At 40.0% G+C, this 144,179-nt stretch overlaps 1 protein-coding gene and 1 long non-coding RNA gene across 2 annotated transcripts; both read left to right on the forward strand.

Annotated features, from left to right (window-relative positions):
* Positions 1 to 4,033: 4,033 nt before the first annotated feature.
* Positions 4,034 to 12,859, forward strand: RERGL (RERG like). Its single transcript, XM_068401589.1, has 5 exons — positions 4,034 to 4,088; positions 4,218 to 4,274; positions 6,614 to 6,687; positions 9,433 to 9,581; positions 10,744 to 12,859. The coding sequence occupies exons 1-5, from the start codon at positions 4,037 to 4,039 to the stop codon at positions 11,024 to 11,026; spliced, it is 615 nt and encodes a 204-aa protein (XP_068257690.1). The 5' UTR covers positions 4,034 to 4,036; the 3' UTR covers positions 11,027 to 12,859.
* Positions 12,860 to 34,588: 21,729 nt separating this feature from the next.
* LOC137664289 (uncharacterized) lies at positions 34,589 to 89,803 on the forward strand. Its single transcript, XR_011048275.1, has 3 exons — positions 34,589 to 34,694; positions 44,243 to 44,330; positions 88,973 to 89,803. It is a non-coding gene; the product is annotated as an uncharacterized lncRNA (long non-coding RNA).
* Positions 89,804 to 144,179: the final 54,376 nt, after the last annotated feature.

The following is a 144,179-nucleotide window of genomic DNA, read 5'->3' on the forward strand; positions in this document are numbered from 1 at the left end:
CAAGTCTATAGATGATGAAAACAACACATTTAGCTGAAAATCCTGTTCTAGTTTTGTTGTGGTTTTAGACCTCTAGTTGGCCAGATCATGTCCTTTGAAGCAGTTAGAGTAGCAGACGTAAAATTTACAGTGCTCTACCTGAAGATTTGGTGGAAAGTGGGCTTTAAAAGACAGATGTTCTCTGGAAAACATTACTCCATAAGCCAAAAGGGGACTAATTCTGCAGGGATGCAAACCTCGGCAAGCTTTAGAAATCCTGTGCCATGCAGAGCAAACAGCTGGCACCTGCTTCAGCCAGTGGTTTCTGACTGTGCTTTTTGGGTCGAAGCATTATGATTGTACACAGAGTACAGATCGTCATATACTCCCAATTCCACCTCATTTCCAGCAGCTAAGCTGCATGAAAAAAAAAGCTAAAAAAGAAAGTAAATGTTTTTCTGATGTTAATTTTCTCCACAAGCAGTTTTGCCTCCCAGAGGTTGGGCATCAAGCCATAGAAGTCCTAATCTACAGAACTGGGAATGAAATGCAAAGTGACCTCACCCGACCAGTGATGTGCAGACTTGTGAAAACATTTAGCTTAAACAGTTCAAAATCAATCCTCCATCACGTTCACTGCGGAAGTAATTTATTTCCATTATATCTGTTAGAAGCCTGCTGTTTTCATAGCAGAGCTTTACGCATGTAAAGAAAGTTTACTCACTTTTAACTTGAGCAGCACAGAGCTGAGTCATTTTTGACCACCAGACCTGAAACTAACTCATAAGCTTCTGCTCACTAGAGAGGTGAACTGTTTTATATGCACCTCTACCCTTGTACAGACATTTGCACCCATAGGTAATGAAATCAAAACCATTCCAGTACAGAGGGATGGCCAGAATGGATTTAGTACTGGAAGGAACTGAAACAAACAATTGTACAAGTTGCAGGTAAGGACAGTCACACTGAAAGAAAACAAGTGGCTGAGGCAATTTAAAGAGGCATTACTACTGCATCTGCCACGCTGTTCAACCACAACCACAAGCTTTTATATAGAACGCCAAATCTAGGCAAATAATTCGTAAAGAACGTACGTTTACTTTGCAACATTTCTTCTAACAGATGATACTTTCCTTCAAGCTTACTGTTATTCAAAGTGTTTCAATAAGGTGATCAACAAAAACGTTCATTGCAACTTGAAATGTCAAAAATGGCATTTTTTAGATGGGGGGGCAACTTTTGCAGTTTAGTTTTGTGTGGGTGTTCATGTAAAAGAAACTTAAGATTTCCATGTGTGAAGGAATTAAAAAACAACTCTCTATATATACTTGTAAAACGCAAATGCAGCAGTAATAAAAGAAAATTGAGAGAAAAGTTTATGTATATTAAAATTAACTATTTTAGAGTGGATATTCAGGAATTCCTTCCATTATAAATTTTATCAATTCCATTTAGTTCTGGGAAGTGATGGAGAAAGACAGTCTTTCAGAAAAGAAATGTCCACATTGTTTAATCTTCAATTAAAACTTAATTTCTCTAACGCTTTAAGGAATATGCATACAGAATATACACAGCAAACAGTCTCAGTCTTCTTAAGATACTTTATGTATTTGTACAAATATAATAAAAAAAGAAATAAAAGTCCCACACAGTATATTCCTTAACATGCACAACACCCTAATTTGGTTATCACATCTGCTGTCTAGGTGAGAGAAGTGTTCAGGTAGTTAAGTCCCAGTAACGGGAAGAGGAGAACTGGATTCTGTTTTTAACTTTGCCAAGGGTATAAAATAACAGTTTGGACAATTTGCACCCCAAGTACAACTTTCAGTACTGCTGTATTTGATTTTGAACAAGCTGCCACATCCTTAATATTGGTGTCTAAGCTTCCCATACAGTGAAGTCTCTCACGTTCAGATTTCGCTTGCACTTGCTTGGCTGCGAGAGTGTCTGAAACTGACACGAGTCTTTCGTCGGTTACTGGGAAATCTCCACTATGGCTACATCACAGAATTATTGAGCTAAAACAATGTGATTGTTTCCCTGTTCAGTTTCACAACACACCTGCATGAAGAGCTGTGCCAGCCCATCATGCCACAAGGGCAGGAATGAGTGACAGGACTATAATGAGCCAACATTGCCATGAATGAGCAAAGAGTAAAAAAAGTCAGGGAGGAGAAAAAGCCAAGCTGAGGAGTGCATCTCGAGCCCACTCCTTCTTGGGAGTTAGCCTCTGTTCTCCTGTACCATAGACCGTTTATAGGGGTTAAAACTGCGTTAATCAGCCTTTCCACGGCATAGTGATAATCTGCACATACTTCAACAGAAACTAAAATACATTCCCGAGCTGTGAGAAAGCCAGGTTCAAACCTTGCACCTCTGCTTAAAAGGAACATCGGAACCATTTATTTAAGTCGCCAGCAAAAGCCACAACCTTGATAATGAGTGCACGGGGATAAGCAGTTTTAGACTTTCCTGTTGCAGTGGTTTCAATGTATATGAAATAGTAAAATACTAAGTTGTGCCAGTTATGCCCATATTGACTCCAGTGATCTTGGCATCCCGCTATTTCAAAAAGTAATGTTAAAATAGCTACAAAGGGTCAAACAAAAGTTCTTTTTAGACAGTAACTTTTGTCTTGTGAGTGAGCAATAGCAGAAAACTACCAAAAAAAACCCCATAGAGCAAGATAGGGGCATCCCCTGAACACGCCTCCAGCCATCAGCAACTTGTAAGTCAGGGATTTGGAGCCAAGTTGTGTCTGCATGTTTATTCTTAAATATATTTTCCTCCACTAAGCATTTCCTTCAGCTCTAACAAACATATGTTCAAATACCTTGTCTGCCTCTTTTTCTGAACTCACATAAATCTGTTGTATCTGTAATACCCACTAGCAAGCATACTGAAGCAGTGCTTTATTGAGGCATTGATACAATGCACAAGTTTCATCAGAAGAGAGTAAAAATATCAGAATAAATAAATATATTCAAGTTATATAAACCAAATAAAATAAACATGAACAGAGTAAGTATACAAGTGTAACCTGAATGCTAGAGCAGTCTCCTGTTCACCAGTGGACTAACTAAGCCTATGCACCCAAGTATTTTATGCACTTTCAGAGCTAAATAGCCATTAGCGAGCCCTTGAGGAGACTCATAATGAACTCAGACATACAGCAGATGCAGCGTGTATTTTCTGCGGCTTTAGCCCTTTGTGCCTCACCTTCCACATCTGTCGTATTTTCCTGCTTCAGAGGAGTGTTGTAAGCCTCAGCTAAGAACTGTCCACCAGATAATTTTAAATTTAAACTCAATAAAATCATTCACACACACAGAAAGGCACGCCCACCTAAGTTTTTGCAAGACCAGACGTTTGGTGAGTGACGAGTTTTGAAACCTAGGGCAGAGACCACCAGAGAAGCGCAAAACGCTTATTTTTAGCAAATTGCCTCAGAAGCATTTATAATTAAAAAAAAAAAGAATTTAGTTTCTTCGCTTTCACATTCCTGGTACAAAAGGATGACAGCCGGCAAACAAACTTACAGCAAAAATAAACAAACACCCCCCTAGCTGGAGAATGTCTTTTCCTTCTCTCCTTGCCCCTTTTTTTCCCCTTCTTTTCCCTTTCCCCCCTCGTTTCTAACCGCTTTGCGCACGGCGGGGCCCGGGGCTGGGAGCGAGGGGAGGAGGAGGAGGAGGAGGCGGCGGCGAAGGACCCGCCAGCCGGGCGCCCTGGGGAGCCAAGGCGCCGGGCCGGGCCGGGCCGTGGGGCGGGAAGGCCGCCCAAGGAAAGTTTGTGCGGTGGGGGCCAAGGAGGGAGGGAACGAGCAGAAGGAGGGCGGGAACGGAGGAGGCGAGGAGGAGGGTGCCTGTCAAAGAAGATTAAGACTACCAGCCCCCGGCGGGGAGCTGCACTTACCGGCCTCGCCGGTGGGGCGGGGAAAGCCGCGGGGGAGGGCGAGTGGAGGCGGGCTGCGGGGCGGTGTCACCGGAGGGGCCGCGCCCGTTCCCGGCGGCTATAAAGAAATGCTGGCGGCGGGGCGCGGCCTGGCGGCGGTATGACCGAGGTGAAGCTGGCCGTGGTGGGTGGTAGCGGAGCCGGCAAGTCTGGTAAGGCGGGGAAGGGGGGCGGCGGGCGGCCCCGGTAACCCCCCAGTCCGACTTTACCTCAGGTTTGGCGGGGGGAGCGGGTCGGTCGGCGGGACCCCGCTAAACCTGGCGTCTGCTTCCCTCCCGCAGCGCTGGCGGTGCGGTTTCTGACCAAGCGGTTCATCGGAGAGTACGCGTCCAACGCCGGTGAGCGCCGCGGGCCGCCGCCGGGCTCGGGGAGGGGGCGGCGGGAGCGGGGGCCGCCGCGGCGGCGGGGTGGGGGGCGCCGTGCGGTGCGGGTTCCCCGCGGAACGCAAGATGCGACGCATCAAACACTTATTTGAACGCAGTTTCACAGAACTTTTCGGGAAGATTTAAGTTTTCGCTTGCTTATCAGCAGAGTTCCCGATTAAGTGTAAGCTCTGAAGGCGGCAAACGCAAGCCGGTATCTGCGGGGAAATCGCTTAAAACTCCAGTAGCGCAGCCGGGCACAAGGGCTGGCGACGTCCTCGTCGCAAAGCAGCTGCGAAGGGACTTAAGGAAAGATAACTGGGCTGCACGTGCGAAGCGGGGTAGATTATAGTAAGCTCCATCAGAGAAGAGATAAAGAAGAGAGTAAAGAAACTGACTAACACCCAACACTTGTTCAGTTGAGTATCTCCTCCTCACCTCCTCAGGAGAGGTGAAACAGATTGTTTATCAGGCACTACTGGTTAATCAAAGCATAATGCAAAGCCTCCTGCTTTTGCAAGAATGCGCCGATTTGATAGCTTTGTGGAAAGCCTACCGTGCTGAGGATAGAATCTCATTCATGCCAGAACAGATACGCTGATCCTTAAGACACTTCTAAGATCTTGGAAGATGCCAAAGCAGGACTTGAGCTTTCACATCCTGGGTAGAAGCACTATTTAACTGATATGCGAACACCTTCGGAAGTGTGCTGTTCCAGCTGATCGGGCACAAGAAGTCTCAAAACTTAACAAGGACAGATTGAGAGGACCTCACTCTCCCTGCTAAAGTGAAAGACTTTTTACAAAAGTCAGAGTAGTGTTCCATGATCCATAAAAAAAAAAAATAGCAGTACTAAGCTGAATTGCATTGAACGTATCCAGATGAACTTACTTTACTTGGAAGTGGAGTTGTACATAAAAGCTCTACCAATGTTGTTACCATACAGTTTGTATATACACTATACAGTTAGTGTATATACTACACAGTTTGTGTCCCAGATGGCTTATCTAAGTTTAAGCTGTCACATGTAAGTTACGTAGTGCTTGCTGTGCTCCATGTGTATTCTAAGCTGCCTACAACTAAAACCAGGTTTCCTTGTTCTGACCCTCTGATACTGCAAGTATCAGAAAAGGCATGTCAAACTCCCAAAACATTTTCATTTTTAAACATATTTGGACGATAAGTTTAGCTCTATTTCTACAGAGGAGGAAGGAGAAAAAAGTGGGAAAAGGAGTGATAAAATACAGGATCACCCTATTACACTTTTAGTGGAGTCAAAGTTTTAATTAAAAACTTGTTTAATTATGGAAACCACCAAGGGGCTGCAGATTTGGTACCCTGGGATGCTTGAGACTGAGAGTTCATCATCAGATGAACTCTTAAGACATGCATGAAGAATGCTTAAGATGAACATGGTGCTGAACTGAGGATGCTGAGTTCCAGAGACCATAGCCCTTATCTATGCCCTCATTACACACAGACTGAAGTGGATTTTCAGTAGTGCCAACACCAGTTCTTGTCTTTGTAGTTCAGTCACTCTGAGGAATTATACTGTAGACAGCTTGTTGGCAGCCAGTGCCATGAACACAAGGTGGTTACACTTGCTTAGAACAACCCACTACAAATAGTGATGGTCTGCCTGCACTGGAGTTGCCAGGGTTGCTAGTGCTGGTGGGGAGTCCCAAAGTGGAGAACTGACACTAAGGAAATATTTCAAGATCTAGTCTAGGAACATGATCCTGTAAATACTATTGATCTCATGCTACCTAGCATGAGAATTCTTAAGGGACCAGATTTCATAGTAAATAAACATTATTAACGAATAATGACTTTTGTGTAGAATCAGAACTTACACATAGGCTGGTTTACTGCTTTCATAATCCTGAACCTTGGTAGCAAGCTGAGTAGCCATCAGCATTTAGCTGATTCTGAGCATTGTGCATCCCCTCTGCCTCCATTTTGGAAAAGGAAAACTAGGCTCTAAGAGTATTTGTTGCACCAACACTTCTGTGGGAACACCACAGTGAAGTGGTGTTGGTCAGCCTAAGGGGCTGGGCAGCTCAGGTGTTGCAAAATGAAATAGGTTTGTTTCCAGTGTGTGTCAAAAAAAAAACCCCAACCAAACAAACAAAAAACCACCCCAAAACCCGCCACAAAACCCAAAACAACCAAACACAAAAACCCCAATACCAAACAATACCCAAGGACCTAAATGTCCCCTCAGTATTAGTGAATCTTACCTTTGCCACCTTTTCATTTGACCACCATCTCCAGTCACTAATGCTGGTTTTCTTTGAATGCCATGTATCTTTTAGAATGCATCTACACTAAACACTTATGCCTGGATGGGAGGCAGTTACACTTGGAAATTTATGACCCTTGTTCACAGGTAAGAATTTTGGGGGGCAAAGAAAAGCTGTTCCTCATTCTACCTGTGTAATGGTAGAAAGAGTTGGGGGGTTACAACCTTTCTGTTTGGTTCTTTGAATTTGTGCTTGCATTTCTTTTTTTTAAAAAAAAACCAAATTTTATAGTTGCTGTGGCGCAGAACTGCTGATTACTTTCCCATTTCATGGAAAAAGCCCTTCAATACTTAAATTTTCTTTAAATGCTTTTACATTTTGGGAATATTACTAACAAAATTAACTCTTCCCACTTCTGCATGATATAGGTAAATACAGAGATAAGTTACAGTATTATATGCAGTTTTCTCAAACGCCCTAAGTGGATCATCGTGGCTTCATGAGGGGAAAATCCTGCTTAACTAACTTAATTTCCTTTTACGACAGGGTCACCCATCTAGTTGACCAAGGAAGCCAGCAAATGTGTTTTTTTTGGATTTTAGCAAAGCTTTTGATACCGTCTCTTACAGTATCCTTCTGGTCCAAATGTCCAGCATACGGCTAGACAAGTCCGTAATACATTGTGTGAACAATTTTGGGCTCAAAGAGTTACAGTAAATGGCGTTACATCAGGCTGGCGGCCAGTCACCCATGTGGTTCCCCAGGGCTCAATGTTAGGGCCAGTGCTCTTTAATGTTTTTATAAATGATCTGGATGCAGGAATTGAATGTATATAAGTTTGCCAGTTATACTAAACTAGGAGGAGCTGTGGATTCCCTTGAGGGTAGAGAGGCTTTACAGAGAGATCTGGATAGGCTATAGAGAGCTGGGCAATCACCAGCCTTGTGAAATGTAACAAGAGCAAGTGCCGGATTCCCCACCTGGGGCAGGGTAATCTTGGTTATATGTACAAATTGGGAGACAAGAGGCTGGTGAGCAGCCCCACGGAAAGAGATCTGGGGGTTTGGGTTGATGGCAAGTGAATACGAGTCCACAGTGTGCCCTGGCAGCCAAAAGGGCCAACCGTGACATGGGCTGCATCAAGCACAGCATAGCTAGCTATCAAGGGAGATGACTGTCCCACTCTACACTGCACTGGTGCGGCCCCACCTCAAGTACTGTGTGCAGTTTTGTGCGCCTCAATGTAAGAAGGACATCAGACTATTAGAGTGTGTCCAGAGGAGGACAACCAAGATGGTGAAAGGGAGGGAAAGTCTTTCGAGGGAAAGACTTAGAGGAGTGGCTGAGGTCACTTGGCTTGTTCAGCTTGGAGAAGAGAAGGCTGAGGGGTGACCTCATTGCAATCTACAACTTCCTCAAGGAGGGCAGCAGAGGCGGAGGTACTGATCTCTCTCTCATGACCAGCGATAGGACAGGAGGAAACGGAATGAATCTGCATCAGGGGAAGTTCAGATTGGATATTAGGAAAAGGTTCTTCACTGAGAGTGTGGTGGGTCACTGAAACAGGCTCCCTAGGGAAGTGATTGTGGCACCAAGCATGACAGAGTTCAGGGATTTTCTGGACAATGCTCTTAGTCATTTAGTTTTAGGTAGTCGTGTGAGGAGCAGGGAGTTGGACTCGATGACCCTTATAGGTCACTTCCAACTTGAGATATTCTGTGCTCCATCTGGGAAGCAGCTGTGTCACACAAGCCACCTTTTCTGCCCCTAAACTTGCTGCACAGTCACCATAATATTAAAACGCTGTTGTATTAAAGATATTGAAGTATTCAAATAGTTCTAGAAACCTGTTTCATCTTTTCTTTCTCGTGCATCTCCTTTCACTGCCAGCATTCAGTTACCATCCCTCATGGTAAGTTACAGCCTTCCCAGCATGGCTGTTTATGATGCTACAGTGCTGCTCTGATGCTGCAGGAACCAGGAATCCAGGCATCAAGGCAACCAGGGTGGGATGTTGGTGGAGGCTATACATTGAAAGGAGCAAAATAGTAAACTAGTGAGGGAACAACGTAAACAGTCCTCAAATTACTATCCAAGATGGGTTTTTCACAGAGCAAATGTCGATTTTTTTTTTTTTTTTTTTTTTTTTTTTTTTTCCCCAGCTTATAGTATGTTACCTGTCTTGGGTCACATGGTCTTGCTAGCTGCTGCCAAATCATCTACAGGGATAAGCTAACTTAAAATAGTTTTGAAATTACATTCTTTAGCCTAATGGGACAGTTTGCAGCTGTTGCTTTCTAGAACTCAGTGCGATGCATTCTTGGGGTGAAGGGACTCAAGGACTGGTAGAACCCCATTATCACTTGCATGACTTGTGTCACCAGTTTTATTAAAGTCAACTGCAGCTTGAAAGGAGATTTATCATATTGATTTAACATACTCGAACAATTCAAAGAAGAAACAGAAGAAATGAGTGGGGATAAAGTTGTTTTTTTTAAACAAATTAAGCTCACTGCAGTCAGAATATTAGGAACATGCAAAACAGCTATAACCAGAAACAGCACAAATATTGGTGGGTCCTGTATGTTTCATTTGCCTGTAACTCTGCAGAATATTCAGTATAAGCAATGGCTGTACAGGTTATGCAATTTCACTGCTTAAACAAAGTGTAAATGTTTCATTATGAATTTGTTGATGATCCAAAGTGCTAGCTGTGGTGATGGTTATTTATTAGGCTTTTGGAGCAGGACTCACCTGAACTCAATGCCAGCACCTAGACCTATTACTGTCTTTTGCAAGAAAAGATACAATATTCTCACATTCACAGACAAAGAAAATGCTCTGAAGTGACAACAGTAACATTCTTTTTGCATGTGAATTTGAACTTTCAGCCACAGCGGGGGAAGCTCTCCCTCACAGACGAGCTCCACTGGGCTGATGGATTTATCATTGTTTATGACATCAGTGACAGAGCATCATTTGCATTTGCAAAAGCATTGCTGTACAGGATCCAAGAGTCTCACATAGGAGCTTGTAAAAAGTAAGTAGCATTACTTTTGTTTCCCTCAGAAAACATAAAAAAAAAAAGCTGAGAACATTTCTGTGACCTGTAGGCATCCTAGTAGCAATTAAAATCCAGCAGCATCCTAGTGGCATAACACAATACCAACAGTAAGGTACCTGAAGGTAAACTGCATTGCAAACTGCAATCTGTTTCACTGTATGCAAAGCCAAGTACATCAGGATTTTTGTTCTTATTTCTTACAGCACTGCTCTTTAAATAATTGCTATAAATCTGACTGCTGTGATTTACATGGGTAAAAAGCTGCCATAGTTAGTCTATGTTTTTACTCCCCCACTCTATTAGCAATGGAGGGGCACCAATGTGGAGGTTGAAGAAAGCATTTCCTGCAAATAATGAATCTAATACCATGAATGTCCTCTAAACTGCCTTTAGCAGTGACCCCAACGTTATTTGTGCACATGGGTGACCATATGATAAGAAACAAACTACTTACTTTCAAAAAGAATGACCAAAATTGCAAGACTGAGTACATGTGGTGGTGTGTATTCCCGTGTCAGTCAGCTGAGGTGCTTTCTAAGTAAATGGGAGTGAAATCCTTTCCTTGTATCAGAAGTGGAGTAAAAAAACCCCAAACAACCAAAACCAAACCAAAACAAAAAAAAACAACCCACACTTTCCTGTCTGTTTTACTGCTGACCTTTCTTAATTAAGGTTTCTCTGGAAGAAGTAATTTTATCAAAAGCTTGGAATTAGGATTCCTGTGTTTTCTTCTGAATTATGCCACTGACACTGATGCATCTCTCTGACTCTCTCCTTTTACCTACAAATGGAGAAAATGAACAGCTTGCTTCTTCATGAAGTCCAGGAGCTGACAATATACTCAGCAGTATAGAGTATGAAAACTGCAGTGGATGAAAAATGTGTGAATTCACTGAGTAGAGGAACCAAATGAAAACTTACTGATAGAGAATAGCTTGTCTGGAAAATCCTTTGACGTTTGACTACGGCAAATGGAAAACTATAACTCTACCTGGCAAGGTTAGGGAGTTGGTTTGTTCTTTCAAGTTTTTTGCAATGCCTGTTATCCTAAACATAGATACTTTTCATACACACTGTATATAGCACAACACAGTATTGTAATGTATCTTTTCTCTAATCAGAACCTTTTTGATTTCAGAATGGTTGAGTCATCAGTATTTTTGGTTGGTAATAAACAGGATTTATGCCACATGAGGGAAGTTGGCTGGGATGAAGGACAAAAGCTGGCAATGGATAACAAGTGCCAATTCTGTGAACTGTCTGCAGCAGAACATTATCAGGAAGTTGTGGCAATGTTCACGAAAGTCCTGAGGAATATCACCTCAAATTTCAAAGTGAAGGAGAAGAGACGACCAAGTGGATCAAAGTCAATGGCCAAGTTAATCAACAATGTGTTTGGAAAGAGAAGGAAATCTGTCTAAAAGATGGTTAGTTTTGAAGTAGGAATAAGCTGAAATAATGGAGCACAGGCAGCTCTTGGGTTTCAGTCAATTTCCTCCAAAGGTCAATGTCTGGAGGAGTAAGGCAGTAGAAACCAAAGGTGGGAGATAGATAGTATGGTCAAGTGGACAGGGTCTAGACCTAGAAGATGTGACCTTCTATTTCCAGTTCTACTACAGATGTACTGTATTAGGGCTATGTCACTTAAACTCTAAAACGCTCCTCCTACCCTTTATCTTACAAGTTCTCCAGAGGAGAGTTTTAGTCTGTATTTATTCAACACCAATATGGTCTTGGATAGAGCTTCTAGGTGTGACTGAAGTATAAACAGTTATTTCCAGTAAACTCAGCCTTGCTGTTAAAAATCTTACTTCAGAATTCTGAGTAGTTGTTTTTTTGTGCAAGAACACTTGCACTAAAGAAAAGCAAAATACTGCTCTGTATGTGATAACCTATTTGTATTTAATTCAAGGAAGGATGGCTCAGATCCTCGTGTGCCTAAAGGTGCTTAATGCCTGCTGAAATCCATATGAATTAAATGCTTAGACACGAAATCTACAGAAGGTATTTACCTGCAAAGCTGCCTTGCAGAGGCACCAGAAGTAGAGAAGCAGATAATCAAAGCACTATTGTCTCCTGTTTCAGTATCTTTGTTTTTTTGAGTGATGAAAGAAAGTAGAGAAGGTTCAGGAGGGTGGAAATTGAAATGTTAGTGAAATGTTAGGCAGTGAGCATTGGACTGTTTTGGCAAGGTCATTGTTTAGTGAAATGATTTTATGGCTAGGACCAGTCTAAGGCCAGTGTAACATCTTGGGCTGATCCTTCTCACAGAGCGGTTTTCGGGGACTGTAACAAAGTTTCCTTAGCTCTAAGGTGGATGTGCCTGTTCAAATTTAGATAGGGGTAGAAGCTTGAAAAGCACATGAACTGGTAAAAGAGCACAAGTTCTTTAGGATGTCTGCCTGGATGTAAGGTCAGCCTGCTGGTAAGACCTGTACTCCTAACTTGCATAGAGTGTTTTTCCTAAGGACCAATGTCCTTACAACTAGTCATCGCTATGGTGTTGAAATGCCACTTAAGAGAGCACTAAGGAATATGTTAGCTGCACTTTTCAAATGTGGATATTAAACATCAGATGGGTATAAATATGTTGTCAAGTGACATTCGGAGCTCTTACTGTAGACTTAACTAATGGCTTAGCCCAGCATGTTTGAAAGTGCTGTGCTCATACAGAAATTACGAAAGGGAAATGATCTGAATTACTGCCTCCTACCCGTTCCAGAGGACAGCTGGGATTCAGTCTCTGTAAGTTGCTGAGTTGAAGCCTACATCGGCTGTGAAATTCTACCTGCATTGAAACTAGTAAGATTACTTTTGTCAGTCACAGCAGAATACTCATTTTCAAATGTCCACCCTTGTAAGGTAACATAAGAAAAGCGATGTAATCTTAAGCATTACTGTTGTAAAATAAAACTAAATCACGTTTTAATAAGTGTTGACCAAAGATCACTTTTTTTAAGGAAAAGATACTGTTTATTTCACTTGTTTTAAGACTACAAATATTGGAATATAGTTCTCAGTGTTGACAGGCATGGTCTTGCTTTATTTCTATGCAGATGCTGCTCTGCCTTATCAGGAGTAGCGTATTTAACTGTATTGTCAATATCTATGAGGCTGAACTTGAAGACTACTCATGTATACCCTTCAGCTTTCCAGCACACATGGAATTCCAGAACTACTAATAGACTGTTGATCTGTCAGGTAGCTATATCTCATCAGCATTGCCAGTTTCGAGAACTCCTATCTGTATTCACCGCTATGTTATCAAATAAACTGGATATAAGGTGGATGAATTAATGCCTTTTTTTTCTTTACTGTATGGTATAAAGCTACAGACTTTTTGTTTTGACTACTGTAAAAGTGGAGCACCATGCAGATCTAGAATTCAAATTAGAAAAGGTAAATCTGGGAGTCAGACACTTGCACAAAAGAGAGCCTCCATCTGTGTTTCCTGTACACAATGGAGAAGCCTTCATGTACCTTTATACAGTGAACAGTAGAAAACTTTTTTAAAAAATTTTTTATCCTTTAAAAATGTCAAAACAGCCCCAGGGAAGCTAAGTAGTTTTGATTTACTCATATTACAGGGAATGTGGACTTCCAGATAGGTGGAGTCTGCAGTATACCCCACAGTTTTCCTTCCCTTTTTTTTCCAGAAGGGGTAAGTGTTGGAACAGAGTGGCTGTCTTCTGGCCCACGTGCTAGGTTGCACTCATCTGAAAAGCAGCTGAAACAGATGCAGGATGTGTTTAGACTTAGGCATACTAAAGCACCCAGTATAGACATAATTTGATGTTCTTAGGATCAGAATTTCACTTGTCTTTTATGGCTGGCAAGTACAGAAGAACAAGAGTGCAGAATTTGGGAAGGAATTCAATTTTAGAGCAGATACACATTCTTTTCTAAGTTTATTATTTTATTGGGTTTTTTTTTCAAGTGGAGGCCTTTCAAAATAAGATACTTAAAAGACTGATATACATTGCTAAGTGTTCTTGGAATTTTAACACTGAAGGTAATATGTTACTGGCTCAACCACATTTGAAAGTGCAAGCGAGAATGCTGCTTGCATAACAAAGTAAATGATGTAACTGATGTTTGATGCTCAACCTTGACAGTGACATCACCTAGAGCATATCAAACTCTCTGGAGAGTGTGGAAATTGAGCTATTTGTGTTGCCACGGATTGTTTCAGCATGCAACCCCATCCTTTCTCACCAAAAGATTTTGAAATTGCCATACAAGAGTTAAAAGTTCCTTGCTGTCATGTCTGGAAGCCCTTGTTTATATGAACTTTCTATTTTCAGTAAAATTTTGCCAGAGAAAGGCACTCAGAATTCATGTTCCTTCTTCCTGTCTTCAACTTTTTTTTTTTTTAACTTTAGAAACAGTGACATAAAAGGAAAGAGATTCTACTGAAGTATAAAGGTAATAGCCCCTGGCTCCCGAATGCTGTCTCCCAGAGAGCTTTCAGGTGGTTTTTGAAGCTCCTTCTCACTATAGTTTTGAAATAAACAATCAAGACAAACACAACCTCAGCTCCTTTTTCTGCTGTCATGTCTGTATGCATTAAACTCTTTAAATCCCACTATAGTCAAATTCACAACAGGGCAGAGGGGAAAATGTCACAGAAAAACTTAAAGCATGATACTCCTGGAAGAAGGAATAATTAAGTGCAGTATTGAGTAGACCAACCCAATATGCTGTTTCTTTCTGATATATTTAAATCAGGGTAGCAATAAAAAAAGGTGGATCAGAAGTTTTGATGCTGTGCTATACTCTGAAGACAAAAGTAACTACCATAGGTTTTTTTAGCCCATTGCTAGAAGCTGATTTCTAAGGGTGAACATTGAAGTGCAAAGACCTTGTGAGTCATGCAGGGACAGTCTTGTTCCTTTCCTTTCTGTCTGACTACACCGCTTTGAAGATGGTGCACCAGTAGACATTTGAAGATGTCTGATCCTGGCATTCTGTCCAGCCAGGAGGCAGAAAGAGGGATGGATGCTGTGGCTATCGGCCTGAACAGGTATGATGCTCTCACTGACAGCTAGGTCCAGATCACTCTGGTATTTTCAGAGGGTTCACTGTAAAGAAGAGGGTATTATGAATACCACTGAAAGCAAAACTAAAATGCAGTAAAGTATCCAAGAATACACTAACTTTCCATCAGGATGCGTGTTGGAGCAGGTGCTTTAGGTTGATGAAGTTTTCATACAGATCTACTATGCTTATGGATATAGGAACAAACTCCATCTCTGATTAACATCCTTGAAAGGAATCCTTGCCTATCTGCTCTCAAGCAAGAAATACATTTAAAAAAAAAAAAGGAGACAAACTACCGGACTACTAGAATAATCCAGAGCAATATTAAACTGTACTGTGTATTAAAATACTGAACCCTCTACCTCCTTAAACCTGTTCACGGGAGCACAGGCCTTTTTCATTGCCTTAACCTGCCCATGGAGAATGAACACAAGGGGAAGCTAGATTTTAATGTGTTGTTCAGCCAGTCTGAAAAGCAAATCCTTTGTTTACATGCCTAAATGTGGATCTGGGCACCTAACTGTCAACTTCTATTTTTTTAAAACTTGGATTTGATTTTTCCATAAAGAAACAGTCCTGTAAATGCCTGGGTTTTCCCCACAATTGATGTTATGTGAGACAGGCAGGCTATTCTGGGTACGAAGTTATTTTTAAACAGACATTACTCTTTTCCAGAAACAGACTCTAAGTTTCTGTCTTCTTTTAATTGCTTTACAAAGTAAATTGAGTCCCTCTGGGTATATAATTGATATCCACGTTTAGCCCTATATATTTGACATGACTTGAGCCATTTACTGCCACATTAATTTTTTAAGACTGGCTAGGAGTTCAGATATGCCTTTAATTCCTGCTGAACCCCATAAAACATCCAGAGTTTTTCCAATGGAGGACTCTTAACAGTACAGAGAAATACGTACTACAAGTGAGGTGAGTAGAGAACGGAGCTGTTATAGGGCTTGAGCCAAACGATCTAAGCAGGTCTGTCCCCTCATGCACTCCTATGTTCATATTCAGCAGCAAAATGGAATCATATCTATATTATATAATGTGTTTTACTACTTGAAATAAATACAAAGGAAGCAGAAATTAAAAATTTGACCTTAAAATTATAGGCATTGTGGTATCTAGTGAAGATTTCATTTTTAACAGAAACAGCTTTTTAAATGAGCTTCACACAGGTTTTTGTTGTGGTTTTTTTTTTTTTCCATAGCGTTTTGTAACCTTTGAGGTGAGTTCCCTCCCAGACGAAACTTATTTTAAAGATGCTGTGAGCCTCTGAAAGTTTAACAATCTTTTGCCGAGTGCCCTTTAAAAGTAACACGCTGCTTAATGAGGAGAGACCCGGCAGCTTTACTGCTTCCAAGAGCTCCCTCGCGTGGCTTTTTGCTCGCACTTCATCCTCCTCGGTGAGCAGTGAAGCCTTTCAGCTTCTCCTCAGGTTGAAACATCAATGCTAATAAACCCAAGAACACTGATCACAAAGTACAGGTTAAAAACCTTCCTTCCAATACTATAAAATTATGCTGCCGATTATGCTGAGCTTAACAATATGACATTTCATAGGCTTCATTTGACAGCATCCTTACTAATAAAACTGCAAATGTTGATGAGGTTTTTCCTCACAACTGACACTTATGATCTCAGCTGTTTCACTGAAATACAGTTCAGCTATCTCATCCTAGATGCCGAAAGGTTTCCTGTTAACATACCGTCCATGTATATTAATATCCTCAAGAAGGGCTTGAAAGCTTCTATCATTTTCCCAGCTACATCTCTTGGTCTGATAAGAGGTCTGACCTCCACCTTGTCTTTCTACAGCTTCCTGAAGGTATTATCCCCAGAACATGACAGGGAGCTAAGGCAGAGTTAGGCAAGAGTGTTTTTTCTCCTATCTATCTGTAAGCTGTAGTACAGATAAACTACTTCAATCCTTAAATGAGCAAGGTCACTGACTGGAAAGACTCCAAGGTTGGATTCGCCTGGCCCAGTATGGAGGGCCAGGAATCTTCTAGATTCCCATCTCAGCTAGATGCCTTTCTACGGAACAATTTACCTCATCAAGGTGATGCCTCAAATAATGTAGATGAATCACACTCTAAAAGGCATTAAACTCTCCACCAACTATAAAAGTAATTAGGGTTGAGGATCTCTAAAGTTAGGTGAGATGAATCATGTTCCAAATATGGCCTCTTGGGGCTCTTTGCTAGCTATTTTGGCCTTCATCTTCAGCACTACAGAGTCCATCTGTCCTACTTTACAAAGTCAATTGAGTCCCTATGGTTAGACAATTAACATCTAACTTGAACTGATCATTGGGTCATTTAATGCTAAATTTATTTCATATGATTGATCACGATGCTGGATTATATTTGATCCCTGCTGAACTTCATGAAACACCTTGAAATCCAGCTGTCACATGTTAAATTAATGGATGAACTGGAAATGAAGCCGAGGATAAGTTAACTGAGTACTGCCACAGATTGCTTCCAAGCTAGCTCATTAAAAACTAACTAGCAGACCTCGATGCTTCACTGCAGTCTGCAGCACAGCCGTATTTTAAATGCTTGCCTATGGTAACTCCAAAAGCCTAAGGTGAGGCAGAAAGTTAAATCCGGTCTCCTGACTCGCAAGCTAGTGATTCAACTAATCGGTTGTTTTCCGACTTGGAAAATTCATTTCAACAATTTGTGTGCGGGCAAAGATACTAGCTCACTTTGTGACTTATTCTAATAGCAATTACTACCCATATGGAATGAACCAAGCTCATTACTTGCAATGGACAGCATAAAATCTCTGCATCATTTATGCCTTGCTTTGCCATTCAATGTCCTCCTCTTTGCAACTGGAGGATTTTGCACCAAATGGCTCTAATCTTAAAATATTTAATTGAACAGAAAGTTTAACTAAACAACGAAGTTGTTCAGTGAGCTATTTCCTTCAGACCACTGATATGAGGCCACAGTCACACCAGTTTCTCATCACATCTCCAGCTATTACAGCACTATAGTATCCAAACAATGGTATGAGAAGCCCAGAAGTATGCATGTTGCTGATGATAGACTATAGACTATATGCAGCAGCTGAATTGTAAATGCCTTTCCCTCACTGAGAGCACTAATCTGAGTCTCTGCATTATGTTCTGAGACTTTTTTCATGACTCTTAGGGGAAGACAATGCATTTTGAAACTTTACTTCCTCTTTCAAATTTGGCTGATATTTACTAACAGGTTCAGGAGTTGTTAGTGGGGGAATGTACTGACAGGGCAGTTCAGGAAAGGTTCAGTGGATATCTAGGCTGGAATCTAGGCTGAAATATTATTTTGTACTCTCCCCCCCCCCTCCCAATACAGTTAAATTGGTAAAATATAACAGAAGTTGCTTCATAGTTTCTTCCATGTGAGATATCACCAGGGTAACATCTACTTTGCAACAAGATGGCTGCATACAAAAATACTAATTTAAACACAATCCTCATCTACAATAATGGATTATTAGAAATGTGTCTTGCTGGCATATAGCTAGGCCTCATTCTCCAAATTCTCTGTATGAGAATGCCCTCTGAGTGAGCTTTCCTACTTACTAACAACAAGTCACATAGGTAAAGCTACTTGTGTATAAGGGTTCTTATGATTGCTGGGCTGATCTAAATGGATGCACAATTATATGATTAAATACAACATTTTTTACTAACTACACATAATTTTGGCTGTCACTCAGAATTCAATTGCATTAGATGGCTCAATAAATGACTGAGGTAATCTGGGATCTGTCCTGTACAGACCTTAGGGAATACTCCAAATACTGAGCGAAATCACATAACTTATCTTAGACACAAATGGAAAAGCTTTACAAAAGGAACTAATCTATACTCATCTTTTACAATGTTGGAAATCTCTTTCTGTTTGCTTGCATTGCATTTTTGATCATTAATACATATTTATGAACACTATTGTGCAGGTATGTGTTTCTCTCTAAGCGTCCAGAGTGCATCCAGTTTAGCCTATATTGGAAAAAAAAAAAAAAAGCCAGTATATACAAGGTTGTCCTGAATGGTCCAGTCTGGCTTCACAGAAGTAGTTAAACTATTTTTTTCCCATTTAGCCATTAAACAGTGCCTCCAAAGAGATTTTCTCTGTACTGCTGCTGTAACTCTCCTAGGAGCTACACCAGCTGTGCTCAGCTTAGCAAGTTACTCCATCTCCTTTCTGTTGTTTCCTTCTCAGTCTAGCTTCAACCTCTGTATCTTATTGTGATGAATTCAGGAGCAGAGGGTATGTAGACTCTGATTACTAATACATAGAACCGGTGTAGTACAGCTTATTATCATGCTTTGATCTATTTTTAACGTAATGCACTGATACGTGTCTGGGGAAGCAAGGCGTGTAGGAGAAACATTTCCTTCTCTTTTCTCTTCCCTTATGCACACACAAATGCACATGTGATAAATCTGCACTGGTTTTGGAAATCTGGGCTAACATATTCAAATACAGTTATACCCAAATGGAGGTCAAAGTAGGGCAATGTATACAACACTTTAAATATGTATACTAGCACTTCTCAGGCACAGGTCACAGGACAAATAGATAACATAGAACAGAACTCCTGCATTTCCACTCTGGCCAGAGAATACGTACACCTACATGCAGGCTGGGAGAGAGAGATGCTAGTCTAAGAGAAGTTCTGAAGATTGTTTATAAGAGGACCCCATAGCCAGCAACACTCTCTCCTGCTATTAACCAGTATTTTTTCTCCCTGTTACCCCAAGTGAAAGAATTGGTTTTGCACCAAATCTGTTTAGTCTCTGATTGCTTACTAGGAGAATCTTTGGGCCAAAATTAACATCCAAGTATCACAGACGTATTCCACATAGGCCCTGTTGAGAACCATGTGAAAACTGATCTGAGCTAAGTTTGAATGAGCAGCTTAGGAATTAGAGGCAGTCCAGCCCAATCTCAGCTTTACTCTTCACAGCAGGTATCCACTCAAAGGATTGGGAAGACACACTGATAAATGAAGCACTTGTCTCATCGGTTCTACCGCGCTTTTCTAAAATTGCCATTTCACCAGATCCACAGAGCTACCTTGTACCTTTGGAAGGAACATGCACAGAGCCTTTAGTCCAAACCCTCTTTTTGACACAGCTATGTCCCTTCCTTTGCCCAGATGAGTAGAAGAGATGCAAGCCTTTGCTTTTAATTTGACTAAACTCCGGGTCAAATCCTGCTTGCTGTTTTTCTGGAACAAACCCAGAATGACTCCAGATTTACAGTGGTACAAGTGAGAACTAAATTATGCCCTGAAAATTCATTTAAAAGTCTTCCAGACACCTAAACAGATGGATAAATCAAGCACAGATTCCCAGGTCAACCTCTACCAGAAGGAATCTCTCATCTGACTTACGGTAGAAGTAAGATGCTATGATAGCAGCTAACAATAGAAAGAGAGATACATTAAGGGAGGGGAATGTTTTTCCTTAGCAAACTCACTTGATTTAATACAAGGCATGCAAAATTAATGATGGCTTTGAGTGATACCTGTATGTTTTATAGGTTTATAAATTGGTTGTAGTAAAATCTTATACATCCTATATCACTAGGTATTGTTTCAGCCTATTACAGGAGATATCTATCTAGAGTTGACTGAATTGTATTAATCTGATCCTAGTTTAATGATGCCTTAACATTTTTATGGGAGAATTTAATGTTTGCAATATCCACGTTCCTTATTTGAAAGTGTGACTTATAGGTTCTCATCTTCCTTAAATTATGAAATCCTTCAGCTAATAAAGGAAAATGATTATGGTTTGCAAAAAAGGCAAAGTCATTTAACAATCCATATAACTGTCTATTGTAGGTCTTTGCATAATAATTGTAATTTAGCTATTAGGAGTTCTAAAGGCAGTTATCAGTCATACGCCGCAATTCTGAGGAATAAGGGAAAACTCAAATTATTTAAGGGCTTTGTACTTTCCAAAGAGAGAAAAAAATACAGCAGAAATCAATAATACTTTTAGCAATGAAAAAAAAATGTTATACTGAAATATTCAGTTGTTGATGGCAATTTTTCTAACTATTCAATGCTAAAATTTTCAGCTTTCCCCCATTTCACTGTCACTAAATGATCTTAATTTTATACAGATATTTTTATAAGCAAGCAAAGCCAAGTTAGGAATTGAATCTGCAATTCTTGATGCCCAAGATTTCTATTTTCCCCCTAGGTACATGAAAAGAGGTGATCAAAGAAATCAGATGGACTGTAAAACCTGGAGAATATTTCTTTTTTAATTTGAAATAACTGTCTAAAGTTGACTTCATATCTAGGGTATACCTCAACTATTTCCTTCACTGATGAGGAAGCTGCACACTTGAATCCAGCTTAGCTAACTGAATGTTCTTTCATATTTCTTGCACCATGGTCAAGCCTCTGCAGTTTTAAGATTCTTTTTTAAGATCCTAATCCTCCTTCCAACTCCTAGCTGTCCTCAGTAAGACCTGTACCAGGGAGGTGGACGCCTGGCTGAGGTGGCCACCCTCACCTTGGTCCCTATGAAGATTATGTAGCAAGTCTCCCTAGAAGCCGTTTCCAGACACATTAAAGATAAGAACATGACTAGGAACAGCCAGTATATATTTACCAAGGAAAATATTGTCCCTGACCAACCTGATCACTTTCTATGACGAAATTAGTGTCTATGTGGATGCAGGCAGAGCAGTTGATGGCAGAGCAGATTACCTTGAATTTCGCAAGGCTTTTGACACAGTCAAAAGCACATTGGAGAGATGGACTAGACAGGAGGACTATGGAAAATTGGCTGGATGGTCAGGCTCAAAGGATGGTGCTCAGTGGTTCAAAGTCTAACTGGGCCCGGTTTCTACAGGCATTTGTCAGGGGTCGATACAGGGACTGACACTGTAGCATCTTCATTGACAGCCCCTGCAACAGGAGAGAACCAACCCTCAGCAAGTTTGTGAATGACACCAAGTGGGGGGTGATAGTTGTGACACTGCAAGGGTGCCATTCAGAGATACCCTGGAAAGAGACAGAGACAACCTGGAGGACTGGGCTAACAGGAGCCTCATGAAGTTCAGCAAAACAGATGTGAAGTCCTACATCTAGGGTGCAATAGCTCCATACATTTGTATGGGCTGGGGACTGAGCAGGTGAGAGGGCAACTCTGCAGAAAAGGAGTTGGTGGTCCTAGTGAACAAGTTGGACATGAGTCAGCAGTGTGCTCTTGTCGCTATGAAGGCCAACTGCATCCTGGACTGTGTTAGTACGAACACAGTCAGCAGATTAAGGAGAGAGCAGATTGCCCTCTACCTGGCACTCGTGTGGCTGCTTCTGGAAGACTGTGCAGTTTCTGACCCTCCAGCGCAAGAGAAACAGGCTGTAGTTCGTTCAACACAGGGCTATGAAGATGGTTAAGGGGCTAGAGCACATGACGTGAGCAGAGGCTGAGGGAAACATGTTTATTTAGCCTGGAGAAGAGAAGGTTATAGTGGGATCTAATTGCCTATTTCAGCCACCTACTAGGGGGCTATAGAGAAGACAGAACCAGCTTCTTCTCAGAGGTGCACAGCAAAAGGACATGGGTCAACAGCTACAAGTGGCAGTAAGGGAAATTCCAACTGGATATAAGGAAATAAATTAACAATGAGAGTGGTTAAGTATTGAAACAAGTTTCCCAGAAAGGTTGTGTAACCTCTGTCCTTGGAGAAATTCAAAACTTGACTGTAAAATGCTCTTAGCAATTTGATCTAACTCTAAAATTAGCCTTGACTGGAGCAGGGATTGGACTAGATGACTTCCAGCTATCCTGTCCAACCATATGATTCTGTTACGTACATCCTTCCTTTGCTCACCTGTCAGAGCTGCAGTGGAGATAGCATAGTTTCTAAGTTCCTTCTGTGGACCCCCTGGTTGGACAGGGAAGTGGTGGAGTCGCCATCCCTGGAGGTATTTAAAAGACGAGTAGATGTAGTGCTTAGGGATATTGTTTAGTGGTTTACTAAACCACTGGGTTGGGTTGATGGTTGGACTCGATGATCTTAAAGGACCTTTCCAACCAAGATGATTCTGTGACAATACTGACAATTACTAGCAAGTCCTTAAGAATGGTCACGGAGACATGTCTGGTCATATCACAGCTACAAACTTCTTCCTCTTCCTTGCAATATCCTGTTGCAAGGACATTTATAAAGAATTTCAGTATACTCTTAATTAAAGATAAGACAACCAGATGAAAATGATCTAAATTAGTACGTCTTAAGAAGTGTGAAAATAAGAACAGCTAGAATATAAGTTATTACATGATATTAAAAAAACTATTGTGATAGGATAACTCTGCCTTCACTTCAGCTCTGACATTTGTCTTCCAAACAGTCTTATCCCACTCCACTTACATCTCGTATACATTTTTTGTAGCAGACCCAGAAATCAAGACACAAAATTGACAGATGTGCCAGGTACACAGCTACTAACAGGCACTGTAGCATGCAGTATCTAGAACGAAAGTAAATCTTTACATTCACCAACTACTTGTAACACAAAGCACCATTTAACAGACCAAAATAAAGACCAACAAAAACATATTTTGAGTATCTGCTTTACACTCTATATTTACTATAGTGCTAACCATCTGTTGTCAGTAAATACCAACCACCTTGCACACCAATTGATTTTTGCAATGACAGGATCCATTCTTTAGATAGATCTGCAGAACATGCTGAGAAAACAAGCGGTAATGGCCTGACAGAAAATACATTACTTATGTGAATTTCTCATCGTTAATTCACTTAAAATAGGTGCAAAACACACAGGCAAGTTAAAAAGAAAGAGGTGCCAGGTTAGTAAAGGTGAAGAAAAAAATAAGCTGTTTTCATGCATCCTGTGGATGTTAACTCCTTTGAGAAAAGTGGCTTTGAAGAGTCAATTAGTTTCTTACCTCTTAAGAATTATTTCACTTATTGTTACAAAAGGTTCTGATCTCTTTGAATGGATATTCTCTGCTTACATCAAATCCAGAAACTGCTTTAGAAAAAGTGTTCTGGATGTTGTATGTCCTTAGAAAAACCCAAACATCAACAACAAAAAACCCCAATGAATAGAAAACTTTTAACTTTGAAAACTATTTAAAAGAGATCAGCTAATGCAGTCTGTGTGGGAATTAAGAAATAAAAGAGTTTCTAAGGAAAGCCTTTGATAAAAGCATGATTACAGTTAAAAAAAAGAAAGGCTATTACAGTGTCACCTTTCTATTCAGAAAAATCTGTTCACAGCAGTTCCCTAAAGCATATCAGGCCCTGCTGCCTCAAGAGAGCTTTTGTAGGATCCTCAGACAATTTAAAACTACACGAAGTTCTCAGGTCCCCAGCAGCTGTAACTAGGATGCAGAGAGGCACTTCCACTTACTACTTGTTTCTGAGAGGAGTCTTCCAAATTGTCCTTTGCTGTACTCATTCTTCATAATGCTCTGTTCACCTGCATTATTCTTGCTGCTTTGAATCTCATTTATTTTCTCTCAGATGACTAGCAGCAGTCTTCCCAGCAAACATGTCAGCACTAAAGAAATTAGGAATAAGTATGACACACATCATCGTGGTGGCACAACACCTAGAGAATGTGTTATTGAAGGTTTAGGTGGTGAGAGACTTGATCCCAAGATGCTGGGAATCACTGAAAATCTCCTGACTGGTGTCAAGGTGCTGTGCATCAGCTCGCATAATCTCAGGTTCAATGAGGAGTCACAAACAGCCACAGTCTTTCCTTTCACTTTATGGAAAACTGTATCTGGGTTTCAGTGGGGCTTTCCATTAGTGACCTCTGAGTAATTTAGAGTATCACAGAATCACAGAATCACAGAATGTTAGGGATTGGAAGGGACCTCGAAAGATCATCTAGTCCAATCCCCCTGCCGGGGCAGGATTGCCTAGACCATATCACACAGGAACGCGTCCAGGCGGGTTTTGAATGTCTCCAGAGAAGGAGACTCCACAACCTCTCTGGGCAGCCTGTTCCAGTGTTCAGTCACCCTTACAGTAAAGAAGTTTTTCCTCAAATTTAAGTGGAACCTCCTGTGCTCCAGCTTGCACCCATTGCCCCTTGTCCTGTCAAGGGATGTCACGGAGAAGAGCCTGGCCCATCCTCTTGACACTTGCCCTTTACATATTTATAAACATTAATGAGGTCACCCCTCAGTCTCCTCTTCTCTAAGCTAAAGAGACCCAGCTCCCTCAGCCTCTCCTCATAAGGGAGATGTTCCACTCCCTTAATCATCTTCGTGGCTCTGCGCTGGACTCTCTCTAGCAGTTCCCTGTCCTTCTTGAACTGAGGGGCCCAGAACTGGACACAATACTCCAGATGCGGCCTCACCAGGGCAGAGTAGAGGGGGAGGAGAACCTCTCTCGACCTGCTGACCACACCCCTTCTAATACACCCCAGGATGCCATTGGCCTTCTTGGCCACAAGGGCACACTGCTGGCTCATGGTCATCCTGTTGTCCACTAGGACTCCCAGGTCCCTTTCCCCTACGCTGCTCTCCAACAGCTCTGTCCCCAACTTGTACTGGTACATGGGGTTGTTCTTGCCCAGATGCAGGACTCTACACTTGCCCTTGTTATATTTCATTAAATTTCTCCCCGCCCAACTCTCCAGCCTGTCCAGGTCTCTCTGAATGGCTGCGCAGCCTTCCGGCATCTCAGCCACTCCTACCAGTTTTGTGTCATCAGCGAACTTGCTGACAGCGCACTCTAATCCCTCATCCAAGTCATGAATGAATATATTGAATAGAACTGGTCCCAGAACCGACCCTTGCGGAACTCCGCTAGACACAGACCTCCAACTGGACTCTGTCCCGCTGACCACTACTCTCTGGCTTCTTTCCTTCAGCCAGTTCACAATCCACCTCACTACCCGATCATCCAGACCACACTTCCCCAGTTTAGCTGCGAGGATGCTGTGGGAGACCGTGTCAAACGCTTTACTGAAATCGAGATAGACCACATCCACAGCTTTACCATCATCTATCCACCGGGTAACATCCTCATAAAAGGCTATCAAGTTGGTTGAGCAAGACTTCCCCTTGGTGAAGCCATGCTGAGTGCCCCTAATGATCCCCCTATCCTTGATGTGCCTGGAGACAGCACCAAGAACAAGTTGTTCCATCACCTTTCCGGGGATGGAGGTGAGGCTGACTGGTCTATAGTTACCCGGGTCCTCCTTCCTGCCCTTTTTGAAGACTGGAGTGACATTCGCTTTCCTCCAGTCCTCAGGCACCTCTCCCGTTGCCCACGACTTAGCAAAGATGATGGAGAGTGGCCTAGCAATGACTTCCGCCAGCTCCCTCAGCACCCGCGGGTGCATCCCATCAGGGCCCATGGATTTATGGACATCCAGATTGCTTAATTGGTCCCTGACCCAGCCCTCATCAACCAAGACAGATTCCTCCTCTTTCCTGACTTCTTCTGAGGCCGCAGGGGTCCAGGGCTCCTCAGGACAGCCTCCAACAGTATAGACAGAGGCAAAGAAGGCATTCAGTAACTCCGCCTTCTTTTTATCCTCTGTCTCCAGGACCCCCACCTCATTCATCAGTGGGCCTACATTGCCTCTAGTGTTGGCTTTACCTGCAATGTATTTGAAGAAGCCCTTTCTGTTGTCCTTGACCTCTCTTGCAAGGTTTAATTCCAAGGAGGCCTTCGCTTTCCTAGTTGCCTCCCTACATCCTCTGACAACAGACTTATATTCCTCCCAAGTGGCCAGCCCCTCCTTCCACGATCTGTACACCTTCTTCTTCCACTTGAGTTTGCCCAGCAGTTCCCTGTTTAACCATGCAGGTCTCCTGGTACCCTTCCTTGACTTCCTACCTGTTGGGATGCTCTGATCTTGAGCTTGGAAGAAGCAGTCCTTGAACGCTAACCAACTATCTTGGGCCCCCTTACCTTCTAGTACCCTGTCCCATGAGATTTCCCCTAGCAATTGCTTGAAAAGGCCAAAGTTGGCCCTCCTGAAGTTCAGGGTTGTGATTCTGCTAGCTATTCTGTTCCTGCCACATGAGATCCTGAACTCTACCATCTCATGGTCGCTACAACCAAGGCTGCCCTCAACCTTCACCTCTTCAACCAGACCCTCCTTGTTAGTGAGGATCAGATCCAGCAGCGCTCCTCTCCTAGTTGGCTCATCCACCATTTGCATCAGAAAGTTATCATCAATGCACTGGAGGAATCTCCTGGACTGAGGATGGCTGGCTGAGTAGGCCTCCCAGCAAATATCAGGGTAGTTGAAATCCCCCACAACAACCAGGCCCTGTAATTGCGAGACTGCTCTCAGCTGCCTGTAGAAGGCCTCATCACCCTCCTCATCCTGATCCGGTGGCCTGTAATACACACCCACAACAGTATCACCCCTGCCAGCCTGCCCCTTAATTCGCACCCACAAACTCTCAACTCGCTCGTGATCTGCCTCTGGACAGAACTCAATACATTCTAGCTGCTCACTCACATAAAGAGCAACTCCACCACCTCTCCTTAGCGGCCTGTCTTTCCTGAATAGGACATAGCCATCCATTACCAGTATTGAGAGTTATTTTTACCTTATTTACAGCATAATAAGTAGTTAGAGAGAGCTACTGAATACACATCTTAAAACTCAACTGTTCTATGATTTAGGCTAACGTAATACACCATTGGAAGCTGATTACTTTAGTTAGTTAAGCCATAAAGCTCCATTTAAATATGACTAGTAAGAAACTGGGCTATTAATAATAATTATTGCAAATGTCACTGATTTCAGTTTATAAAACTTAATAGACTATCACCATTAAAACATGTGCTCTCCATCATTACACTGTGTACCAAACTTGTGCTTAATTCTGTCTCTGTGAATCACTTCAACACTCTTCCCAAAGCTCTTCTTTGAAGAAGAAAACAGGTATTTTCTAGGCAGTTGGGGAGAGATTTAAGGGAAGAACCCTTTTTCTGTTCAGTGCTTTGGAGCAGAAACAGAAGAGAAGTCTAAATATTTTCCTGATTGTAAATACCTGTGTTAAGCCTTGACTTGTGTTATTTTCCTTTATCAGCCAATCTTTATGAAGCAAAGCATAAAGCATTTTATGAATCACATCTTGACCAGTTCTTGTGTTTTTATAGTCTGAGCTTAAGTGACAGGCTTTTAACTTTGGATAGCCTGAGAATGAAGGATAGATCTGGCATTTCAAATCACAGCAAGGGAATGTGTAATTGGCCTGATCAGGTTTTGTCAGCTGCCCCTTTCTCCTTTCCCTAATTCTTTCTTCCAGCTTCCTCTCACTGTCACACATGGGCAGGTAAAGGTGAGCTAAAATACAACATGAGAATGTAAAATGATGGACTCAGTGCTTATCCTAATGTCAAACACAGAACAGCTCTCACAGAACAAAGCACTACAACAGGAAGAATTTTTTCTGCCTTCTGACTATTCTACAGAAGAAATACTTATGAGCTTTAGCAATGGGCAGAGAAAGAGATGTGGGAAATATACACTAGCTGTTAGACTGTAGATCCAGGTTCTGGAAATCAGGAAACACAGATTCTATATAGAAAATGTTTCAGAACTCCTGACTACATGGAAGCCCACTTTTCAAGTGACTAAGGCCTTAAGTCTTTTATGAAAAGGGGGATTGGCTGCTGTGAAAACATATTACAGTGAATCCCTTATAGCTGTATGCCTCAGTTTCTCAGTTTGCAAAATTCGTGTGCTACTTCAAATGTTTCTTTAAACAAGACTTGGAAATGTCTAGGCAATCCTGCTCCGGCAGGGGGATTGGACTAGATGATCTTTAGAGGTCCCTTCCAATCCCTAACATTCTGTGATTCTGTCATTCTGTGATGTTCAGCTTAAAACATGCCTCATGTATGCGAACACTTGCCATGTTATTACTCACAAAATTGGCAAGTTGTTAATATAAAATAAATGAGGCTCAAAATTATGCTATAAAGCCAGAAATACCTAAAACCAAAGTGACATTTTTACATGGAACAGATGCATTTACAATGAGCAAAGCATCTAGAAATCAATCCAAGGGGCCTTTAAGTAAATAGCTGAGTTTGTCAATTTAGAACATTAGCGCACCTAGCAAATCATAGCTGCTAATGTCAACATATCATCCTAGTGCAGGGGACAGAGAACAATAAATGAGATGGTAAATATTTTCTGAGGGGAGGTCAATATTTGCTATGCTTGATGCTGTTTAATTCCTCAAATCCATTAATGTTTAAATGGCCAGAATCCAGAGGTGCTCTAAAGCCCTTGCAGCTTCCTAACTTTGGATGGAGCTTGGGTACAGAGCACCTTGCAGAAGGAAGGCACTCAGCCTGTCTCATACAATATGCATACTGTTAAATAAATCCCAAGCTATTAAGATTAGAATTAGCCCCTTGTAGAAAGGCCCAAGACGTGACCTGGGGACCATTTCAGATCTCTTTTGAGAGTTTACTTATAGTCACCATTTCCATAGATTTTGTGGTGGACCATCTCCATCCACAGAGAAGAATTTTACTTCAACATAAGAGATGAATTCCATATGCTGATAAAATCACTAGATAAGAACATTTATAGTCTCTTTTTGTTAGTGTGGTCTGTTGTTTTTCCTTTAGAGAGAGATTCTCTTAAAAGTTTCTTCCAGTAGAAAGCTATATGTAATTGAAACAGAAACTGTGACTAGATTATATGGATAGGATCATGTGGCACCTTGCTTCTAAGTTATTTTGTGGGGTTAGGGACAGCATTATCTCCTGTACTGAATGAATACAGCTTCCAGGACACTGTCATCGCTTAGTTAAGGAGAAAGGACAAGTTTTCCCAAGCCACATTTTCTGATCCATACCCAAATGTCAATTGCCTCAAATTATCAGTATGTTCACATTTAAAAGTGTGAGCCCATGTCTATTTTATATTTTGCTGCAATCTATTATATTAGCAAAAGAAATTCAGATTTACAGCTTTTTTTTCAGGTAGTTTTTCTTCTCCCATCCCAAATACAGTCACCAATCATAAAAAAAGACATAAAAAGTCACCAGTTACACTTAATTAGTAACTCAGATCTTCAGAAAGCTGGCGATACAACTTCCACATGTTTAGTTTTTCTTTTTTTTTTTTTTTGGGAGGGGGGGATGGGGAGTGAAAGCAGAGAGAGAAGGCTGATATAGAGCTTGCTAAACCTTTCAAGCAAGGTTTGAAAGGTTTCAAACCTTTCAAGTCAAAGTACCAAACACTTGTCCTTTGAAAATCTGCTGAAGTACCAAACACTTGTCCTCTGAAAATCTGTCTCAAACTGTGTAATCATTATCTCCAGTAACTTCAGAAAAATACAGCTCAGTGTCATATATGAAATTCCAATCTAAAACTTGTCATGTTTTCAGAAGTTCACTTGCCAACTATCCACACAGTCCCACTACTTTCTTGTGAGTTATTCTATTCACCAGCAAAGAACACCAGTCGTGTCATGTAATGAGGCAGGATATTTTTCTGACTGATTAAGTGCAGAAATGACTCTTATAGGAAGGAAGAAGAGTGAATTCCTGTGGGCTGGTACAATGTGCCAGCTTTGTCACTTCCAGTTGCTGGTGTGTAACAACTTAGACTTCCCATGAGAACTAGGAAAATGTTAATACTCAGTCCAATAGCTCAACACTGTAATCTCCTCAGAGAAGTAAACAAATTAAACTGAAACAGAGAGAGAGTGACCTTGGATAAGTTGCTTCAGCAGCCTGTGCCACTCTGTACTCCCAGCCTCAGCTGCCTTGCATGTTATTTTGCAGGCAGCCCAAGACAAGGCGCTGATCTGTTGTCCTGGTTTGGCCTAAACCAGGCCAATTTTTCTTTCAGTGATTTTTCCTTTCAGCTAAGTCTCTTCTAAGTAACTGCAATTTCTGAAACTAACTGCATGTTTTGCAGACAGTATCTGCTTCCAGGACTGATAACGCTTAAAGTTATAGTTATCACTGAGGCACCGGTAGGGAAGTTATGCAGAAAGGCTCTTGCTGTACTTAGTCTTAGAGAAACCAAGGTCACTGCTAAATTCTTCACTGATTACAAGTAAAGAGCCACAGGAGGGTCACACCTGCAGGGAGGAACAGGCAGGACAGGACACCCAAAATTGACCAACGAAGGTATTCCATGCCATACACGTCATTCTCAGTAAAAAAAGTGGGGGGATCTCAAGGGTCTTGCTCTTCTTCTTGGCCACTCCTTCTTCTCGAGCCTTCTTTTCCCCTTCTTGCCTTTCTGCTATGGCCGGTGTCCGAAGAGGACTCTGTCCGTTTTCCTGCTGCCCCCGATCCCGATCCGTGCATCCCTGAATCCAGTTCCCGTCTGTCGCTGGGCCCAGTCTGGGCCTTCCCGGAGCCTGCCCTGCAGTGACAGTGGGGACGTGACCAACATCGGGGGAGCTCGATCTTGGTTTTATATATATTTGTATATATTTGATTATTTCTGTTATTATTCTTATACTCTATTTCATTATTATAGTTTATTAAAACTGTTTTAACTTTCCAACCCATAAGTCTCTCTCCCTTTTCCTTTTCCCTTTCCCTTTCCCTTCTGGAGGGGGGCGGGGAGGGTTAATAGAGAGTGTCTGCCACCGGTTTAATAGCCGGCCCAGCCTTAAACCATGACACCTGTTTACATGGCTGTAGCTTGGAGCCTCCTGCCACAAGGGCAATACAAGAAGAACTGGCACAAGGTCCTGCATATGAAGAGTTTCACAAACTCCCTTCAACCACCTTTTTGATACAGCTTTATCAAAGCCGTAGCAAATCTCTAATAGAGCATAAGCGCACTAATATAAAGACACTGAGTTTCCAAACGTATCTAGAAATGGAAAGTGGATTTGGGACCAAGGAAATGAAGCTGCCTGAACTGAAAAAAGCCAAGACATAACAGTTTAGATGGTTACCCTTGTGCTTTATTGGGCCTTAATGTCCACAGAAATGTCTGCAGAACTATTCGTTTCAGTGTGCAAGTAGGATTGTTTATGCTTTCCCCCAATAGCTTAAATTCTGTGCTAAAAAAAATTGTCTCTCTGTTAAGTCATTCAAACACTTAAGACAAACTTTTAAAAATACAAATCTGACTGACCATTTTCAATAATTTTCAAATAAATTAAATTTATTGTCTGCTGTCAGCACCAATCCCATACACGCTACCCCTGATCAATCTTTCCCTTCTATCTCCAGTTATATATAACTTGATATCCACAAACTTTTTTTTTTTCCCTTAACAAACTATTTCTGGGAAACAGGTCCTACAGTTAGGATATTTGTCTCCTGCTTTTTGACAGGCCTGTACATGAAGATAAGAACCCTGTTGGGATGGTGAATAGACTATCTGTGTATGGTGATGCTCTAAACATATGGCTCTAAAATTCAGAACAGATATATCATTGGTGAAGTCCAGATAATTGATTCATAAGTCAGCTGCATCAGGCAGGTTTTTTGATGGTATCTTTATAAATAGGTTGGTGCTTTCAAAGTGCCTGATGGTATCTCTCATATTGACATGAAAGGCATTTGGAGGTTGGAATATGCTAGTTATACAACTTGTATTCTTGGTGCAGTTCATGGGGGCTGTCAGCTTCTTTAGAACACTAATCCAAATATTGGCTAAACATCTTTTGTATATTTATACTTTTCAGAATTTAGTTTTTCAGTCTTTTTAGTATCTTACTGAATTTTGTTGAACAATTTTGAGTTCTAAACTTCCATGTTGTAAAGAAAAAGCATGGTTATTCTTCAAAATTAACATGAATACAAACAGTTCAATGACTTAAAATCAACAAAACACAATTCAATTCAACAAAAGACTCTGGGATTTTCCTGTCATATTTTATGCTCTTCTACCTGCCTTTCAGTCTCTTGTTTTGAAAACCCACAAAAACCAGTTTGTATAACTCAGTAGACGACAGATCAGTAAGTCCTTTAGAAACAAGAGTTTAATGAACTAACACATTCCCTACTCAGTGAAATTTTAAACCAAACTGTAGAGACAAAAAAGCCAACAGCACACAAACCCTTTATTTGGTTCACTCCAAGCACTCAAAAGTACTGGGCAACCCACACAACTTGGTTTACGACCTTTAAAAGCAAAAACAAGATCAGCAGCTGACAGAATCCCCTTAACTTACAGGAGGAATTGCCTTCCAGGAGTTGTGTCCGCAATGCCTGCAGGCTACTTTGAAAACTCTTACCTATATTTTTCATTTTGAAAGAGGGGATGCCATGGGTAAACGATAAGGATTTTTTCCTCCTTCTTAAATATAGGCACTTAAATATTGACCACTTTTATACATACTCTCTCTCTGCTGCATATATATTTATCTATGTATAAGGCATAAGTATCAAAGCTCCTGACAGAAAGAAAAATATTGTAACAGAGAAGGGGATCTGGTAAAAATGAGGTATATCCACATCTCCTGGGTTGAGTAACTGAAAAAAATGCACATCTTTAAAAAAAAAAAATGTTATTCCCTAGATGCCCTGGCTACTGACGTTATGTACATCATATCATTGACATTTTCAATTATTCCATGACATCAGTAAAATGAAGCACTATCTGGTACACACTGAAATGTCTTACCTAACACTTTTCATGCATGCAAATGCTCACTAGTACTTCAAATTCTATAGCTATGGTGAATCCTGAACATAGAGTTAAAAAAATTTACAAGTCCAGAGGGTTCATTGTGCTCTCACACCTAACCTCACACTGAAACAGTCCCACAGACACACACGTACCCCAGCAGAATAACACCCTAAACATTTACAGAAGCAAGATGTAATGAAAATCGCTGGTTCGGAGGCCGAGCGGCATCTGAAACTCTGCCCAGGTTGAGTTTTCGTGGTGTTGTTGGGGTACCTCAGCAAGCGCTTCAGGTGGAAGTGGGCTGTACATATCTCCTTTGTTATCATACATGAGCTGTATAGACAGTACGTGTTCATCACTCTCTCAAGATAAGCTACTGAGGTATTTCACTAATTAAATTCAGTGTTACGGTTTGCACATAAACAGACAGCAACTTCACTGAGGATGACTTATGGTGAGGCTCAACCACTATGGCAGTACCTGCAAACTCAGCGGGTGTGTTCTGACTTGCACCACACAGCACTCCCTGATGGCACCAGGACACGACGCAGGGGACACTGTCAGCCAAGAACTGTTCCCTGTAAGTAAAGTGAATGAAACTCTGGCTGGTCTGGGACTTCTTTGGGCGTGGGGGGCAAGTGAGAGTAGGGGCAAATCTGATTATGGGTGTATCATTCTGTATAGTTTTAACCTAATATGTTGCGCTGTTGGGGGAGATTAATTTTGCTTGACTCCAGGGAGTGGGGTGCCTGATTTAAATGCAAGCTTAAAGGCAAGAACTGCTGGAATCCAAAATTTAAGGCAAACTAGTATTTGTGAAAAAATACCAATACAAACGCCTTTGTGGACCGCACAACTGGGAAAGGTGTCATTATTTCAGGAGCACATTTTGGACCGGACAGGGAAACCTGGGGAAAATAACAGCCCCAGTGCCGCCTCCACAGACGGCAGCCGAATGGGTGACACCGCGGGGAGCGGAAACCTTGACCCGGGAGCGGCGGCACCACGGCCGCGCTTCCCGGCGCCGCCGCCGGCTGAGGGACAGCCGCCCCCGCGGGAAGGGGGCGCGGGGCAGCTCCTCCGGGCCGCGGCGGGCCGGTCCAGCCTTCCCCCCCGTGCACGTCACGGGTGTCGTTTTCCCCCGAAACCGCGGCTGCCCTTTTCCCGCAGCTGCCATAGGCGCAGCCGTAGCCCTGCTCCCGGCAGGACTGACCCCGCTCTCCCCTTTCGCAGGGGCAGGTGAAGGACTGCGCTGTCCCTACCCACCGCCCGCTCCGCGGCGGCGGCACCCGCAGCGCCCCCTGGCGGCACGGCGCGGCGCATGGCCCTCCCGCGGGTGGAAGCGGCCGATTAAGAGACTCGTTGGAAGCTGCCTTTATTTCCCTGCTCCAGCGTGCACCTCCTCACGAGAGCTTCCACCCAGATCATGGCAAAAAGGTAAGGAAATTTTCCAAGGGGAGAAACGCCTGATACTCCTCTCTCTTTTTTCTTTTGTTTTCCTTAAGTTCACCCAGCAATCGTAAAACTCAGGAGGTGGAATCAAAGTGGCCTTTGCCCCCACCTGACAGCATCTTTTAAACACTTGCAGTGCTTAATTTGAATTAAATCTCCCATCCTTGGCATTACAATAAGGGCAAAGAGTTTCTTTGCAGCTGATGGAATGAAAATGTTGGTTTTAAAGAACAAACATGTCCACGGGTAGCTATTCTTACACTCCAGAGTTAATATTTCACTTCATTAATCTGTCTCTTTTTCTAATTTAGAGTTGCAGGGTAAAAGTTAGTTTTTCAGCATACTCATAAATGGAGCCTATAAAGCAAGCTTAATACTATTGCATCAAATCTACAGAGGCTAAAATATCTTCTGTTTTAATAATGTTTCTATTTTCAGTACACACAGTAGTGTCCAATCACAGAAACATATATAAACACACACACACGTAAACATCTTTCTGAACAGCCTCTTACTTGCTGTCCTAGCTAGCATTTACAATAAGCGTAGAAAAGTACGTAACTTTTAACTCAAGAGTATCAATGTAATTATCGAAATCTTTTCACAATAAGCTGAAATGAAGCTACTTCCAATGTGCAGAGCAAACTGCTTAATAGCGTCAGTTCACATTTCTATGCAGGCTTAAGAGTGGCAAGAGAGGACACGTGCTGTGGCCGCTTGTGCTGCAAAGAGTCCCAGTGGGCTCTCGTCACACGCTCCCAAAGGCTTCTAGAAGTACCAGTCCGGGAACTATTTTCCCCTGCACTTATCCAAACTGAATCTTTGTGGTTGAACATCCCAGCAGGGAAAAACTTTAGGGCCAAAACCTCTGTATAAAATAGAATAACCGTTGTCATGTTGTACGCTGCTGCTGGATAGAAATGGAGAGCAACATCAAACCCCTCTGCTGTTCCCAACAATGAGCAGGTCCCTTTGTTTGTGATCTGAAATTCTTTCCCTTCCCTTGCAAACACTTTAGAAGTAAGTCTGCCTCTTCAAACCTCCATTTAAAAAGATTATCTGCAGAGCTGAAGACAGGCAGGAGCGCTGAGCCCTAGCATTCAGCCTGCCCAGCGGGGGGTGAGATCCAGCATAGCAGTGAATTTAAATGGACTTTCCATTTTCATAGAAACAATAAAGAGAAGTAAGGCAGAGACAGAAATTTTATTTACACAGATTGGAATTAGATGAGAAGGTATCTAGATAGGAATAGGCAGCTGAAGAAAATAAGACTCAAAGGACAGACAGAAAGATTATAAAGGTTTAGGCCTCCTCTGCAGTGTCTTACTCTTTTGTGTCTTTTGCTCCACTGAGACCGCTGAACGGAGCAAAGAACAGCTTATTTATATTCTCCTGTTTGTCAATGCCTTACAGATTTTTCTTTTCTCTAATAGCTCTTGCCCATAATTTTAAAATATTTTAAACCAAATTCAACCAGCACATCCTTAACCACCCCAAAACCTTAAAACAACGGGAAAGTCCCAAATCTAGATGAAGCCTCATGGAGTGACACCAGTGGAGAAGCGAAGGCTACGTTAAAGTTGTATGTGCTACTGCTTTCTCATCTGTCTCTAATAATCCCAGTTTTAGGTTTGTACTTCAGATTATAACTATGCACTCATCTTCCACAGGGGACACATCTTCCTGATGGCTACGATTTACACATTTTGAAGAAGCCTTTTTTGCACCATTGTTATACATGGGCTGCTGAAGTACATACCCTAAGGTGGCAGCACAACACCCCTGTAACTCGCTGCTTCATTCTGGAGCATCAAGGCAGAGTAGAACAACTGCTTCCCAAAAATCAGGGTCTGTCAGCCAACATCTTGGCAGCTCGTCTGACTCATCTCCAAACTCCAAACTGATTTATCAAACTCAGGTGTCTGAGGGGGGAGAAAATTAGGGGTAAATGAATTGTATGTCATAGTGCGAGCTTTGCATATAGCAACAAACACTCCTTTTCTTTTGGAGAACTCTATATAAGAGGTAAATCACCTGACCTCCTCTGTCTATTCTGCAGTCAAATTTCTTCCTCCTTCCAGCCTTCCCTCCTTTCTTTGTCTGGCCTCTCAGATCCTGAGGTCCTGAGCTGTTGTCTCACCTCATCAAAAGAAGATGAAATCTTTTCCCTTTCTTTCAATGTTGTTACTATCAGAATGGTGGCATTCACTATCTTTTGGATCTGTTTGTTAGTGGCCTGCTCAGCCAGGGCCCCCAGGGATACACACTATTATCTCTGTGGTCTACGGTATCTCTTCTGAACTTACGCATCTTGAATTACTGGAGTTCCTGTGTGAAACTTTTCACTACAACATCCAAAGGACTGGAAAACTTTTCAGTCACTAAGACTTACATTTGTCCTTAGAGTATCCCTCTGTTTGGTCAGATTTTTGCAGTTCTTTATAGCTCATCTGGCCACTCATCTAACGGAATTCTTCTACTCTCTTCATCACCATCTTTAAGAATTAAAATCAAATCATCAGATACAAGTGGAAGCCAATTCCAATTTTGTTTCTGCCCCACTCCCCCGCCCTCCAAACTCTGGAGAAGGGTTCAAAGTTGGAAAAAGTCTCATGAAAAGATCTGACACAAGCTGGACCACTAATGACCAAGGTTCAATCTGAGCTCAACTGATTGTATCCCGTGAGTTTGACATGCCACTGCTAGAGCTATGATTTATGGAGGCACACATTTTTTCTCCTCTGCACCTTATCATACTTCTAGGACTATATTACAATACCTGAGTGCCTCACAGTCTATAATGCATTTAATCCTAATGACATCTCTGTGAGGAATAGAAGTGCCATAATTTTCATTTCATAGATGGGTAACTGGGGCACATTACAGATTATGGTCTTGTCTAGGAGTTATATCAGCAGGTGAGGTTTCAGGTGGAGAGTGCTACAGCAGAATAAGGATATCCAGAGAGGACTATAACAGTGTAAGTATATTAGAAAATTCCTCAGTGCAGCCACTACCCTCAATAACATCCACAGCAACAGAGAAGAACCTCCTATGCCCTGGCCTGGCACTTTTTCAGTGTCTGACTCCTAAGCCATCCTTCCTCTTGTATATCATAAAATCCATGAAGACAGTGTCACAGGAGCTCTCCTAAGCATACCTGCCACAGCACAGTAGAAAGCTGGCATGTCTCAGTACTGTTGAGGCAGCAGGGATCCTTTCACTGCTGCTTCCTTTCCTGTCTCTGCACGCATGTCTGGGGCAGCAGTGCTCACAGCTCTCCTCTGTGAAGAAGAGGGCTTGGGCTATTGCACTCTGAATTTTATTGTTGTTATTCTGCCTGATTGAAAGAGTCTGGACACCTGTGGTTCTTCTTTTGGGGAGTTTTAATACCTATATACAGTGGCAAAGGAGTCCTCCAAAATCTAAGAGGGTTGCGATTTGGGATTTTTTTTTTCCTTGTCCTGTAAAAATTAAGGTAAGAGTGATAAATTTACTTAGAAACAAAAAACAGTTTTCCAGAATACCTAGTTTACAAAGCCTTATCATATGATGACCGATGGCCCTAGCTTTTTCAGATTCCTGCTTCCTGAAGAGGACCTGAGTCTCAGACAGCTCCTCCTCTTTTGAAGGATTGTCCCTTTAGACCCATTAGGGTCTACTGTTCTTCTGTGCTGGCAGGCTTTCTCCTACTCTGGTCCAAACCAGATTTATAGTTTGGCCAGAGAAAGGGAAAATCTTCAAAGCTAATAATGCTGGCATTATCCCGTCATAATCCTTCCCAGTATGAATATTACTTTTGCTGTTTTCCAGTCAGATGGTACCACTGTTGGCTCAAATGGTTTATTAAAACTGTTTTCTACTGGACCTGCTTTGTCATGCACCATTTCCTGTACAATTTGGGGATGGATATTATGTAGTCCCACTAACCTGATATTATCTTACTTGCTTCCAGCCCAGATGAATGCATTTCTTTTTCAGGCCCTCATTCCCAGTACTTATTTTGCTTTTGCCTCCACATTTTGTAGCAGCATCCTCCCTGAAAACTGGTACAAATTATTCATTAAGCTTTTGAGATCTACCCAGAGAAGCTTCTGAGTTTTCTGAAAGATGCATGATTTGAAACAATTTTAATAATTTCCTACCAGTTTTTCCAGATAGGGTCCTGCAGAATATTTTGATAGTAAGCATCCCATCCCAATAAGCACACTGTCATATAGTTTACATAAACCATTACAGCTCCAAATTCACCAGAAACACTAGGCTATCTGAATGCTTTCTTTGAAGTAGTGTCTGAGAAAAAAAGAGGCAAACACTAAGCTTTTTCCACTCAAAAGACTGCAAGTTAAGAGTACTATCGTTATCATCACTCGCATGATCATTTAGGATTTGGTTCTGTGTTGGTTCTGTTTTCAGATTTAAAAAATCGTTAAATAAAAATCAAGAAGTATTGAATAGCAGATTATAACCACCTGAAACAGAAATCTGACAAGGAATGAAAATTCAGCTTGGGGTTGCTATAAGCAGCCTTACTAAAGCTGTTGGCTCAATGCTTTCAAATATTTTGCAGAAAATAGGGGTATGTCAGATTCCCATTTTCTGAAGGCTAAATATCTTTTTACTGAACAAATATACAAACACATACTTTGCTGATGTTACCTAGTAGATTTAATTCAGCTACTTATTCTATATATCTGATTCATACAGGGACAAATATTTATACTTAAGAATAAGCTCTAGCTTGAGAAAAATAATTGGAATAGGAATATATTAGTAAGTATTAATGGTATGGTATCAGTGAAAGAAAATATCTGTAATAATATAGCAAATCCTTAATTAATAAAAAACCCAAACAACAAAACACCAAAGGCTAACAGCCCAAAGCATATTTGTCTCCCTTTTCGTGCATGAGATAATAATTGCTACACATATATAGCTGTTTTTCTTATTGATTTTTTTTTTTCTTTAAAAAGGTGTCAGTAATAAAAAAAAACAAACAAGCCACTTGACACCAGATTTCCTTGAGAGATTAGTGAACCTTTTGTCAGACCTGATGTGAATTTCACATTACAGGTGAAAAAGAAAACCTGGACGTGTTTCATGTAGCTTCTTGTATCATCACAAACATTTCTCATGGCTTCCATAGATAAGCAAGAACCCCTTTAGCATTAGCCTTCTTAATCAGACCCCTACACACATATTGCAATTTATTTTTCTGTGGGAATCTCATAGATTCTCTCATCCATTTCTCTATCAGAAAACTAAGTTTTGACACTTATACCAATTCCTTACATGAATCCCCTGGGTAAATAAAAGTGGCTAGCTGTTCCAGAAAAAAAAAAAAAAAGAATCATAAAGCACCTGGAAATTTTAGATAAAATACATGGGCTTTTATGAATAGAGCTTTGCTCCATGTTGCAGATTGTCTTTATTTTTAGGTGCTGTAACATGTCTCTTACACCATTAAGCAGGGAGGCCTGGAGGGATACAATGAAAGTCCAGTATCTGCTGGTTTAATGTAAGCATACTCAGGGTATTTCTAAACCTTTAATTTAGATAGAGAAGTAGGCTACAAAATTCAGTAGAGTTGCAAGCAGAACCCAAGCACAACCCAAAGGTGTGCAAGTCAAATCGAATCTTTGAACTTCAGGTTATAGAGATAACAAGGTTACGTGAATAGCTTCAGTTACAATGCAAAAGAGGTTGTACCCCATCACAACCCCTCAGAAGCAAAGCAGAAGCATCCTTTATTGCCACCTTGAAATACAGTCCAAAGTTCAGGTGAAGCCTTTGAAGTCTAAAACTTTGCAGCTGTAATAGGAACTGAATGTTCTGTGGGCATGCTATCTATCAAGTATAGCATCCAATTCGGCAGTGTTTACAGTATGATACGTTCAGCCTCTGTTCAAGAGCACTGTTGTTTGTGAGACAGACTGGGCTTCTAAGCCTTAGATGTCAGTACCTGACAGGCATTCCACGTGTAGGTCCAATCTCCATCAAGTTCTCACAGATTATTCTGGAACAAACTAAAACTTTAGGCAAACTTGGATCCAGCTCCTAACTAACCCAAGATGCAGGGTTGAGGGAGAAAGCACAATAATAATTCAAAATTATGAAAGCAATGCTATAGTGGGTCAGTTTCTTTGAGACTCATTTAGACATTTGCAGCCCAACAAGGCTACTACCAGTCCAATTTTGTTAGCTTGGAGATTTTAATAAACCTGAAGAGCCAAAGCAAAAGCAACAGTTCTATGTTTCATCTTATTTTATGTAAATGCCATGTCAAAACTGAAATTTTACAGGATAAACAATATGAACAAACTCAAAGGAGTTTGGAAAAGGAACTTAAATGTGATTCAAACAATAGGTACAATTACAGAAATCAAGTAAATCTGACCAGCATTTTGTGTTTGTAGTGGAACCAGTCATATCTTTCTAAAGAGAAAAATTAAAAACAGAGAATATCTTTTATGAGAACAAATAGCATAGCTGGAAAAAAATAGATCAACTTTTGGGCACTCAGCCCTTCTTTGTAACTGAAGCATAACAACAGCCTATTCTTGCTTCACCAAAAAGGGAGGAAAAACCCACAGAGTTTCATTTAAACAACAAACTGGTCCTGCAGCAGCCTCCCTTTCTTTTATTTTAATTATTTTCTGGGAGGTTGGAGAGCTTGGCTGCCCCTTGAACCCCTTCTCTTGGGTCTGCAGTGACACTAGACCCTACCTCCTTGGGAAGGAAGAGCACGCCTGTTGTACGTGAGCTGTATGCGTGTACCCTTGCAAAGCAGAGAGGGTAGCAACCCATGTGTCTTGGTGAATGGCTGCGCATGAAAACAAAGATGCTTTGTTCTGTTAAGACAAAAATATGGAAGTTTTAATCTTTGCCTGGTTTTGCATCCTGACCATCAAAATAGAGAAGGGATTTAGAGTAAAAATAGCGATGGTTCAGCCAGTACATTAGAAACCACAAGACCCATTAAATGGAGTTTCTAATAAAAATTCTTCCTAACTGGTTAATTGCAGTTGCTAAATGATTTCTTTTTGTAGTAAAAGCTTTATAATTAACAAGCCAGACATTGATTTCTAGTCATTATCAATTTCTCTATGATTATTATTGCTTCTATAATAATCTTCACTGTATTAACATAGATTAAGAAGCTCTTTAAAATAGAGCAGCTTCATTAGCTCCTGCTATCACAGGAGGACCTGCAGAACTTGGCACTTCAGTTAACCACCATGCAGAAGCTGAAAATAAATGCTGCAAGACTCTATTCCTGGGGGCTGACGTGCACGAAGAAGTGTGAGAAACCTCAGCACTCAACTCCGAGCACTTAACTCTCAGTCAGTAAAGCTTCTAAAATCGTTAACTTGGGCAACCATGTTAACAATATATCTGTGTTTATCTTTATTGCTACATTAATAAAAGACCTTTTATCCTACAGACTTACTACATTTGAAAAACTTTATCAATCCAATTGCAAAACTGGAATAATTTCAGCTAGGTAAAAGAAAGGGTGGTAAAACAGCCTTTGAAAACAGGGTAATGATGTAATGAAACACAGTAGCATGGGAGAGGGGATGAATAGCTCACCTTGTGTAAACCTCCTGGCTTTCAGGCATCAGAGTACACTGACTGAAGCAGGAATCAGGATGGAACCCGAGACACACAATTTTGCTCTTGTAAAATGTGCCAGGGAATCTTTGCAGACTAAGAGGCTATTTCTCATCCAAAAGGATAATGGCTCACTTGCTAAGCTTTGCCTCACCTTTTCCATGGAGATAAGCTAAGACTGATAATAGTTATGGCTGTCCTTTGGATACACACAGACGACTAATTTCTGCCTGCTAATAACAGAATTCAACAAAAGTTTTAGTACACTTTGGGGTTTTTTTTTGTTTTTAGAGTTATATTGACAACTTTACACTGAGATTTTGAAGCATGATTCATATGGCTGCAAAGAAGTCACATAGAAGGTTGGCAACAGGACAACATTTTTCTGAGCTATGCAGTTTCATTTCAGATATAGTTCCCAGATTAATTAATCCATGACATATAAAATATCATCTAATTACTTGTATTTTGGGTGATGACTTCTTAAACATTCCAAGTGATCTCATGCTACACTTCTCCATGAATTTGCAGAAGAAATCAAAGCCAGCACTAAATGCAAAAGGGTTTTAGAAATATTGTGTAATGTTTTATACAATGAATGTAAAAAACAGAAGAAGAAACCCTATGCAAGTCTTCAATACCTCAACACAAACTTACAATACATGAATCTGGACTTCCCTACATTCCCAAATATGTCAAGATATGAAGATTTGGTCTTGCATGTCACTAAGCCTGAGAATAGCTGGGCAATTTAGAGCTTTTTACATGTTGAAACAGAGTTCAGTTCAGACCTGTCCTTCTGACCTTGCTCATTTCACCTAAATATTATGATTGTGGATGACAGAATGCAAGAAAAAACTGCACAAATTGCAAGAGAATTATACTGATGGATAAAAAATAAGAAGTATGCAACAAAAACTCTCATAGTCGAAATATTGCCTCTGTTTTTCAGTATAATTCAAAAAAGAAACGTGTTGGAGCAGCTTTCTGTGGTTATCTACAATAATCTTTTCTGCTCCTGAGAGAGTCAGTCACTGTGGTATTTTAAATCAAACTTTATAAATTTACTTTGTCAACCCTGGCCTAAAGTATGCTCAGCCTTCTCTGGCGTACACAGGAACTCATAGATAGGAATCCACCTATCCTGCCCGAAAATTGGTCAAGTGCTAAAGGACAACTTTTTGCATTTTCCTGTGACTTGTTCAAGTTCACAGAATCACAGAATGTTAGGGATTGGAAGGGACCTCGAAAGATCATCTAGTCCAATCCCCCTGCCGGAGCAGGATTACCTAGACCATATCACACAGGAACGCGTCCAGGCGGGTTTTGAATGTCTCCAGAGAAGGAGACTCCACAACCTCTCTGTGCAGCCTGTTCCAGTGTTCGGTCACCCTCACCGTAAAGAAGTTTTTCCTCATATTTACGTGGAACCTCCTGTGTTCCAGCTTGCACCCATAAAGAGTTCACTAAGATCTGTTAGACTGATGCAATGCTTTTTAAATTATCAGAGATCTGAATTAATCACCTGGAAAATAAACAAGAAAACCTTGCTGCTTTCACAGCTCTGCGCCATTCAGAGTGGCATATATACGGAAAATTATACAGGAGGTACAAAGTGACGGAAGATCAGATCCTTGGAAATCCTGTTCAAGGAAGTACCACACACATGCTTAGCTTTAAAGTAAACCTAAGCAACTTATGAATCTATGAAGATCTACATGTGGATGAAAGAGACCTTTGGCAGGGAGCAGGGGGAAGAAAGCCTTCTTGAATAAAGTCTTCAAGAGGGAAGAGGGTGGGATTGGGCATTCAGTTTTCCAAATTTTTATTTGGTGGTCAACAGGTAGAAATAAAATAATAATAAGAAACCCAATCATGCTATTTCACAAGGATTTGGTTTTCTTGAATATATTTTCCAGATGCTGCACAGTGATTTAAGAGCCCAAACCCACACGAGAAAATGTTAAATGTACCTATAGCAAGCAGTGGAGGACTGTACAGAAACAGGTGATATCCAAGAGTGCTTTGAACTAACAAGCTCTGGAACTGGCAGCACTAACTGTTACAGCAGCATGTTATTTTGCTTTGCTATGAGGCAAGGTTAATTTGCCTGAGCATGGTTTCATGTTAACCTGCATACAAGCAGAACTAGACATTGTGCCAACTGCATGGAGTTAGTTTGTGGTCGTGCACAGGCACACACCTGTTACTGCATTACGTGAATAGCAATGAGCATGCCACCAGTCAGTGTTAAAGAGTCAAAGAAAGCACAGCCCTCTTATAGTTCCTCCTCTTGTAAATTTGCTTTTGATACTACTCCCAGTATGTTTTGTGCAGTAATGCATTTGCTGATACAGACAGACCATCCCATTCAGAGCTAGCTTGGAATTTCTCATATATATATTGGGTGGTGTAAATATACTCCAAGCTCCTCTGCCACGTGCCTGCTTCTAAAAATTTAAAAACAAGCCTTAATTCCATGTTATGAGACACGGAGATTCGTATTTCGTGGTCTTTATCCATGGTGCTCAACTGAAACGTGATTTAGAAAAAGTGAAACTTTGCTATGCAACCTTACAAAACTATTAAAATTAATTGATCTGACCATAATCATCAGTGAACAACTGAAGACGTAACCAAGGAATCATCATGTCTTTCGAAAACTGTCCAGATAAACTTAATGGATACACACAGCAATATGATCTAAGGGAATACATGCATTCATTTCCCTTTTCCGTTCACCTGAGAGGGTATTGAAACTTTTATCTGATTCCACATTAAGGTACCATGTGCACTGATATGCAACAGATAAGGAATTCCCAAAACTTTCTTTGATGTCTTTCAGTCATGTTTCCATCAAATAATTCACTATAGAATAATATACACAGAAATTACTAACTACTTTGTAACTAAGCAATTGTTTTAGACCAAAACCATGCTATTTCTTTTACATCTTCAATCCAAGTCTGCTTTTCTATCCTTGTTTTACGTATCTGATCTAGAGGGGAAAATTGTGCATATTCATCTGAAAAACTTATGGAGTGAGAAATCAAACCTGAGAACAAAGTCCAAGTCTTTCATCCTGTAATACAGAGAACATCAAAGGGCCACACCTATGAAAATATTATTTCTCCTCTAAATTTTTGTCCCAAGGCCATCACAAATCTCTCTGCTCTTGTCTGATTTATGTTTCAACAATGTTTTCAATAACCTCTACAGCTCAATGTCTATTGAGCAAATACTCTGGAAGGGTTGCAGAGAATTGTTATGTCCTAATACTGCATATATAGAATAATAAATATATTGAAACCAATCTATTTTCTCAGATATGAAGACTACGTGAATGTAATTGGTATTCTAATTTATGACAAATATACTGTGGCTACAGTAACTAGGGCTCTGAACTGTAACATAAAGAAGAGCTTTGCATCTTCAACATCTTGTTGGATAGGGCTGCATACTGCCTCCTCTAAATTCAGTGCATGGCTGGTTTAGATTCACACTATAGGACTCAGAACGCAAGCATTTCTTGTAAGTGTTTCAGAGCAAATTCATCTCGATCCAACTCTAGTAACTTCTTGAGAGACATCCATGTTTCATCAGAAAGTGGATTAAAGCAATTAGAAGCTCAAGGCGTGTAATGATATAGGTGTCTCCTGTTATGCTATGATCCTACCCTGTACCCACTGGAAAGCAAATGACCACGCTGCAATCCTCCTGTCACCACAGGTAAAAGCACTAGCGGTGGTAACTCTGCTTGCATTTCTTGGTCATAAAGTTAGCACTCCATTATAATGATTTTCACTTTTGTATGAGAAGACTCAGGCTGACAAGGCTATATTGGCCATTCTCAGGACATGTTCAGAAGAATTTCTTCAGAACTAGAAAGATGAGTTGACATTAATTACTACCTGTGTTGAGATCGATGATAGTTGATGTCTTCAGTTAGGTAATGATTTAAAAACCCCACAAACCCAAGATATAATTAGGTTCTGATCTGAACCCTATATACTACCTGATTTGAAGAGATATAGATACACAATATCTATACCTTAATCTAAACATGTTTTAATTCCACATATTCACTGGTGTTTGCTCACCTACCTTCATTCCTTATTTATTCTAGACACATTTTTTAATGCAAATACAGATAGCAGACTGAAAGAGACCATTTCCAAATCTGTTTCTGAATTTCACAATTAGATTTGTTTTGCTAATATAGAATTCAAATCTAAAGCCCATAAACTTTGGAGAAGTTATGGCTCCCAAATTGCTCAAAGTGCAAGAAAGTCACTCATCCATACTCTCCTCCTCGCCTTCCAAATCCCAATTAGATCTGCATTTTATAAGATCAAAGTGTGAAATAATTTGCAAGATCAGAAAATTAGACCCCGTACATTATACAATCTATGTCTCTAGGTATTTATTTATCTAAGCATAGTATGGTCTGACAGTTTTTAAAAGATATGATAACAAACAATAAATTATTTTATAGTCTTATAAGTCGTGAAAGTTGTATTAAATGAAGTTAATAAAAATATTCTGTCAGTATATAAAAGATTATTTTGAACATGAATCTTGAAGTAGGATCAAAAGATGGGTTTGATGACAAAAAATTGTAAAAGAATCAGTAATAAGAGGGTCTAATCCAAAGGACAGGTGTTCCTAAAATTTCATCCATGGTTGGCAAGTTAGTGGGGCAGACTTCAGAACAGGAGATCCATAAAAAAGTAATTTTGCCAAGAAATACTTTTATGTCCTGCGCTTGTAACGTGAGTTGCCTTGAGATGACTAACCCTATCAACTCAGTTCCTCTCAAAAGAGGTGTTGCAGTAGCTTCTGGTGTGAACTAATAGCAAGGAATAAAAAAAGCAGGCATGTAATTGTGCTTTACACCAGAGAAGCTCTACAAGCTTCTACAATTCCTTGGTGGCAGGGCCCTTTGGGTCCTTATTCTTTGGCAGATTTATCCCAGTGTTTCCTTTTCCTCTTTTTGCCCATCCACATTCATAATTCACTCCAGTTATGATTCAGCTGGAAGCGATCCTGGAGGTGCCTTGAAGGACAATTTGGGATAACTGTATAAAACAGTCCCTTTGCACAATGCATTCAGATGCTCTGAGAATTGCTACCCTACAATATCCCCAGGCTGCAAAGACACATATGTATGGTGTAATATCTCCCTGACATTATTTATACTGATGGAAGGAAAATAATTTAAACTGCATGAAGCTAAAGTAACTGAATTTTGCATGAGAAGGAGAATGAACTGGGAAAGTGAAATCCGTACTCCAGTCTGATACAAGGACCTTGCCTTTGCATTCCTGAAAGTACCTTGGATACTCCAAGAACTGGGATGGAGGAATGCCTACCTATTTGCAAAGTGTGATGATGAAGAAACCAACACAGATGAGGTCTCATGGTCTTTCCTCCAACCCACTACACCAACACATAGGCCCACTCACCCAATGCCGTGCCCCCAAGGTCCCACTTCATCCCACACCAGTGGTTGTGTGTGTGGCTTGTTTGGACCCTGGTTTCAGAACCAGAGAGGCTCCCTGTCTGGACACTAATACTGGCTTACCTTTTCCCCATCTACACCTGACACATAAAAGATCATTTTGTATCTGGTCTTTTGTTCTTTTAATACAAAGATGTATTTATCTAACTGTTTATGTGAATCTAACCGAGAATCCATTTTATTTGGTAGTTAGATACCAACACCTCTTGTAATCTTGAAAATACTAGAAAATTATATTCAGTCAGCAAAATTTTGATGCATGTATTTAATGGAAGACGCAAGTAGAAACAGGAATTATCAATAATACAGCCATTTTCTTAAAAGAAGTATAAAAAAATGTTTCAGAAAGAAGATGGCTGTAATTTCCTAAGCTTTACAGAGCTAGATTATAAAGTCCTAATAGCATTGAAAACAAGTGGCATTATCGACAGGACAAGCTCAGAAAAAAAAAAATTAAAAATATAGTTGATTCAGCCATATTTCATTTACATTAGAACCATGATTACTACCTCTGCATCTTTTATTTTTGACAGCTTCACAAGGACATAGCTAAGTATTTCCAATGATCTTCTTAGACTTGGGAATTCAGCATTTTCATTTCCAGTACACAAAGTTGTTTTATGTGAGAATTTAGGAACAACAAATAGTCAAACATTGATTTTAGCATCAGCCAAACTAGATGAAACAATGAGAGAGAATTACACAGGAAGACTCTTGAAAAAGATGTTAAGATTGATTAGCAGTATCCTGTACAATTCTGTACAAGAAACTGGTGTCCCTCAAATCTTTCAGAATGAACATAGCAGGATGGCAGTGTAGGTATGCACTGAAATAATCAATTTGACTTTCACAGAGGCTTTGACAAGTCCCACACAAGAAGGAATCTAGTTATATATGAAATATATTAGTTGAAAGTTGATTTTCAAAAAAAAAACCAAACCAAACCCCAAAACCAACAATTATTAAGTTTTAGTTTTTAATATGGAGCCCTTCTACCTGATGGAAAGCGTAAGAAAACAGTCCTTGTATTCTTGCTGCCAGAAAAATCCCTTATGCTCACTAGCTGCTAGGGTAAACCTGAACAGCCTGGAATCTGCTCCCATGCACAATGGAGGGCTGACACCAGTGGAGGGTGACTGCAGGATCAGAAAAGGGGATAGAAACCTGCCAGAAACTCTTACCAGATCCATGCTTCTGCACAAGGACTGTTAAGTGTTCCTTGGCTGCCCTTGAAGCCCCACACTTTGTAACCAGAATTCATTCTGATAAATATCAGGTAGATCATACATATTTTAATTTGAAAGATATTGAAGATGAGAGGACACTTAAACGAAAAGATAAGAATACATATTTATTCTCAAGTATCTAAAATTATTGTACCTGAGATGTGCAGATTGTTTGAAATTTTTCTGCTCTTGTCCTGTGTTATTAAATCTGAAGCAGATTTTACTAGCACAATAGAGCTAGTGTCATTATTTCACTAATTAGTCCCATTTCTGCTTTTAGCACCAAAAACACTGGCTTTTTTTCCCAGTTTGCCTCCTTCAAAGACATGCCAGATGAGTTCAGGCTTTGTTTTGAGACTGTAAATTAATAGCACTATTTTGATCAAGCTGCATTTAAAATGACTATGATCACTTAAAAAGCACCTTAATTTCAAGCCACTGAAATGAACGGCTGACGCTCTTCAGCTTTCTCTTTCCAGTGGGCAGCCACAGATAGACAAGACTATGAACAAAAACCAGAGCAATATTATCAGTCCATGGTAATGTCAAGCAACAAATCATTTGATTTCTGTAATACATTTTTTTTCCAGAAAAAAACACAAAAACTGACAGTCTGCTTTGCTTTACATTTCTTTTCTCCATCAGCTGTAAAAACCACCCGTTGTGCTTGGATATCATACAATGCATACAGCATGCAGGATCACACACTCTTCTGAAAACTCTGCCCATACTTCAGTGTAACAAGATGAGTTATGGATAGAGTGACAGTTTTACAGGAACTGAATTTTCTTTGCTTTTGCAGTCTCCAGATAGACTTCTAACACAGTGTTAATGCAGTTTGCAAGAGGCACACATATGGTAGTCATAGAAAAGGTACAGTATAGCTAATCCTTAGCCATATTATTTTCACTGTTAAAATCTGTGGAAAGATGAGAACAAATATCTACCATAGCAGAACATATCTATGGTAGCAGAGCTCCCTAGTCAGTCATAAACACATTGCTGAAGCTTTTTTTTTTTTTTTTGGGGGGGGAGGGCAGAATGGAGGAAAATATCAATTTTTGAAAAAACATTTGAGACATTTCTGGGTTTTTTTTTGTATTTTTAAGCAACAAGCATTTTCATTTTAAGCAACAAGATGAGGTATTTTTTCTTTTTGTTTCTAAACTTTTTATTTATTTATTTCTTAACAGAAATTTTTAAAGTACTGCCTCCTGGTTTTGCTAGACAATGCAGAATCTCTGCTGACACCTTTGGAGCATTTGATGTTAGCAACAGCTACATAATGAACATTGTACTTGCGAATATATGCTATAAAAAACATGATGGGGTGGTGGGACTTTCAGAATGCAAATACCTGCTTAAGTAAGGTATAGAAAAGAGATAATTTCTTTCATGTAGACTGCAATCACCTGGTAGCATGCTTGAGTTCCACTTAAACCCCACTTCAGAGTTCCAGTAAGATTATTCGTGAAGCAATACCTAAGCCATTTTTTGCGCTTTTTCCCCTTAGACTTCTCTATAGAACTGGCTGAATCCCTCCATGGGGTATTAAACCAAAGAAAATGCTTGCCTTTAAGAGACAAACTAATGGTGAGGGCCTGGTGGAATACCTGTGCATGTCAGCTTGGTGAGAGCTAGAAATGGTTTAAACTGTTTATTGTAGTGCTGTATTATGGCTTTTTCTAAATATCCGAAAATAACCTTTCTACAGGAGTGCTGAAGCACATCTGTGTGTGCGTGATGCTGATGCACTCCCACTTTTGCCTCTGTGAGCGGTGGTACCCGGACTTCTGGCTGGGTCCCCTCCTGCTGCAGGAGGAATCAGCAGCGTGCAGCCTGGGTGACCACATTCGGTATTCTGTATCTGACGTCACCAGATACTGTACAGTGAAATTCCTTCTCTTTGCAGTCCCAACACAACACTAACGCCAATCAGAGAAACAGCTTTGCCTCAGGGATTAATTCCAATCAGAGACCAAGGCTAAAAAAATAGATGTCATTCAGCTTGCCTCTTTTCCAAAGCTGTCACCGCGCAGAACCACACACACATAAAAAAAGGATGTCATGCACCACAAAATAAGAAATACTCTAAACTCTCTAAAAGTAAAAGCCATGCTCCCATAAACTTCAGCAGTTCCAGGATTTCATCTACATCTTTCTGATCTCAGTATTTGTTCATATAAGAAGCAAAAAGAACTTGGAGAAGCAGGTGCAATGGTATCACATACCATACCTCAACCACCATTTCACTGTAAACACATCCAGCTGCTAACAAAGATGGCATAAATAATGTTGGCTCAAATGTGCTTTAGGGGGAGTTTCCCCTCCAGACAGGGCTTAGTTTGTTTCCAGCTCACATTCAAGCCTGCACACATTGCCAAGCCCAGCACTGCACAGTCAAAAATGGCATACACAAAAATGTTCCTTCTTCTGACCTACTCCATAGCCTTAAGCACAAAACCAGGCAACTTTTCACTTTACGTCCCTGGGTTAATGAAAAACTTTATGGTGTGTTCTAAATATCTGGAAGCTTTCAACTTACTTCACCAGTATCTGAAACACACTCAAACCCAGCAGCCCCAGAAATTGCCAATGCTCTTTCTAGAACAGTCAAACAAGGTGTTGTAACTGGAGCAGGGTTTATTTCACAGAATCATAGAATCAGTCAGGTTGTAAGAGACCTCTGGGATCATCAAGTCCAACCATTGCCCTGACACCACCATGTCAACTAGACCATGGCACTAAGTGCCATGCCCAGTCTTTTCTTAAACACATCCAGAGATGGTGACTCCACCACCTCCCTGGGCAGCCCGTTCCAATGTCTAATAACCCTTTCTGTAAAGAAATTCTTCCTAATGTCCAACCTGAACCTCCCCTGGTGAAGCCTGAGGCTATGTCCTCTTGTCCTATTGCTAGCAGCCTGGGAGAAGAGGCCCACTCCCACTCCACTACAACCTCCCTTCAGGTAGTTGTAGACTGCAACAAGGTCACCTCTGAGCCTCCTCTTCTCCAGGCTAAACAACCCCAGCTCCCTCAGCGGTTCCTCATAGGTCAGACCCTCCAGACCCTTCACCAGCTTGGTCTCCCTCCTCTGGAACTCGATTCAACACCTCAACATCTTTCTTGAAGTGCGGGGCCCAGAACTGGACACAGTATTCAAGGTGCGGCCTCACCAGTGCCAAGTACAGAGGGATGATCACTTCCCTAGACCGGCTGGCTACGCTATTCCTAATAGAGGCCAGGATGCCATTTGCCTTCTTGGCCACCTGGGCACACTGCTGGCTCATGTTTAGCCGGCTGTCGATCAGCACCCCCAAGTCTCTTTCCACCGGGCTGCTTTCTAACCACTCTTCCCCCAGCCTGTAGCGCTGCATGGGGTTGTTGTGGCTGAAGTGTAAGACCCAGCACTTGTTCTTGTTGAACTTCATGCCGTTGGTCTCGGCCCATCTATCTAACCTGTCCAGATCCCTCTGTAGGGCCTTCCTACCCTCCAACAGATCGACACTCCCACGCAGCTTGGTGTCATCTGCAAATTTACTGAGGGTGCACTCAATCCCTACGTCTAGATCATCTATAAAGATATTGAACAGCACGGGCCCCAGAACTGAGCCCTGGGGAACACCGCTAGTGGCCGGCCGCCAGTTGGACTTTGCCCCATTCACCACCACTCTCTGGGCTCGGCCATCCAGCCAGTTTTTAACCCATCGAAGAGTCCACCCATCCAAGCCCCGGGCAGCCAGTTTGTTTAGGAGGATGCTGTAGGAGACAGTGTCGAATGCCTTACTGAAGTCTGGATAGACTACATCCACAGCCCTGCCCTCATCTACTAAGCGGGTCACTTTGTCATAGAAGGAGATCAGGTTGGTGAAGCAGGACCTGCCTTTCATGAATCCATGTTGGCTGGCCCCGATGCCCCGATTGTCCTGCATGTGCCGTGTAATGGCACTCAGGATGATCTGTTCCATCACCTTGCCTGGCACCGAGGTCAGGCTGACAGGCCTATAGTTCCCTGGATCTCTACAAAACTAAAAGCCACACTGTTGCAAGAAGTCCACCAGGACAACTTAGTGAGCATAAGCCATGCACTAATGGAAATAATTGCAGTGTTGGGGCCACAGCCAATTTAGTGACATGAGGTAATGTGGAAGAGGCAGGGGGGAGAGCAGCAAATGCAATCAGGCAGTTGGACTTTGGCAGACAACAGGATGAGAGCTGGTCAAAACGAAGGGGTGAGGAAGAGATGCTCATTTTTGTCCCCTTCTGGATTCTCTGTTCCCAAGGTCTGAAGTTTGGCTGGTCCCACCTCTTCCACCCTTTATAACACCCTGCGAACCCAGTTGTCATCAGAGGCCTTTATAAGAGGCCAATAAGAGACAAATTTCAGCTGCTGAAAATGCGTGTACTTCTTCTGAAGTAAATTGAGCTACACCAATTTGGAGTCACCTCACGCTAGAATGTAAGAGCCATTAAGCTGTTATTATAGTTTGCCATAAACCATAAGCTTAGCTTGTGTATCACTTCCTAAAGAAATTGTCACCTTTCTCCTTTTGGAAATGCTAGGCATCTCTGAGAACTCTGAACTGTATTGTTTTTCTTTTTCCTTCCTCAAATTGTTCTTAAGCTTAACACATTTCTAATTAAACGGACAGATAGGATGCTGATAACATCTCCTTTCTGTAAAAAAAACTATTGATATTGTTGACCTGACAGATTATCTGCAATAGACAGAAAACAATGGCCAAATCTAAAAAGCAAGGGAGGAAGAGCAGCTTAGCAGAATACATATTATTATTATCTGTTCTTCTGCCTTTTGGAATTATTAAGAATGATTATAGAAATTATCAGTCATCTCTGCTTCTTGTTCCAGCATATGAAATGGAAACAGTGATTGTTATGAAGAATTATTTTTTTTTTTTTGATACAATGACTTCTAAGGTGAGATTCTTATTTTTTTATGGTAGTATCTCTTACAGGAATCCCCAAGATTTATGACAGCAGATGTCATTTTTCAAAATTTTTGTTCCATGTTATATGGAGCAACTTCAAACAGTAGAATAATATCCTAATAATAATTGACATCTCTGACAAAGCTTTTTATTCAAAAACCTTAGCACTCCTATCATAGCCCAAATCCTGATTCCTACTTAAAGTTATTGGTTTTCTGGGGTTTGCAGTAAAAAAAAACTAGTCATCTGTGAATTAAGGTCATCCAATTGCCTAGTAAATACCTACTCAGCAGTTTTACTACTATGCTTAAAAACCCAACATTCAAAAGTGTCATGTACTTTCCTTAATTAAAGCATCTATGTTATGGTAGAAACACTGGTTGTTTTGGTCTCTCAGAAAAAAAAATAAGCTAAAGTTTTGACTTGGCCCTTCATGTAAAGACTTAAGAAATATTAGGATCTAAAGTCTTCCACATGGCATTGGATTTGTAGCTGGAGTAAACGGGCTGGACTCCACTTGTTTTAGGGCAACTCAGTTCATTCACACCAAGGAGGTGGCCTCAGGTCAACCTCATCTTTCCTCTCCATGGCTGGAATATCTGCTATTTACCCATTCCAAGCGGAAACACTGTAAGCTGCCTGTACCACTCAGTTTTGTGCATCTCTGAATGTTTAGAGGTCATGATAAGGACAACAGCCATCTATTTATCCCTAGCAGCTGAATTTCCAGAGGTAAACAAACAAGCAAACAAAATGCTACTGTAGTAGATTTAATCTCTTCCTTTTGTTCCCAATACCAAACAATAGCACCTTGTTTTCAGAAGCTGGCCTACATCATTTGCCAAATAGTCAATATTCAGGAGTTAGCTAAATACGTCAGCCTGAAAATTATGCAGGTTTTTTTTTTTTAAAAAAAGGCTTAATGGAGGGTTTATCTGCATTTGCCAGTAATCACATGAGTTGAGGAACATGGGCTTTAAGAAAGAAGAAAAACAACCAAATATCTTGATGGCTGGCTGTGTAAGACTGTTATCTTTGGATTAGAGTTTGATTTTTCTTTGTGCAATTTTTCTATGCACAGAAATATTACTGCAGATGGAGAAATCAAAGGACAAATTTAAGCAAGCCTAGAAGTGCACCATATATACTTCAAATTACTGGGCCTTAAGAAAAAACAGGGCAGAAATTTAATGGAAATATATTTATCTTTTACCAATTTTTCATTAACTCTTCCTGAAAAAATGTTCTATTTTCACAATATGAGCAAAGAAAGTTCATTTTAAATCAGACGGGATTACCCAAAAGCCATTTCATCTTAATTGTCTGTAATCTCTCTCACAATAGGTTCTCCTGTCACCTAATATATATTAATTTCTAAACTAAATGGAACACTGGTAAGATAACTTACTTGCTCATGGTAATCAGTAAGCAAAGTTTATTTTTATTGCAGCTATTTTTAGTTTACATGATGTCATTTCTCCTAAATTTCATCCTAAAGAGAACTTTCAGACTATTTCTATGCTAAAAAATGTCTACTCGTGCTCTTCTCGCGTGTCAGTGAGCTAAAACTCCAACAACCTGCCTCACAATTTTCCCACCTTTGAGTTTTGCATAGCTGCTCTTCTGCCTTAATTCTGACTGGCTGTTCTAAGGCGAAAGTTCGCTGCCCATCCAAAATAGTCTCCTGATCAAATCCCATTTTTTTGTCTTTAGTGATGCAAACCCACTAATGTGCTTATAAAAACTTCTTACAATATTTTCCACTGTTACTCAAATTACTCAAAAGCTCCCTGTTAAGTGAAAGCATCTATCAATTGTGTAACTGCTTGATCCTTACTCATATTAGACACTGTTCTTAGCTTACGCTTATTTCCTCAAACACGAGGTGTCATATCCAACATCACCTATAATTAACACCTAAATTCATAGGGTGATGACCTTTTGATGACTTGTGGCTGAAATGTTGTATTTTATTTTCCTTCCTGTTATCAGCCATGTAAAATGAATTGTATACTGAACTTTAGGGTAATAGTTGAAAAAAAGTCACTTATTTCAAGGTAGGAGCTCAATGGACACTTTAAGGGTCAAACTGTTAAAACAAAGACCTCTGGGTGACTTCTGATGGAAATTAGGGAACTTTTCAGATACTCGGCAGCATCTAAGAATATATCGTATTTTACAATTCTAACGCTGTGAACGTTAACTCAAAGGGTGGAGTCTTTCCACTAGATATTCCTGGATGAATTAGATCCCTGGCATACAGAGGAGTAATATCAATTATGTACTGCCAGCACATAAAAATATTAATAACTGTGAGTTTCACAGATATGAACCATTGTGAAGCCAAAGTGATGATTTTGATGCTGGGGAATGCTTATGAAAAGAATATGAAATAGCTACCACATGATTTTTTAATTTGTATTTCTATGTAACTAGATATTAAGGGTATATGGGTATAAATATTAAGGATATATAGATATTAACTAGGCATACAGATTTGACATGGCATTTAAGATATGAATCACAGTCAACCACATCAAAACTTCAGTAAGTGTTGCATTATTCACTGCATAAATGGAAAATAAGGAGTAGTGGAAGGTGCAGCTGCAGATATTTGAACCACTGGAATATTTAATGCATTGCTGAACTCTAAAGAAATGACCTTGATTCACTCTTTGTCAGTGAAAGACACAGACCAGAGGAAAACAGTCAGATTTTGAGGCATGATGTCACTTTCCAAATGGAGACATGGTAGAAAAAGTGATTGGTTGATATATTGATGTATAGAGTGAAAGAGAAAGAAATAGAAGGATCATAAGTGTATACACTGAGTAATGTGTATACATACATATATGTTTGCGGATATGCTATAGGAAAATTACTCCTCCCTCCTTTAAGTGGTAATTCTAATCCTTCATTCTTTTCAATTCTATTTTAAATATAGTCTTGTAATTCTGAGCATTACTCAGCATCCAGTAATGATTACAGTTATTCTCAAAATTATTTCAAATTCTCTCTTGACAGCTGCATAATTGACAAGGTGTTTGCTTCAGAAAGATCTCACACATTACTACTATGGGCAAAATTCAGCTCTGGGACCTGTAAGATTGCTATTATTAATAGTAAAACAGAAACATTCTACATCTTGGACTCAATAGAGTCAGAAACTGGACTGATATCTCCTTGAATGGAGAGATAATGGAGGAATGGGAGAATGTTCTTAGTTCTCAACAGGTACCAAAGAACAAGGTATCAGACCTGAAAGGTATAGTAGATAATGCAAAAAAAAAAAAAAAAAAAAAAAAAAGCACATGTCAGTAATAAGAATACGATATATATCACATTTTTATGTGTCCTTGCAGAATTAAGCTCTCAGTAACTAAGGCTTTATAGGTGGAGATACTGTTTTTGGTGGAAAATATATATTGTTTAAAATACCCTTGAAACAGTGCTTTTCTGACTTTTAAAGACATATAAAATGACTCTCAAAGGACATACGTCAATCTCATCACACCTATGTAATCATGATAAAGTTTAATAAAAAAAGATCCAAAGCAAACCTTTCTCACTTGGTCACATCCTTGCAGTTTATTATTTAGGAACGCTGCTGTAATGATGATTGAAATGACCATCTCTACCAAGGCTACACAAAACTTTTATGTTACTTAGATTATTCAAATGTTGATCTTATGCCACTTTTCAGCCAAAAAAACAACAATCATCTGCTTCGTCAGTGTGTAAACATAGTGATCTTTTAAGTGCGCAGGAGCCATCCTGCTGACTTCACTCTGGTTAAGGCACCAGCTCTCCTATGGCCTCTGAAAATCCTTTCTATCACAGAACCAGCAACACAGCAGCCGACAATCCTGCCACAAGGCAGGAGATCACCGAACCTCCACTTGGCTCCTCTGCTGCCAACAGCGGCACTGTAACCGAGGATGATTCATAGCTCATCTGGGAAATGAACTGCCACTTGCTTTGTTATATCTGCTCAGCTCTTTGGAAATATTATCACATTTTGCATACATGCACCCATTTTGTTTAAAATATTAAAACCACTTGTTCTAGCTGAAAAATTCTGTAACTGCAGTGTTTCACACAGTTTATAGAATTCCTCTCTTCTTGCCATAATGAAATCTTGAAAATATAAAGGGAGGGAGGGTTACGTTACTGGAATTCAGTACAGAGACTTTGAACAGCCTAACACTGTCTGAACTTGAACTTTCTTAATTCCAGTGAAAAGCAAAAGTCTGTCAAGCTTCTCTGTATGACCAGGCAATTTTTTTCTGAGGACCATTCACAGCGCTTTAAGTCTTATTTTTCTTAATACAGGGAATGTTCTATTAGCAGCACCTTCATCTCTGACAACTTTCTTATTGCTTTTTCTTAAAGCTTTTGCTTTCTACTCCAAAGGCCTTGGAATATGCCTAATAGCTAAACTCATGTTATACCTTTCAATCTAAATAGCAACGACTTCCATTAAGGAGCCCTGACAAGCTTCAAAGTCCTTCTAAATGCATTTTTAGCCATCTAAATTTTTTAAACTTGTTTATGCAACCAGACACCTTTTCCTGTAAATTCTTTTTTCATTTGTTTTAAGTTACAAACCAAGTCGGCACCATGTATACAGCCCAATGCCCAAATGAATGTAAAGCTACTATGACAATAGCAAATACAAGTGAGGTTTAGAAACAGTTCAGATAAACCAGATTAGTTTCTTACCGTTGAATGAATAGTCCATCAAGCTTTATTCTGGCTTTGAGCATATTAAAAAAAAAAAAAGAAGATAATACAATATTCTTGGTCATCTAGAAGTGGAAAGAAAGGGAACAGACAAACCTGAAGTGAAACAGGAAGACAAAAACACTAGTTTCTCCTCCTCCTCCAAGCCCTGTATGCTCTGCTTTAGGTCAAGAGGCTTACTCACAGGGATTGGAGTGTGGATAAGGCTATGGAAAAACTTGAAGATTATTATCTTCACAATTTAGAATATGAAACAGTAGATTTAGTTGAAGTATAGAAGTTGTCTGCAAAATAGATTAAACTTTTGAGGTACCAGTGAAAAACGAGCAGGTGGAACTTTGTTCTACATTGCATTGAGAGACACTTCTGAAATCTTTTGTGGGGGCAAGGTGCTCTTTAATAAAGGCATACTAGTTGAAAAACTGCCTTTTGAATCCCCAATTTTTTTTTTTTTTTTAAATTTAATTTAACTTTTTTAAAGCATCTCAGACTTGACAAGCATTTGCCTGATACAAAGAAAAGTCCCCAGGAGCTCTACATGGATTTTTTTTTTTTATGGGTTTTACTTTAAGGACCAGGACAACAGAAGTTGTGCCATCCCCTGGTCCACATATGACTCATAGTCAGGAAAGTCTAAGCTTTTCTTCTGCCCACATCATCTGCTCATGTTCCTGCAGTTACATCATCAGAAAAAGACCCACAAAGGTAATTTCACTAAAAAGGCCCCTGGAATTTTCAAAAATTTGAAAAAACTGAAAATTTCAGTTTCTTTCTTTAGATCAATAGAATTTACTTCTTTTCATAGTGAAGTTTAAAGAAAGGAAAGCTTAAGAGTATTCGCATGGACTTAAAATTTAACTTCATGCTCAGTCCTAGTATCTGGGAGGAGTTGTCCTGACACTGTAATAATTACTGACTAGAAATATCTCTCATCTGTCTGAAACGAGAACCCTCTCTGTTCTGCCTTCCAACAGTTACCTTTCAGTGCATGGGTAATCCCTAATGGCTCGATAGAGTCATGTGAAGGCTGTTTTCCTTTGTGTTATAGTCAGACCAGAAGCAAAATTGAAAACACATCTTTCTCTCACACACACATGCATGCACTCACACACACACACACTTTTTTTTTTTAACTCATCATATGTGACAAAAACTGAAACTAAAAAAGAATCTAGCTGTGATACCACCTTGGATATTGCTTGTCAAAGTGTTAAACACTGTAGGTCACCCATCATCCAGTTTCAGCAGAAATTGTTTGTCAGTTAGCGCTGTTCCATTAAGAAAGTTAACGTGTCAACTCTATTGCTTCTAGGAGTATCTCAAAGAAATCCTAACGCTGCCAGATTAACAACTTCACCAGCACTAGAAGCCAAGAAGCTCAAATGGGCAGTAGCCAGTGTTCTGTGTGCTGTCTCTTATACCTTGTCCAAGGCTCCCTTCTCACTATTACTGCAGACTTTGTAGACTTAATAGGACTCATGTGACTTAATATTGTCCTCAGTTTTTCCTCTGGCAGAAGTACATACTCTACCAGGGATAAGGTTTGTTTTGGCCCCTTTGGCTTTCAAAACTCAGCTCTCCACAGTCTCTGCCTGTGGCACTCTCAGTCGCACAGGATTGCATTAGTAGAGAAACCGAAGCTAACTATGGATCATTGAAAGGCAGACTTCCTGTAATCCCTAAGAAAGCAGAAGATGTCAATACCATCCATCTTAATGGCTTATGTGTTTCTCATGGCACAGCTGCCAAGCAGCTGGCTTAGGGGGAGGAAGATGAATTTAATGGGACAAAAAGGTCTCATGGAACAGACAGACTGTGCTCCCCAAGATGTTATCAGAATAGAAGCCAGTATGGTACAGAAAGGGCAGTCCTTGGTGTGGCGTAAGACTGGAGAAAACATTCATTGAGAGTGAAAAGAAAAAACATTTATTTGTGTGAGGAGAGGCAAAAAAATCCGTTTTCCACAGAACACAAACAACCACAAGAAAGGGAAGAGCAGAAGAGGAGAAGAGAAAACCTGGAGGACAATTAAAAATTACTTCTGTATTTGGAAATCTATTCTTCACAAAGTAATGGAATTGTTGGAAAATATATTACCTTACTGTTGCCACCATGACTGTTAAATAAGGAAAAGACTAGAAGGATAACTGTTTTTCCATCCCACAAATTTAATTTTCATTAAGCACAAACCAACTCATTAAAATAACCAAAACCTCAGAAACAATTAAACAAACTGAACTGTGTAGGCTTCAGATGAAGGATCATACCAGAAATCTGTGAATGGCCAAAGAAAAGGAAAGGATAACTTTGTGAACATAATGATGTTTACAAGCTACCATTATTAAATGGGATAACTGCATCCCTGCAACATTATGTTTGATGAATTAAAATGAAAAAAGAAGCCAGGAAGCAAAGTAGTCAACCCAAATTCATGGTGGTGAAACTTTTATAGTATAAGTAAACTGTTATTAATATCAGTGTATATATACACAGGTCCTGATTAAGCCACGGTAAACTTGGGCCAGTGCTTCCCGAAGGGTTGTGAGTCTCAGCATTACTACATATTATTATTTTATATACCTATACACATCCACACTGAGCCTTTCTGGCCTATGAAGAGAACTTTTAAAACAACAAATTACAAAGGTCTTAAACTCTCCACTTGAGTCAATGACCCTGAGGATCAGTTTTTGGTCTGATCTCCCTGCCAACAGCATGGGAACAGCAGAAGCTGTTATGACAAGACCAGAAGAATTCAGATGGCACAGTTCATCCACAGGGTATATTAGGATCAGCTACCAAGCAATCCTTAGTTGCCATCACCACATAAATGCTTTGAAGAAAAGGACTGTTCTCTTTCTGCCATTTCTGCACCACACTACAGGAATAGACAGACAGTGATGATATTTAGATGAGGCTTTTAGCACTTCCACGATGTACCCCATGACGCTGTCTCAGTCTGGAGGACCATAACCCCACATGCATTGTCTCATGGCTGAGGTGTGCTTAGAGGAACTCTGATCCCACACACCATTACTGCACTCCTAAGAGGGACTCTCTTGGTTCTCAGCTATGCAGGACTTGTCGACAAGCTTTAAAGCCTTACCTTTCCATACACCAAAAGCCTCAGTGACCATGGCCCTTCAGGGAATCACACATCTCACAACTTACACTGGCCAGCCAGCAACTACTTGCAGACAGAGGGAATGAGGAAAGGAGACTGTGCAAAGCGATGGCAACATCTCTCCCCTACTGAAATCAGTGACACTACGACACCTGCAACAATGCAATGTAACTGCATCAACACCTCCCAGTTTCATTATGCTTAATTCAAGTTGGAGATGCTTTCTGCAGATAACAACCAAGATATGTAGCTGTGTACCAGGATCTTCCAGGAAGTCCTTCACTCTAGTGAGTACAAGGATCTCTGAGCTCCCAGCAGTGTAAAAGATGGTAAAGAGAAATATTGCTCCTGGAGAGCACACCCATACAATTCTGCAGAATCCAGTTTCTATTCCAGATCAAGGCACTACCAAATATTTTAATTTTTAGTATCATTCATTAATGGACAGTTTTGGGCTTTGAATTACTTCTTGTTCCTTCCTAGGAATGGCGTAGAGGCAGAAGCTGTGCAACAAGGATCCTTTCTGCGTCACATATCTCATACACTGTGGTATAGCTAGTAATGAGGTTCCATTTCATCCTGTTCTGTGATTTTATGCTGAGGATGGAACTGGGCAGCTGGCCCATCAGCAGCACAGACTGCATGGGGCTCGTGGAGCTGGACCAGAAAAAACAATAAGCAAAACAAGGCACGACGAGCTCTGTAAATCTGTGCCTTACACGGAGAGAATTGTTTGGAAATGCTTTTGGTATCATTGGAAGTTTTATAGATGCAACAAGTACAGAACTGGCAGCAGAGATATACAGTATGAATTAGAAATGAGAGGTGATTGTTCACATGTGAGTAATACCAAGTAAGTCAGCTTACTTTGCTCCACAATGGAAGTCTTCATTAATCTTTGAAGGTCGGCACATCAAGGAAGCGATCATTTTTGTTTAGGCCTTTGTTAAGATATGGAATTTTATATCCTAAATAAGTGTATTACTGTTACCAAGAGGAATGCTACAGGAAGCTTGGAACTGGGATCACTCTTTCACTCAGAGTACTGATTTTGTTATAGAATCATAGAATCATTTTGGTTGGAAAGGACCCTTAAGATCATCAATTCCAACCATTAACCTAGAACTGCCAAGTCCACCACTAAACTATGTCCCTAAGCACTACATCTACACAGCTTTTAAATACCTCCAGGGATGGTGACTTCACTGCTTCCCTGGGCAGCCTGTTCCAATGCTTGACACTATTTCTTTCGGTAAGAAATTTTTCCTAATATCCAGTCTAAAACTCCCCTCGTACAACTTGAGGCCATTTCCTCTCATCCTATCATTTGTTACTTGGGAGAAGACACCGACACCTACCTCGCTACAACCTCCTTCCAGGTAGTTGTAGAGAGTGAAAAAGTCTCCCCTGAGCCTCCTTTTCTCCAGGCTAAACAACCCCAGTTCCCTCGGCTGCTCTTCATAAGACCTGTGCTCTAGACCCTTCACCAGCATCGTTGCTCTTCTTTGGACTTGCTCCAGCACCTCAGCGTCTTTCTTGAAGTGAGGGGCCCAAAACTGAACACAGTGAGGTCATGCACAGTACCCTTGGGTGGATCCCATCTGTCCCCATAGACTTGTGTGTGTGTGTAAGTGGGCTAGCAGGTCACTAATCATTTCCCCTTGGATTATGGGGGCTTCATTCTGCTCCCTGTCTTCCAGCTCAGGGGGCTGGGTACCTGGAGAACAACTGGTCTTACTACTAAAGACTGAGGCAAAGGAGGAATTAAGCACCTCAGTCTTTTCCTCAGCCTTTGTCTCTATGTTTCCCCCTGCATCCGATAAAGGACGGAGAGTCTCCTTAGTCCTCAAACAAAAATAGTGTATTTTGATTTAATTAACTGAATATTTCTGAATTTCCTAAGCACTCATCAGAAAACAGTTCAGTTTGGATGAGATAGCATTTTCCAACAATACCAGTTTGATGAAAATTTTCTACCCCCCCTCTAATTATTAACTCCATGCTCTTTTTATCTTAAGATCTCTTTAATCCCACTTAACCCCAAATCTGAGGAATAAGTTTCAATTCATAATCCTATTGATGCTTATAAGATTTTCAGCTCATGCTTCCCAACAAGCAAGGTAAAACAGACAGTGCTTAAATATTGTAATAAAGAGATTTTGTATTGAATGACAGTTATTCTCTTTATGATCCTGGCACTGGAGAAAAAGCACTGAACTGATTATATTTCTTGTTTTAAATATTCATGTGACAATGTTGAAGAGAGAAATGAATATCAGAATGAAAAAATGACAAGAAAAAAATTACTACAAGAAATCTCTAGACATTTATCACAGGCCTAGAGGATACAAACCAATCAAGTTCTAAAATCTGCTCTTTGATCGAGATGCCCAGTTAAAGCCTACATTATTAATATATGACTCTGTTTAAAAAGTCTATTAATCAAGCAGGGATAAATGATTAAGTGGATAAAGCACTAGCCTTTGACCTGACAGGCAACTTTCACAAGTCTCCTGTGAATTCAATTCATAAAAAAAAGATAAAGAATGCTTCAATATCTGTATAAATTATCTGGAAACAATAGTTCTCATTGTTTTTCTCTATGTCATTAAGTGATTTTCATTTGCATTCAAGACCATCTCCATTATATGATTGCTAGGCTGATAGCTTGCTACAGGATGGGGTATGATCAATAAAGCATGTACTGGTTATGTTTTATCTAGTAATAACAGTAACAAAAAAATATATCTTCTTTGACTACTCCACCTTTGTCTTCCCAAGTCTTTTCCAGGCCTTTAGAAAGACTAATGAAAAAGGCCTCAGCTCTGAAAACAGCTCTGTACACAGGAGTTCTTGATTTAGTGTGTTTTGGTGGGATCCTGTACAGGGAAACACAGAACAGCTTGAACATACACATGTTTTAAGGCCTGAGGATCCTGAAGAGTTCAACACTAAACTCTGGCATGCACTGCTACCCTCCAGGAACACCGGAAAACAAAAGATTTCCATGAAGTGAGTATTAAAATCAGTAATGAACTGAACATATGGCTCTTTTTAATAGCTAGCACATTCTAGGTGTTTTATACTCTACTAATACTGTTTTTTAAAGTTTTTTTTTAGTTTTTTTTAAAACATGCATCAGAATTTCCGTGAAAATCAGTGTGTCCAGTACCTATTTGCACTGGCAGTAGAGATAGGTAGAAGTTCACAAATTCTGGTAGTCAAAGGCAAGAAGTGCTCTGTGTCATTTAGCATCACATGGGAGAACCTGTTCAGTTTGGGTACCCAGGACGTTATAGTCTGCTCTTTTTCTCCTTGTTGACGAGAGGAAAGTGATGTTTTTTGGGGCTTGAAACACTTGTTTCTATAGTAAATTTTGCAATAGCACTAGCTCTATCTGCTCTCTCATTGGGCACTTAATTTGCCATAATGCAATATTTATTAAATCATATTGTAAAATATTTCTTAAGCTTTTTGCATCCTACTGGAGGGTTCTCCCTGAATGTTGGAAGTACTGACTTTATATGGATATGCAGCAATTATGGGCTTAATGTAGAAATTCCTGATTGAGGCTCTGTATCTGTGCTATGCTGCTGGTTAGATTAAATCACACAATCACAGAATCACAGAATCAACCAGGCTGGAAGAGACCTCTGGGATCATCGAGTCCAACCATTGCCCTGACACCACCATGTTAACTAGACCATGGCACTAAGCGCCACGTCCAGTCTTTTCTTAAACACATCCAGAGATGGTGACTCCACCACCTCCCTGGGCAGCCAGTTCTAATGTCTAATGACCCTTTCCGAGAAGAAATTCTTCCTAATGTCCAACATGAACCTCCCCTGGCAAAGCTTGAGGCTATGTCCTCTTGTCCTATCGCTAGTTGCCTGGGAGAAGAGGCTGACTCCCACTTCACTACAACCTCCCTTCAGGTAGTTGTAGACTGCAATAAGGTCACCTCCGAGCCTCCTCTTCTCCAGGCTAAACAACCTCAGCTCCCTCAGTCGTTCCTCATAGGTCAGACCCTCCAAACCCTTCACCAGCTGGTCGCCCTCCTCTGGACTCGCTCCAACACCTCAACATACACAATGATCCTCCTGGTTTGAAATTGGGGCAGTTATAAATATTGTCTATAAAAAACACCCTTGACAATTGTTGGGCTTACCAACTACAGTTACAAAGCAACAGAATTTGCCAAATATCTCACAACTCAGGTCAGTGTAGTATAGCTTGGTGGTTAGCACGCATGCTTGTCCTTTAATGAAAGGGTTTGTCTGGAGGACATGCAAAATCCTACTTAATTTATAAGGTAAATTCCTCAATAGTAGGGATTACTATTCCTAAATTTTAATAATGACAACTAGTAGCACAAATAATAAAAGTTCTGCTGACAAAATATTGTCTTGTGTAACATTTTGGTAAATATATTACCGTAACCGGTTTTCTAGATGACAATTGATTGGAAATTAATAACCAATTTTGTCGTTGATGAGGAGTAAAAAGAAAAGATACTATCTACTTCATGCTCTCTCCCTAGGTGAATGGATGCTGAAGGGAAAATAGCATGAAATATTTATGTTATTAAAATAAGCAACAGTGCCCCTGGACACATACAGGCAGAGCTGTGTTATATGCTTGTGGTCTCTTTGGAAAACAGAAATTTATATTGGTATACTGTAGAGGGATCTTCTTTGTTTAGGATAGTATGGGCAACTTACTGCCTTTTAAAAGACTGAAAATAATGGGGTCATTTGAAAGTGATACAATTTTTCTAACAACAGAACCAGTATTGCTCTTTACTTGCTTTAGTCAGAACTCTTGTCTACTCACTTTAGCATCAGAATGTTATATTTTCCCAATCCATGTCAAACCTTTTCCACCCACCCCCATCTGTGAGGTCCAAAAAGGTAACTCTCTTGATTTCTGAGCTTAGTGGGGTGATTCTGATGTATTCCAAGACCCATTCAAATACCCTAAAAACTCTAGCAGGGATGACTAGAAAATTTCTAATGTTAATTTATAAATTCAAGTATAGTTGCTTTACTGACACTTTAATTCACTACACAGAAGTACATTGAAGTGTCTCCTCTCCCTAGGAATGGTTTGAGGTGGGTGATAAAACAGAGATACTCTCCCAACTCTCTTCCTTTTGAGCAAAAGAAAGAACAAAGAAGTCCGGCTTACAGGAGAAACTGATTTCAGACACTGAACTATTTAATAATAATACAGTCATTCCTATTCTTAACTGCAACACAGCCTGAGCAGAGATCTGATGCCTGGCTTTGTTACATACTTAAACCACATAGTTAACACAGGAATTTTTGCAAGTTACATCTGCAGACACTGCATAGACATTGTGCCTTTCTTAGAAAATGCCCCACAGGATTAGCTTGATTGGAATTAGGTGAGCACAGGGAGTGCCAGAATATCCAAGCTTTGATATGAAACACCTGCTGGAAGCTATCCCACTCATGTTGCATCCTCAAGCAGTCTTTAGCTTTTTGTGGGTTCATTTCAGTGCAGTAAGAGAAAATGAGGCACTTGATGTGAAATCGCCAGTTTCCTTAGAGATACGCAGCTGGGATTCAGCACTGATTCCACCAAGTGTTGCTGTGACAAACAATTCACTGCTGACATTGGATATGTAACGACAGAATTAGTTACTTATGCTAATGAATGAGTACTGCTTAATTCTATAATGTCACTTATGATAATCTGCTATAAATAAGATCTAGTACTAGGATATGTTATTGTCAGGCAGGCTCAAAGTGAATGCTGCACCTACCATTCAGGTGGGAGATTTTAATGGTGCCAGAGGAAGTATGAGGATGGTAGCCATCCCCAGGTGAGTCATTTCCTCCTCCCAGAGACCTTGGCTAAGGCGCTGGGGTGGAAAAGATAAATTGGCAAGAAAGGTTACAGACCTTGCACACACTTGAGCTTATGGAGACATTTTGGTTCACATATGTGGAAAAAGAAGTGGAGTTCCCATAACTCTCACCTAATGAGGCTGGTCACAGAGAACCAAATTCACATGAAAAGGAAGCAGAGCATGCACATTGGCCATTAAGATTCCAAATTAACTGAGGCCAAACCAATTTTTTTTGCATTCTTCATATCATGAGCTAGAACTAAACTGTTAATTCAACAGATAACATTGTTAAGTTGTCACAGGCTAGGTATTGCAGAGATCTAACAACTGGGAAGCAGAGGAGGTAGAAGAGGTCCAGTGTCGTCAGATGACCAGATGCAGAGGAAGAAAATGAAACAATACCAAATTACTGACCTACTTTTGCTGAGACCCTTGGCTGGGGTTCAGTGCTAAATCCCAGTGCCCCTGGGTGCTCTTTTGAGCAAGAGCTCACTAATCGCTTTAGATACGTAGTGATAGATCTTTAAAAAAATTTCAAAGATAAAAATCTACTAGGAGGGATGTTGGGAGGCAGTTATGTTTGGAAGAAAAGGACTGAAACTTTAGTCAATCCTCAAAGCGATCGGTTTTTTTCCATTTTTCACAACATGCTTATTGAATCAAGGGATTTTTGCTAGTCCCTGACTAGCAAAACTAGTCCCCCCCCTAATTTATGAGGAAGTGCCCTATACCTCACTGGAAACAGTCTATGCATCTATGTCAGATAAAATCCTTTCTTATTGTCCATCACAAAATTTGGAAATTGTATGTCCTCACAAACAGTAGAACTTCCTGACTGGATGTTGTCTCTGTAAAAAGGCAAACTAAATTCTTACTTATATATCATCCACATTCCAGACAGCTTTGCATCTGAACTCATCTTTGACCTTTACAGATTGGATTTATCTTTGTTGTAAATCCAGATGTATTTCTGCATTGCTTTGCTTGACAACAACAACAACATCATCACAATTATTAGGAACATTTGTAATATCCATGAAATGCATCTGTCACGGACACACCTACCGACAGAGCCACTAGGTGGAACAGTAGGGTCAATAGGGTTCACTCCCACTAGTAGAGATGGCAGTCAGTTCAGTTAAAGACTGGATGTAAATTATGTACATTAGTCCAAACCTGTAATAGCTAGAGAAGTCCTCCTCTCACTCCATTAGTCCCTAATGGCACTGAGATTGATCTTTGAACTAGCTTATCTGCTGGAAGTTGTGATGCTTTTTGTTCTTCACCTATTAACTGAGATAAGGAATCATCACTATTTAATAAAAAAGGAGCATACCTGCTTTTGGTACAGAAGGAAGTCTGGAGGAGAAAAAAAAAAAAGACATTCATAAACAAATACAGAAATGCTCTTGGTGTTTTAGAGAAAGGATGAACTAGGAAAAAATCTTTTTGAAACAAGTATGGTCTGGGGACATGCTGACTGGAATTCTTTCATGTTATGGCTGTCTAGAAGGTTATTTGCTTACTCTCTTGATTTATGAGAGATATTTCTTGTTAAATGTGTAAGTAGGTAAACATTTTGTAAAAGACTGCACACAATATTCAGAATTCACAAATGCCAAGAGAGGCTAAAAGACAAAATCCTATATTCTTTAACCGTCAAAACTTCTGAGTATATTCATAAGCCTCTAGGTAATCTTGAAAGGTCATACTTGATTTTTTTCAGCCTAAAGATAATATAAGTTTCAGGGTGTAGGTTTGTCTACTTCTTGCCCATTGCCAGCTGTTTAAAAATGCTGGAATGACAAACATTAACATCAAATTAGGAATATTATTTCTGTTAAGTAAAAATTAAGGTTCTTTATACCTACAAAGTGAGAAATACTTCTTACAAACTGTAACTGGTTTTAGGAAAAGCTCAAACCAAAAAAGTTTGGCTCATGATCCAAACTTTAAGCAACTCAAGAGAGCAAAGTAATTCCAAATTGTGATTTGAGCCTCTCTTGCTATTAAGTGTGTAAATTTTCAAGAGTACTGTTCTCACTAAATGTCATGTCTGAATACTGAAAATCAGTGAGGGCTATAATGCTGTAAAGAACTGAGGCAAGCAAGCAAACGAAATTCAGTTTGTGAACTCCTCTCCATGCTTTGAGGACAAATTTGAAAAATTGTCATTTGATATTAGAAAAACTGATTATACTTTGACAACACATAATATTTGATAAATTTACTAAGCTGTTTTATAGTCTTTGCACAAGAGTTATAAAGGTCATTTCACTGGAAAGTATAATACTGAGGCTACTTTATCACACACAGAAACAATTCCCAACAATTTAGAACAGGACAGGATTTATGATGTCAGATCTAGTTGAGAGTAGAGGGGTGATTAAACAGAATTGCACAGGATGGCTTTAGAAAGGTACTAAGGAAATTTTATATAATAAAAGCAACGGACAGGATTTCAGGTTTTTGTTTAACATTGTAAAAAGAAGTGCTTCACGCTATTTTGCGCCATTCATTGCTTTTGATCCTGGCTCCAAAAATTCTAACCCTCCAAGTCCCAACCCTTTTTGTATTGGCATCTAGTCCAGTGCTCCAGCATCTCTGGCATTCTGGAGGAAGTTCTCATCCTCTAGAATCTACTTCCCTCTACAAAAAGCACCAGCCATTATCCGTTACTGCTGCAAGGATATTTTTCCTACCAAATCGGGGCGGGGGGGGGGGGGCGGGGGGGGGGGAGGAGGAAGAAAAAAAACAGATTAACAAGAGCTGCATGAAATATCTCATGGCCTTTGAGTGTGCTTGTTTTGCTGGCTGTGGGAAATCAACATTCCTTTCTTCTTTTACTCAGCCTTTAACCTAGGCATCCCTGGTTGTATTTGACCTACTGATATGGCAAATGCTCTTTTTGATGAATTTGATCTACTTTCACAATGGAAAAGAACTATCCTCTAAGGTAGTCTGGTAGCCAGCTTCACCTTATCTTCCATTTCAAACAACTATTGTGTTATTCATTAAGAAACTTTTTTTTTAAAAATCTCCTATAGATGGCTAAAATTTAGGAGGTCTACGTCTCAATTACAGATTATTTCTAGTTTGAATTTTCAGTAAAAATCTGTCTTGATCAGCTTTTACACATTTGGTGTTTCTATATTTTTTGCTGAGCATCTTTGCTTCTCTGTCATTCACCAAAGTTTGAACTGCCTTTCTTATTTTAAATCTACTTAAACTCCTTGATACGTATGTGTATTGTTCTCAAATTCTGGTTCCACTTTGCTCTGTAAGCCTTTTATCTGTTCAGGATTGAATATCCCTATTGTCTACACAGTATTTATGTATATCTGGTTGTTTCAGATACATTGCAACAGCAAATTATTCATGTTACAGAGAAAGCTTAATATAGATACTGCTATAAATATTATTGGGTATTGCTTATAGTTACACGCCTGGTTTCTATCTAGTTCTGTTGAAAAGAAAGAATAGAAATCATATTTAACACTTCCCTGTGACATAAGCCTGAAGATTATATGGTAAAAAATATCTGTCATTTGCAGCAGAGTGTTTGTCCTCACTCTGAGTGCTGGTCTGATAAGGCAGGCTTAAATAATCACTTCCCCTTGCCTGGTTTTAATTAAAGTGACAGTAAGTAAACACTGACTAGAAATCGATCAGAATCAATGGCCTTATGGCAAACTAGCGGAGAAAAATCTTGTGCGTCAGTCAAGATCAGCCAAAGAGCCAGTTTTCAGGCTGTCGCATGGCCTGTGTTGGGAAGGGAAGAATTTAGATCCTGTAACACTAACAAAAAAGGGAAAAAGACCCTGATTCAGCACATGAATGAGATGAACTGATAATAGAAAAAAGGCAATCCGAACAGTCCACGTGCCTGTTTTTACCCTAGTAGCCTTTCAACAGAAGAGCGAGTAACTAGATGTTTTGATATCTGCTGTCTGATTTGCAGCTGTTACAGCCACCAGAGGAAGGTTGTAGGCTTTGTTTTTTTTCAGTATACATTTAAGATAAACAGAGCAGATGCGTACCAGCATGTATGCAGCTGTTTTGCTGCCTAGTCATTTAACAAAAAATATTTCCCCTGTATCTACCTGCACAGTCGTGTATATTCCTTTTCTCTAGTGAGTGCTCAACCACCACCAAGTAATTAATAAAAATAACCTAGAATCGTGTTGCGCTTATCTCGCGTTTCTACCTGTTTGGCTGAAATAAGCCTGGACTCAGAAAAGTTTAGGTGATTTGGTCACGGAGAGCCAAAGCTCTGCCATCTGAATCTCTTTCTTTGCTCCAGTCCCAGGACTTCCCTCCTCCTGTAGTGCTACTTAAACATTTCTTCCTGTCTCTTTCTCTGCCCAGAAATGAGGCAGCCTATCTATTTCTGAGGTAGAATATCACATTTGTCTTAAAGATAAATGAAGCTACATTTAAAGTCTAATGATTGGATTTTACTCCTTATCAAGGTACTTTTTTTTTCCTGAAAAAAAGTTGGATTTTAATTTTATTTTTAATGCTTTTAATGCTAAGGAAATTACACTGCCGAGTAACTAGTTTGTAATTTGTGATCATGCATGATTCTGATAGTGAAGGAATTTCATTACAGGTACGGTAAAAAGAGGGGAACGCATGTACATTTGCATGTCCATGTGCAGGTAAATAAATAGTAAACCACATTGATAACAGAGGCCATTATAATTTGAATAAGATTATATTCTCTCTTGGAGAGATAAAGGGTAATGAAAGACAATTCAAAGCTAGTTTGTTATTACTTCATCAAATACCTCAGCCTCAAGCTGATAAAATTCCCTTGTATAGCTCCCACAAGACATTAACTACAATGATCCTGCCAACCATTTGTAGTGATCTCTAAAAACATTAATATCACTATTTAAATGAGTTTGTGATGTAGTATAACAGAGGGTAAAGCTAGAGGTGAAACTGCTACATAAGCTTTCATAAAATGACTACAAGTGTGTTACTGGGCATGACAAAATGAATTATTTTCACAACAGACAGGTGCTCCAAAGAGACTGTAATAGACTTTTACAGAAGGCAAGTTGGAAAGAGTTCTGCAAAGTAACTTTCACTGTCCTTGCTACCCTCAATGAAAGCCAGAACTTTTGTTTTCCTTTCTTTTCAACCAAGTAAAGAGTATCAAACTCCATACTGTTAAGGAGTTTGACTCAAGTCTATTTGTTTCTGTCTTTCCCTGGCATTTTGTCATGTTTCTTCATCCTTAATTGTTATAAGAATCTTTCCTTTTGTGGCCCAAAGCCTGTGGAGGCTTGGGCAAGTGTCCTCATGACTCTCATAACACTCTGCATGCTGCAAAATTAAGCATACTTGTTGGTCTCTGCCACATAGTGACTTCAGTGACTTTCTGCTTGAGAATTATTGCAAGGGGCTCATGTCATTCAGAGAATACAAATCAGAAGGAAGCATGCCATGGCTTTGCATCGAGAGCTTCAGAGGGAAATATGTTTAGATCCATTATATTACAGATCCACACATTTTTACTGTGTTAATCCCTCTCCTAGAACCAGAAACTTCCAGTTTCATATAGAATTAGGTAGTTGCTGGCACTGTTGACTGGCAAAATAACTTGTAAATCTGAAAAGGAATTAATTCACATTTTCTGAACCAATGAAGTGATGGGGGAAATAAAGCAAGTAGGGCAGCTGTTTGTCTTATTTTAGATCAAAATGTTGGTATACTTAAAAAGTCATGCTTGACTACAGATTTATGTTAAAATCTTTTCATTGTAAGCCTGTTAACTGAGACTTTCTCATGGGGAGTATTTCATTAACACTTGGAAAGAAGAGACACAGAAGCAAAAAGTACTGTTGTCACAGCATGTCACTTGACAGGCTGTGAGGGAATTTAATATTGTTTGGTAGAAATTCAGTCCCTTCCAGGAATACTCTGAAAAACCAAACTAATTTTGTTAAGGGGTAAAATAGGCTGGGCTGAGGGATGACCTAAGACATGCACATCTTCCCCATAATGTTTGGGTTTGTTTGGTTTTTTTCCTCTCTAAAAAAATCCCAAAACAGGTTCAGAAGCTTCTTCTGGAAGCCAAGCCCATCAATTAGATACTTGTACAGCACAAGGACTACCCTGCTCCAACATAAATAATGACATAGTAAAATAACCTCTCCTCCACAAAGACTAATAACGTGACTGCTGATCAGGATTTAGCTGTTGGCCATTAACTTCAGTTATGAAAAACGTGGATATCTAAGTTAAAATCAGAATATTTTGACTTGAAATTTTATGTAGGAGATCAGCTTTGCTTAAAAAAAACAATAGTATTACCCAAGGAGGAACAAAGAAGTAAAGAAAAGGAATTATTTAAGCCTTTGCTAATTTAAAAAGAATTGAAGAAATTATTTACAAAGCTTACTGGACTACTTGAGGACAACCTTCGAAAGACCTTGTATTGTCTGGTTTACTAGCTAGCATCTTTATTTCAGTGTCTGAAATAAAGTGCACATAATGCACATGAATGCTAGAAAACACTATTGAGTTTTATTCATACACAGGAAAAGCAATTTTTTCTCTCTTCTTTTGCCCATATATGACACCTAAGACTTGATCACTAAAAATAATTCAGGCCGTGCTTAAATTGCCTTCCAAATAAAAATTCTTACTGGAATCAAGAGGCTTTTGCCAGAATAAGGTAAAGGAGAATGTGAGTTAATATGGATGTCAACATGATTATTCATTGTTAGTATTAGCACAATAGGTTATCTTCCCTACAAGAAGGGACACTACAAATGTTTAAGACTACATTGTGGATTTGATTTTCAGTATCCATTTTATAGACTTCCTTTTGGAAAAACAGTTAATGTTGTCTTTTCTTTTTCCCCCTTTATTGGGACTTTTGTTTTCTTAAAGGGCAGAAAAAGATTCTCGTTTTTAAGATATATAGTCTCTTTCTCATACCCAAAATTAACACAGTCACTAAAAAAAATCTGGTTGTAGTGAAATGGGATTTTCCACTTCCAATCTGTTGTTTGTTTGTCCTTTTACAATTACCAAGTGACTGAGAATGTTTCAAACAATACAGTAAGTGCTGTATGATTTTGCATTGAAAGCTGTCCCTTGTTCAGAGCTTACAAAATAATGAAGATAAGAAGTGAAGTTACAGGGAATAGCTTTCAGTAATAAACATTTTTTTCAAATTTGTTGTTTCTTAAAGACATCATCCATATTCTTCACAATGTCTTTTTTTTTTTAATTTTTTTTTTCCTCCCTCCTCTGTTAAAAGCAATTCTAACACATAACAATAAGTACTGGGCCAATAAAACACATGTCCAGCCCTTTAAGGACAGATATTTCAATCTCTGTCATACACACAGGCAGACTTAAGAGCTTACTTGTCAAGACTGTTTCTGTCAGCAACTGAATTTCACCCTTCTGTTGAAGACATGTTGCTCCAGGACTCCGGCAGCACCGACTGTTCTTTTGCAGCAGAGAGGTGACACTTACTCTGCTTTTGCTTTGCTTCTGGGCTGTTCAGATGAGAAGTGACTGCTAAGTGGCTGTGCTCTTCAATGCAATATGTTCGAGGATATAGGCCTGACCCACCTAAGGAATCTTCCCTACTGCATGAAGCAAAAGGAGAAATAGAAGGAAGAGCCCTATGGGGCAAACCTCAAAATTCTGTGAAACCAAGCCTAATTTCATCCTGCATGAGTACCTCAAGGTTCATTATATAGACAAGATGCATCTCTTCTGGAGGAAGTTTATCAGTTCACTAATATTCACACTATGCAGACTTAAAATTTATACTATGACAATTAGCAAAATCATTAAGTTCCAGCAGGACATAACAGAAAGCCATACCCACACACAGCTCTGTCCTCACCGAGATAATCAGTAAAATATTTCCATTCATCTCAGTGAGAGCAGAACTTGGCACATAGTTTATACCAAAAGCTGTGAGGGAGGAATTAACGAAAATATTTACAATAGAATTGCCTTTGTAAAGATTAGACTAGAAACCACAGATTAAAGGATTGTAATGTCAGCCATCGAGACACATCTAGAAATTTATCAGTATGACAGATCACACTTTCTAATGGTTTATGACTTATTAAAAAAATATTTCACCTTCCCATGACAAAATACTTGTGAGGCTAGTTTTAAGCCATGATTCATTGACAGATTGTCTCAGTATTACTCTTCAGAAAACTGTTGTGATACAGATGGAGTGAAAAAAGAAAATTTTTCATTTTCCAACGGAGTCCCATGTCCTAGTATCTTTGGGCAGGATAAAAAGAAAAGTACTTGGGTGGCTCAGCAACAGGATTAAAGAGCAAGGCTGAGATCAGCCTCAAATCCTACCCAAACTGTAAAACCCCTAAGGGTCCCAGGGCAGTCCTTTGAAGTCCCTCATCCCTCAGCAGAGGACCATTCTCTCTGCTTCCTTGCCTTTGCTTTGGCTTCCTTCCCAGAGGTTACACCTCTGGGGAGAGGAGCAGAGGTGCCTGTGGCCAGCTGCTTAGGGCACTTTGCAGGATAAGGGCAGCAGCAGACCTGTCCCTCTCTATAATGAAGCCCTTCTGCCTCTGAGAATTCCCTAAATATGAGTCCCCTGTGTAAATGATGGGCACCTATGCCAGATGCACTTTAAAAGAAAAAAAATTGAATATGCCATCCACATGTGAAGAGACTATTTCAACACTTAAGTGCAGAAGCAGATTTGTGAATCCCAGCCTCATAGCTGCTAACTCTGGGTTTTAGAGAGGCATCCAAGTTTCAGGAAAACGAGCCTGGATTTGATCATTTCTTTTTACCAGCCTTTCCCCTTGGTGCAGCTGGGCAGCCATGGCAGTTCAGGTGCTACCAAAAACCTTCCTCTGTGAGACTAAGGATCCGGCTGAGGTCTGTGCATCCCACTCCCAAAGGCGGGGCCCTTCAGGAAGGTGCTGTTACACGTATTGACATTGACTGATGTTGCACTGCAAGTCTGTCACAGCTGGTTATAGTAGGACTATTAACAGAAACTTCAGAAAGTGCTTATGAATCTTATCCACAGCTGGCGATGGGGCTTTCACATTAAGAGAAGGAACTGCCAAATCAGCACAGATCCACATCTTGATTAAACAGCTCAGATGTTTTCATGTTCAGCTTTTTCTTTCACAGTGATCTGCAAAGATTGGTTGCAGACCCAGCTTCCCAAATTCGATGGAGATTCAGCTCTAGCACCTCACTCTCACCCTTGGAATCTTCACAGGGGTAATGTTATATATTTTCCACAATGTGCCAAAAAAAAAAAAAAAAGGCTGTGTGTTTTAATGCCCAAAATAAGTGGTATTGCATTATTCTTTTGAAGATTTTGTTCCCTGGGGAATATATTGGGTGAAGATTTTCCAGTCATATCCCAGACCTTCTTAAAATCACAGCAGATATAATCAGTTTTTGAAATGCCCTTTATACCTGTCAAACTAAATAAGATTACAGATTTGTCTGCTCACAAAAGTGTGATGTCATATAGTCCCATTTGCTGCAGTTCAAGTTGTTATCTATCTTGTCTGACAGTGCAGCGTGCATGATCTGCAAGATCAATGTTGGCTTTGTTAAAAAGGAAAAAACAAATATGACGGCTGCTGAATTCTCAAATGGAAAAGCAGAAGTCAAGATGCCATAAAACATGGCTGTCCCTTATAAGTTAACTAGAGACAGGTAATTTCCTAATCAGAAAGGGGCAACTAGTTTAAGAAAAATACCAGGAAACACAATAGGAGAGGAGAGCACTGGAGGAACTTAGCCATGTGTACTTCATTCGCAGACTGATAAGCAAGATCAAAGCAGCGACTGTGAGAGAAAATAGCACACCATTTTTGCACAGATCATTGGAGCTTCTCTAAACCCATCTCTTCAAGCATCCCAGGGGGCACCATGCTTTAGAGTACCAACATTTCCCTCCACGCCACTCCCACACTAGATATACCTAGGTGCAGGAGACAACCGACTGGTATATAGCATCCCTGCCAGCCATAAGCTGCAAGGCTATGGAAGACAACTGGACAGACTAGATTCAAGGGTTAAGAGACTGAAAAGCTGTTAGGCAGAAGCTCTAAGTATCAAAGGAGTTTTTCATGCAATGAAGAAATGAGAGGGTCCTGCAGCATATTGTTTTCAGATGAACAGTTCTCCATAGATGTGCCTGAACTGAAATTCTCAGCCTGAATTTCATGAACCTGCCAAATCTGTTAATCACTCAGGGCCTGTTCCATCCTCTAAAATTTAGCATTGTCAATTGTTGCCAATTACGTCCTATCCTATTCCCATACCAAAAGCCCTCTTTTCTTTTTCTTGTTGTTTTGTCCAAGATATATCAATGATGTTTAACCAGTTGACCTGGTCTCAGGCAAATAACATTGTAAAATGTCACTGTCTGTTTCTGTAAGCTTTCTTTGGCTAGTGTGATATTTGTAAGATTTCAGTGGAAGTCTCCATCTTAGGAGGGGGAACAAGGCCAGGCCAAGAGTATGAGAAGCAAAATTCCCAGTCCTTAATGGGAAGGAGCACCCACAGAAAAGCCACTCTGACTTTACTTAGTGCCCTTCAAATTTTGCTGGGCAAAAAATTTCAATAGAGGACAATTTTAAGAATTTTGTTAATTGTTTGCAATGGCTTTTTATCACTTATTATATATATTTAATGGTACAATCAAGAGAGTATTGCTAGTTAGACGACAAAATGAAAGGGTAGGAAAAAGACTGAAGTGAGAATAAAAATATTGAGGTAAATAATAATCTGTAGTAAAAGTGGTAACAGTTGAAAAATCTATGAGGATATATTTAAATATTAACAGTCAAAATTATTTTTTAGAAATAAGTTATAAGCTTAAAATAAGCACAGGTTCACAGGGAGAAAAAAGTGACTCCTAAGTTTTCCATTGTTAAAACAGACCTATGCTCCCTGGATAAATTCCTAAACTTAAACCCCATTGTCTCTCTCTCTCCCTCCTGTGTTCTTTCAATATTTGTGTGTGACACAAGCATCCTCAAGAATTGCAATATTATGGTAACTTATTAGCATAGATTTATAACAGGTGAGAAAAGACATGAAGTTTGGCTCAAAAACCCAGAAGAAAATACTGGGCAAGTCCTGGTTTTTAATGTAGAGAGCACTGTGTCTGCTTTGGGGCAGAATTCTGCCTGTGTTGTTGATTAGCAGAGCTCTAAATGAGGATGCCCTGCTTTGAACTGGGATGCCCTTCACCTATTTTCTGAGAGACCAGAGTATTCCTAAAATAGCTTGGCTCATCTGTTTCTACAAATAACACTTTACAAGTGTTCAGATACACTTGACTAGGCAGAAGGGAATCACTTAATTCCTGGTATTCAGTAAGGACTTGGCTATTTTACAGTGCATTAACCATACAAAATGTTTTATTTATTTTGCTGTCAAAAAAAATATATGGCCTGCCAACTTTATTTCAACTTCACTTCAAACTGGCTTCACCCTTGCATGTGACTTTCTGACAGTATTAATCTCACAGGCTGTATGTACCTTAATATACGTATTTCTGGCTGTTAAACTCTGGAGTGTAATTCCAATTTTCTTTCTACACACCTATGAAGGTTTTAACTTCAAATCACTCATAAGCCATAAGCTTATCTTCCATATTTTTTAATGAAATCCTATACTGGGCCACATTGTTTACCAAAATCTCCGTCTTTTGTTCTACTAAATAATTAAATATATATCTTTTTATATATTTATGATATATTGTCTAATATAATATTATAATTTTCTAATATATATATTTTCAGTGTTAAATTATCAGTGTCACTTAATTTAATAAAAGCCAAAGCTGATACGTATCTTCTTGCCTGTTCCATCTTTGGAGGCAAAATGGGAACAAGGAAGGAATGCTTTTACTGTTAGTTTCAACATTTTTCTCTATGCTTGAATATTTAGCAGTTAGCTTCAGGGAGTGATGATCTCAGTATTCCAGTCATATAAATAGGACAATATGAGGAAGCTCAAAAACGTAGAGTGAGAAAACCATATCCAAAAGCCTCATTTCTGACTGAAATAACACATGCAAAGTTTCTGAGCAAAGATGCCTTTCACACAAACTTAATACTGAAACTTGTAGTATTTCTCTGCCAAAATGATTATGACAGCAGAAATTTCAAACATATCATAACAAAATCTTATTTTGCCCTGTCCCAATTGCCATTACTAGCTTAAGGGCGAGTTTTTTGAGAATGCCCAAAGAGAGGAAAAAAAAAATTCGAAGTTATTTCATCATCTAATGATACACACTGGTGCTCTGTAATATATTCAGTCATGTTTAAGCAGGTAAAGGGACACAGCATTGACTTTTGGTAAGATTATGGGCCCCATGATCAAGCTCCACTGAAAACAATGGGGTTTAAGTGTACCTAAGAAGCAAAGCCATAGGTGCCCAATTGATTTGGCAGTTATATTCCTGCTGAGATTGTTTAAGACATTACTTCTCCCTCAATCTGGTGCTTAACTACCTTCCAGCGATTACCTTCACAAATAGATTCAGAAGCAAAAAATCCGCAAGTGGCTCCTCTTCAATGCAAAGTGATTTGGCTTAGCTGCAACTCATCTTTCTCAGTTGTCCTTACATGTTCTCACATGCCTCACCTACCTGACTGTATCAGAGGTGAGGTAACCAACTCAGCTGCAGACCAGTAACAACCAGTACTGGAAGACAAGGAGATGGAAGAGGGATGATGTTGTTATTGAAGGAGTATCCTGCTTCGACAGTTATTTTTTCTGTTCCCAAGATTACATGCTTTGCTATTTCTGATTTTGAAAGAAAAAAGAATTTAGCCTGCAAGTTAAAAGCATACAAAAACATGTTCTAAGTGTTAAAAAAATGAAAATGTAGCTTCCCTTAACTGGAATGACTCCAAAATGTACTCATGTTGGGAGTGGTGGTGAGGTGTTCGTTAACAATTTTGTCAGGTGCACATATGTTAGAATAGGTATTCTACTGATGTAAACACTTAAGTCAATGAAGTTTCATGTTCATGAAATAAAGCTATAATTAATGAAAGTTCAAATTCAAATTGCAAGAGATTACTAAAAAAAAAAGCCTGGCAAAATGCAAGCCACCCCTAACTCTATGATCAACAGGATTGCGTTAAGTCACTCAGTCATGCTAATTCATCCAGTTTTATTACTAGCTCTTCATTAACACTCACACTCTGTGTAATTATGCAAATATCTCTGAAGAAAAAAATGTTCATTTCAAACCTGTTTTTTAGTTCTGGGGGAAGTGCAACAACATACGTTTTTCAGATACTGAAAGGTAGCACCTATAAACGTATGACCACTAATGGCATTTCATTAACTTAAACTGAACAGTTCCCCTAGCATCAGTGTGGCCCAACCTTTTTGTATACCTGAATCTGACTTTGACCTAATGCTGAAGTTCACTGTCCCCTGAAGAGGGGGAGACTTGGTGAGATTCCTTCTATCCTTGATTATTCTATGATATCTCATTGCTTAGGAGATACTCTGCTGTATTTGAATCTTCAGTTTTGGTAACTGTATTGGCTTTCTGCTTGTAAATGTATGGCCTTTCCTCACATACCAGGCATGTTTGAGATGTGAAGCCAAATAACAAGAGAGAAGCAGTGGTGCTGGCTTCTTTTGGAGAAAGAGGAAGATGCTGGGTGGAGGGGTGCTCCACTGTAGGACTGAAGGCCTTTCCCCACCAAACAACCTGATGTACCAGACTTTTCACCCTCTGTGCATGGATATGGTGCTGTCTCACGTACAAGAGAAGAGAGAACTTAAGAGTTCTGAGCATGGTAGACTAGGGATCAAAAGATATTGCATAATTTAAAGAATAATATTGTTTCTTTATATACTTGATTTGGGGAATAGTCAAGCCAGAGGCATTTCAGTACTGACTCTGAAAACCTTGAATCTGCAGAGATTTGCTGTCTCTACTTAGTGATGTTCAGGTCAGCAGTCAATACACAACCCAAAAGATGCGAACAAGAGAGACAACGTCAAGCATTTGTGAGTCCTGGCTGGATCTGTCCAAATGCTGGAGCTCAGAGTCTGTTCTAAGATCAGCGTCTGTCTCATTGCTGACTGGGGGAGGAAAAGGAGACATGAAGATCATATACCGCCAACTTTAGTTATCCCTAAAGCAATCATAGTCACGTGGCCTACAAGAACCTCCAGCCTTCTGCAACCCTCTTAGATCCCACGTTGGATCACAAATCACAAGGAGCAGTGAACAAGTCATGCATGTGTGGTTCCACTTCAATACAAAGTCATCCTTGATATCCAAAGTTGTTCCTGGAGTTATGTTAAAGTATTGATCCTAAAAATGCAATTTCTCTTCTGTTTGTCTCTTGAGACTGGCTGTGTCCATTACTCAGCACATTCAAAACCGAACCTCAGGAACAGCAGAGCAGTAACAGCCCAAGTACCAAGATCAAAAATAAACATTAAGATCTCCTCTCTGCACTTTTCCTTTCCTACACAAAAATGCATGAGAGCTAACATTGTGATTAACCATTCTGATCACTGAAAAGCTATAGGATCAGGTTCAAGTTTGACTTCATTTTTAAGGAAGGTTTGGGTGTGTGGGGTTTTCTTTTTCTGTAATAGCGAAGATAAAGACTGAAGTCTTGGCCACAGTGAAGAGAAGAACAGATTTTCCTGCCGTGTTGTGGGAGTGTCAAGTGGAGTGGAACTTCTTTTAAGACAGGATGCCGGAATTATAGGTGCAACAGGGTTAAGTGAGCTATGACTGAATCTAAGATGGGGCACTGCTTGGGCGAAACCCCCCTTACATGAGTCTGAGGAATCTCTTCCCAGCTCTGCATCTAGTTCTGTATATATTCGTCTGGATATCCAATTGCCAAATATTGTTATGTGACAGATATTCGAAGTTATTTACCTCTTGAATTTGGCTGATAACATTATTTAACAAATGTATTTTTCATCTTATAAGTCACTGAGGAAAAGAGCTAGATCTACTTAGGTCATGCTATTTCAGCTTCTTAGGACATCATCAGGCATAAAATACAGACTCACTCTTCCCCCCACCAGGAGAAGGACCCGTGCATAAGAGTAAATTCAAGAATAAGTGAACATATTATTATTATAAAGACAAGCTTAACATGAAATGCTATATCTCTGAGCATATGCACACATATACTTCATAGCTCTGTGATTCTCCTCACAAAAAACAAACTGTTTAATTCTGATTTTTAAAGAGCAAAATCATTTGCTATATTGAAACAGCCCATTCATCACATAAAGCATTTGATTCTGTCACCTCAAGTACTTGTTAAATCACTTCCAGCTGCTACAATCAAGGGCTAGGTACTTCCAAGGTCTGACACTTTCTGAGCTCTATTACACCTTTAAGTATGATTCTTCAATCCAATTCTAGCCTTCATAATAATCAAGTGCCCACTCCACTTAACTTCAAGGCAACTGGGGAACCTGGAATTCTCCATATATGCCTGTATCTGATTTTCAATCAAATCTCTTCAACCCAAGACTGAAAGCTCCTGAATATCAGCTAAGTATTAAAATGGCATCATTTGCAACTGCAGCAGTGTCATCAGCAGCACTTCCATTGTTAAGCTCCTGTTTTTCCCAGTTCCAAAGCAGTATGTTTAGACTGAGGTTGAAATTAAATATACAAGGCAGAATTTGACTGCAAGCATGCACAATGCTTGCTACATAAGCAAGCTCTGTCTGTTCACACAGTTTGGTTATGTGGGTCTTAACTGACCTGCTGCATGTTGCTAAATTATGCTTTGTGTGCTTACAAATGGGGGTGTCACACGCACTGGAAACACTGAAACGCAGAGGTTAGTAAGAAAGTGTGATTCTGGCTGTTAGCATGTTGCTTATAGTATTAAACTCAAGGTTGAAACACTAACATGAGTCATTCTAAAGGAAGCATCATTATACTCAAGAATTTTTCCCACTTCTATTGCATGAGCTGGAAGAACATCTGTTGGCTTTCCTTTTCTTTCTCTCAAAGCATTAGCTCCTGTTCACCTTAGGAGCGAGGCACTTAGATGCATTATTGCAGAGCGATTGCTGAGACCCTGCAACTGTTAGTACAACAGGAGATACACAGAGATTACTTGAATATCCCTGTCCTCTGCATCCTTGATCAGTGTCACCTGTATTTGCCTACGCATGTAATCCTGCCGTTGAATAACCCTGGCTGTGCTTTCTTTTTCTTCTAAAGAAAAAGAGATTTCTATTATGACACCCTGTAGAAGGAAAGCGCAAGAAAAGTGGGAGAGCAACACAGTTTTCCACAGAGACTGACTAAGGAATCCCACAGAACTTAATTTTTCTCTTCTTCTTACAGAAGAGGGAAAAAAACACACTAAAGAACAGATGACATTTAGCCTCCCTTTCTCTAGTGCCAGCTAGCAAACTACTGAAATATTTATCCTTTAATACCAAAAAAAAAAAAAAAAAAAAAAAAATTCCAAATCCTAAAATACCCCTGACAGGAGCAGCAGCACAGGGCAGACCTTGTGTAGTTCCATTTTGTGTGGTTTTGTGTACTGTGTTTGTGTTCTTTCATCTAGTAAGGCACAAAGGGAAGTTTAATCTTTTTCTTGTGGTTGACTCATTCCTCCAACACTTTCAGTTATTAATTCTCTAGGAGCTAATAAAACTGAAGTTTTATTAGTCAGAAGAACTGATTAGAAGTTCCCAATACAGTCTTTCCATGACAGGGACACTGGTAGGGCTCTGTCCACTCTCTTGAAACTTGTAGGGACAAAAAGTGTCCTTAAAACTGTTCCTCTCTGCATCATGGTTAAAATTAGACAATGTATTCAATAGTTATTCGCAGGGACAGACAGACAGATAGGAATTCAGAAGCTTAAGTTTTCAAGATCAACTTAAAAAGGATCAAAACATACTGACTTGCAGAAGCCTTTTTATTTGATTATGGGTAACAGCACAAAGGGTTTTTTTCAGTGTGCTAGTTACTCTATTTAGAATACTTCAGAAAGTTTTCTGTTTTCTCTGCAAGCTTTTTTATTTTTAAACTCTCAATTTCACAAGAACATATTTTTATTTCCTTATGGCAAAATCTTCACATTCTTCCAACACAATTAGCTACCTAAATACTCTTGGACAGACTTAATTAAATTAACTTCAGAACTGATTGTACAAAACATTTTTAAGAAAGAGGACTGTTTCCTTAATTTTTTTTAAAAAAACCAAAACGATTCCTATACTCTACTCTGAATGTTAACAGGCAATCTAAATACGTTTTACATGCAAAGCTGAACATACAAAGCAAGTGCACACCAGCTAAAATTCAAGGTGTTGAAGAACAATATCAATATTTTTTTGAATTAAAAGCTTCCTGTGTTATGTCAGAAAAGCACCTAAACCACTCTTAGCAAACAAATGAAATAAGGCACTTAATTTTAATTTGGGTATTTTTTTTCAAACAATTTTTGATTGGCACTCTGATTCTGCTTCTGCTGAAAGGGGCTGTGCTACTGACAGCAGGAGGGGCAGGAGGACACTCAGGGTCCCTTTAATCCTTTCAGAGTGGGCGTTGGAAATTCCAGATGTGGCACTCCTCACTGTTAATGGGCACACAAAAGCTGTTTGGTGACAGTAAAGAGAAAGAGAAGCAAGGGATATGGACACCATAAAGCATAGATGAGAAGAGCTAAGGTTTGACACAGGTGCATTGACTGCTGCCCTGAAAGAAAGGGAAAAAACCAAGCATTATAGCTTTTTCTAGTCTAGTGAATGAATAAATAGAAGATGACAGAAAGTCTTTTGGATGCTTCTGAATGTCAAATACTTTTAAGTGGCTGCCTTTCCTTGTCACTTAACATTAAAGAGCCATATAAAAATACACTTATGCTCAGTCATTTGGTTGGAGACATAAGGCTTAGCTGACTTACAACTTCAATATCGATTAGATACAAATGTTAAGGTTGCCTTTTCTTTTAAAACAGCCCCCCCTTGCTATTTTATCCATTATCTTTGTATAGTTCTGCCACCATCTGTGTGTATTACTTAAACAGATTAACAAGTAGAATCGTAAATTAGTCCCAAAAGAAACCCTTTCAAATTCAAGATCTGTTGTTTTTTCTTTATTATTATTACTATTTTTTTTCTTCCCAAAAAAGGTGCCTGTAATAGATATATACACGAATACATTTCTCCAGGTTTTGCAAACCAAGCATTATAGCATTTTGCTGGTGCATGAAAACAAAACAACCTAACAAGAAGTGAAAGCAGCTAATCCTTCCTAACTAGAGATGTAAATTTTGCTTTCTAAGCACAAGTGGTAACTGATCAGAAAATCATTATTGTTTCCCATTCTCCCATTAGAAATTTCCATCCTTTCATTTGTGCTAGGATGTAAGTTAACTCTGGTGACTATTCACACACTGAGTGAGCAGAAATAGGTGGTCCTAATGAAAACAGGAGTAAGCATCAAAGGACAGAAAGTCTGTATTGACATCAAAGAGCCGGATCAGCTGTTGTCTGTGAAAGCTGGTTGGGTGGTTCTAATTCTGATACAATAGGTGCGAAAAACCAGAAAGAAACTAAACAGCACAGTTTGAACAGTAAGGAGTTAAACTCTTCCTGCTTGTAACAGTGAACTGTGTTATTGCTAATTAGGGAAAGGAATTATTTTTATCTCCTTCCCTTGTGCCAAGCAGGCATAGTTCAGCTGCACCATTCAAATCTTTCTCTGTCACTGCGTTCTTTTTTTGCCCCTTCCAATTAGCTCAAATTCTTTTCCTTTTACCACTAAAACTCATCTCTGCAGTGCATCTATATCAATAGCTTTATACTAAAATTAAATCCCAATGAAGAGTTAGGTGTTCAGGTAGCTGCACTCATTTCGAAACCACTTAAAAAAGAATCCCAAACAAATAAACAAAAATGAACCAATGAACTAACCAGCCAACCGACAACAAAAATACCCCACTCCAAACCCCCACCACTCCTAGAGACCTCATATCGCTGAGAGTTTTAGACTAAGGGAGATGTTCACAAGGTTTTTGAGGGGATAGAGACAAAGTCCAAGCCCAACTAGGGTCCTGCGCAGATATGTTTTTTCAGAGCATTATAGTTTTAAAAAAGAGTATTAAATGCACAGCAGGATGGTAGGATGTTACTCCACAGTCATGTTACTCTTTCCAACAACTTCCTGTTAAAACATGGTGCCTTAAACTCATTTTCTTTGCTTCAGGTTTCTGTGATTAAGAGTTCAACTGAATTGCATTTTTAATTTTTTTTTCCCCTGTGCCACTGTGGGTTGAATTTCAGCTACGTACAGTAGAGAGAGGACAAGGCAGGAGCTCACCACTGACATGGCAGGCCTGGCTGCTTGCCAAGTAACATAAGACATTTGGAGATGAGGGTAAATAGTGATGACGAAGAGTGTTCATCACAAACACGACTTGCTGGCAGTACTCAGTTGAGACGTAGCAAAACCAAAATTAAATGGTAAAGATTTGTGGAAGTATTTCATAATAGTAACATATAAACACAATAAAAGAGCAAATTAAATTCAGTGCACATGGTGAAAAATAAGCCATCCCCTCATCTCACAGTGACTGTATGCTAGCTATTACCATTAAGGAACAGGATCTTAGAGCTATTTTAGCTAGTTCTGTAAATATGCCACCTCAGAGCTTACTAGTGATCAAACAAGCAGACAATGTTAAGAATGAGTAGGTGAGGAACAGCAAACAAACCAGAAAACATTGTCATAACACTGTATAAATCCACTGTGCATTCACATCTCAAATAATTTGTGCAGTTCTGGTCTCCTCTCTCAAAAAGGATATAACAGAATTAGAAAAAAGTCACGTCAGGAAGGCAATAAGGAGTAGCAAGAGTTGCACAGCTGCTGTTCAAGGAGTAATTCAATAGGATTCTTCATAAAGGAAGAGGTGACAGAAAAGGCAATAAATGTCATGAGAGGCACAGACAAAATGACTAGGCAATGATTATTCACAATTTCTCAGTTTGAGCTGAAACAGATTGAATGAAGTTGTCTTAAAAAAAAGGTTTCTTTATATTTTCCTTTTTTTTTTTTTTTTTTTTTACCCCTCCCCACAAAACAAGCTGCTCACTGGCACAAGACATTTGTTTGTTTTTGTTTTTGTTTTTGTTTTTTCCCCCCTTCTCCTTACATTAATTTGTCTACCCTTCTAAACTTTTTGTCATTGTCAGTCAGGGGTTATTAAAACAAAGGTGCACGACCTGAGGCTCATGAACACCCAAATCAGCTGGGAGGGTGAAACAGGGGACATGAATGCTTTGTCATTCATGGCCACTGCCAGAGGCTGAACTCTGGGCCAGAGGGAGCCTCCATTTTTCACTAAGAATGAGTTTCCCAAATACTCATGTACATTTTCGGAAAGTTACCAAATATGTGTATGAAAATAGGCATATGTTAGCAAGAGTATGTCCAGCTGCCAAACACTATGAAGTCTTAATGTTTCTTGGGTGTTGGGAGAGGGAGGATAGGAAGAGTGAGAAAGTGTCTTCTGGGGCAAGTTTTGTTTCATAACACAGAGATTGTAAAATGATGGACTCCCTCAATCCCAGAATAACATCAAGTTTTTCAGACCTTCCACTGCACAAACTGGTGGGACATGCCATGTTTTCACATGTGTGAAACACAAAAAGCCTGTTGTCCCATCTTGTGAAAGATGGTTTTTTTTGGTAACACACTGCAGTGCTGTAAGTAGCAGTAGAAAGTGCAATACAATATAGAGAATCAGGCTCTTGAGTTCAGAAGTATTAAATAAAAAGCTAGAATAATGCTATGAAGAATGACTCTTCATGGAGAAGGAACAATCAAATATTAAGGAAAGTTAAAAAATGGTTTTGATCTTTTGATCGGTGAACAATGGACATTGTGCATTCATTACATTAATTCTTTTCTGTGTTCAATATGCATTAGACTTTTTAATATAAATCATATTAATTATATAATTAGCTGAAGAGAACTAACCCCGTTAAGAGGCAATGACTTTAGCAATACTCTGCCCTCTGAGTAGAACAGGAGCGGTGCAGACCTACCTGTCCCACTACAGAGCTGGGGGAGCATGCACAAACCACCTCCCTGGGACATTGCTTTCTGCCTTGGATTCTGTTCTACAGAATAAAGTTAATTATACAGTTCTCCCCTCTGTTTTTACAGATCCCTTTGAACTGCACTGCTGAAAAGCCATTGAAGAACAAGGTATTAGAGACCAAAACCAGACGAACTGCACACACAGATCCCTCACGAAAGTTTTGATTTGGACCTCAGCTTCAAACTTCGCTCCTTTCTATCAGTTGCGCTGGCTGAGAATATAAATATCTCCACAAGCTTCAAAAAGGTTCAGATACAAACCTGAGGGTGAACTTTTTGGCTCCTGCACTTCTTTTGACTTTAAGCTCACCTCAACAGCAGCCTCCTCCACATGGTACATTCTCATTGAAGTGAATATTTTCCAGTGTAATACCAAGCACTTCAAAGCGCGCTCCCCTGTTTCTCTACTGCTTATTGGCTTCAATGGAGAACAGCAACTAAGTTGCTAGCATTATGTCTGGCTTCTACTTCGATACAACATCAAAGGGACATATGTATATTTTAAAGGATTACAACTAGAGCTGTGAGAAACTTGCCTTAAAAGCCCCAAACCTTAGTAGTATGTTTGTATCTTTACCTTTCTTTTTATTATCTTTTTCATGTTCTGTGTTAGGATCACAGAAAAACTGTTTATAGAACAACCCCAATTATCCTGAATAAAACCAAGATACTTTAAAGGTTCAGATAATGAAGGATGTCCTTGGTGTTCATGGGCACTGGGGAGACTAACTTGTTTCAGTTAAGAAGGAATGCCAAATAATTGCACAAATAATACATGCCTGAAGTTTGTTACATGCTTGATCTCCTTCCTTCTTACTCTGTCTGATGTGTATTCCCCGAAGTTCTCTCATTCTTTCCAAATCGTTTACATGACTACTCTGCCTCCCCGAAATAACAACACAGAAGAACTTCCCACCCCACAAAAAAACAACACATAAACCATTTGAGAAGTTTTTAAACATACACTTGACATTTATGAGTTTAGGGATGCAAGTGGATGTTTTTGCTGAAGTTGTTTACCTAAAGGAACTTTAGGTGCCCCCATTACTGGGTCACCATGCAGTAGCTACAGTTCTCTCAATCTTTCATGTACTCATCTTCTCAATATCCCATGGGAAGTCAAGAAGTGCTATTATCTCTGGTTTATAATCAGGAAAATGAAGAGGAGAGAAGCAAGAAGTGTGATTTCCAGAAGTACTTCAGATCCTAAATCACTTAACCCTCATTACAATCAGTATTGTGCTGTGCTCCAGTAACAGTATGGATAAGCCAGCAGCCTTTTCTATAGTCCTCACTGCAACATAGCAGAGTGCTCCTCTGGGGAGCAGCCTGCACGCCGTTTCTGGAAAAAGAAACGTTTAACATGTTTACATATCACTACACCTAAACCAGAAAGGCCTTTTTGAGAACAACGGACTGTTTTCAGGCCTCAATTTAAAATGTTTGCAGAGTGTCACAGCGTATTACAGCATTTCTACTAGCTCGTGATCCTTGCACCTTCCTGGTTTTCTGCTGCAGACGTGTCCTGTTAAGTGATGCTTTGAGTTTGTAAATGCCATTTAGGGTTCTGCAACACAAGTGTTCCTGAAAATTTTACCGTTGCACAAGTTGGTTGCCATGAAGGTTACCTGAATCTCCAGAAACCCGAAGCCCTGTCCTAACTGAAGGACCATCCTCAGACAGACCATGTTCATACGTAAGCGTACACACGTGTGTACAGGTATATAGTGTCACTGGTTACTTCTGCCTCTGTTTATTGCTCAAAAATGCAGGATGAAGTTAATGACATACAAACATGGCTTGTTTGGTGCATTTTAAAGTACTGGCAATTAACCAATACCAAAATTAACAAATAAAACTATAAGCTTCCAGTGAACTACTACATTTGCACTCGTGAAATCCATGAAGTTGATTAAACCAGTGTAACTTGACACATTTTTTTTCCTTCTTCCTAATAAACAGGAAGATATTCTGATAAAAAAAAAAATCTCAAGAAAAGCAATAGAACATAAAACTTTTCCCTCTTGCTGGTATTTTATAGATGACAAGGCATGAAATGATTGATCATGCACTGTAATGACGGATAAGGACAATTGGCTGAAAGGTCAAAACTATTAAGTAAATAGTAAAAAAAAAAAAAAAGAAAGAGAAGATGGTACATTTCTCTGAGGCATAGTAAGTTTAAATGGCAGGAAACCTTCATGTCATAGCCACACTACTTCTATTTAAGCTTAAAGAGTACTGAACTGAAATATCAGCAATTAATTAAGCATTTTTAGTTGTTCTTTGACAAGCAAAATTTGGGCAGGGTTAAGGGTGTTTGGATTACCTCCAATGCAGATTCATGTTTTCAAATTTATATTTTTTTTTTTGCAAAGATTTTCTTTAAAATAAGTGTATCATAGTATGATATCCTTACGAGTTTCTTCCCCTTCATTTATGAGTATGTGTCTACATAGTCAAGCACAAATTAAAAAAAAAGAAATTGATGAGTATAAGCCTGAATTTATCCTTACCTCAGGAGTTAACATATCTCTCTAGATTTTAATATAGTTATTCCAAGGCTGGATTTAACCAAAACTGTATATCCGATAGTTCATGTGCTGCTAAAGTGCAGAGAGGTTTTCAGTGATAACAACTCCTCTCTACTTTGTAAGCTAAGCTCACCTACCTCTGGTAATGAAAGTTCAGGGAACTCGATGCAGTACCAGCCAACTCGGCACACAGGAGAACCCTGTGGGGTTAGTGGCTGTGCTCAGTGATCATGACCCAATTCTCCTGGGTATGACGCTACAGACTGAGAGGCTCTGTAGAAATTCTCAGTACCTGCTAACATAGTGAGACCGCTTTGTGAAGGCAGTTTCTCACCCTACCAACTACCAAATTAACTTATTTAAATTTCTAATATCCTAAGCATTTTTCATTAAAATTAATCCTCAAATGATCAGTGATGACACGTTTTGTTTATAAATAGTAGGTTTGGGTTTGTTTGTTTCTTCTTTCTTCTCTTCCTAAAGAAGCTTCTGCAAAAATATCTATTATACCCACAAATCACTGAATCTACTTAGCATTTCTCGAAGAGGTGCAATTTCCGGACCCCTGAGGCCTCAGAAGAAGTCAGGAAAGAGGAGGAATCTGTCTTGGTTGATAAGGGCTGGGTCAGGGACCAATTAAGCAACCTGGACGTCCATAAATCCATGGGCCCTGACGGGATGCACCCGTGGGTGCTGAGGGATCTGGCGGAAGTCATTGCTAGGCCACTCTCCAGCATCTTTGCTAAGTCGTGGGCAACGGGAGAGGTGCCTGAGGACTGGAGGAAAGCGAATGTCACTCCAGTCTTCAAAAAGGGCAAGAAGGAGGACCCGGGTAACTATAGACCGGTCAGCCTCACCTCCATTCCCGGAAAGGTGATGGAGCAACTTGTTCTTGGTGCTGTCTCTAGGCACATCAAGGATAGGGGGATCATTAGGGGCACTCAGCATGGCTTCACCAAGGGGAAGTCATGCTCAACCAACTTGATAGCCTTTTATGAGGATGTTACCCGGTGGATAGATGATGGTAAAGCTGTGGATGTGGTCTATCTCGATTTCAGTAAAGCGTTTGACACGGTCTCCCACAGCATCCTCGCACCTAAACTGGGGAAGTGTGGTCTGGATGATCGGGTAGTGAGGTGGATTGTGAACTGGCTGAAGGAAAGAAGCCAGAGAGTAGTGGTCAGTGGGACAGAGTCCAGTTGGAAGTCTGTGTCTAGCGGAGTCCCGCAAGGGTCGGTACTGGGACCAGTTCTATTCAATATATTCATTAATGACTTGGATGAGGGATTAGAGTGCACTGTCAGCAAGTTCGCTGATGACACAAAACTGGGAGGAGTGGCTGACGCGCCGGAAAGCTGCGCAGCCATTCAGAGAGACCTGGACAGGCTGGAGAGTTGGGCGGGGAGAAATTTAATGAAATATAACAAGGTCAAGTGTAGAGTGCTGCATCTGGGCAAGAACAACCCCATGTACCAGTACAAGTTGGGGGCAGAGCTGTTGGAGACCAGCGTAGGGGAAAGGGACCTGGGAGTCCTAGTGGACAGCAGGATGACCATGAGCCAGTAATGTGCCCTTGTGGCCAAGAAGGCCAATGGCATCCTGGGGTGTATTAGAAGGGGTGTGGTTAGTAGGTCAAGAGAGGTTCTCCTCCCCCTCTACTCTGCCCTGGTGAGGCCGCATCTGGAATATTGTGTCCAGTTCTGGGCCCCTCAGTTCAAGAAGGACAGGGAACTGCTAGAGAGAGTCCAGTGCAGAGCCACGAAGATGATTAAGGGAGTGGAGCATCTCCCTTATGAGGAGAGGCTGAGGGAGCTGGGTCTCTTTAGCTTAGAGAAGACTGAGGGGTGACCTCATTAATGTTTATAAATATGTAAAGGGCAAGTGTCAAGAGGATGGAGCCAGGCTCTTCTCAGTGACATCCATTGACAGGACAAGGGGCAATGGGTGCAAGATGGAACACAGGAGGTTCCACTTAAATTTGAGGAAAAACTTCTTTACAGTGAGAGTGACTGAACACTGGAACAGGCTGCCCAGAGAGGTTGTGGAGTCTCCTTCTCTGGAGACATTCAAAACCCACATGGATGCGTTCCTGTGTGACATATCTAGGCAATCCTGCTCCGGCAGGGGGATTGGACTAGGTGATCTTTCGAGGTCCCTTCCAATCCCTAACATTCTGTGATTCTGTGATTCTGTAATTTTTTATTTTTAAACTTTTTTTAAATGTGACTTTGTGCTAGTGCATTTGTCAACATTAGAGTAATTAGCTCAAGTTTCATCAACTAGCTGGTGCAATCTGTTCAGAAAGCTACTTGGAATATTAAAAATCCTAATAAGCATCTCCAGCTTCACAGTTAAAACTTGAGGGATTTGATTTCAGTTCTGTCTAAAATCAGAGGAAGCTTTTCAGAAGATAAATCAATACTGCTAAAAAACAAACAAAAAATTAAGTAAGAATTAAGCTATTAGGCAATGTTATTTTTCTAATATTTTAGGTTGTTGCATACTTTTTAAAATTAAGCAGTATTTTACAGCGGAAAAACTGAACTAAAGCAAGTCTGGAGCTCCAAACCTGTAAGAGCTTCCATCCCTCAGAAACCCCACATTTGTGAGTAATCCAACTGAATTAAAAAACTTTTGAATCACAAATAAAATTTACCCAATATCTACTCCTAGTGAAATATATATGCAGTAAGTAATTTCTGTACTGTTCTTGGTTCTTGCTTTTCTTGGAGCTGTTTGTGTCCACACACTCATGTATATGTGTGTTTTAATTGCAGATAAAAATCACTTAAGGCAGAAACAAGTAAAAACATGCTTTTCAATACATAAAACCCACATATTGATAGGGGTTTGTCTCCACCAAAAGGCAGCACAAAAAACAGAGCCCCTGGAAACATCTTAAACAGCTGCCTGATCAAAAGCAAAACATCATTTTAAAAATAAAATAAAAAAAAAATAAAAAAAATCTTTCTCCCTTAGCAGCCATTTACTAACACAGTTCGGGAAGACAAGAGCCTTTGAAAAGTTTTCAAGTATAGAAGGCACTCAAAGAAACTACGTTAACAGCACTGTATAGTACAGTAAGTATGACATGGGGATATACATTAATGTACACAAAGGTACACCTTGGGCAGATGGTGACTTCGCTGAGGCAGTTGTAGGGGAAAACTAGTATGGGACTGAGATAAGAATGAGCACCGACTTGGTCACCTCGATTCAGCAAAGTCCCACTACCTGTGAGACAAAAGCATGCAGCCAGGCACAGCCTCTATAGGTGTGGAAGGGGAGGGAGGGAATCTTCATGACTGGTACTGCATGATGAAACCAGGAATAAGCACTTACAGTGTGGCTCAGAACTCCTGGTACACTGTCCGTTGCATACTCTGATAAAGCAGAATTAATAGGCTTCCTCATGTGCTATTTGCACAGTAATAGGACCAACAGATGAGGAGCAAAGAACAACTTTTCCTGAAAGAAGGAAGAAAGTGGAAAGAGCTAGGGAAAAGGCCAGTAACAGATGCCACAAACATAAAATAAGAGCACTGCACTTCAGCAGCAAAAAGAAGGAAAAAACCCCTGACAATAGCCTCCTGCCTGTTTGATCATCTCACAGAAAGTATCTTTTTCTGAAAAAGTGCCTTCTCTGAGATCAAATTAGGCTATAATACATTTACTAATTAGCAGTAATGTACTAGAAATTACAACTTGCAGAGTTTTAGCTAGTAGCAATTATTTCTCTTGCAAACAAAATTAAACATGCTTTTACAATCTGTTCCCTGACAATTTTCCTGGCTTTCCTTCTGTTTTGCCTCACACCAACAAAAATAGAGGGCCATGTTTTGATCTTTAGGCAATACACCTGCACACCCATCTTCTGAGCACCGCTGCGCTCCAGAGCTGGGAAAGCAGGGAGGAGATACTCCTTTGTTGTAACGCTGAGTAAACTCAGACATAAATTCTGAGTCACATTTTGGTCCATGCTGTGTTTGCGTGGAGTACAGATACCATAAATCCAGTCCTCAGCAGTTAGCTCGTAAAGCCGAATCCACAGCATCCGCCTCCCAAGTGCAGCGTGGGTATGCCAGAACCATGCTGTTCTGCAGGCTGCACAGTGGCAGCATCTCGCAGGCAACCAAACTGCTCTAGAAGAGCTTTAAGGTTGTTCTGCATTAGATCGGCAACTTGGGCAACCCCCAGGGACTCTCAGAAATTCAGAGGAGGGGAAGGGCAGCTTAAATCCCATGTCTACCTGTGCTATAAGTAAGGAGTTAGACGATTGTTTGCTGTATTTCCCTAGAGCTTTAAAGCCGTACACAAGTGAAATAGTTTTCTCACTTCTTTGCCACTGTTACACTGATCAGCAGCCCCAGTAAGTGGATGTGCACTGTAACTGGGGACAAAACAGAAGCCCTGTTGCTAAAGACCACCCCAGCAGGAAGGATTTCAGGGGACACCGATGTCCCCTGGGGGATCAAAGTCCTCAGGTGGCTGGTTAGTAAGTGCCATTCATAGCTCACATCACACTGACCAAAGTTTGGGGAGAGGAGGGAAGTTTTGCTTTTCAGATCATAGCAGTAGGTGCCGTGGAAAGGTTGTTTTGGGTTGGTGGTTTTTTTTTTGTCTGGGTGGGTTTTGTTTGTCCTTTTTAGCATGTTACAGAGCCAACTGTTATTCACTGCAATATTGATAATGAACCTCGATCTCTCCTGTTATCTTTCCTGCTTCAGTAACACAATTGTGGCCTTTGCCACAATTTTTTTTTTTTTTTTTTTTTTTCTGTTTTTCTGCCTAGTGCCCACTTCTTGCTCATGCCTTTTGAAAGTGTGAACTATATTCTATGTGTCTCTGCTCTCGCTTCCTTCCACATAGTTTATGGTGAGTTCAACAACTTCTTCCCCATAAAAGTGGTGGACTATACAATTAATACGTGCAAGTGGGCCTCACAACCAGTCCCAGGACTGACACTTTATCCAGTCTGTTATGGTAACATGAGAAACAATGTGAGCAAGCATATCCAAGTTGAGAGGGAGCAACACTTGTGAATTTTGTTTGGTTTTTTTTTGCTGTTTGTTTTTGCAGATCTACATGAATAAGTGGTTATGAATAGTTAATCATAAATTACTTATTACACACAGAGCATCAATAAATAAATGTCAATTTCCTAATCTATATTTATTGTTTGAGCTTGTTTAACATGCATTTTTCAGTCTATTTCTGGGTTTTAATAAGAATTGCAGTATATATTATTACTTGTACTGCTCTGGTTAGCTGGGTTTCCTTGCATATATGGCAATTATACAAGTAACCTCTTTTTCCCTGAGTTGGTAAGCGTAAATGTTATAACAAACACTCCAGTGTAGAGCTCTGCAAGACTGAATACATTAAATACTCTCACAGATCAATTTGAAATTTGTTTATTTATTTCAACCCTTCATGGTTGAATTCTGCCTATTATAGAGTACCTTGACTGAAGGTTTATTTGGTCCACTGTGTGCAGCAATTTAAAGATGGCCACAATCTGAGAAGAGAGCAATATCTAACAAAGAAATGAAACTAAATATTAAGGCTAGTGTTCAACAGGGTGATTTAATCTTACAAGAGTATGGCTATATCATTCCTTCTTGCCAGGATGTGGTAAACAACAGTCAATATTCATCTGGGCCCATCTCAGGTCAGGATGTTGACAAGACTTCAACGTTGCTTCCAGGCCTATTTTCTCTGTTAGCAATAGGATGCCTTAAATGGCCATTTGGAGATTCTCCTCATGCAGGGGAAGTCTAACATGATATAAAGATGCTGCTCTGATATTTTTCCTTGGTGGTGGTACCGGACATGCAGGTAGGCAAAATGGTATATGGAAGGAAGATCTTTATGGTTACCAACCCCTGATTACAGGAACAGTGTGCTGACAGCAGTTGCCATAAGACACAATAGCCTTTAGATTTCTCCAATTTATGCTGCTTCCAATAGCCAAGCAACTACCTTGAGAAGGGGGCAGATACTGAGGTGGCTTAAAACCCTTGCACACAGTTTAGCAGCATCTGAGGATCTAAAGAACAGTTACAGATACACTTACACATAATTGAACAACAAAAAGAAATGCTGGGTGACAGTCTGAACGTTCCATCCTTTCTAATATGGTCTATTGTGACAGTAACAATCTGTTTGTAGTCTTTTAAAGTGATACAGCATGCTATGTTTCAAACAAGATTAAGTTGTTGACAAAATAAGTCTTCCGACTGTCTGCATATTTTATTGAAGTGCTACAGCTTAAGTTACCATAAAATGTGGTTGTTTTTTTTTTCCATCTAAGCAAAAGCCTTTAACTTTTTGAATACCTCTTGATCTATCAGAAGATAGCTGAGAAGGTTGGATATTCATCTGCAGTTACTTTAATAATTCCACTGTAGTTGGTTATTATAATAATAAAATTATTATTCAATAATTTAGCAATGGTCCTAAACTCAATGGCTTTTCTGCTGTCAATATATTCAGAGGGTCAATCTGTATCACAAGTACAGCAGCATAACCAGTAAACAGCATACACTTCTAAGCTGCTGTTCGATAAGAAAGGAAACGGAAAGCCTAAATAGCCTCCTTCAAATTTGATTTTGCAAGCTAAGGCTACCTTTGATATACAAATGGAATCTCACTGAGGTGAAAAGAACTAATTCAACAAACTTAAAATTGTAAGAAGAATTTGATGATATCAGACAGATATCTGGTGATTTTCTAGTTGAAGTGACTAGTAAAAGAGAGTACAGCTGGCTTTTACGTATTTTTTTGCTCATCTACTAAGAAACAATATTGAACAGAGAATTTTTCTCAAAGTACCACTTGGCATCCTTACTTCAAGAGCAGAACTCTCCAAATTCCCAGAGTATTACCCCTTATTTATATTACTGCACTCATGCTATCTATGGGCCTCCCAGATTCTAAGTGCTGCCAGGGTCTACCTTGCTCCCAGTATAAATCAGAGCAGCCTTAGAGAGTAGCTGCTTCCCAGGCTGCTGTAAGAGCGGGAAGAAATCAATTCTTAGCTGTGCCATGGGCTCTGTGCCAGTGGAGGACACCCTATAGATATTTTCAATCAAAAACTTGCATCCTCAGAGCAGCATAAAATGTCTAGGGTAAAAAATGAATTGGGCCTTTTGGTTCCTTCCCTTTAGAGATACAGAAATGAGCCCAAGCCTGTTTATCAGCTCCGAATACACCAAAACTTTGGAGAAAGTTTGGATCTATAGCTGTATTTTATAACATGAGCCCATTCCTACTCCTGACATATCTTGCTGTGCCTGTGATTAGGAAAGGTTATGGCTGTGAATCATGGCTTGAGGAAATGTGTAGTACACCTGTGTACAAGAGTAAACTAAATTCAGTTTGCTATTTATCTACTGTATTTATCTCAGTTAAGTAAACTTTGAGTTTGTCAAGATTTCCTGCTGGAAATTCTCATGATAATACGAGTATAATTGCCTTTTTATTGCCACAGACATCTGCTACAGTTTTCAAACAAAGAAAATACTTCTTTTTTTTTTTTTCCTCCCCTGGCTTTCTCTATAACAAGTGAAAGATTCTCTCTTACTTGGTGTGTAATAGATTACAAAGCCAGTTGAGGGGCAATAGAAACCAACCAGCCAACCTTTCTTCCTCCAGACCCTCTTACCCTCCAGGAGGACAAGAAATAAAAAGTTGTACAATAAGGGTTATAGTCCCTTAAATGAGAAGCCCACGCACTAGAATGCAGAAGGGATCAGACAGTTCCCTCCTAATCCTCTTTTTTTCCTACTAAGGATCTTGGGTACAGTCTAAAAGCCTATGTCAAAGGCAATGTGGCCAAGAAACAATCTCCCTTAATCCACTAGCATCCTGGAATCCTTCTGCATTCTCCAAAGAAATCCTACATTTGACATGACCCTAAGGTGAACCCCTACCATTTGAGTAGACCAATGTGAAGGTACACGGAAACTTCAGGCAAGGCTGAAGGTGTCATATGCCCCCAGTGCCACCGGGTCCCACAAGCAGACTTGTGCTCTCAGCCTCACTGAGGGAGAATGCAGGGAGCACAGCTTTGCGTGTATTGGTCTTGATACTTTTTGGTATGAGAACTAAACTAAAGAAACTAAAACAAAACTGGAGCAGTACCAAGCAAGGTAAATACTGTCCTTCAGCTAAAAGGCACTCCAGAAATATTTTGGGAAAAAGTGCATGATGCCCACACAAAATCTGTCTTTAGTGGATAGACTTCATCACCCTACAGGAGGAAGAGGAAAGAGATTCTTGAACTTTCATTCACAGAGATATTTCTAGAGAGCTGCAGTGAAGATACTCAGAAAAGCCTCCCTCTTGCTGCAGGCTAAGGTAAACCACCATCTGCCTTAGCTCATCATCACAGAGCTGTGAGTTAACTTGTCAAGCAACCTGCTCCAGGACTGATTCAGAGATAGAGCAATCACCCACCATATGGGGATGAGCAGGAACTGATGAGTCTTCTCTTACATCATGGAAACAGAAAACTAGATGAGGAGTGAAAATGTAATCTATAGAGGAGAATGAGGCACAGACACAGATCAGAGATATTAATTATTGTTGGATGCATTGTTTCAATCAGTTTTTTATCCCAGTCTTGCACTAACAGCGGGACCTCTGCAGCAGAAGGGCTGCCACACAACATTGGCCTCCCACATGCACGTATCAATTCACATAGGTAGTTGCATGCCCAGCAGTCACTTGTCCAGGAGCATGATGTGGCCTAATAACAGCATGTTAAGGGGAACAGCCTCATCTCATGGTTTGTTCAGTCACTGCAGGGAGCAGCAATATCAAGGTAGTGCTGCAGTTTGGCAGGAATGCTATCCCCCTGTTTCAGAGGCTAGGCTACAAAGAACTGACTCAGAAATGTTTAGGTCCTCCAGTTGTAGCAGAGGATTTCCAACCATGTGCAGAGGGAGGAGGAACACACAGTAGCAGTTCCACACTGACTGTAAGTATCTAGACGGTCAGCATAACAGGGGCTCTTTGAGGTGGCAACATAAGGCATAACTGGTGGTACTACTATAGCCACGGACTCATCTGCTAGCTGCCTATATTATGAGGAGTTTGCCTTCTACTTTTTTTTTTTTTTAACAAAACCCAACCAAAACCCACAGATCTTCCAAGTAGAAGACAATTCCTCAAGGACTGTTAAGTGTGTGCTTGCTTTCAGGGCTCAGGCTTTCTCAGAAACCATTATTTCTAAGACAGGCCTTTTGTCTTACGGAAAAGACAACATGCCAAGGCACTCATCTAGAAAAATGACAGGTTACATGGAAGACCAGTAGGACCTACACTAATTGAGCCAGTGGTAGGGTAAAGACTTGGAAGTATGTGCCCTGCATACTTCTGACATGCCTTAGAATTTGGCACAGGTTTTTGCCTACTTTACCTGATGGCAAATGCTGAACAGAGTTGCAGTGCCCTCCCCTTTTCCCCATATACACACACACTGCAGCAAGACAACTGGACAGTGAGGGCATAGCAGGGGATGCATGTATATGATGGTAGACTTAAAGTGGACAGGTCTCTCCTCATACAGGCTTTCGAACCTTGGATTTCCATACTGATGCTGCCAAATGTAGTATTCTCACCACCAGCAGAAAGGGATTTAGAAAGACATTTCCCGACACAGAGTGGATAAGAGCAAAGCGGTCAACCTCTTTCTCTTACCTGAGGTAAAACAGCAAGGAGGCTAGTAGCAAGACGAGTGCTATGTTTGTTTCCAAATGGTTTCTGAAGGTGACAAAGAATTAGAAATCAGGCTGCCCTGTCCTAGCCAGCTTGATGTCTGCTGTTAGAGTAATGGAAGGACCTGTGCACAGATCAAATGGGAAAGGAAACTGGCACAAGAAAAACGAGGAGATGTTTGAGCTGTTTCAGATGGTATTCCCTCTCAAATTCCAAAGCATTAGTGCTTGTTGGAAAGTTTGGTCTTCCAATGATAGACATGCAAGATTCCCACCTGCCAGTCAAGCTTGCTAAGTAATGCTCAATCTTTTCAGTTGGATGCTTTAAGGCCCAAGAGGTGTACCACAGGACAGAAAGACTTGGGATAGAAGAGCTGTCCAGTGTCCTCACAGAGACTAACAACCATAGTTATCCTGATATCCATCCAGTTCTTTTGACTGGTATTGAGCTAATCTTGTAATTAGAAAAAACAGACCTTAAGATACTCAGTTGCGTGCCTAAATTATGCTTAAAACCTTGCTAAAGTTTTTCAGGTACTATGATTGTTGATGTAGGGCTACAAAGATCATGACACTAAAAGGTACAGATGTGATATTTTCAATGCAATGGTGTGTGTGACGAGAACAAGGAGATTGGTACTTACCTGCTGGAAAAAGCCTAAGTTTCAAAACATACCATTTAGAGGTACATAGGTAGTATGATGACATCAGTGTAAATGAAGTAAGCACAGCCCCTAGAATATGATGGATTACATGATCATATACTGTAGTCCAGTACAGCCCCTATTTACCATAACAGCAATGGGTTATTCCTGCAAAGGGTTTCAAACTATTGGGTGACAAGAAATGTTTAGAAATCTTATTAAAACATAACATGGAAGTTTGCTCTCAGTATTTCAGTGTGTAGTTAGAATTATGCTATGGAAAAGTGTAATTCCACCTCCCTCCCACCCCTGACCTCTTCCACTTCAAAGTCACAAGAAACTTCACTGGCAATAAGGTTCACCTGGAGTCTGATAAGTAGGAAATCAAAGATCTGATCCTGTAGTCAGATAGACAAAATTCAGACACATAGGTAAAAAATGTGATAACTTGTATTCTTTTTCATTTTCATATCTCAACCTTTGCTCTCTTCTTTATGAACCCTGTGGTGAAATGTTAGTGATTATAGGTACTTTTTGTAGATTATTCAATTTATTTCCCTTAATATGTAGGATATTTAAAATGACATGGTCAGAAAGACAGCAAAAGGACAAGCTCTTCAGAGGGACTGTGGTGCCTAAATCCCTACAAACTCATCAGTCTCAAGGCAAACCTCAGAATACAGAATGCATTAGCACAGAAGACGAGCATCTTTTGCTATGATAGACATCACGAGTGAAATCTATATAGGTGAATTATTTCACTGCTCGGTTCATATTATATGTATTAATTGGATTAAAGTATATAAAAAGACCAAAGCTCAGCACTTAGCACTTAACCTTCATGAGAGGTTAAGCTTTTTCCCCAACTTTCCATTAAAAGTAACGGTTAAATAAACACATTGGAGTATCTAGTGACTCAGTATGGACTAATGTTCAGATGAACAAGCATTAAAAATCTGGAAACGTCACCACTTCTGTTAACACTGCACAGAGGAAGAAGACTTAAGTGTTTTCAAATATTCTGGGTTTTAATCAAATATATTCCCAATGATAAGAATCATTCTTATAGTCAGCTACCAGAGACAGCAAGATAAGTAACACAGCTAGCTGATTGATAGCCATAATTATGCTCTGATATAAAAATATAACCATTCTGTTTGCTTTGTTAATAGCTCTGGAAATTTGAACCAACTTACTAAAAAGCAAAAAAGGTATTTGGCTGTCTGAAAGTCATCATACAGCACTTTTATGTACAATGCTCACTTTAAATAAAGGGTTGATACTGCTTTATGACATTACACATCAGTTACAATTTTTCAAGGGACAGAAGTGGTTGTTAAAGCAGGAGTGAATGTATACTTGAAGTCACTTTTCAAGACATTCATCACTGTTGTCCCTGTGAGTAGCACAACTGTTCAAAAGTTACTGAAGCCTCATTAGACACATGACCTTTGAGTGATTTCACCAAATTAAGAACTGAAATCCGGGGGTTGGCCAAGAGTCTCTGAACAAAACAGCTGTGAAATAGACCACTTAAATAAAAAAATTAAAGATGTTTAAAAAAAATAATGAATCACAACAGCTACGAATGCGGCTTGCTACGTCTTTCCACTTTGTTTTTATCATTTGGCTTGAAGAAGAGAACACATATCCCCACAACCCTAAACACATCAGAAGCAGTGACCTTAGTTTTGCAGTGTCTGTGAGAATATAGTGGTAGAAAGGAAGAAAAATCCATCAGCCTGAAGAACCTACTTGTACGTTGCCCTGTACACCTTTGGATTTCTTCCTCTTCAAGTGAAGAATAGCTTCTACCCTTCAGATTTAAGAAGTGCTTAGTAGAATGGGGAAAAATAAGCTGCAAAATTAAAGGAAATTGAATGTACCCCTCAGGTTTTCCTTTCCTTTGAGATTAGAAGACAGTCACTATCACATTCTCCTATGTACTTTTCCAGAAAAATATTGTGGGGTGTACACTGAAAAATAAGTCTGCTCACTTAAATCAGTACCTGTTTGGCTTAACATGCTGGGGATATAAAATGTACAAATTGATGAAGGTCTTCATGAGAGATAGAGTAATTTCTGGACTGACATACAGCAATCTCCACCTGCTTATTCCACCCCACCCTGTTCCCATATTTCCCACCAACTCAGCGCTGCCAGTGCAACTCTGTAGAGCTGCCGTCTAAACTGGCTCCATGGCGAAAACAAAACCCCCCAAACCACATGTCCCTTGAATTTTGCTTTTACTTTAACAGCAAATCTATCCAAGCTTATCTTCCTTTCCTTGTCCATCAGTGCAGTCATATTTAGAGGAAAAAGCAAAAATCAAGATAATCCCCTGCCCCTTCCTACCAAAAATATAATAATAATAATAAATCACACACTAAAGCAATTAAAGACCACAGATTTGAACGCAAAACTGACTGCTTAGCTATCCCTTTTGCCAGTAATCATCTTCTTAGGCAATTCTTTATAAAAAACCTTAACAGTCATTACTTACCTCTGCTGTCACACCTACTCCCCCAGTAGCAAAATTCAACATCCTTTTTTTCACATGGACTTAAGCTCTTTTTAGTAACACTAATACTAGGGGACTGGAGTGAGGGTGGTTGCATATTTCTAGCACTGTGAAGTCCTGAACTGGGAGTGGAATTACTAATATCACTGAAATTTTCCTATTCCTAATAATAATAAATTGAAAATGACTGCTTGGATTATCTCTGTAAGTAATGGGATCACATTAGGACAAGTGCACTGAAGATAAATATTGGATATAAACTCCTGACAGCAAGACATTTTAGAATGAGAGATGGGAAGAAGTTCTCTTCCTTGAATTATATTGATTTAGAATAGGAGAAAAAGAGCAGAAGTTGTAACACTAGAAAAAGCACTGGACTGGCCAAAAGCACAAGGGGAATGGTGAAGAGGGAGAGAATATCATGACCTAAATAACTTACAATATAAGCCTGCAGCAGTTCAAAGTAAGTGTTGGTCTAAAGTCTTTTGTGCAATCATGAATAGAACAGTGTTATTGAAGTTCATGGGGGGGAAAAAAAAAAAAGTCAGGAAAGAAAAAACCTCAGGCCAATTAATCTTTAGCAATTGATCCACTTCAGACTGCGTTAATGGTTGAATTTAGACCATCATGAACAGGACCTGCCTCTAACGTGAAGTTTAAATATTCTTGTTGGGTGCATTCATGGTTACTGATACAGGAGTTCTCTGAATGAAAGGAAAAAGAGGAGGTCAGTTTCTTTATTTGTTTCTACGCAGAGCCCAACAGTTGCAAGAGAAAGTCACTTGCTTGTATGAAGCTGTAGGTTAAAAAAAGTTTTTCATGGAAAAGCAAGTGCCATTTTGTCTTGGGATTGAATATTAGCCTTTTATCAGCCTGCCTATTCTATTTTTGGTTATTAAGCAGACCAGCTTTTAGCGTCTGAGTGTCAGTGACAATCCAGTCTTCCTTATTGATCAGCATTTACAAACATATTGTGGGACAGTACCTGCACCTTTTCCCAAGTAAGAAAGAGCAGTTACTTCATTATGATTTTATGGGTAACTGCTGACTCACAATTGAAGGTTTATATTCAGGTTAATGGTAATTACAGAAAAACAGAATACACAAAACAGAAATGTGATCTCTAAATCTTTACCTGGTAGTTATCCCACATTACAATTCTGGAAAAGCTTAATGCTGGTTCATTTTACTATAGATAAAGCAGGAATAATTCTTTGAGAACTGAGGAAAGAAGTCAAGGTTGCATTTATTACCCAGACACTTGAAACTCTTGTCTTCTGTACAGTCTTGTATAGTCATAATAATTTACAAGTTTTGGAAAAATAACTCATTTTATCATCTGTAGGTTTCAGTGTTAACCAATTAAGTTGCTATGCCTGTCGTTTCATAATGCTCCATTTTTCAAGGCAAAATTGGCCTCAAATTCTTTTTCACTTTGATTTGCTTCTGGATGTTTGTTTTCAATCTAGTTAAAGTTCTTTTAAAGATTTTTTTTTTTAACCCGGATCAGTGAATTTGTTCAACTTGCACTGCAGACCCATGGTCATATGTAGCAGGACAAAGGGGAGGCACTTTGGGCTGAGGGAAGAGCAGGGGGAGAGACAGGGGGTGCAGAGCAGCTCACCAGTGGCATGGTGAGCAGGTCAGGACTCCTCCACATGCTGGCATTACCCCGTAAAGTAGCAAATGATAAAATTACATCATTCACCAGTCAACTGACAACTGTAAGCCCCTCTATAGTAAACAAAGTGAGAAAGAGAGACTTGTGGCAGGAACTTAACTGCATGCTCCAAATCACCTCAGAAGTCTCCCCCTATGTGTTGTAGTGGTGTCATAGATCAGGACCTACCTCTACAAACACTTTCCAACCCAAAGAAACACAGCAAATCTCTGCATTCAATTGGATGCCATGTAGCAAACCAATATGGATGTATATGAATTAGTTCGAGGGAATCTCCTCACCCCTGCCAAGGCTCTGCTATAGGGGTGGCCTCCTGCACCAGGAGAAGAACAAGCCAAATTTATTGAAGTTGCATGGCTACAGCAGGGTGGGAGGAATTTCACCATTTTGCTGCATTTCTCTTTTAATGACTAATGGCAGCTCCCAGTGACTGCTGCCAGCCTCTCTTCCCCATCTTTTTTAAAAAGCAATTAGTAGTGTTAATGTCTCATTGTGGTTTGCATAGTTGCAGGCAAGTTAATTTTAAGCTACCTGCTAACAATAAATAAAACTCTACTTGAGCAGTCATCTGACAATTTGTGAAGCAGGAGATGGCTACTGCTGAGGCCAGGATTCCCACTGCAGCAGCTGAGGGGATCAGAAGATTCAAAAGCAGTAATGAGCCAAGATCCAAGCTGTCCCAGGCTGAGTAATGCTAAACCTAGCCTTTCAAGCATATTTACATTGCATATAGGCACCTCACTGTGCTGATCCTTGAGGGCACAGCAATTTTCAGAACATCTCAGAGCAAAGGAGCACTCAAATCTGGTTTTAGCAAAGTCAACAGGAAGCAGTTCAGACCTCAAACCTGGGGATTGTCTGAGCTTCACTTGCAGTGTAAACATGCCCTCCCCTTGGCCAGAGATGAGTCTGGAGAAACTAGCTGACTAACCTGCTGGTGGGTGAGGTGAGCATGCCCTTAAACCATGCCCGCTATTTATTATGGTCTTAAACTTCTGAAGTGCTGAGCTTATTTTGGCTTCCAGTCGAGTCAGCAAGATCACAGAGGATGCCCTGCCTTCCTGGGGTATGCAATCACAGTTGAGGTGCAAAAGTAAAGACATAGGTACCTACAAACACCTCCCCAATGTCTCATACCCTCTAACTGGCCTAGTCCCAGACCCCAAGGACCTACCCTGCTGCTTCTCCACCAGTGAAACCTTTCAATTCTTGATACCTTTTACCTGAAACTGCCAGCAGGAGAGTTGATAACAGCCTGCTGTGATGGTCTTTTTATTCCCCTTCGACTAGGAATAAATTCAGGATCACTTAAAATGAGTTTATTCCAGACTCACAAATAAATGCCTGCCACAGCTTAGCTGCTATAATATTGCTATCGCCGATCAGTTGGGTCACAGATAAATAGATAGAAATGCAATATATACACACACATACACTGTCTTCCTGCATCATAAATAAGATCATTGCCATTATTATCTGTGAAATGATGAGAGCAAATTTGCAGCAAGAGTTATTCATACAGTAATCACAGGAAAACAATGCAACAAACCTGTATTTCTAACCTGAGCCTGGTCAGAATAGAATAATGCCACTGAAAGAAAATACAGACAACGTGGCTCTGTCCATTACCTATAGATAAAAAAACCCTCTTTAACATAGGGGATGTTTACAACTGTCTTCATCAGATGCTTCTCACATTTTTATTCTACCCTGCACCTTCTGTTGTAAATCAGGCTTTAAAAAGCAGATAGCCAGCACTGTGATATTATGTCAAGAATGAGAGATGTTTGTTTAATGGGCCTTTAAATTGTTTGTTTTAGAAAATACACGTACCACTGCCAACACAATAACTTCCCACCATAATTTTTAACTTGCCCTGTCTTCATGCAATAAAAAAAATGTCGGGATAAGAATCAGTATAAATAACAATAAAGCTCTGCTTGTTTGCATTTTACCGAACCACTACCTCCTAGTTTCTCTGTAGTCAGCTTGTGGTTGCAATCTGTTTTTGGAATATGCCCTTTTCAACAATTCAAGAACAAGAAAAAACACTGATTTTATCACTCTGAGCTGAATGGATGCTCTGTTTCACTTAGGAGTGTTAGTGTAGCTTTAAGGTTAGAATGAAAATCAGAGGTCCTAGAACACATGTAGGTGTTAAAGCTGTGAATCTAGAACATGCCTAGGAGACTTAGGCACTTGGGGTTTGCATTTCATTGTCTCCAGTTCTCTCAGGGCGCCTTTAAGAAACAGCTTTTTTTTTTTTTTTAATATTTACTTGACGTACACTGTATAAAGCACAACAAATTATCTTGCTCAACTATGATAAGTGTATGGCTTGAACACTTTTTATAGATTGATTAAATATAGTTTATTATTATGTACATGTATCATTTTTCAGAGGTCTTTTTTCCATGTTTCTATATAGACTGCTGCAAGTACCAGAGTCCAATTAGCTTTTGTTTTCCTTATCAGGTTACAACTGAAATGAAAATAGTTTTCAGCTTTTCAAAAGGTTTGCGTGTTTTTCCCCTATTAGGTCCGCTTTGCAGGCCTCTAAAACACATGAAAGTTTTAAATATAATTTGTTCTTAACAGCAGAACAGCTTGTTTTGTTTTTTTTTATTGCCTGTGGATGCATCTATGCAAATTTGCTCCAGTAATAGCAAGCCATTTCAGGTCACAACAACACTCAGGATATGGATAGAAAAAAAATAAGTTCGTTCTGAGGGCCTGCTGCACCTCCTAGTTTTCCTTAAAAGATACAAAATTATTGTGCTGATTAACTTAACAAACGAGAATAATTATAGAAAGTTCCAGAAGACCTTGGATAGCCAGAAATGCCCTAAAACTAACAGCAGGTGATGCTATTTATACTTTATTTTGATAAATTACAAAACATTTTAGAAAATAAGTGTGGCTTGGGTGACAATAAGCTGATTAAACCTAAATTGAATGGAAGAAATATCAAACACCCCTCCCTCCCTGATTTGTAACTAAGGTTTCCGGTTTCGAAAGACTGAGAAGGTTGATGAACTAGTTAGCAAAATCAGTTGGACTGAAAAGGTAAGAAATTACACAGAGCCTAAGATTTCTCTGCTTGTGGCCCAAAAATCACACAAATTAGATAAAATTTGTATTTTGCACAAGAGAAGAATTACAGAGAAGGGCTCCTGGCGCAACAAGATTAGTAAGAGTGTTTTGAAGAGTACTAGAAAGAAACAGAAAGCTTTCAAGGAGTGGGAGAAGGTATTTATAGGAAAGAAAGCTATGTTCATAGCCGACAACAGGGATTAAGTGAGAACGACCAGTCAGACAGACTTTGCAAAGCAATGAAAATAAATAGTAAATGATTCTTCAGCCATATAATATCAAGAGGGGAAAAAAGAGCTCCTATTATGTAGAGAAGGAGGAGCAGAAACTGAAAATAATTTAGACATTTTTCAGAAGCGAAACTTGTGTTTCAATAAAAGTAATGTTGCCAAACCTGGTATCAAAGGCAGGATAGCTAAAAAAAGTGGTAAGCTTACATAGATCTGAAGCAGGAGAAAAACAAAGGAGCTCGATACATTCGTGTCAGAACACCAGCTAATGACTGCCCAAGTATTATGAAAAGCACAAGGACATGAAATAGCAAGTTATTTCATGAAGGTTTAAAAAAATATCTAAGTTCAGGCAGCATGATACACCATTATCAACTCTACTATCATACTCTTATTTAAGGACTGGCGAAAAGTGAGCAACTCTTTCACTTGCTGAATCATCCGACCTTACATAAAGCTTCAGCAAAGAAATCTGAAGTAAAGAATTTTGACAAGAGAAATGCAGAATAAGAAAATAGTGACATAAGTAGAGAGTAAGATAAAATGCAACACAGGTTCACTAAAGGTAGGAGTTGACAAACTTGACATCCTTCTTTGATACAATTTTCTAGACAAGGGCAACACAGCAGATGTAATATTTTTGGTATTGAGAAAAGCACTGGATTTTGTGTTACAGATGACATTTCTAGTTAAAAGGGAGAGGATGGGGATTAGAATTGCATCGTTAGTAGCTATACAGCTAGTATTACACAGAAACCAGCTAAAATACAAGAGTTAACAGGGCTGGCAGGGGTATCTGCCAACCCAGAAGGATGACTGAAAATACTTTCTCAACAGCTGACCCTGCAACAACCTTTATTTTCATTCAATACCCTGACACACAATAAACAGGCCTGTTGAAATTTCCTGAGAACCATGTAAATCAGAAAATATTGTCAATATACAGGAGGATCAAAATACTGAACAGGAGGTGGGGCTGCATCTGCATTAGTTTTTTCATTTGGAGCAGTTACTGCACTCCTGAAGTGAACCTTTGAAGGGGCAGTCTAGTTGTTAACGGGTCTTTTCTTCACAGGACCAGCCTAGGGTTAGTGCAAGTGCTCCTCTGCCTTCATATCCCAAAGTCTTGGAGCATGGGGGCCCTCAGCACAAGCTGTTTCACCCAGCAAATCTGCTCGTGTTGCATGGTGCTACTTACTAATGCAGACATAGCCCTGGTATCCTTGAGGACTTCAGTCACAGAAAAGAAATGTAATGTACACAGTTCCAGGTCATACATCTAAGATTAAGAAGAAAACCCTCATATTTGGAAATGCCAGAGGGGAAAGAGGTTACTGCTTCATCAGAAGATGATTTTGAAACATAAATGTAACACAGTAAGTGTGCCTGTGAGGAGAGGGAATGCCAGAGCAGACTACCACAGAGAAAGTCCATACCTACACCTTCACTTACCTACATTTAACTCCTAAGTTTGGGCTATCACATCCTCTGTTTCAGGGCCTCTCTCTCCCTCTGCAGCTCTCAGCCACCACTTTCAAGCAGGACTGAATGAACAAGTGCATCTCCTCTGCTCTGTTCCTGGCAGGATGCACCCAGCAGCCCTAAACCAGAGGCCAGTATTTGCCCTCTTGAAAGAGAGAAGAGGGGCACTGCCACTGCTCTGGTGCAGTGAGGTCTGCTCTGGCCTCCTGGGGCAGATGCCAGCTGTGCAGGAGGCTCAGCTCTTCCCGTTGACCACTCGGGTGCAGAGCATGGCGGCTCTACTTTGCACACGAGGGAAAGAAGCCACGGCCGCTCAGGAGCATGGTACAAGCATGGGCTGCCCATTACTTCACTCCACTGCTGGTCAGCTTCCTCCTCCTTGAGCTGCTGCTGAGAAGAGCAAGCACTCTGTTCTGAGGTTATTTTCCTTGAGCAGAGAGGTGCAGGACTCCCTCCACCCCTCAGTGGAAAGGTGCTGGTGAAATTTTGTGATTCAGAGAGGATGACACCTGCTTCCTTCCACCTGAGACCTGGTTTGGGCATCTGGAATGCCCAATAATCCATGCTAAAGCTCAGTAAGAGAGTCTGGGTTAAAAAAACCCAAACCAACAACATAGAAAATACAACACAGATGTAGCCACAAGCTGAAAACACACTTCGGTCAGCCTCACCTCCATCCCTGTAAAGGTAATGGAACAACTTGTCCTTGGTGCTGTCTCTAAGCATATCAAGGATAAGGGGATCATTAGGGGCAGTCAACATGGCTTCACCAAGGGGAAGTCATGCTTAACCAACCTGATAGCCTTTTATGAGGACATAACCCAGTGGATAGATGATGGTAAAGCAGTGGATGTGGTTATCTCAATTTCAGTAAAGCGTTTGACACGGTCTCCCACAGCACCCTCGCAGCTAAACTGAGGAAGTGTGGTCTGGATGATCGGGTAGTGAGGTGGATTGTGAACTGGCTGAAGGAAAGAAGCCAGGGAGTGGTGGCCAATAGGACAGAGTCCAGTTGGAGGCCTGTATCTAGAGGAGTCCCTCAAGGGTCGGTACTGGGACCAGTACTATTCAATACATTCATTAATGACTTGGATGAGGGAATAGAGCCCACTGTCAGCAAGTTCGCTGATGACACAAAACTGGGAGGAGTGGCTGACACACAGGAAGGCTGGGCTGCCATTCAGAGAGACCTAGACAGGCTGGAGAGTTGGGCGGGGAGAAATTTAATGAAATATAACACGGGCGAGTGTAGAGTCCTGCATCTGGGCAAGAACAACCCCATGTACCACTACAAGTTGGGGACAGAGCTGTTGGAGACCAGTGTAGGGGAAAGGGACCTGGGGGTCCTAGTGGACAGCAGGATGACCATGAGCCAGCAGTGTGCCCTTGTGGCCAAGAAGGCCCATGGCATCCTGGGGTGTATTAGAAGGGGTGTGGTTAGTAGGTCAAGAGAGATTCTCCTCCCCCTCTACTCTGCCCTGGTGAGGCCGCATCTGGAATATTGTGTCCAGTTCTGGGCCCCTCAGATCAAGAAGGACAGGGAACTGCTAGAGAGAGTCCAGCGCAGGGCCACGAAGATGATTAAGGGAGTGGAACATCTCCCTTATGAGGAGAGGCTGAGGGAGCTGGGTCTCTTTAGCTTAGAGAAGAGGAGACTGAGGGGTGACCTCATTAATGTTTATAAATATGTAAAGGGCAAGTGTCATGAGGATGGAGCCAGGTTCTTCTCAATGACATCCATTGACAGGACAAGGGGCAACGGGTGCAAGCTGGAACACAGGAGGTTCCACATAAATATGAGGAAAAACTTCTTTACAGTGAAGGTGACCGAACACTGGAACAGGCTGCCCAGAGAGGTTGTGGAGTCTCCTTCTCTGGAGACATTCAAAACCCGCCTGGACGTGTTCCTGTGTGACATGATCTAGGTAATCCTGCTCCAGCAGGGGGATTGGACTAGGTGATCTTTCGAGGTCCCTTGCAATCCCTAACGTTCTGTGATTCTATGCCCTTACCCCATCAGAGAGCTGGAGAGGAGAGGAAAGGCCTGAGTATACAAGAAATAGAAGGCATTTAAACATGGTGTAAAATTAAAAGGGGTCAGCATAAGCAGCTTCCCCAACCCCCCTCCCCCGAGTTTGTCTCTGAGCTAGTTGTCCTACTCCATTAGCAGCAGTGGTAGAAAGCTTGTGTTTATCTGGAGCCCCTGGGGTCAGTCTGCAAAAGAGAATCCATCCAGAGCCAGTATTATGAAGTATTAAAATTTACCTGGTAGATTTTTGGTTTTTTTTAGATATGCTTGAAAGATATTTAAGAAGGAATAATTTTGATTCTTCAGTCTTGGTTAAGAATTCAGCAGGGTGGAAACCTCTCTGGAATCTGCCCTGAATTGTGGGATGTTAACCTACTTAAGTTACATTATGCTCAAAAGCTATGGTGCTGGATGACATGGAGAATCCAGAGGGAGCTAGATCAATCAGAAATTAAGATTTCCAGATGCCATTTTATAAATTAATGATTTGATTTCCCATTTGTATAAGTGCTGATGTAAACAATTCTCAGAAACCTCCTAGTACAGAAGAAACCAAAGGGCCCAGCAGCATGTTTTAGTGTTACAGTAGTTCAATAAGTGTATTTATTGAAGTTCCTTGGGGGGTTGTGTAGTATGTATCATAGACATAGAACTATGTTTTATGGGGCAAATTCTGCTCTCAAACTTCATTAGAGGCTTTAAACTGGCATAACGGAAAATGAACATGCTTCCTCTGAGATCTTTTAATCTCTTTTGAAATAAGGACAAAAATAGGAACTAAAAATATTTAGCATCTGGAAGGCACATATAGTCTACAAAAGAAAAAAGATGCAAAATAGCCACCTACTCATTAGAGCTGATTACCTCTTCCAGATATAAAGAGCAATCCACCTAAGTTTTCTTCTTTTGGCAAGCCCTCCCACAAGTTAGAACTGTGTTTGACAATGATCAGATATGAGTGCTGACTCTTACTTTTGCTGAAATCTTCATACTTCTTCCCCACCTCTCAAATACGTTTGCAATCACATACAAGCCTCAGATTTCTCCCCCACCCCCCAAAGTACACTTCCAGCTTTAGCTGTTGCTAAGATAAGCTTTAAAACTGCTAGCCTCTAACAGCAGATGAACAAAGGAGTGTCTACTGTTTGTTAGTTTAAACTCCATAATTTTTTGGCACTCTCATGATTTTATGGCAGTGGAGTTCTGACGGATAGAATTTGTTTTGCTTTTTGGTACAAAAGACTTGCCATGCTTCTTTCAAAGAGTGTGTGGGCAGCAGTGGGGCTGCTTCTTGTGTCCTGTTCTAGTGTTGGACAGAACATTAGTTTTAGGAGAAAAGAGAAGTTACCTCTGTTTTAGCAGCAGCTGAGGGAGACACTTCCAGTCCACGGGGTGAGTCAGGCAGAAGGATATTTGTGAGAGTAGAAGAAATCAGGAATGGGGCAACACTATATGTTGAGAGGTTGATGAAAAAACAGGGAACTACTGAGGTGACAAAAGGAAATACTTTTCCTTGGACCCTAAAGAGGAGCATGAAGACCTTAAAGTAGACTAAAATCCCACTCATCTATGAAAAAGAGACTGAATGAAGCAACACATGTAAGATCAGTGGACAAAAGTTTTGTTTGCAAGCCTTTTTATTTCTATTTTGTCTTACCTAGCTGATTTGAGCTATCTTCTTTAAAAAGGAAAGAGACATTTGTTCTACTTGCAGTTGAAGCAAATCTTTTGGTTTTTGGGGAGATCATTCTAAGGAAAGCTGCAGACACCACCCCATCTGAACTTTGGCTGTCCCTTGTCCATTCTTTTGGCTACATAGGGTTGGTAATGGTGATGCTGGTAACAGCCCTACTTAAAAAAAATTACAAAGAAGTATCTTCAGTTCCTTCTGCATTTTGATATATGGAACTTGCTCAAGATCCTTCTCTGCCCAGGGACAGGAAGGTCTGAGAAGCAAACTTCTAAATGGCTCCTGTGGCAAGCAGCTCTAACTGCTAAGTGTCAGCTTGCCACCAGGCTTACATACATGTAATGGAGATGTGGAAGTCTAGTCACCCAGCTTAATTTCCTTCCACAGTCTCTTTGAAAGGGTAACTTGGCAGATGTAAGAATCTTAATTGCCCTTTGAAGAATCTTATTTTTGTTGACTATATGGGAGACTTCTACAGCTAGTCTCCTAAGTGAGAGACCTCACAATATAGGATACATAGGAGTTTTTTTTAAGATGCTCCTAATAGATGCAGGTTACTTTTTTTCCTACTAATTTAACATTTGACAGCTTGTTCCTGGCCCTATGCTGTCATTCCTTATATGCTCAAGTGTATGCATATAGTTATTTGGTTGGTCCTGCTGTATTGCCTTGAAGAGATCTGGCTGAAAGGAAAAGCCCTTAAAAATAAAATAAATTAAAAAAAATTATCAGAGGGGAAAAGGTGTTCCCAGCTCCTGTGTCAGCACCGCAGGACCAGCCAGCTGAAGTGCCTACATAGGAGTGAGCAGTGGGGTGGGGCATGGGGAGCTGGCTGGGAAGGAGGGACTTTTCAAACAGAGTCCACTGCTAAAACATTGTGTTATGTCCATGTGCACTCAGCGACTAAATAAAAGAGTTTGATAAAAGTTCTATAAATCAAACAATCTCTTCCTCTTAAATTTCTTCCTACTTTACTGCTCATTTAGTGACAGCTGAGAACTAAAGGCCTAGGCAGAAAACATCCTCAAGCTTCCAGAGGTAGAGCCAGGTATATTGAAGAAGTTTATCCTTTGTTTTTCTGATAAAATGCCCCTATAACAGTATTATGGGAGCATTCAGTCACTCCCTATGCTTGAAGTCTAACAAACAGTCTAGCAATCACAATGCTCTTAAAAAGAAATATGATTATTTCAATTACTTACCACAATCATTCAAACAGCTTTAAAAATACATGCTTCATTTTGCTTAACGTGTTTAAGGCCAGAGACAAGGAAAAAGAAATGTAAAAAATATATGCCCCCTTCCCAGGGAAAAAAATTACCAAAGCTGAAGGGTCCCTTTCTTCCCCTCCAGGCTTGCAACAAATCAGAGGCATTGCCTGAGAAATGACAATGGATAACTAGGGAAATAACTAGGAAATTACTAAGAAGCTATTTTATCATGTAGAAAAGAATCCAGATATAAACCGATTAAAAAAAGAAATAATCTGTTGCTGCACCCTACAATTTAGCTGTCTGTTTACTATTTTGAATAAATTAGGGCAATCCCAGAGTGAAGGAACAATATTGCCATTTCTGCAATAGGAGCTTGAACATGGCAATAGTGAATTCTGGTAAAACAAACTGTGAGCCAATCCTTCCATCTTGTTGTCCAAGAGTAAAGAGGCAGAGCCGAGCAAATAAGCTGGTTTTCTTCTACACTACTTGAGACACAAAGTATCTGTTAGCAAGGGACTTTTATGCTCTCTACAGGAGGGAAGACAGGAAACGGGAGACTGTGTTTAGGAAAGTTAGAAACAATGCAAGTCTACTGAATGGTCTTCTTATATTTAGGAATAATATTTCTGCTGTGGGTTAACCTACTGCTACTTGTAGTTCCCCTGAAGTCAAACGGTTGCTCCATTATGCTCAGTTCCATAGGAACTGCTTACAATGCAGTACACAGAGACCGATATCAGATTAATCATAAGCAATCTGGAGGTAAGAAACCTGGTAAAACAGACACCATACTGACTGGTGGATCCAAAGGGCTTGTTATGGGCTGCACACATTCCTGCTTGGGGACACCAGCTGGAATCAAGCAAAAATCCACAGGAGTTTTTATCTGACAACATTTACTCAGTGCCTTGGAAAAAATACATGCAATAATCTCGGCACATCAGAAAGTATGTCCACACAAACACATGTGCACATCAACCATGTATTAGCAAGCACTGTATCACCTGGCAGGGAGAGGGTTTCTGCAGAGATAAAGAAATGAATAGAGACAGAGCAGTAAATACTGTTGTCAGCTCTTGAAGCAGATCATGTCTGGGATACCTTAGAGGACAGTATGGAAATGAGTTTGAAGAAGCAAGCCATCAGATAAGGGTAGACCCTAACTCCAAGTAATGTTAGTCTAATGGACAGTTACTCAATGTTTACCAAGTTCCAGTGGGTAGCTTTACAGGGGTCTGCTGAACATGAAAAAACAGCAGGGTTGAGTCAGTAATGAGTTTCTTACTGTTGCTTTCTCAGCTATGATAATGAAATATCCCTACTTCCCAAGGAGATGGGAACAACTAATCAAGAACAAGTTATTTAAGAGATACCATCTGTTTCATATCTTACTGATATGAAGGCAGTATTGGTTTATGGTCTGGGTTTAGTCTGGAATCTACACCTAAATTTGCCCTGAGCAAAGGTAAACAGTTGTGTATCAATGGAGTTGTGCTAGATTAGAACATGAATTTATTATATTCTGTAGACAGACAGGATCTTCAATTTATAGGATCTTCTGGAAGCTAGCTTCACACTGTCAACTGTTATTTTCTTATCCTTTGCAATAAAGGACTAAGAACATAATCCAAAGACAAAAGTCCATCTCCTGACCCACCCACCTCCAAGTGTTTATTATTTTAGCTTAATGTAAGCTTTGCTATGATAATTTCTATAGTCAAACCTTAAGGACTACATGAAATTTAGACTGGAACACCTTTTTTATCCTTGCGGCCAAATTCCCATGCTCACAAAAATAGCTGAAGCACTTTGGCTAGAACTTTTTAGCTTCACATGAAGGCACTAAATGAATTACAGTATACACTGTATTCAATAACAGTGAATACTTCAAAGCTTCCTAATAACTAGGGCATGAATGTAAAATGTGTTGCTCTGCACATCTAAGAGTTTTCCTCTTTCTCATCATGTTCTTTGAAAAGGTGGCTTTATTCAGATTTTTGTGACTGTTCTTGTTCTACAAAAGCACTTTTAGGATTTTATTGAGGTTTACATACACCAGTGTTCAAGACGAAAGGCTTTCATGTCAATTATTAATAAAAAAATCTTTCATCTGTCTATTTAAAAAAATAAAAACATGATCCTTTTTTCCCCTCATTTTGATGTTTAATTTAGAATGAAAATCAAACTCTTTAAAAAAGTTTTCCTCACTATCACAAGGGAAACTATGATGTTTTTAAGAATTCTCTCTATGAAGATAATGCCAGCTAAAAATAAAATAGAAAATAATAAAATATAAGGCTTAATCCTTTTTAAAAAAAATGTTGAGCATACTTAATGATTTCAACAGGAGTGGAAAGGCACTCAGGATCACATGGAATCAGAACACAAAATGCTGTTTCCACTAATGTATTTGGGGATAATCAGTTCATTGGCTTAGAAAGTGACTCAACAGGGACTTCAAGAACTGTAAAAAATGGAATTATTTCTGACTTAAAGAAAACGCTATTTGGTTTGACATCTATTCCTCCAAAACATCTCAGCAAGACCTCAGACCCTCCATGTATTACCGCTGAGCATGAGAGCTTGTCCTGTGATGACCTGGAAGTTCTGGTGCCCTTGCTCATCTTGCAGTGTAATTGCTCATTGACAGACCTCTCAGCCTGTAGTACATGCAACTGAAGTCACTGATGCTCTGCAAGAGTCATTTTATAGACCTTGCTGCAGCATTGCTGCCCACATGCCATCTCAGATCTCTGTTCAGGACCTCAGTCTGTTAGATTTCACAGAATCCACCTAAAAATTCTAAATTTTAAAATGCCATTTCATTCATTTTTATATCTGGAGCACTAACTACCACAGAAAAATCCTTTTCCCCCAAAACAATCATCAGGTAAGTGTCACTACATACAGACTCCCCTCCAAAATTTGTAAGAATTCTACCAAATTTCATAGTTAGAGTTTGAAATGAAAGAATTTCTTTTGAGACAGCAGTGCTTGCAGTTCCTGGGTTTTGTTTTAAAATGTTCTTGCCCTTCTAATTAAATTGATGTTTCAATTAAGATTTCATGTTTCTAACACATACTTCATCATTTAATTTTGAGCTACAAATGTACCCTTAAGTACTTTCATACCCCTTCAACAAAACATGAGTGCTAGAGCTGGCTACGCAACAGAAGTCAGGCTCTCACACACCTTGTCTTGATGTGGTCTCTCTCATCAGCTTTAGGAATCACACATATTAAAGTGCTCTGCTGCTACAGTAAACCCTGACTTCAATTTTCTTTTGCTTCATATTGCCTTCAGGACCACAGACTCAGTGTCTTTTGGTGAAGAAAAAGTAAACAAAAAGAGAATAACATGCCTGTGACCACTGATCTCAAATAGATGTTAACAGAGTGCAGGAGGTCGGCTCTTGGGACAGTGAAACTTGCCTATGCAGACGCATTTCTCATGTGAACCGTTGTGTCATGAGTGGCAGAAATGCATATGAACTTTTTTCATTGTCATTTTGATTGGTTGTACTCCCAGCAAGCTTAGGGGACATGGCTGTTAAAATCAGGGGAGCTGCGTGCAGAATTATTCTGAGTGCTGATTGCAGCGAGTTGCTGATACTTGTGGTGGACGACTTTTAATTTCTTTTGCTCTTAAAAACATCCTCTAGCCCGAGTCTATGGCAACAGGCTTAGGACTTCAGTTAACAGAACACTTTGCAGTACAAACAGGAAAGAACAGCAACACACATCTTGGAACTTAAGTTGATAAAATGTGGTTAGAATTATAAAAAAAGAAATCAGCAAATAGAAAACCCCAAATATAATTTTTCAGAAACTTTTTCTCCCTGTACACGACGTTGCTGCACTTCAGAGCAGTTCCACACTGCTTTCTCAGTAGTCAATTTTATACTTAGATTGTCTTCAGCTAGCAGCTCCTATTGGCAACAGAATCTGAATTCCTTTCATAGCCTTCACAAAAACATAGGTGAGCCTCTAAAAAGTTTGGGAGTAATTCCAAAATACTCTTTAAAAATCCATGAGAACAAGTCTATATTGTGCATTTAACAATGGAGAGAGAAGAGAGATATAAAAGCAGCAGTGGTTAGTGTTTAGGTCAGATGACGGGGAGTAAAATATTTGAACTCCCATTTCAACTTCAGTACTTATTAATCATATAATCTCTGACACATTATAGCTACTCTATGCCTCAGTTTTTCCCTCTATATATTGAGGGCAATAATACCCCCATTTCTGAAGAGGTTTGAAAGTTTCATACAAAACCACCAGGTAAGTATAAATAATCATCATCATCAATTTGTGTTATTAGAGAGCTTAAGGGGCTCCTTTATCACATGACTGATGGTTGCCTTAGGAGGAAAATGAAGTCTTTGGGCAAGATTTTGCCTTTTGTTACCTTTTCTGCCTTTAATTACACACCCAGCTGCTCCTCACTTTTCATCCTCTGATTAAGCTAGTGCTGATCTGGAGATCTTAACCAGACTCTTAAGTGAAATAAACCACTCACCTTTTTATTTGACAGCATTGGAACTCTTTCATTGTATATGGAGGTACGTTAATTCCCTATTCTTATTTTCCTTCCTGCCACCCGAATGAAGAGACTAATCCTGTTTTACTCTTCCTGCATGTTAGCAAAGGTGTGATTCATCTGCTCTAATTTAGGCACCATCTGCCCAAGGTCTGAGGCAGGTACCCTCAGTTCCCTTTATTATCAGTAGAGAGAAACAGGCATCTCCAGAGAGCAATTTATCTTATCCTGAGATGGGGGTGTCTAAAATAGGTCAGGGGAAAAAAAAAAAAAAAAAAAAATCACACTCTGGAGATATCTATTGTATTTCTGTGACTATTAAGGGAGCCTTAGATGACTTGCTCAAACTTGCGTGCATAACTTTTAGACATCCCACGCAGAATATCCACAAGAGCTGTTAAAATGATCGCATGGTAGTTGATCACCTCAGTATAATTCTTACCGCGGGCTGATACAACCTAAATGGGACCGATAGTACTGCCCGCATCTCACAGCACAGAAAGTCTGGCACAGGCAGTCATAGTCAGCAACTGTGATTCTGATGCCTGACATTAATCAGGAGATAATAGTTAGATTGTAAGCTTCGAGAGCCATCCGATAAACTCGACCCAGTCATCATCAATCAAACACGCCTCGCTTTTACATCCCATATGTTGGGGCCTCTGCATGAGGCAGCGAAGCTAAAATGTGCTACGGAGCATCTCTTTTCCTGCAACGAGAAGTTCCTTATTTCTAATAGTAGTAAATTAGTTACTATTGATTCTCAAACACCTGTCTTGTCTCAAATTAATCATTAACCTTCCTGCAAGGTAGGAAGGTTCCATATTAAGGGGATCAATTTCAGATTTGGGGCCTTACTAAAAAAAAAAAAAAAAAGTGGATGTTTAGGGTTTCTTGTGATTGCTCAGAAGCTTGATTAGAGGTACTTTTGACAAAGTGGTAAAGATGTAAGAAGATTTATTTTATCATGTAACTCTGAAACACAATGCATAGATCTCCCCAATATGTGGATAATCATCACCGTAACCATCACTGAAATGCAATTGTCTCTCAGGGGACCGTGGTACATTTTTCCCAGCATACTGCAACAGCACATAACAGTTTAGGACAAGAATTAGCTAAATGTATTGAGCTGCTGACACTCCTTCCCAAGAAACTTTGGTTTGCATGTTATTAGCAGAGAGGCCTCAAGTGAGAAGATAAATTAACAAGGAAACTGCCAACAAATTAAAAAAAGAAAAAACAGCCAGAGCTTCTGTATGAAAAAGCTTATTGGTACTTCCAGAAAGCTGTCTGAATCTGTCCTTCCCTAGAGTTTTCCTCTCCTGCAATCCTGTTGCCATACTAATCACTTCATATTTTGAATTTTACAGTTGCCTTTTTTTTTTTTTTTTTTTTTTTTTTTTTTTTACACTCTTACTAAATCTCAACTCCTCAGACTTCAGGTGTTGAAGATACCAAAGATAAATTATATACTGCCCCAGAAAGGGACTATATGCTCAGCAGCACCAATTTTCTTTACTTATAAAGCAGGCTTAAGTTAATTCTATGTGATACAACCACCCTCCCCCTCAACAAAGAAAGAAATGCCTTTTTCTGGACTCAAATAACTTTTCACTCTTTGTATCCTTATTAGTTTCACCCAACTCTCAGTCTCAGCAGCTGTCCCTCACAACATCATCCATAATTTTTCCCTCCTTTTCACCCCACACAAACATCACAACTCCAAAACACAAAATGAAACTTTTTTTTCCTCCCAGAAATGCCTTTCAAGAGGCCTTACACTTCTAAGTCACTTCAGTTCTTGAAAATTTTACTTCATATATTCTCCCTTTTGAGACAATACATTCCCTATTAGACAGAAAAAAAGGTGAAATGTAAAAAAAAAAATGGAGTACTTACAAGAGTGAAGAGAGCACAACAACTAGCACTCCAACTGCTAGGGAACCACCTACACTACAGCTGCCTACCTCTCCCAAATTTAAAGGGTTAGCCTGAAAGGGGGTGGAGGGAAGGAGAGGATTTCTTCTCTCTAGGAAAGATGGATAAGAAATATGCAGACTTAAAAAAAAAAGCTTTTTTAAAGAAACAATTACTTCTCTGTATTAAATGACAGAAACTGTTGAGCTCTTCTGTTGACAGTCTTGCTCTTTGTTTTATATAATTTCCCAGTCAACAACATTTTGCATTTTGTGGTAATGTGCACAACAGAGACCCTGTATAGGAACATGCATATTCAAACTCTTTATATTTTCACTGGAAATTAATATTAATTATGTTTTTTAAGCCAGCATTTTATTCAAAGAATCACACAAATGCAGTAAACTTACACCCAAACAACAGCACCAGGACATTATTCTTCCTGTTTACTAGAAACAAAATAGTTAATAGACTTAAAGTAAAAAATATATCTGTCAATAAAGCTCAGATTTCACAAATTTAAATGGGCATTTGTGTACAGATATTTGGTAAGCAGTAGTACAAAAGCTTCACTTGCACACCCACATCTTAATTTACTCTGTTTATTAGGGTTAGATCTACAGGCATGTCCTTGTCTCAGAGTCAGCAATAATCTCCAATTTACATTTTAAATGAGTAAAATTGGACTAAAAAGGTGGTACCAAGGAATGAAATAACTTCTGTAGATTTACTTCTCTGGAACTGGGAATACCACCAAATTCTCCTGATCCCTGGTCTGGTGTCCTTATCACAGACCTGACTTTAATTTTAATCAAAGCTGCTGGAAAACAGAGCAGCACTTTGAGCACACAGAGCCTAAAATCTGTGTCTCATCCGAATGCAAAAATGCAGTCAGATTTCAGACTTCCTATAGCCATCATATTTGTCTGCAGATGCTTCTGTGCTTGTTATATACAAATGATAATTGTGATGACTGGGAAATGCTGATCTCTTACCTGAGTTTTGGGGAACCAAACTGAGCTTGGTGCAGAAGCACAAAGGGTACAGCCTGTATCAAAGGTATAATCGTCCTCACTAGTGTAGTAAAAACTATTTAGGTCATGCCACAGAAGTACTCAAAAAACAACACTGCCTTGAATATAAAATGAGACTGAAACCAATAGTTTGCCTGAACTTTGTTCACAAATTCAAACTGCCAGCAGCAGCAATGCCAGCTCTCACTGTTTTCTTTGGGACTGTTGTGATATTTGTTATTCTTCTTAAAGTCTCAGCACCTGTGGTAAAGGGATTAAGTGATGATCTCTGCTTTCTTCTAAAATAAAAGGAACTTTCTTAAGTTTGAGAAAATGCTTCTAAATGTTACCTGCACGTGGCAGGCTACAGACTAGGTCTTCCCATGCTCCAGATTAGCCAGACACAGACCAGCTCTGAAGCAGAAGGTACACAACCAGAGCACTGCTTAGCCTGCCTTACTAACTCCTGCTGAGTTGTAAGAGCTCAAGCTGTCCACTGTTGTGATTTTTGGAGAGTCACTTGCTTGTGTCCTGCTGACCTAAAGCACAGGCAGAGCAAATTCATGTCTACCTGTTAAGACAGAAAGACAGAGAAAGGAAAGAAAAAGGACTTCAGACTCATGTTTTCTCCAGTATTCGCTCCAATCTCATTTTCTTGCCAGGTGAGATGTATGTGGGATGCAGGATGTTTCTGTAGTCTAAGAGGTTGTGAAAATACACCTGATACTGCATACGAGAAAGATTTCCAGTGCTGTCCTTTCCATGTCCTGCTCCAAGAGTGCTGTACAAATAGCATGCAGGATACAGTTCAATTTTTGGTCTTGCAATTTCAATCCACTTACACCTTTAGTGGGACTACAACGCACTTTTCTAAACCTAAGCAATTGAGGGAAAAAGGAAGAAGATTTTTTTCGATAATTTGATAGTCACTCCAGACAGATGCTGTTCCTAAAATACATAAACAATGTAAACTAAAGACAAGAAAAGAGGAAGAAATATCCTAAAAGTATTCTTTCTGAGCGATCTCATGTGCAAAATTTGCTGTTATTGTTAATTTTGCAAGGACTGGCTATTAAAAGAGAAACTTACAGAAATCAAAGACTGCAGATGACCAATGGAAAAAAGAACAAAGAACGTCTTCATATATTTTCTATTTTGCATGGTGTTTTCCTGGAAGGACCCATCTGAATCTGAATAGTTTTGTTTATTATGCCTCTAGAGTGAAGAAGTGTGCATTCTCTTATTCAGTGTATATAAAAGGAGCTTCCCCTTACCCATGCAACAGTTGTTGGTTCTGTTGTTTGAGTCTCTCTTTAAAACAGAAGGTTTAAAATACGAGAAAGAACAGAAGTTCAGGAGTCAAATTCTAAATATTTGTCTGATTTCGGGATCTGTGACTTTCACAAAAAACATGTGACGGCAGTGAAATTGGGCTGGGTTTCCATCTTTGTAAGCAGTTCAGAGTTGATTCCTGCATGAATTGATAACAAGTATGTTAAACGTGATCCACTCTGCAAAGCTTACCTCAAAGTTATTCCTGTTCAAGGGAATATTATCAGAACCGTCCTAACTCTCAAAGCTCAAATTCCAATTTTTCCAATGTTTGGAAGAACCATATTATTTACTAATATCTTTAAATGAAATCCCATTTCTAATTTTCATATGCAGCTCCATCCTGGCACATACCCAAATCTATCTTTCAAATACTTTATGCTTTTGATAGCTATTTAATCTAGATTAAATAAACCAGGCAATGTACAGAGTAGATTTTTACCTGCTGCTCTGAGGCCAGATGTGAATATAACCAACACTGGAAAAATACATTTCTAAGTTTGCTGAACCACAAGACTAGAAATGAAACGAGAGAGCGAGCAGGCTTCCCCATTCAGAGAGAGCAGGCTTCCTTTTAGGACATGAAGGGAAGATGTGTAAGGTACGAAAAGTGTATTTGGGTGTTGTCTGCCTTGATTTTACCATCTCTTTTAGTTTTTCTAAGGAATAGCAAACTATCTGGCTTGAATTCTCAGCAAGTTAGGCTCAAAAATATTACTGAAGTGTTATAGCTCCCCTGCCAGGTTTGGATTACAAACTACACTTTACACATGCGTACATACACACTAAAGAAATAAATTAACAGCTATGTTAGCATTTGCTGTCACTGCTTTACTCTTCAATGTCTATTACAGCAAAAGAAAACATATCTGCACTTGATACATAATGTGTATTACAGTAATTTTATAAAACTTTCAAAGAAGTAGATTTGCATTCAGTGTGGGCAGTAGAAATGTAAAATTATTCCAAGCAAAAAGGGAGAAATAAACTAAATACAAAAGCTTACTTTTGCTTTAATTTACTGCTTACTTTTCAGTCTTCCATCAAATTAATCTATTTTTTCTCTTAAACACTTAATTTCATGAATGATAATTGTAGTCCTAAACTGTTGTATGCTGTCAACATAGGACCAAATTCTGTCTGTGTTGCACCATGTTCAGTCTGTTTTTGGCTTCAGTAAAGCTGATGACAGAAGTCCAGAGCTAACAGCCTTAGCCTTCTAAATCCTATTCGTGTGACTGATGCCAAGAAATCCTATAAGATGATTTTGAAAGTCAAGCTATTCAACTAAAACTGTATCTGAAAGGGTAGAATTCAAATCTGTCATGAAGCACCCAATCTTAAAAAACACTCGACTGCTCTATGGACACATGAAAATGTCCGGGAGTTAGAAACCTATGCAGATCAAATCTGTCTTTCCAATAGCACTCACTAATGCAATCTTACACAGAACAAATTACACTACACTGTAGCACTAATACAGCACTTCTTATTTTCCAGGAAGTCTACCAACTTTGATTCACTTTTACAAGAGTCTTGAAAGCAAGGTAAGTAAACACATACATTTTATAGGTAATTAAATTAAGAAAGGCTATTCATTTAAAATAATGATAATCTAATCTGATGTATTTTTTATTATGTCTCTGATACACAGTGTAACTCCAACAGCATAATCTGAGGCACATGAAAGTCAATCTTCAGAGTAAGCTTTATATGAATTTAGTAGTGTTAATTTCAAGTAACATAGCCTACATGTGACACAGTGGTATACAGCAAATAAAACACCAGACTGAAACTCAAGAACATGGGATATTTTTCCAATTCTGGAACTTGCGTACTGGATTATTTTACATCTTACTGTTTTGGTTTCTTCTACAAAAGAGATATACTACTAATGACTAGGCTGAAGTCTTGAACATCTGTGTGTGAAAGGATCTCATAGTAATAATATGTACTTATTCAAGAAAAAAATTATTATTTTTCCATCCTCTTCTTCCCCCCAACACCTTGTCCCTGCCCTGGTTTATGCATTAATTTAGACCCTGCAAAAAGTTTGATGTTATTGCAATTAATTTACAATGAGTCAGTCAAGCATCCTTCACCTTTAATGCAAATCACCAGTGTGTATGATGAATGAATTTTTTATTGCTGGCTGTTTATACTATAGCCAGTTAAAAGTATTCGGAAACTATAAATTAGGTCCCATGGAAATCATGGAGTTGTTTGGGAAAGCATGGATATAGTGTCATTAAAAAAAGGCAGATTCCTCTGTTTTTGCCTTTTCAGCTCTTGCTAAGTCACCTATTTGAGATGCTTTTCACAATCATGACAAGAGATAAGATTTTCCAGTAAGTTCAACAAGTCCTTAAATTCAAAGTCATATTCTAGAAGGAGCTGAACCCTGTGGTAAGGGTGAAAGGGGAGGGTGTGCCACAGCTGTTGTGCTATTGAGTAGCAGTGGGAATAGAAAAGGTGCTTGCTGAAAACAAAATCCCTCCAGGAAACACCAGTTATGATTTTAAGAGAGAAGGCACTGGAAGAGCTGAGTAAAGCTGATGGTGGATTCTCTTTTGTTATCTCTGTAAAATATGTTAGAAAGGTAAGTGTTTATATGAAACTGAAAGACTACTTTGATCTCACTGTGGTGATGGAGGTGACAACAGCAGTAAACAGTTGCAGAGAGTCTATCTGTCATGATTTTTAGATACTGAGCTTTAAGAATACACAAGAGCAGCTAAAACTGAGATAAAGATAAATGTGGTTATTTCCTCATGGTTATTCCATTTCACTGTCACTAGCACAGGAATTCTAAGCCACAAAAAAGCACCATATTCAGAAAAAGTTATTCAACAGGAACATATTTTTTAAGGTTGTCCATTGCTAAGAAGCGAAAACAAGGCCGTACTTTGAACGTTTTTTGCCTATTGTTTCAGCATTATTCCTTTCACCATTTTTAAGGAGAACAATAAGGAACAAATTCCTTTCATTTAATGCTTTGATATTAAACCATTAAACACTTCTGAAGCTGTGATCAACCCCAAGCTCATATTTTGTGCTGCTGACAAGTGTAGTAGTATGAGTATGGGTCCCAGAAAAATGCTGCAGTAAATTGAAGCTAAGGAATTTTGGCAGCTTGAAGTCTTGTGTCCTTTATAAGTGAAATGTTTTTTTGATGCCTGTTTCTGTGAAAACCAAAGGCAATGCTCCTGTTCGAAACTGATTTATAAATAGGGATATGTTTTGTCCATTTGACCAGAAGTTTGAGAAGTGAATACTGATTTTGAGTGCCACCAGATAAATAAAGGAGCTTGACTTCCAGGAAATACTGGAAATAAAATATCATGAAAAGACTTTAAGTCTCTTTTGTATGATTAGGTACATAGGTCTTAAAATATATAATGGTGAAATGGTCAATAGGTGAACTGGAAGAATGAGTACAGAGTAGAAGAAAAAATGCTGCTCTCCATAACTAGAATAGATTGTGGTACAGTTTCATTTGAGTTTATATCTGTTGCTAAGCACAGGGAATTTTGTAAATGGATAATTAGCATGTCCGTTTGACAGCCTACATGATCCACCAGTACATCTGAGGAAAAAGATCAAAGCAAAGGATTCACAGACTTGTGCATGCAACTATGAAGTTATTGTATGACGTTTTTCAGTTTAACTACAAAATCTACGTGTATGTAAAAATGTCATTTACATTTTTTGCAGAACTTTTTCTAAATTAACTTTCATTATTTATTAATTTAATCTGATGATGTCTTATAATTAGCACTGCTGAGAGACTGACTACAGTATGGCACTTTCCTATAATTAGAACTGCATTGTTCATGATTGTAGAAGTTTTTAATACACTCACTCACACCTCTGGTTGCTTGAGGAATGAAAAGGATGAAAAGAGCTAAAGACACTGAAAATATAATCACAAGTAAATACACATAACTCCAATTTTTTTTTCCCCTAAAATCTGGAAGGAATGTCAAGTTCTATTTGAGGGAAAGAGGAGAGAAGAGATAAGGACAGAAGCATAAAAGAAAAGGATAACGATCTTCAAGTTGAGAAATAGTATCTGAACTTAGGTAATCTGTTCAGTTCCATACAACAAGCATATAGACAGATGCATTGTCATACACAAATGTTTGCATTTGTGTTCTGTACTATGTTAATGCTTGTTTGCTGGCTCCTGACCTGTTCCAGGCCCTTTTACACACTGGGCATGAAGGTTCTTTTAACATTGTACATGGTGTTTACAACGGATGTGGAACCAGTCACATAACCACACAGCCAGTTGCCACTGCTTACAAATGATTACCAATAAGCACAGCAACATATCCACTTGCAAATATTAATCTTTATCTTCAAACAGCCTTCCCCTTTGGTTTTTCTGCCCCTTGGTCATACCTCATTTTTAGAGGAATTATACTGCTACTTTTCTCTTGACTTACAATTCAAACACAAAATTTCACAAGCTTCAATTGGCATGTTTTTGGCTGTCACAATAGGCATTAAAAATGCTACTTTAAAGTTCTCATATGGAAAATTAAGCAATTACGTTTATTACTGGCTAGGAGTTTGCCCATAGTTAGTTATCACAAGTGGTAAATCCTTAATATATGTTAACTTGATTATATATGAGGGAGGTTAGACTGTAAACACTGCAAAACAGGCTGTGCATCAGAAAATCACTGTGTGGTTATGAACACTGTGACTTTGTGTCCCTGAGAGGTAATAATGGTTAAAAATATAGGCCAAAAATAGTTTATTTTAAGTGATTTAGATGGCAAAAAGTTATTCTGACATGGAAAGAAATAGTAGTAAAGTGAATGGTAACCCAGACCTTGTTAAATTATACATGCACATTCCTTGGAGGTCTGGTTGTATAGCTGTGCATTTCAATATAGGAACAATGACAAATGGTAGTTGGATACTGTAATAACCACTGCTTTTTATTTATGGTAGTATGAATTACTTCCATTTTATATTAGAATAACAAAGGCATAGAGCTGGTCACTGACTTTCTCCAAAAGCTCTTTCAGCCAAAGAATGGCAGAACAACAGATGACTCCATTCTCTCTTAAAAGGAAGAGAAATCACAGAATCACAGAATCACAGAATCGCAGAATGTTAGGGATTGGAAGGGACCTCGAAAGGTCATCTAGTCCAATCCCCCTGCCGGAGCAGGATTGCCTAGACCATATCACACAGGAATGCGTCCACGCGGGTTTTGAATGTCTCCAGAGAAGGAGACTCCACAACCTCTCTGGGCAGCCTGTTCCAGTGTTCGGTCACCCTCACCGTAAAGAAGTTTTTCCTTATATTTATGTGGAACCTCCTGTGTTCCAGCTTGCACCCATTGCCCCTTGTCCTGTCAATGGATGTCACTGAGAAGAGCCTGGCTCCATCCTCATGACACTTGCCCTTTACATATTTATAAACATTAATGAGGTCACCCCTCAGTCTCCTCTTCTCTAAGCTAAAGAGACCCAGCTCCCTCAGCCTCTCCTCATAAGGGAGATGTTCCACTCCCTTAATCATCTTTGTGGCTCTGCGCTGGACTCTCTCTAGCAGTTCCCTGTCCTTCTTGAACTGAGGGGCCCAGAACTGGACACAATATTCCAGATGCGGCCTCACCAGGGCAGAGTAGAGGGGGAGGAGAATCTCTCTTGACCTACTAACCACACCCCTTCTAATACACCCCAGGATGCCATGGGCCTTCTTGGCCACAAGGGCACACTGCTGGCTCATGGTCATCCTGCTGTCCACTAGGACCCCCAGGTCCCTTTCCCCTATGCTGCTCTCCAACAGGTCTGTCCCCAACTTGTAGTGGTACATGGGGTTGTTCTTGCCCAGATGCAGGACTCTACACTTGCCCTTGTTGTATTTCATTAAATTTCTCCCCGCCCAACTCTCCAGCCTGTCTAGGTCTCTCTGAATGGCTGCGCAGCCTTCTGGTGTGTCAGCCACTCCTCCCAGCTTGGTGTCATCAGTGAACTTGCTGACAGCGCACTCTAATCCCTCATCCAAGTCATGAATGAATATATTGAATAGTACTGGTCCCAGTACCGACCCTTGAGGGACTCCTCTAGACACAGGCCTCCAACTGGACTCTGTCCCATTGACCACCACTCTCTGGCTTCTTTCCTTCAGCCAGTTCACAATCCACCTCACTACCCGATCATCCAGACCACACTTCCTCAGTTTAGCTGTGAGGGTGCTGTGGGAGACCGTGTCAAACGCTTTACTGAAATCAAGATAGACCACATCCACTGCTTTACCATCATCTATCCACTGGGTTACGTCCTCATAAAAGGCTATCGGGTTGGTTAAGCATGACTTCCCCTTGGTGAAGCCATGTTGACTGCCCCTAATGATCCCCCTATCCTTGATGTGCCTAGAGACAGCACCAAGGACAATTTGTTCCATCACCTTTCCAGGGATGGAGGTGAGGCTGACCGGTCTATAGTTACCCGGGTCCTCCTTCTTGCCCTTTTTGAAGACTGGAGTGACATTCGCTTTCCTCCAGTCCTCAGGCACCTCTCCCGTTGCCTGCGGCTTAGCAAAGATGATGGAGAGTGGCCTAGCAATGACTTCCGCCAGATCCCTCAGCACCCGCGGGTGCATCCCGTCAGGGCCCATGGATTTATGGACGTCCAGATTGCTTAATTGGTCCCTGACCCAGCCCTCATCAACCAAGGCAGATTCCTCCTCTATCCTGACTTCTTCTGAGGCCTCAGGGGTCCGGGGCTCCTCAGGACAGCCTCCAGCAGTATAGACAGAGGCAAAGAAGGCATTCAGTAACTCCGCCTTCTTTTTATCCTCTGTCTCCAGGGCACCCACCTCATTCATCAGTGGGCCTACATTGCCTCTAGTGTTGGTTTTACCTGCAATGTATTTGAAGAAGCCCTTTCTCTTGTCCTTGACCTCTCTTGCAAGGTTTAATTCCAAGAAGGCCTTAGCTTTCCTAGTTGCCTCCCTACATCCTCTGACAACAGATTTATATTCCTCCCAAGTGGCCAGCCCCTCCCTCCACAATCTGTACACCCTCTTCTTCCACTTGAGTTTTCCCAGCAGTTCCCTGCTTAACCATGCAGGTCTCCTGGTACCCTTACTTGACTTCCTACCTGCTGGGATGCTCTGATCTTGAGCTCGGAAGAAGCAGTCCTTGAATGCTAACCAACTATCTTGGGCCCCCTTACCTTCTAGTACCCTGTCCCATGAGATTTCCCCTAGCAATTGCTTCAAAAGGCCAAAGTTGGCCCTCCTGAAGTCCAGGGTTGTAATTCTGCTAGCTATTCTGTTCCTGCCACATGAGATCCTGAACTCTACCATCTCATGGTCACTACAAACAAGGCTGCCCTCAACCTTCACCGCTTCGACCGGACCCTCCTTGTTAGTGAGGATAAGATCCAGCAGCGCTCCTCTCCTATTTGGCTCATCCACCATTTGCATCAGAAAGTTATCATCAATGCACTGGAGGAACCTCCTGGACTGAGGATGGCTGGCTGAGTAGGCCTCCCAGCAAATATCAGGGTAGTTGAAATCCCCCATGACAACCAGGCCCTGTAATTGCGAGACTGCTCTCAGCTGCCGGTAGAAGGCCTCATCACCCTCCTCATCCTGATCCAGTGGCCTGTAATAGACACCCACAACAGTATCACCCCTGTCAGCCTGCCCCTTAATTCGCACCCACAAACTCTCAACTCGCTCCTGATCCGCCCCTGGACAGAACTCAATACATTCTAGCTACTCACTCACATAAAGAGCAACTCCACCACCTCTCCTTAGTGGCCTGTCTTTCCTGAACAGGACATAGCCATCCATGACCACATTCCAGTCATGCGAGGTGTCCCACCAAGTCTCTGTGATTGCCACTAAATCATAGCCCCCCGACCGAACACGGATTTCCATCTCCTCCTGTTTATTCCCCATGCTGCGTGCATTGGTGTACAGGCATTTCAGGGAGCGAGCTGGGCACACCGATTTCACCCCAGGGGGATGGGAGGCCTCCTGGTCTACCTCAACACTAGAGCATTGCCCCAGTGGTGTAAGCCCAGCTACAACTCCATCCCCCTTCGAATCTAGTTTAAAGCTCTCCGAATGAGCCCTGCTAATTCCTGTCCCAGAACCCTTTTGCCCTTACGACATAAACCTTTCCCATGTATTACCGTCACTCCTGGTGTCTTATAAAACCAGCCATTATCAAAGAACCCAAAGCCCTGCCTGTAGCACCAGTCTCGTAGCCAGGAATTTATAGAGAGGATCCTACTATTCCATCCCACGTCATCACCTGAAAATGGAAGGAGGGAGGAGAAAACAACTTGTGCTCCAGACTCTTTCACCAACCGTCCTAGGGCCTTGTAGTCTTTCTTCATCCCCCTCAGACTACGGGATGCAGCTTCTTCCCCACCTGTCTGGAAGATCAGCAGGGGGTAGTAGTCTGTGGCCTTCACCAGGTTGGGGAGTTTCCTGGTGATATCCCTGATTCGGGCTCCAGGCAGACTGCAGACCTCCTTGTGATGGGGGTCAGCTCTGCATATTGGGCCCTCAGTTCCCTTTAGGAAGGAGTCTCCAAGCACTAAAACTCTTCTCTTCTTCCTTGTGGAGGAGGTAGCTATACGCCTGTCAGGTTTTTCTGACTGCGGTGGGACCTCTGATATAGGTTGCCTCTCCACCACATCCCCATTGGATCACAGAGTAAAGAAATCGTCAGATTTCACAGAGTAAATCACAGAGTAAAGAAATCGTCAAGCTATATCTCTAACTTGATTCCCTTTATTACGTATCTGACATATTGCTTTGTGCATCTGAGCTTTTAATGAGCCCAGCAAAGACAAAAGAAAGATATTCTGTTCTCCCTGACCTCCTGGGTTATGGCAAATCCCTGAGGTATGAGGCAGGGAAGTGGAGAGAGCAACTGAAGTTTTTCAAGATAGCTAACATGCTGGGATGGCAAAGCAGCAAAACCTACCCCTTTCCAGATGGAGCATTGTTAATATTCTGGATTTGTGGCACTGTGCTATTTTGAAACAAATAAAACTAAGTAATAAAAAACGAAGTTCATTTGCCATATGGCTGTTTATTTCTCTGTGCTACAGCTCAGAGATAAGTAATGTATGGTTTCTCAATATGGCCCATCCACACATACACACCCCAGGTGCATACAATATAGCACACCTAGATTAACACAAGCCAAACTCCTTTTGATTGCATTGAACATGTGGCATCGTGGCTTAAGGGATTTTCTCCTTCAGTTGAAATATAAGATACATTTGACAGCCAGGAAAGGAAAAGATGCATTTAGGACTGAATGGAAGAGTAAAGGAGGAAGAAACAGGTGGACGTAAAAGCACAGAAGATAACGCATGTAGTTGGTTGTTCAACATTTTCTATCCAAAATTAGTGCTCAGGAATGATAGGATTCTGACAACCCAGATGAACAAAGATTTGTCTAAAGGGAAAGTGAAACATAATCAGCAGCATCTGTGGCTCACCGCCACCAGGAGATTTGACTGAATGCAAATTTCTGGTACGCAGCAGAGAATGACCAGAGAGTGACAATACTTCCATTACACCTCCCACACTTAAGAGTTGTGTTCCGGAATGGAGTGAAGGGTGACATACACTCCCCCTGGCTACTCCAAGTTTGTAGTGCAAGGAAAAGCCTGTGTTACAGGCATTTCATGGCATTTGAAAGTCACAAATATAAAAAACAATATCTAACTAATAATAAATTGATCTCCAGAGCTTTCCTATTAAGCATGGAGCAGCCAGTCTGTTGGCCTTTCTGCCCTCTCCTCTCTTATCTCAGCAGGTGTACCATGATCTTTTTTTAAAAAATAAAATTAAAGAAACTTGCTAAAGATCTTAACATTATGAGTTACTCCATTTTCCTGAATTTATCAAAACAATCCTGCAAAATAAATGCCAATCCTGACACAGCTGCAAGCACCTCACGAGTTTGCAGCATCTGGGTCTATGTGTATGTTGTAGGAGAGTGTATGTGTGCATTCTTGTACACTACTACATGAGTGTAAAAGCATGGCTGAGGATGCTAGCATTACATTATAGGTCATTTTATCCTTGCAATAGAACAGTTCAAATCCAGAACAGGTAACTTAGAGGAGCTACTCAACTCCTTTTATCTTCTTCAGTCATGATTTGAGGTTTTCTGTCTTATTTCTGCATCATGAGTGAAGTCCTCATTTGGAGCAGGAACACTACACCATTGCCTGTAGACACAGAAGTATACTGGGGGATAGTCCCACTTCCAGTCTCACCAATCGGTCATGTAAAATTCTGGCAATGTTAGAAGACTGAGGCTTACCTTGTGCTGACCACATAATGCTCATGCAAGAAAATATACATATGGAGAAGCTGACTCCCAGAGTAATTCTTCTCACACTTTCTCAGTGCTGTTCGTTTAGGACAGTCATTTAAGAAAATCAATGATAATATATAATATCTTTTAAATGCTTTTGCAATCAATGGAATCCCAACAAAAGGCCTAAAATAAGGAAATAAAGATGTGATGCCTACAGCAAACCAAAAATATCTGAATTTTTTTTTTTTTTGAGATGAGACCTCAGAGATCCTGCAGGTTTCATTGTGCAGAAAGTTCTGAGTAGGCATCAAGAGTACCTTAAGGGGAAAAGGTATTGTAGCTCATCCATTTTAATTCTGGATAACAAGGCAAAACTTATCTCCTGATAGCTCTCTAGGTATTCCGGTGACAGGAACCTCAGTACAAAGCACTTACGCATGCACTTAATTTTAAATCCAGCAGTAATACTGATTGAATCAAGATGTCTACCTTTGTGCTTAAAGTAAAGCATGTGCTTAAGTACCTTTTTGTATAGGGGCCTTAATTACATTATGTGTGTGAGAGAATATGATAATTTTAGTTGACTTTCCCAAGAGAGCCTTTAGTTAATAAAATAACTAGGTTTAATACTCCACAGAGTCGTATGGGAACAGAATTCTGCTCCTCCTCCTATAGCCCAGCACAGGGTAGACTGTAATTTAATTGTTGGAAGCACAGAAAGTGCTGAAATGCTGTATGTCTTAATATTGTACTGCCAGAGCATGTTTGTTTCTATTACGGAATACCTTGGGAAATCCACTGTGCAATGCTACCACTAGTTATTCATAACAGCTTTTGAATTTACTGACACTCAGTACCAGACTTTAGCTGTTTTACTGGATCAGATAAGGTAGAAAAAGATCCAATTAACAAGGATTTTTTAAAAGTGAAAGAATTAAAATAAAACCAAAACTCGTTCTTTCCCACCAGAATCACCTGCTTCAGTGAGGAAAATTCAGAATAATGAAGAGTAGACCAAAATAAAAGTAGGGCAGATCTGTTTGCAAATAATTCCTTCAAATACCCTTATTATGATTATTTTATGTTATCTGTTTATGTGGGCAAAGTAGTGTATAAATTCAGCCTGTGAAGTGCGTGACTATGAGAGAATAGTGAGCAGATGAAGAACTGGTAAACTCGTAGATCATCAGACATCATTCCCTCCATAGGCAAAATTGTACAGATATTGAGGTGTCCGTTTCAACCTTTGATTCTCCACATGTCACCAAAATGTGTCCTACAGAATCAACTGCTCCCAAAGCTGATTATAAGCAACCTTCAAGGTAATAGTTTGGGCTGGGCAACTGCAGGCAGGTGGAACCCAAGAGCCAGCTTTTTACCTGAACCTTACACTGCATAATTTATGCTGACAGCTGTGGAGTCTCTTAGAGATTTTTCCTATTTGATGAGACTATTTCAAGTAGTCATATTTGTATAACATTAGTCTTTGCATAACATTACATTAAGCAACACAGACCAGAGCTTCTTAAAAGTAGTTTCCCACAGCAGTAACAGACAATATGCCACTGACTTCAGAAGGTGCAAATTCCAGTAAATGTTCTGAAATAACTGAAACAAAGCTGATTCATAACAGATGAGGATCTGACCTTCATTTTTCATCATTATATTTGTTCTCAGCAGCAAAGATGATTATGCCTAAATGGCAAAGAGCAACAATTTCTAATACTTAATTAATACATACTTTGGGTTTATGCCATAGATAGGTTTTGTGCTCTATTATTTTGACAGCATCACAGTGTGTTTTTGTTTAAAAAACAGTCCTCAGCTGGGAAAAATAACCAAAATATTTTGAAAAAACATTAGGAAGATATTAAAATAAAAACGTAACAAATAAGTAAGCATGCAACATTAACTTATATTTTTACAGGAATTTTTAGTAGAGAAATGATCTTTTACCTCAAGGTAGAGAATGAGATTCTATCCCACTGTTGTAATTTAGGATATGTTGTAATTTAACATTAAGATTTACAAAGCTAAAGATTAAAAAGAATATCCATTAGGAAGTGTTAATTATAATAGCGGCTTCCTAGAATTTTCTTCTCTCTTCTCTATAGGCTTGATTCATAAAGGGATTTATGGACCTAACTACTACCTCATGCACCCAGCTTGCACAGTTTGGCTCCTCATGGTCTATCATCAGATGCCACCTTTTGGCGAGCAGCTTGTCTGTAGCTCTGCAGGAACAGATATTCCACACATTTCCTAATGCTTGGGATGCAGTGATTCTTTTACACCCATTCACCCTTCTCAGTGAAGGAGGAATGAATTAACAGCAGTGACATATTTGTGTGGGTTTCCATGGAAAACCTAGGTAGCTGCGACTGTGGGCACCCGCAGGTGTGCAGTGTCACTGTAGGTCTGGGCTGCAGTCATTTCCTGGACCACAGAGTAACAGAGAAATTACTATTTTAATAGCTACATGTTCAGAAGTGTCCTCCCAAAAATGTGGCAAAGCTGACTGCTTTTCCAGCAGTGCCTTAATAGCTGTGCGGGTGTACAAGCCCCCACACAAGATTTTAGGGGAGAGGTTTGACAAAACAAGGCTCAGTGTTAGTCAGGAAATTGAAGTTTAAAAAGTGATTTTCAATAATGTTACTATTTACAGGTTTAACCTTGGTTCCATCTGAGTCAGCAACAGACATCCAATGATTTCAATACTAGAAGATAAAGCACTCAATACCTTTCAAACTATAAGGTCAGAACACAAATTCTTGATGTATAACCCCCTGCTGGCGAGGGAAAGAGGGGAAGAGATGAAGGTCTATAACGTATACATTCAGAAATTTGAGACCTCTGTTTATCTGCATCACTTTTCTATTTAAATATGCATAAATTCCTAAGCAATAGAGGAAATAAATTGGCAAAGTACACATATATTAGTCTAAACTCAGATTAAGTTCAGATATATGTAACGAACAGCATCCAACTTCAATCACTTAAGTAGTTAAAGTGCTTGAATGGCTTAAAATCATAATCATATGATTAAATCTTTAAAGAACAGAAACCAGACTATTTTTTTAAAAATTTTTACATTTAACGTTTGCCTAAATACTGATTTAGGCTCCAGAACTTAAATCGACTGAATAATTTTAATTTCAAAAGGACAGAAGTAGGAAGGGTGAGGAAATTCTTTCCTCCTTCTGAGAGGAGATGGAAAATCATAGAGAGAAAAGGACCCTGATATTCCGCATAACACCCCTCGCCATCCTCCCCCTTCTACCTTCACTGTACATTGAAGTTTACTTATTGTCATTCACTTCACAGGAATCAACTAATTTGAAATCTGCTATTACATGTCCCTTTAGTTTTCTGATCTTCAGACTAAACAAGCCCAGTCCTCTCAAATTTTGCTTGCAAGACGTTTTTCTGTAGGTCTTTGATCATTTTTGTCACTTTCCTCTGGACTGCCTCTGCTTTCTTCACATCTCTCTTAAAATGTAGTAACCTGAACAGGAGATGAAAGTTAAGGGCTTTACCAGAAGATTGAAAAGATTACTTGCTGTGATTTATATGTGACACTTCATTTTATACATCCTTGTACAATTGGTTAAAATTATTGATTTATGTACAGATTATTATCCCTTATAACCTGAAAAATATTTCTGGCAGATCTGCTGTGTAGGCAGCCCTCCCTCATCTTGTATTTGTGCAGAAGTCAAGAGTTTGGTCACGAAGAATCAAAATAAGCATAATGCCTTGGTCTGGGCCTTATTAAAGCGTCTCTTATTTTTCCAGACTACGATTCTAATTTGCTGAGACTGTTTTGAATTCTAATCCAGTCCTCCAAGGTGCTTGCGACTCATCCCAATTGGGTATAATCCACAAAAATTATTACATAGGCTCAGTTCCACCCTTCGTTACTCAAAATGGGGAGTAATACCAAACCCAGGACAGGTGAAAGTATGACTCCTCTCCTCCTTTTCTGCATTGCTCCAGTTTAACAGAAACCTATTTATAACTATTTTTTTTAATTCAGTTTTCTAACTTGATGTGCTTACAGTACATGCCCATTCTGCATTTTCTTGGTTTATTTGTGGTAACGTCTTTCAAATCATGTCAGAATCTGATGGTGACTCACAACTGCTTCATTCCACTAATCCTGTTACCCTGCCATTGAAGGAAATGTGATTGATTTGACAGATTCTTAGTCTGATGTATCTGTCAGTTGTTACTTATCACTTTTACATCCTTTGCTTACAGGTGGGTTGAGTATTGCTCCTCATCTATTTGGCCTAGAATTCCTGTATCTGCAATTCTCCCCCCTTTAAAAATCAGATACTATGTTTGCCCATTTCCTATATCCTAGATTTCAAATCATTCTCTCATTTACTGTTCACATCTTCTGGATTATTTTAGCCCACCCAGAAATAATAGGAAAAGTTCACATTTGTCAAAGTGATCTCTAGTTTATTCTTTGCTTATATGAATCTCTTGTTTCTTTGTGCTGGACAGCTGAACTTTTTTTAAGTGAAGAATAGAGCAAAAGGCCTTGGGAATTTCAACATCATCTTTTAGCCAGTCCAGTAGCTAATGAGGGGACTAATGGGGGGGTTCTACTTGGCAGAATCAAAGCTGGCAGAATCAAAGCTAGCAGGATCTATCCAAAATATACCCCAACAACTTAACCAAGACATGGGGTTTACTTTATTGTTTTTCCTATTAACATCAATCCTATCCTTCAAATCATCCTGTCAGCTGATTAAAAAAAGCTTTGTGTATTTGATCTTCCTGTTTTGCTGGTGTATAAGACAAAAAAGATATTTTGCATTTCAAAGAAGACACCTTATTGCTGAAGCCTGGTACTGGACCACAGTAGTGGAACACCAATTTAGCACATTCACAGTACATCAGTTCACAACCACATTGCAAATGTGAGCACTTACTCAAGTAAGCCCATTTACTTTCATAACTGAGATGGCATGATTACAGTATGGTCACACATAAATACAAATATATATATAATAAATTGCATACTCAGCACTTCAAAAATCAGATTAGCAAGAAGATGATATAGCTTGAAAGCTATTTCAAAAACACCTTTCAACATCTGTAAAATTATTAATCTTGGAAAAAACCTAGCTTATACTTTTTCTTAGAACTACAAATACAGTAATTACAGTTCTGTGCCATGTTGTTCCCAGCCTATTATAATAAATATTTTACATGCATTTCTTTTTTCACTTTCTCATTTATTGAGTCTTACACAAAAGTGACTTTAACATGAATGCAGAAACTTCAGTTAGGCAAGGTTCTCCTTTGCATTTGGTGAGAGCAATTTATGCACGCTTCATTGATGGTTTCTCTACATTCATGTGTATATTGTAATGTTTTAGTATATTTTATGAACAGAGGAAGTAGACATGTAAAATGGTTGGTATAAAGTTGGTGACATGGTAGGGCTTTTACTTTTTCAGCCTGATGAGCAGAGAAGAGAGGTTAAGGAAAAGGAGGGAAAGGATCTGTAATAAAGGAGTCATCCAACACCTGGGCATAAATGGAAAGTTTTACAGTTGCCAAAAGTAAAAACCAAATAAAAAGACATGACTGTAACTCTGCACTATCACCCTAAGTTTCCAAGACCCCTTAAGACTGCACCCTGGAAACAAGGAGTTCATAAATGTTAAATTAGACAGACTTTGCTCTGTGATGCAAACCATGGCTGTGACCTAAAGCAAGAATATACAATGCCTCTCAGAGAGTCTGTCACTCTCATCCCTTTGATGCTCTTCCTTCACTTTCAGGAAGAGAGCACAGGGAGTTAAGGTTTGTGGCCTGCTCCCCTGTTGTCCCTCGCTTTACAGGCACTGAAATCCAGATGAAACCTCGAGCCGCACAAGAAACACACACACACAATTGCGCTCACTTTCATCAGTAACTTTTTCCTTTATGAAAGATTCTATCAGAGAGCCAGTGAGCCTTATTATACAGTCATCCATCTCCAGTTACCACATAGTCGTTCAAGATGAAGCATTATAGAAACTCCCATAAAAGGTTTCTTCATCTGAACGAACACTCGCAAAGGTCCTTTCTTCTTCCCACTTTGAGGTGCAGTAGAAGTGAATGAGTCTCTGTGGGCGCTCTGGCTCCTGCAGATCACAGGGGCCTCTGTGGCCCCTTGTAACCTTCTTGGTTATCTTTACTCTAGCGACAGCGTTCCTATATAGATAGGGGAGGCTGAGTCAGCAGCCTAGACCTATCATCCCTTTGCTAGAAACTTGTCCATAAATACTAGCTGTAGGCCTAGTTTAGTTACACTGTAGCAAACTTCTCTCTGTGTCATAATTACACATATTTATCACGTGCCTGGAGTTTCTGGTTAAAGGTGGTACAAAGCTTGCCTTCTCTCCTGTAACTAAAAATAGTTAAAATCAAAACAGGAAACTGGACTTGGATTTGGTCATAATTACCCAATACATGTGCTGGGGGGGGCTCCCCCAAGACAAGAGAGAGGTGGTTCATGCTCTTCTGTCCCTCACTATGTATAACACAGGTGGACGGTATTTAAAATATCAAGGACACGAGGCATCTTCAGAAATCAGCATAAAGTTATAAACTTGTTTTGTTCTGTGTTTGCATCTTGAGTAGACTGCTGTCTTGTCTGTTCTTTGGAAAAGGTACCAAGATCAATAGCATTGCTTTTTGGGACTGATGGGAACCTACTCAGTAGGGGTAGAGCACATGAAAAAATGTCTGGAGCTTGGTCTATGCTAATGCCCCTACTGCTGCTGCTGCTTAGAGGAAACAACTGGAGATGAATTACTGGCCTTAACTTCCCTAATTAAGGAAGAGATGGAGGGAATACATCATGGGCAGTAGGAAAGGAACTGAAGAAAAAGAAATTTTTCTGGTTTATGCTTCAAATGATTCATGACTTGCAATACATCATATGCAGTCCTGATTCAACAAGATTCTTAAGCAAGTGTATTGCTTTAACTTGTAACCCTCTCTGAAAACTGTGGGAAAATTGAGTAGTGTTTCATCTCAAAAATGAAAGACTGAGGTCAGAATTTAGACCCAAGAGGAACTGGGCCCATTATATAGTTTTCACCACTTTTTTTCACATCAGTCCTTTGTAGCTGATCCCTTTCAGTGAAACTAAGTATTGATGTGTCTCTCAGTTCAGAAATATGTCTTGTTTCACTACAACTTTAACAAGTCTATGAGATGTAATAAAGTTTTTAGGGATGCAGAACTCACAAACAAAACAGAATTAACCTACTCTCAGCTGTAGTTGTCTCCATGTCCACCTGAATAGAAGACACGATCTCAGGGTCTGTCACGTATAAGTAACACCTATACAGCATTGTTCATTGAACAGCAGACCTAGAACAGAATTAGATTAATGTTTTGCTTCTCTTCTGTCATAATTTCTGCAAAACTGATACCTTCCTGAAGAGTGCTTGAATTCAGCACTCCTACAGGGTAAAGCACCTGCCCATGTCACATACACCACTCAAATGCAGCTCTCTCTGGGGAGAGTATGGCATGTACTGAAAGACATGGGGTACTGTACAACAGTTTGTCATGAAAAAGATGAGAAAACAAGCTCCTGTTGGAAATGGAGGAAGAATTTAGGAAGGCAAAATTCAGGAAGATCGTACAGTGTAATTTTTTGCATTTAAAGAAACCATAACTGTGACAGTGGGATTGCAATTCATCTTGGAAACAATAAATGAGAAGTGGTCAGGAATCATAAAGCCTACTACTGGTTGTGGAAATACCATGTCCCTTAGCACACAGGGACAGTGTGCTATTTCCTCAGGAGGATAAAAGCCCTGTGTTAATTTGGACTTTTGTTCTGATCCCCAGAGCAAATCTTATTGGAGTAGCAGAGCATTTCTAGGGAGGGAGTCTTGTTTAAATTGATAATACCATTTTCAGCAACATTTTAAATTTTTGTATTTCTGGATATCAGATAAATCTCCTTGCCTAGGTAAATGTGAAAGGATCGTCACCTAACATTATTGTTACTGGGTGACCTGAGTTTTTTGATCCTTTAATAGACTCCAGGAATTCTAAGAAACATTGAAGGATCGTAAACATTGTCCTACTTCTCCCCTAAAAAAGTCTCAAGAAATACCTGTGACACGCAGAAAGGCTTCCCTTTTTTAAAGATATGAAATATGTTAAAGTTCTTGTAAGAAACAGGGCATTACACTTGGGTTTTCATTTAAATATGATTTCTGAAAACTAATAAAAAAATTAGAAATGTTGATGCATAGAAAAATGACAAGTGAGAAAAAAATTATATAAAAATATCCAAAAGATAGCACAGGGAAACAAGTGGGGGAAAATTACTTTTGCTTTGGAGAGAGTATTACGTAGGCAAGGCAATTTTATTAACACGGTTGGATAAAATATAAAGGGTTTTCCTAATCTCAGAGACTTCAAAAGAGACTTTTTTTGAGACAATATTAATATCAAAGCCAGTTGTCACTATTATTAAAATGTTCTTTGCTCTTCATTAGTCACAAATGATCCCCTCGACTCACAAAAAGGTACTCGGTAAATTAAAAGCTTTTATGTAACACTCCAACAAAAGTTGAATGACTCCAGAGTTAAAAGGCAACTCTTGTGTCTGCCAATATTCAAAGTGGTACCCAATTTCTTCCTTTTTTAAAGTAGCAATTTCCTTGGGGTATTTACTCATTTATAGATCTATTAAGAGACTGATTAGGAATGGACGATTAATGAAATGCTTTGTCGTTCTGAGTTCTCACAAGCAATCATTAAAGGCCTGATTTTGCATTGTGGGCAGCCTGCTAGTGCCATGTAAAATCCCTCTGGAGAATAAACAGGTCCATCCATCTACAGGGCTGAGTGAAGCCCGGATTTATGCCTGCGCAAGGGTGGAACAGTAATTCCTCGTATAGGGTACTTTTTCTAACACACTATGTCTAAGCACTTCAAAAGAGTTTGTTTGCTGATCGTGTTAGTCAGAACACAGCTCATTCCTCCAGTGGGCTGCATTGTGTGACTCTTAATTGCTGCTTAATTGCAGTCTCACACTGCTGAACTTAATGGGAGCTCCTCACTGACCTGCATGGTGAAAGACTGGAGGATAGGATTATGAGATTTTCTTCGTGTACACTGAGAAATGCCACACATGATGTGGTGAAGTTATAGTGGTTTGCCTAGCACTGAATGCATGCAGTAGCTTGCTTGAAATAATGGCCATGGTACTTACAGATTTCTTTCCACTGAACCGTACCTCTTTCTGAGGCTGAGATTTGGGGACTGAG

Source organism: Nyctibius grandis, chromosome 5, assembly GCF_013368605.1.
Source record: "Nyctibius grandis isolate bNycGra1 chromosome 5, bNycGra1.pri, whole genome shotgun sequence".
In the NCBI taxonomy this organism is placed as follows: domain Eukaryota; kingdom Metazoa; phylum Chordata; class Aves; order Nyctibiiformes; family Nyctibiidae; genus Nyctibius; species Nyctibius grandis.

What these genes read in the sequence shown, in the direction of transcription:
- RERGL (XM_068401589.1), top strand. Translation starts at nt 4,037, where the DNA reads ATGACCGAGGTGAAGCTGGCCGTGGTGGGTGGTAGCGGAGCCGGCAAG. An exon ending in TAGCGGAGCCGGCAAGTCTG is followed by an intron (nt 4,089 to 4,217) that starts GTAAGGCGGGGA and finishes TCCCTCCCGCAG; the next exon opens with CGCTGGCGGTGCGGTTTCTG. An exon ending in TTTATGACCCTTGTTCACAG is followed by an intron (nt 6,688 to 9,432) that starts GTAAGAATTTTG and finishes TTGAACTTTCAG; the next exon opens with CCACAGCGGGGGAAGCTCTC.